This window comes from Fringilla coelebs (genome assembly GCF_963513975.1).
Source record: "Fringilla coelebs genome assembly, chromosome: 2".
Lineage (NCBI taxonomy): Eukaryota > Metazoa > Chordata > Aves > Passeriformes > Fringillidae > Fringilla > Fringilla coelebs.
Genome location: NC_140029.1, coordinates 91021820 through 91132687, shown reverse-complemented (window position 1 = coordinate 91132687; position 110868 = coordinate 91021820). Strand labels below are relative to the sequence as shown.

Below are 110868 nucleotides of genomic sequence, written 5' to 3'. Positions count from 1 at the left end.
AAAAAACTTCTTCCTTACATTCCATATATTCCCTGTTTTCTCAGGAAATTGTTCAGCCCAGTACAAGTGAAAGGAGAAGGAAACAGCTTCTGTGCAATACTGACATCCCCTCACAGGTTAGGAAAACTACCAGGGTCTGTGAGCTGTTACAACTCCCTCTCGAGCCTCTGGAGTGGCACAAAGAGCGGCCAAGGCAGGGACAGTGCACTGCAGTGTGAGAGGAAAGCAGCTCCCTCGTGTCCTGTTTCCCTTCCCCTCTGTGACTGAACCATACACTGGCTGTCACTGGAGGAACAAAAGCCCCTCTGTCTTAATACTGAACTTCAACCTTCTTAAAATTAAGACCTTCCCTAAAGGCAACTTCCACGCCTGCAAGAATTTTGATGTACACAAGCCAGGTTTTCTGGAGCCCCTGAACAGAATTTTTTCCTAGTAATTCTGTCAACTTCAGTATTGTGCAATCTCCCAAAATGCCTTTACTTACCTTGCAGGGTCTCTGTGCTGCTCTCATCCAAACTGCATGCTTTAGCTTTAAACTGTGACAAAACAACGGTCTCAGACCACTTCCACAGCAATGCAAGGGGACTGTGATGAGAAGCATTTTATACAGTGAAGTTCTGTCTCAACAGTGATCACTGTCACTGGGGCAGGGACAGCACCTGCCATGTATTTTTTAGATACTACACAATCAGTATTTATTTATTATGAGTTAGGTAGTTTTATATCTCCAGCTAATATGGTGCATTACTCTGGTGTATGCAAAGTATGTACATCAGTGGAAAACTCTGACTGTAAATTCCCAGTCTCAAAGCAAAGCTTTTATTTTTACCTCTGCTTTAGAGTGAATGGCATAGCTTTCTGTGGGGAAAGAAAGAACACAATATTCAAAGAGTGATTTTCTCTTTTTTTTAATAAAATACTATCATGTTCATATCTATACAAATAATTATTACAACTATTAAACAAAGTATTACATTTAACAATAGAAATCTCAGAACTCTGAACAAGATCATGGTTTGGGATATTTACACCTGAATGCAACACATTTGTAAAAAGATGTCAAAATAAACAGAGCAAGATCTTATTTACAATTGGAAGGTGATGTTCCTGTTCATTCATTATAGATTTCTACTGCAGAGTTCCTATTTTCCATTACAAAATAGTAAGGACTTTCCACTGGGACTGTATCCAAGTCATTTACAGCTGTATAAAACAGAAGCACAGCAGAATACTCTGGACTGAATATAAATAATTTACATTGTGGAGGGCAACAGCATCTTTGATTAATCTCCTGTGGCAAAATCCATACTTGCTTCCCTTCTCACAGTGAGCAGGCAGGAACAGGGTCCAACCCCCCACGAGCTCTATTGTTTCACACTCGTGATTGCCAGAACAGCAGCACATATTGCAAACTTGGAAACCTTCTCATAAAGATACTTCTGGTGAGGCAGAAAAAAAAGCCTTTTAAAAAAAAATTCTCTCAGAAAAACTGATATCAGCAAATAATAAATGGTGTCTGTTTAACTAAGCAGGGCTTGCTCGCAGAGAGTATGAATTTGTACTGTCAGGTCCAAAAACCTCTGCTAAATCTTTCACCAGTTCACAGAGGAACCTTCTCTCAGTGGGAATAAAGCCTTGTGCTCTGAGGTTTCCAATGAATGGATTGCAGAGGCAGTAGGAAATTGAAAACACCCTGACACAAACCTGTGTCTGCTACCCATGCTGGATGATGGCAGTGGGAGAAGGGAACAGCAGGAGGTGGTAACAGGGCAGGTGACAGCAAAGAATGGATCTCCTTACAGCAGTGTATTAGAAAACAAAACAAATATGACTGATCTGGCACAAACAGATCCAATGCTACTCTGTCTTGCCAGGGGAAGTAGGATCATTATTAAAGTGATGAGCATGAAACTTACTAGGGGAACAGCAAGAGATGACAGCAGTTAGCACACTCAGCATCCAGAAACAGTGGGAGTCTGACTGAGTCCTTGAGCCAGGACTGCACAAGTACCTCAGAGGTGAAAAGACAACAGGAGACCAGAAATAATTAAATGCCCCCTCTTCTCCAGCCATGGCCTCTGCAAGCTGCCCTGCCACATGACTTGTTTCCTGTAACAGCACTACAGACACCAACCACAGCAGCAGCAGCAGCAGCACCAGCACAGCTTTAAAGTGCAGTAGGAAATCCGTGCAAAGTTCCAGAGGCTCGGGACTAGCACCTGCTTTTACTTTTTTTCAGAGAGGTGCTCTTCTGCCTGGGCAGCAGCACAATGACAAGCTGGAAGTCTGAGCTGGAAAACCCATTCCAGCCCCCAGCTCAAATCACTCCAGTTCTCTTTTTCTTTAACTGTTCCTAAATGAGGTCCTTTCTCTCAAGAAAAAGGTATATAAATATTAACAAATTACTATTTTATTGCCTGCTTTCAAATTAGTCTATTTCTGCTCTTACTCTCCTAGGCTGTTTAAGGGATTAATATGGACATACATGCAATCCAGCCCAACATTATTTACTATATTGGTTGTTGAAGTCATTTAGGCCAAGCTGAAACCCACAGCCAGACCATGCCTGTCAGCTGTGGCAGTCCCACCCCAGAGTTAGTGCCCAACCTTTCCCTTCCCCTGCTGATTTTTCTAAATTAAGCAGTACTGGGTATTTTTCCTTCCTTCAAAGCCTAAACAAACCCTGTGTAAGTAACCTTGAAAAAAGTACTTTGGAAGAGAAAATGCTATTCTCAGGCTAACAAATCACAGTTAAACTCACAAAATCTCTTCCAAGTATATCTTGAAAAACAAAGGAATAATGAATTGCTGGGTAGTCCTCAGAAGAAAAAGAAAATTGATGTCATTGATGCTTGCTGAATAAAAAATGTGTTTGCTTGTCAAATGGTTTTTATAACAAGTGAAGCAGAATCATTCCATCTGCAGAAGCTCCTTTTTCAAACTGCCCTCCAAGCACAGGCCAAGGTAAGGTGAGCCCCATCAACCTGACAGCTAAGCACAACAGGTTCAGTGGGAGGGGAAAGGGAAACTGAAGAAAAGAAGGACTCATAAGATGTTGCATTTGCTCCTCTTCCTGAGAGCAGAGCCTGAGGCCCTGGGGAAGGACTGAGACACCAACGTGTCAGTGCCACAAACTGACCTGCACAACTAAGTGCAAGAAGCCCGGTGGATTGGAATGGCAGGCGGGATTTCTTTACATGACAAGGAAAACACCAAGCAATTTAATAATTAAAAATTAACAGAAATGTAATATCTAATTTCTCTATTTTGATGTGAAATATCCAGTCCCCCACTGTCCCTTCTAAAGACAAAAGAGCATGAACATGAGAGAAGTTGAAACCCACAAGCTGCTCTCAAACCAGAGGACCAGGCCAGATTCAACATTCAAAGCCCATCTTAGACAGGCAATTACACCAAAAGGCTACACAACAGATCCAAGTTTTCTTTAATTAAAATTATCTAGAGGCCAGTAAGCAGTGTAAAAATCAGAATTTAGGTGAATGTGTTGATATGAGGCCCTCACAGAGGTCTGCCTACCTTTCTTGTCACAGCAGTCTCCTGATCCCACACCAATGCCATGGGACCGTTTAGTGTCACTTACAGAATGAAAAGAGACTCACACAGAACTTCAACAGAAATTCCTATGTTCAGGGAGGGGAATGAAATGATATTTCTCCATCCTGGTCTTGTCAGGTTTCAGAAAAAGGCCTGAGGAGGACTACAGAGTGCCCTGTCACAACAAAATACAATCCTCCAGAGAAGAGCAAGGAGAACACAGTAAGTACATCTCAGCCACTCACTGCAAAACTGTGCAGTTCCTGCAAAATCCCAACAGTGATTCCCTGCACTGCAGGCATCCTGTGAGCAAGGAGGAGCTGGTTTAGGTTGTCTTTTTGTAAACTTTGTAAACTTTCTGTAAACTTTGTAAACTTTCTGTAAGCAGAAAGTTTACAAAGTTTACTGACAGTTCCTCTTCAGAAAATAATGTGCAGCATGGAAAAAACCCAAAATCACAGTTGACATATTCTATCATGAATACTCAGGACTGCATTACCCTTGAGACAACAGCAGTAAATATGGAGGAATAAGAAAATAGAACAGGTATTTCAGTTGAAAGGGACCTATAGTGATCATCCACTCCAACTGCCTGGAGTGCCTCCATCCACTTCAGGACTGAGCATGTTGTCCAAATGCCTCTTAAACATGCTTGAGGTCTCGAGCACCTTTCCAGCAAGCCTGTTCCAGTGTCTGACCACCCTCCTGGTAAAGAAATGCTTCCCATTGTCCAGTCTGAACCTCCCTTAGTGTTCCTTTGAGCCATTCCCATGTGTTTTATCAGTGGATCCCAGGGAGAAGAGATCAGCACCTCCCTCTGTGCTTCCCCTGTCAGGGAGGTTCACTGTCTATCCAGATCCCTACCCAAAGCATCTGCCAAGAGCATCTCCAAGTTTGGTATCATCAGCAAACCTGCCAATGGTGTGTTCATCTCCTGTATCCAGATCAGATCCAAATACACTGGATAGAACTGGCCCTGGAACTGAGCCCCAGGCAGCACTGCTGGTGACCAGGTGCCAGCCAGACATGGCTCCATTCACTTTAAGACCTTTGAGCTCTGCCCTTCAGCCAACTCTTCACCCAGCACACCATGCACCTGTCAATCCCACAGCTGAACAGCTTGTCCAGATGGATGCTGTGAGGGACAGTATCCATCACTAAAATGCAGAAAAACTACATCCACTGCCTTCTTTTCACCCACTAGGTGGGTGACCTTATCACAGAAAAGTATCAAATTAGCTAGACAGAACTTCAGCTTTGTGAACCCATGCTGCCTGTGCCTGATGGCTGCATTATTCCTTAAAACTGCTTTCAGCAGTACCCAGGATAATATTCACAATTTTTCCAGGAACTCAGACTCTCACAGTGTGCAGTTTCCTGTGTTCTTCCCTCATGCCCTTTCTGTAGATTGGAATAACACTGGCTGCCTTCCTGTCAGCAGGGACCTGTCCAGACTCCCAGATCTTTTGTAGATGATCAGGCAGGGTCCTGCTCTATGTCCTGCTTACTCCTTCAGTACTCTGGGATGAATCCTGTCTGGCCAAGTGGATCTGTGGACATTCAAGCATTGCAACAGGTTTAAGTTTATAAGCTCTCTCCATTTTAATAGACATGATAAAGTAGTGTAGTTTTCCCAGCAGAGGAAACCAATATGGTTTTCTGTGAATGTCTGGAATGATGAGCAGGATTAGAATCTTTATGTAAAAGTCCTAGAAGCCAGGGCTTAATTTTTCAGTAGTTTGTCTTGAAACCCATTGCTGCACATGCAATTCCATTTAAAGAGAGCAAGAATGTGCACGTTTGCTTCCCTCCTCTAAGACCAGACAAGTGTGTGTGACCACAGAGTGGCTGCTGCTCCAATTCCCATCCCTACCATCCCCATCCAGAACCCATGGAACAGCCACTGTTCCAGAGCTCACCTCTGAGGCAGACCCTTTGAGACTTCCTGCACCACAGACATCCCTTTAACCAAGAGTCCCACCAGGGCACACCCAGACCTGCAGCTGGCTGAGCTGGTTTGAGGCTGAGAACTGACTCATTCCTAACCCCTGCCCCCTGCACAGGCCAGTGGCTGCCACTTGGTGACTGCACTGTGGCAGAGAGAAACTGCCTTGCTGTGAACTGAAATACTCAATTACTTATAAGAAACAGAACCAATGCACCACTTAGATTTAGTGTCTTAAGATAAGCTCAACCTGAATTAAATCATGATTCCAGGCAGAAAGGGACCTGGGGGTACTGGCTGACACCTGACTGAAGAAGAGCCAGCAGTGTGCCCTGGTGGCCAAGAAGGCCAAGGACATCCTAGCCTGGATCAGGAACAGTGTGGCCAGCAGGAGCAGGGATGTTACCCTTCCCCTGTACTCGGCACTGGTGAGGGCACACCTTCAGTGCTGTGTCCAGTTCTGGCCCCTCAGTTTGGGAAGGATGTTGAGATGCTTGAGCACATCCCAATGAGGGCAACGAGGCTGGTGAGGGGCTGGGAACACAAACCCTGTGAGGAATGACTGAGGGAGCTGGGGGGGTTTATCCTGGAGAAAAGGAGACTGAGAGGTGACCCTATCACTGTCTACAACTCCCTGAAAGGTGGCTGTAGCCAGGTTAGGATTTGTCTCTTTCTCCAGGCAGCAACTGACAGAATGAGAGGACACAGTCTTAAGCTGTGCCAGGGGAAGTTCAGGTTAGACATCAGAAAAAAAATTATTCACTGAAAGATTGATGGGGCAATGTAATGGTCTGCCCGGGGAGGTGGTGGACTCACCACCCCTGGACATGTTTAAAAAAGACTGGACGTGGCACTCGGTGCTATGGTTTAGTTGATGAGGAGGTATTAGGTTAGGTCATAGGTTGGGCTTGATGACCTCGAAGGTTTTTCCCATCCTAGTTCACTCTGTGATTCCTAACCAGGATCAGAACTGTTTTACCTCACCTTGCAGGAAAACACCAGACCGCAGGGTACAAGAGCAGAGGTGTTGTCAGGACAGACTACAGACACAGCCCAATTATTTTTCATGTTAAAGCCTCCTTACTTTCCTGGATCAGTGCAAAAGGGCTTAGCAAAACCAAAGTCTGGGCTATCAAGCTGTGGAAAACTGTTCTAGGTCCCTCTTTGTGGGTCCTGTTCTTTGACATGGAGGAATATCTTCCTTTCTACCTTTCAAAGAAAAAGAAACAAAGCAAAAAATCCCAGGGAGCCTCCCCATGCCCTCACCAGGAGCTTCTGACAGGTCCCAGGAGCAACAAGATGATGCACTGGTGAGCAACACACAAGCAGAGGAGGACTGCATGCCAGGGAACCTCAAGTTACTATGTTGTTTGAAGAATCAAATGCAGAATGGTACTTTCAAACACATAAAAGACAAGTATTTCTGCCCCTGTAAGAAGAAAAAGCACACTGCAGAGACATTAAATAAATAAAATTTACCTAATTCTTCCCTTTCCTTTAAAAGAATTAGGACCAAAATTTGTGAAAGTACTGGAGACTCAGCCAGCATACACATTCACTCCATCCATGCATCTACAAACACATCACCCTTCCCCAAATCCCTATGTCTTCCTGTGTGTTTCAACACATCCATGTTCCTCCTTCAGCCACAATCACACAGGTTTAGATAAAAGGTGCATTCAAGTGCAGAGTACTGATATTAACTCAGGCTCAATCCTATCAGCAATATCAAGTAAAAACTGTGCCCCCAGGAATCTCCATTCATTTTGTGGGATGTGACAGGCTCAGTCCTCCTCCCATGTGGTGCCTGGTAAACAAAGGGCTGTTACTCACAGAAAGCAGAGAGCTGGTGTTAGGGCATGGGCCAAAGAAAAGTAGGGGGGAGGAAAGACATTAAGAAGGTGCTAAACAAGGTACAAAACCCACCCTGAGGTAACTTGCAGCAGTCAACAATGAAATGGCAACAAACAGGGCTGCAAGGCTGCTGTCTCTGCTGACTGCACCAGGAGTTGTGAGCTACACTGAAGCACTGAGTTCAGCAGTAACTGAAGCCACTGTTAAAACAGATTCAAACAAGATTCTTAGAAACAGAAAGTCATGGGTTAAAGAAATCTAAATTTTCTAAAACAGTATTTTTAATTGCTGACCATGGGAGCACAAAGTCATTTTCAGCAGGTAAAGTCAGCCTTAAGTTAAGTGTATGTGACAAGCTTGAGACAGACAAAAGCTGCACAACAAATGCTTTTTCCAATTAGCACTGGGTTAACACAGACTTGACTTGTGTTGAAGCTCCTGAAGATATTTTACAAAGGAAAAAGAGAAACCCAAACCATTCCAAGCTCCTCTGCAGTTTCAGGTAAACACATCAGTAACAAACTGACACCTGTAGCACTTGTTTCCTATCTCCATATGGATGCTCTCACTCCGTGTATTACTGAGAGTGGCCCTTACCTCGGGACAACCGGACATCAAACCCGATTGTTGGAAAATCAACAACCAGCATTTCAACAGCTCTCAATGCTGCATCCTTACCGTTTCCTAGTAAGTAAGCATTGCTATAGGCACTGGTGCTTTAGAGTCAGTAAGGTGGGTAGAAATAAAACGGAATACGGAAAGTACCAAACACATACATTGAGGCAAATAAACAGTGATGCTATGAATGGTCTCTCCAGGGGTGACACTAAGATCCGCTTCCTTCTTCTTAAATATATAAACAACAAATCAGACCAGAAGTCAGTCTGCCAGTTTTCATACAGCTGAGCTGCAGTCATGACCTAAAATATGGCTTATATTGTGGGCAGGGCGGTTTGAGGGCTGCTTGGAAGAATCTGAAGCAGATGTGTTTGCAATGGAAAGCAAAGGTGACATCGCTGAGCCATCTGGAGGAAGAGCTGTGGCTATTTCTGGAAACAAAGAAGTTAAGTTAAAATTGGATAAGTGCGATGTGTTGGTCATGTGCATTGGTGGCATATCTGGAAGCAAAGGAAAACTTGGCTGAGCAAAACCAACAGGCCTGGGAGGAGACAAAATGGATCCAAATCGATTGTTTAGACCTCCACTGCTCGGCTTCTCTGTGCTTGGGTTCGGAAACATTTGATTGGGAAAGTAAGGGATAGAAATGTCATTGGAGAGGGTAGGGTGGGCAGGAGAGTAGGGTGGATAGAAGGACGGCAGTGTATTCTGAGGATCAACTGGGATTAGAGCTGGAGTCCGAGTGGCACTAGGCTGAGTGACCGGTGGGATGAAAGAAGCGTTAGCGTTTATTGGTGGATTCATGCCACCCTCTGGAATAAAAGGGAATCCAAAATTCTGGGATAGTGTATGTTGGTCAGGGGCCGCGTTGTCGTTGGACACTTGAGGGCCATCAGACATGAATCGGACGATGCTTCCTCTTTTTTCTATCGTGGACTGCTGGCGCCCGAGGATCATGCTGCCACTGGTGGACAGAGGAAGATGGGGAAGACTAGGGTCAAAGACATTTCCATGTCTCTGATTTCCGGATCGATTCCTTTCGGGCTGGCGGATTTTAGAACCCCCATTGTCTTGCAGAGGATGCCTGGAGCGCTGAGTGACCGAAGAATTTGGCTGACGAACAGAAGGCTGCCCTTGCTCGCCGTTTCCATGAGAAACCGCGGGGTGAGGGTGAGCTGGCCTCACAACTCCATGCATATTGCTGGACACGGGTGTATTCATGTGGTTCTTCGTTCCATGACTGTCCGTCATCCTCATGGGGTTGGACTTCTGCACAGAGATATTCGGGCTTGTATTGCGGCCCTGAATGTCTCCTGAGGAAGAAGAACTCGAAAAAGGAATAGTCAGTGAACTGTTCCTTGTGTTAATTGCTCCAATGGACATGTCACAGCTTTCCCTGCTCTGGCCATCACCATCCCTTCGGATGTGGACGCTCTCCCGTGCTGGGGGACAGTTGTACTCGATTGTGGAGGAGGCACCGCACTGCGTGTTCCTTTGATGTTCTGGGATTGATCTTTGGCTTCCACCGACTTGATCTCCAAGGTGAGGGGCGAGCAAACTCTGCATGAAGCTTTGGTGGCACGTGTTTTCGTTTTCCCTCGATGGTAGGGTATTCCCTGTTGGAATACCCTGCACTGGCTGGTAGGGCAGTCTCTTCTGCCTGTCTATGGATGGCGCGGCATTCTGACCGATTCGGAACGCTTGTGATGGCATGCCCCGGAGGGAGGACACAGCATTGCCAATTTCACTGTTTCTGGAAGCCTGTACGTCGAAATTGCCCGTCGGTTGTTGATTGGGTCCAGAGGGCTTAAATGTCTGGCAGTCAGACAGACGCTGCACATCCGAGCCAACTGTGTGATCGACTGACAAGCGGCCCTGCATATTGTGAATCGCCAGCCCTTTACTTCTAGAAACATCAAGATAGCTTCTCATTTCCAGCTGGTCAGAAACTCTAGGGCCTTGAAGAGATATTCCTATTCTCTGCTCGGAATTAGAGGGCGTCTTCCCAATGAGAGCCTCAGCAGAGTAGCTGGAAACTCTGTTTCTTTCCTGCCTGTGAGGGGTGCATGTCATATCTGATGGTCTGGAAACGATACTGGCCTGGGACACCATTTGCTGCTCTAAGCCCCTCGAGGTCATAAGCCTTTGCATCTGATTGTGCCCTGACACGTGCTCTGTAGTGGAACCTTGCTGTCTGCTGCCAACATCCTGTTGCTGTTGATGCATAATATCCTGATTGATATGGCTCTGAGGGTGGGTGTGGTGGTTTCTGCTCGCAGGATTTTCACAATTCTTTTCAGGCTGGGAAGCTCCAAAGTGCTGCTGCATCTGCTGCTGTATTTGTTGGTGGTGAGGATGGGGCTGACCACCTTTCTGGCGTGTTTGATCACTTCCGTGGTGTTTTTGCTGTAGAGAAAGCTGTGTGGCCTGTGTCCCCTGGATGAGATTCCGTTTCTTTTGCATCTGCACCTCCTGCTGTATGGTTCGCTGTTGGTGGACGCTGTGGGGCTGAGAGTGGACTGAGTTTTCCCCGTGAGGGACGTGGTGCTGCAGCTGGTACAAGTGGTGCCTCTCCCTTAACTGCCCGGCCTGCTGCTGCTTCAAGTACGGGTGATTACTGTGAAGGTGAGAGATGCCTTGGGCAGGGACATGTTGGATTGGCTGCAAGTGCTGCCCTGCCTGGCCTGGCTGCTCTGACAGCGGTGGCTGAGAACCGCACTGAACTTCAGTTTGTCTCAAAGCCGGCGTTACGAAATTGCTGTTGGGTGGGAATAACCTATTGAGGCCATCAGTGTGCCCTTGATTGCTCACTGGTGCCACTGAGTTGGATGAATTAGGAGGAATCTGACTAACCAGCATCTGTGTTTGATCAGCAATACCCTCTGGTGTCCGGTTCATCAGCGCCATCCCCTCGAGCCTTATGGGTGCTGTCTGGCACTGCTTTTGCCTCTTTGCTGTAGAGAGCAGCAGGTCATCCTGAACAGCCCTCTTGGCAGAGTCTTTGCGACCTTCATGGTTTTGCTGCTTTAAGTGTGATTCCTGCAGCTGGGGAGCCTGCATGCTGCTTGCCCTGATAGCATTCAGTTGTTCCTGAGCATATTCACTCATCAGAGCGGGTCCTGGAGACGGATTGATGTATGTGCTAGATGGGAGGGAGAGGCTCACGGTTGCAGGGACACTTGCAGGCTCTGAAGACTGGGATAAACCCGAGCAACTCACCAGGGGATGGACAATGCGGCTCTGGTGTATCAGATTATTCACACTTAGACTGGTTATGCTGGGTGTCTGGGAAGTGGAAATCTGCAAAGGAGTGTTTGATGTTTCCACACCTCCTACAGAGCAGCTTGGCTTCTCAACCTGCCTGTCGACATTTGTCTGTACTGTTTCATGAGCACTGAATTTGTTTGGTGCCGCTTCCAGTGGCCCTGCGTTGTTTTCTTTCACTGACTGAGGTTTAAAAGGCTGTTGCTCTCTTTCCAAAGGTGTAACCTCAGACTTAGAGATGACATCCCTCGTGTTAACCTGTATTCCTCCTCCACCTTTCTCAAGGCTTTCCTGGTCAAAAATAGCTCTCGCTGCAAGAGCTACAATGTCAGTCTGTTCTGAAAATGTGCAGCTGTTACAGGTACTGGTAGAGGTGCTGCTGGTGACATCTTCTCTGGTGGTATCTGGCAACATAGATGCAACTGAGAAGCCCCGACTGCTGCCAGAGCTGGTTGACATGGGGGAGTCTGCCTGCCTGCTAGTAATGAGGGAAGCACTGACTACTTCCTGATCAGAGATGCAGGAGTGAGGCTGGGAGAGAGCGTCACTTTCCGTGTTCATCAGCAAGAGTTCCTGCTTCTCAGGCAAATCAACAGTTGATTCTGCTGATTTAGAGTTTTCCATAGGAAAATTAGAATGCTCCCCCTGAACAGTAAATGAAGAGGTTTTTTCCACAGCTGTTCTTTCTTTTGTGAGATCAGACAGCATTTTGGTTAGACCCTGTCCTTCTAACAAGTCTGCATCTTGCATTACCACTGGGGAATCCTGCGCAACGTTGCAGGACTCCGAAATCATTCCTGCCTTGGAAGTGTGACCTGCTGCGTTGCTCTGTGCTGCTGAAGTCCCATTTGCAACCTGCAAGTGTGTAACCTGTGCTTCTTTACCAGAGGATGTTAAGGTGTTGGGGGGTTCGCAGGGTTTGGGCGACTCTGACGGGACAGAGGCAGTTGGTGGGTGGCTCTGAGATCCCTGGTCCTGCTGGCGAGGAGCAGCACCTTTGGCGGGTGGGGGAGCGAGCAGCAGCTGCTCTGACACTGCAGACTCCAGCCGTGGGGAAGCAGGCACCTCTGCCATGCTCGGCTCTGGGGCAGAGGGGGTTTTCACTGCCTCTTCGGGGCTCGCAGCCTCGTTGGAAGGAGAGTCAGAGACGCTGACGCCGCTCACTGCAGCCGCGCCGCCCGCCTGCGCTGTGGTTACAGCCTGTGACGCTGCTGGGGGGGTTTCTGGCGGCCCTTTGCCACCTGAGGGCTTTGCCACTGTTTCCACAGGAACACAGTCCACCTTCCCTGCATCTTTGCAAGGAACTGCTGGGCAGGACACTTTATTATTGACTGTTAGGTGTTTCTTTATGCTTGGCTTTTTGTTTGTCCTTTTTGATTTTGCACTGGATGGCAAGCCAGCAGCCGCTTTTTGCGGGGAAGCGTTTATGGAATTAGATGCGCTGGTTAATACCGAAACCTCTGCAGGCACTGAAGATGCCACAGAAGTTGGCAATGACACACAATTGACTGTGGCAATCTGGTTATTGACAGTTGCAGGGTTGGTGGGGTGGCTGAGAGACAAGTGCAAGCAGCTCTGTCCAGCCATTTGCGATATGCTTTGATTGAGGTTAGCTAAAGCACCAAATGTGTTGAGGGCAACATTGGTATTTGGATCTTCGCTGGTGGTGGGCTGAATAATTTGCATAGGGGCTTGGTTTGAAGCTCCAGATGAGGACATCACAGGCTGCAATGCAAAAAGCTGCCCATTTAATGAGATAGTCTGAGGGTGCTGTTGGTTGGACATTGTCACCGAAAATGTCTGGGTAGAGCTAGAAGATGGCAAAGAAGATGGCCTTGGTAATATATGGACAAGGTGTTTCCCTCCAAAAGTCTGTGGAAGGGAGGCATTTTGCATGGTGCCGCTGGAGTTGGCAACTGCAGTCGGCCCATTCACGGGAACTCTTACAGAAGCAGAAGGCTGAGCAGAGAGGAGGGGAAGGGGATTCTGATTTGCGGCTTGTATAATTACAATTTGCTGGCTAACATTTTGGCTGGGAACTTCCGCTCTCACAATGGGCGGGCATGGAGCAGGGTTTGGAGGCTGAAGAATGATGACATTCTGGTTAGCTGGTGCTCCTGTCACAGCTGAGGCGACTGGCTGAGCCATCTGAATCACCTGCATAGCTGAGTTTAATGGAAGGATATTTCCTGCAGCCTGAGCTTTAACCTGTGGCTGGCTGATTAAAGGCTGTATAGGTACAGGTGGGCACGAGGGCAAAGTAACTACAATCTGTTCAGCTGCCTGGCCATCCCCAGGCAGAGAAGCATGCAGACTGATACTTGTAGTCAAAGGCCTGCTGTGGGCAGAAGACACAGTCCCAGCACCATTGACTGGCTCGTTGAGGAGGGCAGTCATGATCCCGGATGGCGTCTGGCTCAGCGGCTGAACCGTGTTTCCTGCCAGCTGCAAGGTCGTCCACGTGGTCTGTGTGTTCCCAGCTGAAGGCATCCGGCTAAGGCTACTCATGTTTTTCAAGTCTGAAGTGCCAACACCTGAAGAGCCTGAAAAAGACCAGCAGTTCTCCAGGGGACTGGCAGCCAGAGTGCTTATTGCTGTCACAGCCTTAACTCCTTCTGCTGCAGACGTCGCCGGCGTGCCGGCACTGCTGACCACGTCCGTACTTTTGGGGACATTTGCAGAAGAGCAGCTCTCTGCAGCAGACGGTCTCACAGGTGGCACACAAGCTGTGTCCGTGGTTGAAACGGTGCAGCTCTGCTGGAGGTCACTCCTGGAACTGTGTGTATTTGAGCAAGTTGCATTCACCTGCTGACCTTGGGAGGCTTCCACGGAGGCACTGGAAGGAAGGCTGGTTCCCTGTGGGAGTGTTTTCTTTGCTGATTTAGTGCCCTCCTCATCACTTTTACTTTTGGGGGGATTTTGCTCATTCTGTGGTGCATTACTTGAAGAGCATTGTAGCTCCTGTTCTGCTGCAGGCCGAGGTGTGCTCTGTGAGCTGGCAGGAGCAGCGGTGGGCGCACCTCGCTCGTTCTCCGGGGTGGAGAGCTCAAGAACATTTCCTGCTGGAGCTGTCTGAGCAGAAGCCAGTGGAGAAACTGTAGGTTGTGACCACGGCTTATTTTCTGTGGGGTAAATACCAGCAATCGTCACAGGAGTCACTAGGTTGCAAGTTCTCTGAACTGGCACAACATTGGCTGTTTGCTTTTGTAAATTATGACCGACATTAAACGTTATTCCCTGCACAGATGCTCCCTGGTTATGTCCATTGGGCTGAGTCCCATTTGAATAGACAATGATGTTCTTTTGAACCTGATCACTGGGAATAACAACTGAGACCTTGGCATTTTTGAGGTTTCCTTTCCAGTGGATTGTAGGGTCATCATATAAGCAAATATCATTTGCTTTCAGTAGCTCGATGTATCTCCCATTTTCCTTTTGCAGTTCATCCAACTGTTTCCGGAGTTTTTTTATCTCTTCAGCTACAAAACAGTGAGAGCACTCCATTACATCAGCACCAGAGTAAACAATGAAATAATGTTACCACATGATTTAGAGAGTAAACACTGTGTAGCAATGAAATAATTTGTAGAAATAAATGGAATAAATTGTTAATAATGTATGTTCTTTTCAAATGGTTAGCATAACCTATGTGCTCTTATCTTGACAAGTCTCTCTACTGAGTGGGAAAGTGAATGAATTTCACAGACTATTCCATTACCAATGACAGGATATATCAAATTACTTAGGAAAAAGCACTAGGACTAACCCAGATGAAACTGAATGCTAATCAAAATTGTTTAATTTCTGAAGGAAAGACAAGCACAATAATCTTTTTCTTTTCCCTGCTCTTTTGCAAACACCAAAACTTTTAATTGATAAGCTTACAGCTTTCCAAAAGAATGAAGTTTCATTCCATCTAAAAATCACAGACAAAATGAAATGCAAAGCACTCATGTAAAGCCACAAAAACTGGCAATGCACCTGGGAGATAGCTCACCAAACTGGGAAAATCACAATAAAGCAAAAATAAAAATCACAAACCACAACATTAGCCCTGTGATTATTTCTGTCATACCTCCATCACTGTACTTTTACACATCTATTCAAGTAAATTTTATATGATGCATTATATTTTTATAAAATGAGCTGTTATAGCTTTTACAACTTTTCAAATTAAAAAAAAAAAGCTTTATGAATGAAGAAAACTTAATCTTTTCAATGAAAAATAATCTAACTGACATTTGTCAGAAATCATTCTGGTCACTACAGTAGAATAAACCAGGGCAGAATTTACCAGATGATGCCACATCATCTATAAGCTCTGTAGTTACTTTATATCACAATGCAATTGCTTCATTATCGGATAGCTATGTGCCAGAACGCTCACTTGGGCATTCTGACAGCTTTTTGTTTCAAGATATTCCAAGCAGCTGTATTTCTCCTGTATGTGCCCAATTTCTTGGGATTCCCCTTTGTGGTTCTGGGCTTTGCTGTTAGTCAGTACAGAGACACAGCAGAAGAGAGGCACAGACATCCTAGTGCCCCCAGCAGCCCCTGTACTCACCCTGCTCGTTGTTCCCTCCGTTTAACAGAAGTTCATCATTCTGTCTTTTCATTTCTGTTATGTACTTAAAGGCCTGATCCAGGATCATGTTCTTGCTCTGTAAAAGAAAACACACCTATGAAACTAGGAGAAAGGTCTAGAATTTGTAAATCCATTAGTGATGAGGCTGCACTTACTCCAAGAGGTTTTTACTTGAAAAATATTTTCTGAATATCACTGGGTAGAGTTTGTTTTCTTCTGGTTTGGGTTGGGTTTTTTAGAGGTTGTTTTTTGGTTTGGTTGCTTTTGTAAGATGAAGCTACAGGTTTTGTGAGTGATGCTGACCCTAAAATGCCTTGAGATTTTACAGAATAACATTTCCAGTGGTGGAGCTGACACTTTCTGATGCCCAGAGGTAAATACTAAGGCCACAGATCCTGAAAAGCCAGCATCCTTTCTTTCTGATCAGCCAAAAATTCATGTTCACTAATAAACACACACATCACATGAGATTTCCAGGATACTGCCTTGTAAATATTTTATTAGAAAGGCAACAAACATGGAACAACTATCCAGGGAGATATATGCATAATTTTGAAAGTAGTATACTAGGGAATATGGGAAGAGAAAATGAGCCATCCACAATCATCTTTTTATGAAACTATGCTTATTCTGTCTGCAAAACCTTTGTTCACTTCTTAATTTCTTCTACTGTTCAGTAGGAACAGTCTCTGCTAAGGATTCCTCTGTCTTGAAAATAGACGCTTCCGTGCATCAACCTCAAAGCATTTGTCTTGCTTCATCTTTTGCAAGGAGAGTGTCTTAAATTACTATTATTATAATTTCAGTTTCTGAATTGCTTTCAAGCCATTATATGAAGAATGACAAAAATAAGCAGTCATATGCAACACTTTCAGATGAATGCTCAAAATCTGTGTGACTACATTCATGTGACCCTGCACTTCCAAGTAGGAATTCTATTACAAGTAGTTTTTAAAATACGAATAACTAGTGATATTTTTGAGTATATTAATTCAGACAGTTTTGCCTTCTTGCTAATACAAATAGTAAAATAAGTATTTAGACTTCTACAGACAAAGAAACATTTGGACATCTGACAGGAAACATGTATGCACCTCTGGATGGACACTCACCTGCTTAAGTGCTGGAGAGCAGGGAATGAGTTCTCCAATTCTGTTTATCCCAGCATTAATCTTCTTCTTTCGATGTCTCTCCACTAAGCAAAAACAATATGTACTGTGTCATCTGGTTGGGCAAGTCAGCACAACTAGGATAATGCAAGGGCTCAGAAATACATTATTTCATTACACACTGGAGCTTGGAGTAACTTGAGTGAGGAAAAATGTTCCCCTAAATTAAACCTCAGTTATCAAATTAATACTCAGTGCAGTCAAAGAGCCAGAATGTAAATAGCTATGCTTTTAAAAGGTGGGGATATTTTGGACCCCTTCATGAAAAAGTAAAGTTCCTGAACTCAAAATTCAGGTTTTAAAACTGCTTTCTAACACAGTTTTATGACACTCTCTTCATAAGGCAGATAAAATTTGAAATTGATTAAAGTTATGCATAGTTATGCAAGCAAATGAACAAAGATTATGGAAAGAATCAGTTTCAGATATGGGAAGCAAACCCACACCTCTTAAATTCAAATGTCAAATTTAGCACCAAAAGAGAAATCATGTAGATTTTATCAGCCTTCGGGCTTAATTTTAAATTTCTATTAACAGAGGAGCCAGCCAACACTGAACATAGCTGAAGCTCTAGGTACATGGACTATCAGTTACTCTTTTCTATGTCCAAAGGTTTAACTGTTCCAGAAGGTCTAACTGGCTGGGAGTAAAGAAAATACTGAATGGAGAGTAGTTCCAATGAATTACCTGTTTTGGAGAAGGTTGGTCAGAAAATGCTTCATTAATAATCTTCTAGTGATACCATTTACCTCTTCAATAGGACTGAATATTGGCAGAAAGGGCCTACACTGTAAGTCTAGGAGTGGTTTTACAGACAGTATCTCTGTTTTCCAACCACCACAGTCAGCCTCTTTCAAATACAGTTAACTCTCACATAGCTATTTTATTTACTGAAATATTTTCATGTTCTATGCAAACTTAAAACTATGTATTAAAAAAAAAAAAGAAAGAAAAAGTTTTGTCATGGCTTTGTCAGGACTGAAACCATTGTGTTGTTCATGATGCTGAATGAACCTTTTGATTTGTGCAGTTGCTCTGCTTTTGATGGCAAACAGAAACAAACTGTGACCTGCAGGTGAGTGTATTTCATTTTGCTCTTTTACAAGAGACTCATTAATTTAATTTAAATAGTCTTATTTCAGTAGCCTGTCACTTCAATTTACCTTTCTCAAACAATTTTTTTTTTTCAGGAGAGATTGCTGGCATTGACAGAAACCTAAATACACTAAACACAGCAAGACAAAGTTTCTTATGCAAGAAATTTACCATATAAATTAGAGCACCTCTGTAAAAATTAAAACACAGGACATTTGGGATTGAATCTTTATACATCTTATTAATACATACACATATCACAGTGTTTGTGAAGTGCTACTCTTCTGTTTTGGTAATATTTGCAACACTCTCCTCAGCTTTTCCATATATTAATGACTAAGAAAGTATAGGCTTGGAAAGAGCTGGTCCCCACATAATGCAGAGTTCAGCCCAGGTGATAAAGATTATGGAAAGCTATCAACAAGTGAAACAGGAACTGGGAATTCCAATGAGGCCAACCATCTTAGAAGTAAACTTGATAAGACTTCTTCCTGATTCCTCTTAATTCTTAAGAAACTGGCCACACCCTGAGCACATTCAACAAGCCCAGCACTGCACAGCCTTCACATGGAAACTGCTCAGTGCTTTTTCCAGCAGAGTTTATGAAGATCATGTGATATTGCTGTTCAGGTAAAAGAAGAACTGCAATCAGTTTCTTTGGATAAACCAGCCCAAAGCCTGCCAGACTCTTCCCCAGTTCATCTTTCTGTTCCTACTTGTAGAAGATGCCATTGGCACTAGACACTGACGGGGTGCTGCCCAAGGGATGTGACTCCTGCAACATACAGCCAACATCTGCCCAGAATTCTGGGGTGTCAATATCCAAGTGAGTGCCTTGGGAATAGGTTAGAGGAATACTTCTAATCCAGGGAGCCTCTAAAGCTCTCAGGTAGGACACCTGTCTCTGTTTTGACAGAGGTGGATATTGGCTGCATGTGAGTGCCTGTGCAGTTGTTTTCCTTTGGAACTGAACACAGCTGAAATTGTTTACTTCTTAATTTACTGGCCTTGGAAAGGCAGGTGCTCCTTCATACTTTAACTTTGTACGGTGGAAACCAGCAAACTAGAAACAATCTGCTCAGTTATTTTATGCAAGGACACAGAAAGGTGTTTGGTAGGGTGAGGCTTTTTCAGTGTACTAAACTCCTATGGGGGAACCTCCTCATGCAAAGTATGTTTTACTACTCCGAAGTGTCTGTGCTTATTTCCAGACCAAACAGCAAAGCACGATGTTCCCACCTGCATTATGTGTCTCCCGGTTTTTCTTTCTGTGAAACAAAAAGGGAAAAGACTCATGTGAAACTGAAAGTTAAAGATCTGCATACAAACAAATATTTCTTTTTTATATTACAGCTAAAAATACTAAATATTATAGTCCACCCTGTGAACTAGAACAGCCAAAGTCACAATCAGATGTTCTTAGACATTGGTATTAAACAGTTTTTAACAAAAATTGGTTCATGGTCAGACTTAAATCAACTGCAATATTCCACTTGATGACTGGTACATATTTATAGTGGAGAGCTGGGTTTTTAACAGGAACAAGGCCAAAGATTTTTTAAAAATAGTTTTGTTTCTGAGGAACAAGATGGTTAAGTATTTGTCTGAAATGTTGCTTTTACATTTACTGGATCACTGAAACAGGAGAAAACTTTACCATGCAAGTTGATTTTCCAGCCACATTGCCTTCAAGCATCATAACTTCTGGCGTCAGAGAGGCTTCCTTTGTGAGAGAAACCAAAAATACTGTTCCTCTGCAGCTATTGTTCTTAAATGTCTCAAAATTCTGAATAAGTGTGATTTCAGCATATGAGGGCTGTGTTTGGTTTCATACATTCACCTGGGCCTACTGGACTGATGACAACAATCATCGTGCAATGCCCCAAACTGCTTTACTGGCAGTCAGTAAATTTCAAATATATACTCTACATATATAAATAAGATGTACTATACACATTCACTAAAACAAATACTTCCAGGAAGTACAGTAAAGCAAAGCACGTGTTTTTTGGAAAAAGGAAAATTCCAGAAAAAAACAATTTCAAAAAGCTTCTGTCCAGCAGCACACTCGCAGTCTAGATGTCTCCTGGAGTAGGCAAAAAGCAGAGTAGCATCTTCTGTTGTCCTTTTTGACTGTTACAGAACAGGCCAGATGTAACAAGGAATGTGAGGTAAGATTGCATGATACATGTGGAAGACATGTGTGATTACCATGAGGCACAGTATATCCTTCGTGTTTTGAGTTGATTCTGATTCCTGGTAACTCACTAAAGACAGCGTGCACCTACAGCAACTTAGACAAGGATTATGAGACTGTAATGGTACTGCTCCAGGTCAGACCCAGAGACATCTGCTAAGAAATAATGCTTAAAGATGATCATTATTGCTAAATATGCACAAGAATATAAGGACTGGACAGACCCAGCTGTTCTTTGGTTGGCATTACCATTACAGAATACAAAATACTCTATCAGTCAGGTAAGAAAGAGTCGTGAAATCTGCGAAGACTGAAAAACATTCTGTAGGACAAATCAGTGCTCCCTCTGAGCTTTTCCAGATCATAAATCATATCCTACATGGGTAACTAGTGTAAGATGAATGCTGCATTTAACTAAGGACTGAAGAACTCCCCTACTAACCAGGTATTAGATCACCCATGTTAATACAAAGGAACTAAACTCTCCAAAAGTTCTAGTGAATGTTGAGTCACTCTGTTACAAAGTTTGGTCATAGTGTTGCTGTACAACCTCAAGGCGTAGTTTGAGGTCCTGCAGTGATTTGAGATGTAAGATCCAGATTCCACTGGGAGTTGAGGGAGAGATCTAAATGACCCTGTCAAAATTAGTATAGTTACCCCCCAATATCTACAAGGAGCCTCCACAAAAATAGAGGCTGTACTCTAACCAAGGCAGCAACACAGTTTTACACACATCAGAATAGTCAGTGAAATAATTAAATAATCTCTTTTGTCTAAGTGACCTAGGTAGATATATCTTTAACAAATATTTTGGCATAGACAGGTCAAGAGAGAAACTTTTGGATCAACCCTGATGAACACACAGAACTTCTCGTCCATACCCTTATTGCCAAACTTTTAGCTAGAAACTTTGTAACTGCAACATGACGGCAGACTACAGACCTAGGAAATAGTCTTTTTGCCACAGGAACTCACCGATGCTGCTTCTTAGTAGGTGTCTCATTCTCTGTCATCTCTGGCATGGTTTCGGAGAAGAGAGCCTGAGAAAAAAATCATGCAAGGAATTAACAACTCCTGCACTTTTCTGAATCCTTAGTCCATGACATTTACATGGCTTTGCCTTGGACCACAGGGACGGGGCCCTACTGCAGTGTAGACACAAGTCCATGCCCTTGACTCAGAGCAGTTGATTTTGTGACATTAAAAATTAAGCCTGTTACCTATCGAGATGTTTTGCAAAACCTATCTGTGATGAACTGGTTTCCATTTCGTCAATTACTTTAAATTTAAAAACTATTATAATCCCAACCACTTTCAGCAAACAAAAAGGATAGTTAAGAATATGACTGCTTTTCAAATGGGAGGAGGAACAGCTGAACTCTCTCTTATCAGCCCCTCCTCACTTAATATGCATTCAATTCCCAGTTCACAATAAGGTATGGATGCTAAGCAAACAACAAGCTACGAGGACATTTCATTAACTACAAATTTAGAGTGCTCTTAATGTAGCAGATTACAAAACTTACTTGCTATTAAATTACTCTACACCTTAAAACAACCAAAAATGATACCCCTAAGCTCTCAGATATGTAAAATTCAGCTAAAATTAAAGTTATTAATTAAAGTTATGTATAACAGCCTAATGAATGGCATCTAAATTGTCCTCATCTTGAACAGATTGGTAGCCTGTATTTAGGCAAACAAAAACATTATAAAAATACACAAAAGATGACATTAAGTTAATGATGGTTAAACACATATCTACCAGAGAAATGAATTTTAGAGAGCAAGTGACATAAGTATACCGTAGATGACAGCAGGAAAAAATAGATCTGGTTTTTGATATGTCTGAGCTCTGTATTTACTTTCACAGTTCCTTTCACTCTCTCACCAACCAACCTGTTATTACAAGTCTTCCCATGGGCCCTCAAATTCCTTGTGGCTTCACCTTCCTCTGGCTCTTCCCAAAAAGCTCACTGGCTTCTTTTAACAGACTTCATATCTTTAGGGTGTTTTTTGTCTGTTTGTTTGAACTGCAAGGAAGTGGAGGTGGTTTTTAATATATCTTTAAACACCAAGCAGTTCTTAATGTACACTGAGCCTACCACTACTGGCACTGACATCAAAAACAAACCCCCAAAATAATATCCTTACAAACCAGAAAGCCAGACATCTATGGAGCTCCCAAAGCACTGAAGCATACACTTCACAAAGTGCTCTGTGCACACACCTGTGTGTGTCAAACTGACAGAAATCATCTGTATTGTACTAGAACTGAATTCAGGTACTGCTTTCCAGCCTTTATACTCTAGAAGTTAATTGAATGTCATGCATTCAGTAAAGATTAGAGGAGGAGAAACATTAGGGCTGATGCTGGTTACCACTCTAATCTTGAAGTACTTTCTTTCTCTGTTCAAGGGAAGACTTGGAAGATGTTGGCAAACCATAAAATAAAACAAACAGGAAACAACTCAGGGAACTCTAAGTGCCTGAAGATTTCAGGAACATAATTCAACTCCACCTACATGACAGCGTTCACACCATCACAAAACTGGACACAATCCTCTCTGAGATGAGTTACAGCATTCCAGTGCCCCACTGGGTGTTATACACAGACTACCTAAACACAGCCACCACAGACCTCTCCAGCCCAGCAATGGGAATACATCACTTTCTATTTATATCCCTCCATGGACTTTGCTTTCTCCGTGCTCACCTGACCATCCCCTGCATAAATTAGGAAAACACCTGACAGAGTCTTTTACTGTGGGATAAAGCAGTGGTGCAACTTCAGCACACTCTTATAAATTGTGTTACCTCATCTTACAAACAAGATTTCTTCTCCTTTAAATCCAATTAGCTTACTTCATTAACAAATTTATTTGAGTTTATATGTAGTAAGAGTGATCCAGTTGTTATGCCAGGTTGTCCAAGTTAGTAAACCTTCACAACGCTGAAAGCCAATTTCCCACCCAAGGCATCTCTAACTTATCCCTCCTGGGTACAGCTGGTGATGGTCAGTAGTACTCACTGATACTACCTGCATTCACTGATGATGAAAGGGTTAACTGGGAGACCTTAGCAGATGAGTGATTTTGATTATTTAAAAAACCCCAAAACCTGGTTAGAGCCCAGCCATCTTGGATGCTGTTGGCAACCAGAGAGATGTTCAGGTGTACAGGGAATGACTGAGGCCAGCACACCTCCTTTCAGCAGCTCCCAGTGTGCCCAGCAGAACCTGTATCCATTAAGGCTAGCAGCAGAGACAGGAGAAGCAGAGCAGCTGCCTGGTGACACTACACTCATGTCTCCATCACCGAGGCAGCACCTTGTGTGGCAGGTGAAATAACTACACAAGGGGGCAAAGGGGTCATTTAATTTACTGTGTACTGTACTGTTTCTGTGTAGTGAGGATGTGAGCACAAGGACACAGCTCTGGGAAGGCAAAGCTCTCAAACATGCTTAGAAAAAGGAAGATGCTGGATTGGATCATGTGGCAGTCACATACCCTGTTCCTTGATTTCTGCACCACCTATACAGACAGAGCTGATGTGTCTGCTATGGGCACTAGGAGACCATAGCAAATATGCTGGAAATCAGAGCAAACAGATAAAAGGGGCCTTAGTTTTGTTGGACTTAGCATTTTTGAAAGACTAATATATTCACCAAGTAATGGTATTTTTTTTAATTGTGCAAATTTATACAGCTTGAGAACCAAAGGACTATTTCTGTATTGCAGTGTATTTCAACACAGAAAGCATTAATGTGGATTTAAATGGCCAGCTACCATGCAGGGCTACAGATATGATGAAGCCCAGCTGTGTGAAGCTAAGGGAGTAAAGAAGCACCCACCCACAAATACCCTTCCCCAGAACAGACATGGCTGTTCTGGCTCCAGCTGCACAGTCTGGAACACGTTCACAGCCCCATCTTCCCCCTGCCCAAAATCACAGCACCCCCTTCTCCCTCCTGACACGAGATCTCCTTACTCCTAGATTTTGGCTTCTTCTGTGTCCACTCAGCAAAGTTCTTTTTCTTAACAGCAGCCATCCCTATCTCCCAAAGTCATGCTATACACAATATTCCAATTGCCTTATTTCTTCATGCTGAGCAGATGCCAAAATGATTCAGCAATTCATTGTATGTAGCATTCTGGAAGATAGACAGACAAGGCCTTAGTGAAAATTTGTGCTGTTATTTATTAATACAGTTTCTAACCATTTTTTGATCCTGAAAAAGAATAGAAAATCTTTATTATATGCCAAAGACCCCACTTCTTCCTTCCTCCTCTGCCTTTTTTTTAAATGGTATCAGTAAATTTCTTCTGAGTGATGCTGTTCCCTTCATATTTCAAGCCATTTGCTGCCACACTGAGTGTATAAGCCTCACAAATGTAAACTTAAAGTCTGTATTTTATATGCTTCATTTCCACTGGGACCTGCAGTCCATTTCATATAGAAGACATGGCATAGGAATGCCATGACTGTTACCCTAATTTCACTTTACTGTGGAATTACTTCAGGTGAAGTTTTTCAGTTTACCACTCAACCAATGCTCCCACTTTTGTGGTCCTGACAGCAGAAAGCAGGGCTGTACACATTATCTAATGACCCAATTAGTTTGCTGTGAGCTCCCCTCTAAAGAGATGGTTAAATTTGTTAAACAACACTTGTATAAAACTCCGGGCTTTCTACTGATGGATTGTACCATGAGAAATACGGTGAACTGAAGCTGTTTTTTCCCATTCTTATTCTGTAAGGACAGAAACCTTTGCATTTTATTTGATACTCCACAGAACCGCTGAAGCTGGCAATACCAGGGAGGAGGTTTTCTTAAGGGCTGATGAAAATATGGGCTTTGTGAATTAAAAAGAAATTAAAAATAGTGCCTAGTTGTAGATTTCTGAGGGCTGATGAATGTTTACACTGTCTCCATTTCTCCCCCTCAGCTGTTATATGACTGGATCTTTGACAGTGGGTTTCCCTTTACTTCTTCCACATCAAGTATTGCTGCTTCAGCAAGATTCCTTCATGGATTCTCTAGGGCAGAAGACATGTACTTGTCTCAAAAGCTTACAGACAAATGTATTTTAAGTTTGCTCACAAAATATGCTCACTTAACTCAGCTGCATGGCATCTGCAGAGAAAATGTAGCAAAATCCAAATTCTTAAAACAGATGAAGAAGGAGTAACTTGTAATTTATATTTATTTAGTATCAAGCTTCCCTTAAGCTTTATGTAGCAAACAGCTTTCACAACATCGACCTAAAATATTGATTTTAATTTAAATGCAATGTCATCTTCAGAAATTAAAGGATGCTTTGCATTCTGAAGATTTAAATTTAACATAATTCAATCTCTTTTATAGTTCTGAAACATAGGGTATAAAACTTGAAAACCAATTTATTTAAACATCTTCTTGTATACCACCCATCTTTCCAGGTAGTATTTAGCAAATTTTATGAAATCTCTTCTTCAAAACATGCACTCAGCAAATAGAAGAAAAAGTTAATTTAGATTATTTTATTTGGCATTAATTTTTCACTCCTTATTTAAGAATTGTTTCCAAACTAAACATTAATCTTAAAAGAGAAAATAATTATTCCAATCTGTTATCTCTGGCTGTACAAAACAATCTTCCACAAATTAGTATTGCCATTCCATTCTTCTGCATCAGGCAGAAAGAATCGTTTTTATATGCAACTTCACATATTTTGCAAACCTACCAGCAGTCCAAATCTTTCTTCCTCTTAACCTCCTTCAGCAAGCTCATGCTGTGACACTGCTTCATTCTCAGAGTTGTTACTGGTTTGTATACCTCATGTATAGTTAGCAATGTCATGTAATGTACACCCCTTAATGTAAAGCTAAGATCAATTCCAAGGCATAGTCAAGAACTACTCAAATGCTTTTTTCCTGACACAGTGTCTTCTTCATCCAAGCAATTGCTGGAGCCCACTTCTCCAATCTTCCATGCATGTTTTAGAACAAGGCTAGCTTTAATCAGGGACTTAGTCCAAGCTTTTAATGACAAACAAGGTACCCTTGAGATCAAGAGATAAAATTTACTGCCCTTTCTTTATTCCCCCTTGGAATGCTTCTATTCTAATTTTGTATTTACCTAATAAAATGATTGCAGGAAAGATAACTCAAGCTGACCTTTGTGATTGCTACCTGTGTGTATTAACTACTGTGGCCTATCAAAGCCACCTGGTAAGACTATCATACAGGAAACTGAAAAAGGCTATTTTTCCTGCCAGGAGGGAAAAAATCTATCCGTTTGGTTTCAGAAGAAATCAAGATTTCCCTGTTACCGTGTCCCTTAATCCACTCCCTCACCACAGCTGGGCCCACCGACTGACCTAACTGCAACCTGTCAAAGAGATGGAGTTCCCAGATGTTTACAAAAACCTGGGAGTGAGCAGAGGAGGAGGAGTGAGGTCAGGTGAGGCACTGAACACAGCTGGGTCTCTGACCAGCTCAGCAGCATGGATGTGCTGGCTGACCAGCTCAGAGTGGGCACTGCCACCTTGTGCTGAGGAAGATATTCCTGATGCAAACCAGCTGAGAGTTTCCCAGGCCAACCAAACTGTTCCCAGAGCTTCTGCAAAAGCTAAGAAAAGAAAACCAAAGCAAATAAGCTCAAACTTGTTACATGGAGAAACTTTTTTTTTAAGGTGCTTGCAAATAACACATAGGAAGAAAACTTCTTTTCTTTGTATTATCTAAACTCAAATGCATTAGTATTTTTCCTCCAGCTGACTTAAAGCAATAAAGTTTTAGTAAGGCTCTTATACAAGAACATGCAAGAGAACTAGAAAGAAAATATTTAGGGTTTTTTTTTTTTTTTTTGGTAATAGCATTGGAGGAAGAGGAAGGGTAATTACTCAAATGATATTCCTTCATATCTACATTGGTTTTGTTTCATTTGTAATTTTCAAAATATCAATGGCAATTGCACTGACCATTTAGTAACAAGGAGTTTTAGGACACCATAAGTGTAGGGTCATTCTGAGAAATCCTGACCAAATCTGCTTAAGAAAACTTCATAAGAAAAAAAAAAAAAAGAACCTTCCCTGTTAATCACTTAAAGAGCCACCTCTCATATTTATTCTTTTTTGTCTACTGTTGTTCCCTCCCAAGTCCTCCTAAGTAAAACGTCATTTCTTTTCAAACCTTAGAGGAGGGGCAGAGATAGAGCTCATGTCCCCAGAACCAAGTATCTTACTCACTGTTTATGGTCTAGAAAATATTTAAGAAGAAGTATCTCTGCACGTTTCACATCCAGATGAGAGCTGCTGCCACTCTCACATTGTGCAGATGATCTTGGCATTGCAAACAAACTGAGGTGCACGTGGTGCAAGTAAAGGAAGATGCCTACAGGAACCATCTCCTGTGGTCTGGAGCAATTGCTATAGGGAAGCAGGCATTTGGGAGCTAAAGAGCTGTAATTATGCAACCAGTGCACCAGCCACAATCACAAAGACCAAAGCTCTCACCTAAAGTCTTCAGCTATTTAGATCAAAATAAGGGGAACATCACTCTTTTCTTTAGGAAATCCTCCTGAATCCATGTATTGTGCTGAAATTCCTAAGTTACCACATACCAATTTCACTAAGTGAGAAAGTGTGAGAAATGCCTCTAGCTTGCAAGACAGCGCTCATCCCCCTGGCTTCCAATGCCCAATGATCCGTGGTATACCTCAAAACCAGATATTTTCAGAGAGAAGACAGATATCCAATTATGCCGTGCTTGACAAAGGAGCCACAAGTGTGTTTTGATGGTGAAAGCTAGGTGGATACAAAGTGAATTAATTGCAGGCAAGTTCCTCCTAACACAGGTCATCACCTCTGTGCGGGTTAGGGTGAGGTTACCCGGATCAGATGGCAAAGATTGCCTGCACCGGGCTGAGGCTGAGAGTGCTCTCCTGCTCGCTCCTGTGCAAGAGCAGCCGGTGGTGAGCCCGACCTTACAGCAGCATGCTGCCTAAAGAACAAGTAACTCTTTTCCTGAAAAAAACTGAGACATACAAGTCATCATGGTCTCCAAATACTGTGACTAAGATGGCTATTTATAACTTGGGAATCCATCCATATATGAAAATTGTATTCTAAACACTGAAGACTGACTGGAAAAATGTAGAAGCTGTAAGCCATAGAATCATAAAATGGTTTGGGTTGGAAGAAACCTTAAAAATTGTCTCATTCCAACCCCCCTGCTATGGGCAGGGACACCTCCCACTAGACCACCTCATCCAGCCTGGCCTTGAACACTTCCAGGGATAGGGCATCTGCAGCTTCCCCAGGCAACCTGTTCCTGTCAGAGCCAGTCCAGTTCTGCTTTCTCATGTGACCTCGTCTCCAAATGAAATCTCTATCCAAAGAGCAGTACCTCGTCACAGAGCCTGACAACCAATTTAGAATTACAACATAAAAACATTCATTTTGGCTACAATGATTGAGCCAGAGCAGTACTCTTTGCTTCACTGCTTTACTTTTAAGCTGAGCTCTTTTTGTTCTGCAACTACAAAGGATCCTCACAGAATCTGTTTATAAAAGCACATACGGTCCCGAGGAGGTATCAAGGCATTTTCTGACACATGCCAAACTGCCTTGCTGCTCTCTCCTGAGGACCCTAACTAACAAGCAGTGCAAAATATCCTAGAATCGAAATGTTCAGGGCATCCAGAGAGTTTATGTGTCAAAATTTTTAATTCATCTTTTCAGATATGAGTCATTCAGTACAAAGGATTTACACAGTCAAGTTCTTAAATATTTTATAGGCTTGGGGTTTGAAAAATCTGACACAAACTAAGAACACATCAAGGGTTCATGATATAGGAAGCAATATTCTATGGGCCTGCACTACAAAGTTCCTCTACAATATGCAGAAGAGATCAATCCTGAGATTCTGCTACAAACACTGCCCTTCCAGAGTTAAGGGATTTCCCTATAAATCTTAATGGGGCCAAAGGCAAAAATGGCTGAGGTAGAAGGGACTAAAAACCAGAATTTCAGTTTTAATATATAAGCTTATCAAAGAAGCTCACTAATTACACTTCAATAAGCTTTCAAAAACAAGCACACACATATTTTGCCCCCAAACCCCAAAAAACCAAACAAAATCTCCAAAACTTTGCAATGTACATTTTACAGGCAGACTACTCACAAAAGCTTTTAGTGGACAGCAGGCTTGCTCTCCTTCACTACATCAATGCAATTATACCTTTGCTTTTCAGAGGCTTTTTTCTTGAACCCAAGAAGTGGGTGCACTGGGCAATTACTTCAGTTCCAGGAATAAAGGACTCATCTTGCAATCTGGATGTTTGACAGTTTTGAATAATACTGGCAGGGATAAAGCCGCACATTATTTTAATTATATGTAACAGAGAGGTCCAAACTAAAGTTTTCTGAGCCCAGATGACCAGAGAAAGCAAGCACACTTTCATAACACTTTCAAAGAGGAAATTTAAAATAAAAAAATCAACGCATGTTAAACACAAGAAAAAGCAACTACTATGTGCACGTCCATAGAAAACCCGAATTCAATAATTCCACCACTTTAGGAACTACTTATTTAGCTTAGGAGAATTACTGCACATGAACTATCCAGGGTGAATAAGCAGTTCTGAAAGCATTAGGAAAAGCAAATAAGACTACAGTAGAAATTTAGCACTGACAATGGAGAAGAAGCTAAAACTAGATTTCCAAGTTACTACTTCGCACAGGTCTGAAAGGAATGGATACAGGGGACAGACTGATAACATGATCCTGCAAGTTTTACTTCATTAAAAAATCATTCCATAAAATGAAAACGCCTTACCTCTACTCTATCTTCTTCTTCTATAACTGTATGAAATCACCTCCCTTTTGCCACCTAAGACTGACTTGGCAAAAGTACCTTAAAGTGAAACTAGGAGTGGGAGAACTTCATTGCATTCCTTAGCAAGGGATAGCTCACACATTTAATATTTCCAAGCTGGGAAACACAAGGTCTTCCCATTCCCATCCAGAATAAAACAGAAAAAACCACAAAGTAAGATGGCCTGTAAATCCTCTTGAGACAATTCACAGGTGGGATTCTCCCTCAGCCTTCTCTGCTCCAGGCTGAACAACCACAGCTCCTTTGGCCTCCCAAGACGAGAGATGCTCTTGTACCTTAATTGTCCTGGTGGCCTTTCAATGGACTCTCTATGGTACATCCATGTCTTTCTTGTACTGGGGAACCTAAAACTCAACACAAGATGCCAGGTGTGGCTTCACCAGTGCCAAGTGCAGTGGAAGGATCACCTCCCGCAGCTCACTGACCCTCCTGTATCAAACGGGGCCCATTCACTCCCTGTGCCACAAGGACACGTTGTTGGTTTGTGTTCAACTCGGTGTCCACCAGGTCCTTTTCTGCCAAGGTGCTTTCCAGCTGCTTGGCCCCCACTGTATATTGGTGGACTGATTTGTTCTTCCCCAAGTGCAGGATTTTGCCCTTGTTGAGCTGCATGAAATTCCCATCAGCCCATTTCTCTTAGCAATAATGGGAAAATACTTGCGATTATTATCTTCCCCTGCTACCCCAACTCCTTCCAAGTAATGCTGAGAGATGCAGCCTCTCCCCTGCTTCACTGGCACTCCTCACCCAGGAGGCCAGATGAGAACACTACTTCAACTTAAAACTGACTTTGCAAAAGGATCGCAGAGACACCCCACACTCCCAAATAAGTACACTGGAACAACAAGATTGCTTCTCATGGTGACAGTGATGGCTTAATATTTGTGAAACTATGACCCAAGATGATGCCAAAACTAGTTAAGCTTCTCCAATTACACAAGAAGTCCCAGAATTTCCAGTAGGTGAGAGACTTATGTGGAAGAAGGAGGGATTTAAGCTATAGATGCACAATATTTAAACATTCCTGAATTAAAGCATCTCTGAATATTAGGGATGCTCCAATAGTGGGAAAATTATGTTGCTGATTTAGAGCTCCATTTTACTACTGGAGTAAACGAGCAAGAAGAGCTGCAGCATGAAGCTTTGTACAAGAACTCTGTTCAACTTCTAGCTAACAGCTACACTGATGCATGAAAGCAAAGCAGAGTCCAACTCCAAAGGTTGAAGCCTGGCATGAATTAAGTGTCCCTGAAGCCAACCACATTACAGAGTACAGATGCAAACAGACACCCCGAATGGACAGTATTATTTTCACTTGAACTTCAGTTACTTGAAGAATACATAAATCTTTAAGCTCTCCTCTCCCCATACAAGCCTTACACTTCTATTAACAGCAGGCTAACAGACAATGTTTTCTATGATTTTTCATTACATTGCCCACCACACCCAAAGCTGAAAAAATGGACCATAGGTTCTGAGGAACCTGGATTTAGACCTAAAAGCTAATAGCTCCATACTTGGATCATTCCAGCCTCACTAGAGATGGACCACAAAGAACCCATTCAGGTATCAGAATACCAGCATGACTGAGATGTGCTTTCAGATGGAGCTGATTTCAATTCATGGTTTTCATGCTGGTCAGTTAACCTGACAGAAGTTCAGGAAACTGAGTGAGAGAGGCACTTGTTACCAGGAAGCATGAAACATTTTTAGCAGCCTAGTACTTTCTTCTTATCTGAGCCACAATGGCACCCAGTGTGGCTGAGGTAAGAGATTGCTATCTTAAGTCATGGTTGCAAAAGTAACTCATTCACCTTAGAGGACTAAAGCCATGGCTTTTCATACAGGAAACAAACCCAGTTTACACACAATTTGTCAATCTTGTGCACACAGCAGAACCTCTTTTGTGCTTACTCTAAGCATGACAACAGCACTACACTGGTAAGGTAGCAAACCAAAGTACACTTTGGACACATTATATCCACCCATAAAAGCCGGAATTGCATTTTAAATACCAAGTTAGGTCAGCATAACATAAACTGGGCTCTGCACAACATTTCCTAATCAAGGAGTTGAGACCTTTACATGTTTTACTGTAATCTGAAATAACTCAAACACTGCTTGAACACTCCCCCCCCATTAAAAGTGAATACATATCATGGCACAGAGTTTCAGATGAGACACTTTTCAATTAAATAACACTACTGAGCCATGTCCCTGATGAAAATGTCAGTGAAGCTGTGCATACAACCCAGGTTTTTAAATGAAAATGGATGTGTAAATGTGTGGATGCATACAATCTAACAGCTTTAATGTTCCTAATCTTTTTGTAACAACTCTAGTTATACATCTCAGGGCTCTGAAGTAGTGTACTTGCCTCCAGCCTGATGGACTGTCCATCCAAGTATTGCCAGTCATTTTACAATTCTTCATCTCAGTTCTGTTTGTAATTCCTTTAATCAAATGAAATTCCTCAGGAACATGTTTTCCTATTTTGAAAGGTGTCCCTATCCTTCAAAGTGGCACAGACTTTGCGGTACTTTTTACAAGTTCTTGTGACACAACCAACCATGATTCATTGGGAAGCCCTTCGTATCAAATGCTATGCTTCTTATACCTCCTTCCACCCACGTGTCACTTACAAAGTTATTTTTAAGACCTTAAAAAGCGCTACTGTACAAAAATTAAACCACAGAATGGCTCCTGTCAAATTCAGCATGCCCCAACCCTTGACTTCCTCGCATGTCTATTTCTTTCTGTAGCATCCAGCTTCAACTCATACATTGTATTAATCAGATCCAAGTGGGACATGATTGGTTACAGTGTCACACACTTTGCATCAAGGCACTTTGCAAATTACAAGTGTGCTTAAATACTTGGAATGCACCATCCTGAATCTCTCTGCAGCCTAATTCATTATACTTCAATATGTGGAAGCCCGAGGTGTTCTTACAACTTCAGCACATGGGGAGAACCCATCAATGCTCAAAAAAGTTCCTCTGTAACTCCTCCGTCTAAAAAGAGTCAGGAGCATCCCCTACATTCACCTAAGAAGAGCTGAGGTGAAGAACAGCTGGAGTAGCTCAGCCAGCAGTGCCAGCAGACCACATTCACAAAATCTTTGCCGCCTTCTTCCCAAGATGTCTTTGACATTTCAGAGTACAGCTAAACTTCAGCTACAAACAGGAGTCCACACCGCACACAGCGGGCGCGGGCCAGGCACATGTCACAGGGCCACTCCAGTGACAGTCCCTTCAGTGTGTCCCCAGCCAGCTCCTCAGAACACTGCTTCAAACACCAGGAATCAAAGCAGCAAAGCCACTATCAAAAACTTACATCCTAATCATCTCTTTGCAGCTGTCAGACTCCTCCAGGATCCACCACCATTTTTCATCTACTCCGTTAAAATCTTCCCATGTATCCATAACCTAAGGGAATAAGTAAGTCTCTAAGGGAATAAGTAATTTCCAAACACTTCAAAATTTGCAATGTTCTTGTACTCTTTCAAATACCTGATGTGATATTCTGAATACAAGCACCTTAAAAATCATGCTCACAACATGAGCATTTTTCTAAGCTTATTTCCTATTCAGTGGCAAACATATTTTCAGTTGACAAATGTATTTCATTCCAAAATGTACCTATGAGTTATTGTTATGGCACTAATTGAAAACCAAAAATTAAAGGTTCTAAATCTTTCTAATAAAAAAGAAGTTTCATAGGAAGTTTCTTCCTTCCCATTTGTCTGATTACTGCACACAATTCATGAGCAATGAAGAAGGCTCTGCAGTTGGTTGAATCGCTACATAACACAGTCATATAGATAAGATGGTCCCAATGACTTGTATATTAAAAGTAAAGCTAAAATCATGCCTCTAAAACAAGCTGCTACATCACCTGGCTTCTGGATGCTTAACTGTGCAATCATTATCTCTGCTAGAAGTGCTTAATAATTGCATGTCTAAATGAAGTCTAACAGAAGTCCAAGCTATTATGTGAAAAGCAAAAATACAGTTTTGTGATTTTTGTACTTACGGGCAGACACTCAGCCCATCACTACTCCCTCTTTCTTTGCCTTATTTCCAATTTATCCCTACAGACTCCCCTGGATAATGGGCATCATGTGCCACAGCTGTATCCAACTATAGCTATGTCAATGGACTCAGCTCATTTGTGCTGCCACAGGGAGCTGCATTTTAGCTGTCCTGCCCTTAATGCGAGCACTATCTGCGAGTTACAAACACTTCTGTACCATGAAACTGAAGCCTTCCAACCCTTTAAAGCCTCTGCTGCCTGGCAAATTTGACCGAAATCGGCCAGACAGCTAAAATTAGCAGGCAGAGAAGGAATAGACAGACACATCCATCAGACTTCCTTCCTTCGGAGACCAAGCTTACTACAAGAGAAACGTTAGCTACGAGTGACCGAATTCTAAGCCAAACAGCTGTCCCTGGCGGCGCACCATCCCCTGAAGCGGGCTGACCTCCGCTGGGGTGTCACTCGCCAGGAGCACACCGCCGCGATGCACGGAGCCCCCGCGTCCCGCACCACGCCGGGAAGGTGCCAGGCTGCGGCGCAGCGCCCGCTCCCGCTGCCTCCCGAGCGAACTCCCCGCTCGGCGCCTCACTCTCAATTGTCTCGCAGCACCAAGACCGCAAAGCGATAGAAGCACGCCGCCCCCCAAGCCTCCGCCGCTGTTCCCCCGACTTTCCCTTAGCCCAGCCCCGGCAGCCGCCGCAGCCTCACAACTCCGGGCAGCAGAGCCCGGGCACCGCCACCGCGCCGCGCCCGCCGGGGGCCGCACCGCCACGGGCCGCCCGCGCTCTGCAGCTGCGCCCCGGCCCGTCCCGGCCCCGCAGCCCCTGCCCGGGCCGGGCACACCGCGGCCGGACAAAGGGGCACCGGCCCCGCCGGCATCCCGGGGCGAGCGCGGCCCCGGCCCAACGCGACGCCCCGGCCCCGCGGCCGCTGCGGGTCCCTCTCCTCCCGCTGCCGCTCCCGTCCCCGGTCCCGCGGGTGGCACTCACGGTCGGGCCGGGCGCGCTGCGCGGCGGCCCCAGCGCCGGGACCATCCTCCGGCGGGCGGACACCCCGCGCCAGCCCCGCCGCCGCCTCCGCGCCGCTGCCCGCCCGCGCAGCCCACCCTGCTGCTCGCGCCGCGGCCAATCGCCGCGCGCGGGGCCTGCCCTCGCGGCCAATCAACAAGGGCCGGGCCGGAGAGGGCGTCGCTCGCCCTCAACTGGGCGGGGCGGAGCGGGCGCGGGCCAATGGCCGCCACAAACATTGGCGGCGCGGGCCAATCAGAGAGCAGGGAGGCAGAGACTGGCGTCAACAAGGTAAGGTGGCCGAAACAGGAACTGGCGGGGAGCGGCGTCCCGGGCGGCCAATGAGCGCAGCGGGAAGAGGCGCGCGGAGGGGCGGGCGGCAGCGCTTAAAGGGGCCGCGGCCGCGCCGGGACGGGAAAGGTTGCGGTGTCGGGTCGGTCCCGAGCGGCACCACCGGCACCGGGGAAAGGACCGCGTGTGAGAAAGGGCCGCGCTTTATTTTGTGTGTGCTGCTGTCAGATGAAATGATCCCGTCCTTCCAGGGCGAGAGTGACCCGAGCGCTGCCCTTCGCCGAGCTCAGCCGCGGGGTGTGTGAGCCCTCGGCAGGGCAGGACCGCGTTAGTGCGCCCAGCTGCTGCCCCGCGCCCTCGGCAGTCGGCGTTCTGGGACGGAGTGGCGAGCAGAGATAAAGGCTGGCTAAAGATTTGCTGCATGGAGCTGTCCATGAGGAGCCAGCCACGTCCTGTGACTGTTTAATGCCATGAGTGATGCTTTAATCGACATTTTTCCTTAACTTTGTCACGTGCTCTGCTCATGCTTAGTTCTGGGGACGAACGCACTCCATCCATCTTCCTCGTGAGTTAAATCAGAGTTTAGGAAAATGTTGGTTTATCCACGAAATGAGGGACTGTGGATCATTAACAACTCCCCGCTACCTCACTTTTTTCTTCCTGCTAATGCCTAATTCAGTTATCATCCATGATAAGGCAGCTTCCCAGTTCCAGCTCAGCTGCTTCCCTGAGAGCATCTTGTACCCATAAGCCTTCTTACAACATAATAGAGCGGGGACAAGTTTCTGAAGCAGTGTCCAAGAACTCTGCTGCTGCTGAAATGAGTCATAGCAGCAATCAGATATTAAATAACCCAAAGCACTTTGTTTTGAATAGCTGCCACTTGCGAAATAACCTTGCAGCTGACATTAAGTGAAAAGCCCGTTTTGCGAGCTGTGAAGAAAATTGAGGCCCAAGCTGTTTTTGCAGAGGAATTCTAACGTTACTATAAATACCAGCTTGAAAGTGTAAAGTAGGAATGTAAATGCACTTTTTTGCTTTTCATCATCTTTGGTTCTGATATGACACAACCAAACTGGAAGACAAGCAAAATCTGAAATGTCACTGCTCCATCAATTTATCCCAATATAAACTGAGGGGTGAGGTTTGTCTTCTAAAGTGTGCTTTTTTTGGTGAAGATTTTCACTAAATAGGCACCCCCATCCAAAGCAGCAAACCCAAGTTTACCTTCTGACACTCTTGTTGTGATCTACAGTGTTTGAGTTCATAAGTGATCAACACCAGTACAGAGTTAAGTATCTGAAATATTGTGGGAAAAATCCAGCAGCAGGCAAAAATCCACAGGTGAACATCACATACAACACGATCCTACCTGTTTCTCTTGGAGAATATAAATTTACAATTATATGGCAAGAATGTTAAAAAAAAAAAACAAAGAGTACAAATACTTGCAAGGAAAGCTTTACGTTGGATAGATAATTTGCTATTCTTTTAACAAGTCAAGAAGTTTTGCAGCTTTATTTCACATTGTCTTAATCAAGAACTTGAGTGCCATTATTTTAACTTTTTTTTTTTATTATTTAAATTCTTGGCTGTAGTGCAGGTTTGGGTTCAATAATTCAGGGAGCAGTACTGGCCTAAGCCTGTATGATGTGATACAGCAGCTGACAGGCAATCAGAACACAGGTCACTGAATCTTTCCCAGTGCAGGAGTTTCTTGGACTATGGGTCATGTACATTCAAGGGAGTGAAAGAAAGCTGGCAACTCAGCAGTTTAGAGAGCTTCAGCTGGTGGTGCCACAATGCCTTCGGGCAGAATGGTAGTAGCAAAGCTGAATGCTTTTACAGTGTTAAAGCACTGAGGAGGAGGGAAGAAGGCAGAATGAAAAGAGAGGGATAGAGTAACCATTCCATTATCTGTTTGAATTGATGCCTCTTTAGGGGCAAGAGAAAAGAACATAAGGCAGGACATTTGTCCCTTACAAAGCATCTGGATTAGATGGGCTGAATAGATTTAGAGAACCCCTATGGAAAGGAAAGTAATACTGCCAGAAACAGATGACAATGCTCATCTGACAAGATTGGTTTGGTAGATTCTCAGAAGGACTTCACATAAGAGGTTTTGGACAGGGATTTTTTAAAGTAATCTAAGATACTGCAGGATCAGAGGATTATGTCCTCACAGGGACAGAGAACTGATGAAAAGACAGAACAAAACCAGTGTTCCACATGAAGTGAATGACTGACCACTCACTTGATCCTGGTGTGGTAACTGTTCTTGAAGTAGTTGTACCAGTAACAAATTAAGAGACAACAGCACACCCCGAGTGATTACAGAGGTGCCATAAATACCCAAGTTTTGAATGCAGTGAGGGGAATGGAAGTGCCTGTAGAACCAGCACAGCTTTGGGAAAGCACAACATAAATGATCAGGAGTACCTGCTAGTTTCCCTGTAAAGGACAACTCAGTTGTCTAGTGTTGTACAGGTTGTTCTAAGAGGCAACTGGAATGAGGAAGGAGAAGAAACACAAAACAATAAAAGCCGGATGGTTTGGAGAACAGCTGCAGCAGTTTAAGTGCAGCAAAGGTTTTCCAGCCTCTGCAGCTGCTGGTGAGGCTGGAGTGATGAAGGCTGCACTTGTGGTAGCAGTTCACTTCCAGCTGTGCCTTCCAGGCCCTCCAGCAGAGGTCAGGGAAGACAGCTGGAAGCAGCCACTCAAGACTACAGACAAGTTTCAGAGCCTGAGCTTTGTTTTTGCACCGTTATTCTAATGAATGCAGCAACTCCATCTGTTGATAAAGCAGTTTCCAGAGGAACCTAAATAAGTTAATAGAATACATTATAGAATATTTAGGGAAACTCTTATTTTCCTCCAGAACCTGGGCCAGAGTGCAACTTCATCACTTCATAAATGGCACTTCAAAGCAGAAGAGGAGCACACTGAAACTACAGACAAAAAAATGGCTTTAACAGAAGAAACTGAAATTGTTAAGAAGAGAGATGAGTTTTACTTAAATACCTTTCTGAGAAAAGTCAGTGCTGGATGTTAAGACCAGTCATTTTTACAAATATGGACCATAGTTTTTCAAAGACTGTGGTCAAGATTTGCAACGACTAGCAGCTAATTTGAATTCTTTAAACTTTTTAACCTATAAAGCCCAAACCAGAGTTCTTGACACCTGGTCTCTTTGTTTCCAGACTGCTCGCTAATCGATCAAAAATATTCCAGAACAGTTCTTGTTCTCGTCCCTCCTACCCCACAAGACAGGACTTCTGAGGAAAGAAATTGTAACTTCAGGGAAAACAAACAGACCTCGCTCTGCACAGTTGTCAGCCACCCTTGGCATTCACCCCAGGAGCCCAACACACAGTTCATGTTAGAAAACTTCTTAGTTACACAGTTTATGACACATCTGAGGAATAGTCTATATCTGATTTCAGAAGGAAACAGCCGGACAGCAAAAAACTGCACACGACAAGTTGTAAATGACATAACTCAAATAGTGCACGTTTATTCTGAACGGTATTTCTAAAGAGTTTGAGAAAAACAAAAACATGCTCCTGATGTACAACAAGGGCAATGATATAGATTAAAAATGGACCATCTTATTGTAAAGAATTTGCTCCCCCTGCAACTTAACTTGTAACATTGAGAATGCATTTGTAAACTGCATACAGCATACCTTTCACTAAATCTTAACTCAAGAGACCAGGGGTGGTCTTAGCCAAATTAATCAGGAAGCAGTTGCAGATTCAAAAGAAACATCCAAGTCAGCAAACACTTTACAAAACACAGACAATTGTGCATAGCAGCTGACCCTGGATTACAACATAGGGGAGAATAAAACAATTTGGAGGATCAAATTTTTACTAGACACAGGGCACCATCAAGATTTAACTAAATAGCATGTAAGTTTGTTTCAATTGTAACAGTATGTCGTATTTAGTTGGCAGGTTTAACCATTAGCTGCATCATGTAAACTCAGCCAGTTTCTGTATACACTAAATACATTCTTCCCCCTTATCCCTCCCAAAAATGAGGGATCTCTCTTCTGGATGATCCTTTTTCTCCTGTACCATGGTTTCCTCAAGTAGGAGTCTTTTTGTAGGCAATATCTTCATACTTCAACCGATGCATGACAAAGCCAGTTGCAGAGGTTCAGGAGTAACTCATATATACACAATTTACACTCTAAAGCTGTTAGTCGCATACTTTTTCTTGCTGGATCTTCATCCAGAACAGGAAGTGCTGGTGGTTTTTTTTTTCCCCCACTGAAACTCCCAACTTTGCAAAAATTTAGTTGTTCAGAAGCTGTTATTTTCAAACTAGAAGGATGTCCTCCTGCAGCAACAATCAAAGTAACTGAAGTTCTCTGCAGTAAGCCCATACTTCACACAATTTCAGTGTCTCTAGGTAACAGCACTAAAATATAGCACTCTCCTCCCTCACTCAACACAACTGTTAGACTAATAAAATACAACTGTTTGTCATCCAGAACCACTGACCTTCACTTGCCCTTACCCATGTACAGGGAACACAGTTTTCTTAAGATTCAGATTAAACCTTGTATTCAAGATTCAACAACTGTTTTCCAGGATTAATAGCCTGGGAAAAGGAGTCTTAGATTTATTCTCTCTTCCACCTCCTACAAAACATTTTGTTAGAAGTTACAATGAGGCAGGTCTGCTGTGGAATAGGAGCTTTAAGAATTGTTCTCATGGATACATTCATAGAATGATGGCAGCCCAAAGGAAAAAGAGACAGAAACAAAGGTTAATCCAAGTAAGTTCAGACATTAGACTTGTACTTTTAAACCTGAAGAATAACTGTCTGTGAAACACACTGATTTGTGGAAGCCTACGACAACAGCAAATCCTAAGAGTTCATATCCCCACACCCATCTACCCAACCCAAACACTTACCACTTAGTTCTAGAAGAATGAAGAGCACTTTGCTTGGCACCAGAGGCAGCTATGGTCTGAGTTACAGCTGTGCTGCACGAACATCCTCAAATACAATACTATCTCTCTCTCTCCCTCTACATACTTCTCTTGGTTTGGTCTACAGATGGCCAGGGAAACTATGTTGGCATATGACAAGCTAATTGTGCTTCGATGCATCCCCTTCTAGAAAGATGCCGGGCTGCCAACATAACCACCACGAGCAGGTCCTAGCTGTACTGAAAATAAGCTTTTGTCAAAACTAGGCTGCCTCTGGCCACGGGAACCGTTTGCATCTTTCTAGCCAGAGTCTGCCACCACGTGTTGCAAACGCAGGTGCTCGAGCCACGCAGACGGGCTGGTGTTGGCCACCTGCCCATCTCCAAGACTCCATTAGTGCAAACTCAGCAAATTAAGCAGCCGTTTTCCAGCACAAGTCTGTCAAGATGCCCTCCAACAAATGCTACACACCTCTGTCAAAGAAGGAGCAACTGTGTAGCAGCTGGTATAGTCATCCCTGGGGTATCAAAGACCACCTAATGTGCAGCGAGGGGTGCCATCCCTTGCCTCACCACAATTCCCGTTTTGGAATCCTTGGTTTCCAAGTCACCCTCTAATGACTGGACAGCACCTACTAACCAGATGTATGCTGCAATGCACACTACAGGTTGGAGGCTTTCAGAGCGGAAGAATTCAAGATGCAGATCTAAACTTTAAAAAACAAAACAGGAAAAGAATACAGTTCAGCATCTACATGGGGGATGGGGCAGGTTGGTGTTGTCTCAGCTCAGTGCACTTTCCCAGATGCTTGGAGAAGAGTCCAAGCTCAAGTTGGTATTTATATTGGCATACATAAAATTGCTGGCAACAGTGCCTAGAAAGGAGCACTGGTATTCACGCAAACAAAGCATGAAAAGATGCAAAGCAGAGCTTAGTACAGTTTACTGTAGCCTCAAAGTTACAGTACTAGGAAGAAGCCAGCCAGCCTATTTTCCAAACCCATAAAATGCTCTAATATACACTGCTTTCTCCGGTGCTCCACCAACACCCTCTCACCAGAGGAGAACTGCATTATTTCTACTGAACAGGGGAAGGGGAAAATAATCTTCAAAGGAGCAAAACCACACAGTTCTTCACCACCTCCTCCCAAAGGAGCTCATAAACACAGCAAGTCAAGCCAATCCCAAGCAAATCCAGGAGACCCTGCAAAGCCATGTGATTAGGGTCAGATTCATGTCTGCCTTCTTAGCCTTGCTGCCTGGTTTCCTCAACCCTTACATCTGTCACTGCAGATTCAGTAGCTGTTAACAAAGTTATCTGGGGACAGGTGCCTGCCTTATGTCATCAAAGCTGGTAAGGTGGTCACAGTCACTTTTTCCATCCCAACAACACAGATAAAACTAACTCTCAATGAGCCCTGCAGAATTTCACCCATTTTTAAAGCAAGGGTGGTGCCCCAGGATTCATATTTTTACAAGGTTATTCTTGCCAGTACCAGATCTAGCTCTTACTCTGGCAAAAGTCTGCTGGGAGTTGGGCAAATGAAAATAAGAAAAAACAAAGACCACTCTAAATCCTCCTCTCAGTCAGTTAAGAAGTGTAGCACCAGCTTGGGTGAGGAGTATTTAAAAAAAGCATCCAAAAAGATCAGCCCAGGCAAAGTGAAAAGGTATGGTAAAGTAGCCCACCCTTCTCAGCAAAAGATGGAGGAAAAAGCCATACTCAAAAATATTGGGAAGAACTAAATATACTTTTTTGAGGTGGGGGAATTAAAAGGAAGAGTGGGGAGTACTGAAGTAACATTCAAAGGTTGGGGGAGAGTAAAGTACCCTGTAGGTTATAAAAAACACAATAATGTAGGAGTCAAAGGACAAGATATTGCTTTGCCTTTTCCCCCCCTATTGGGTTTACATTCTGCTTACTGAAAGAATAATTCTGAAGGAAACTTGTCATCAGGATAACCTGCTCAAGCCCTCCACACCTCAAAAGAGATCTGCACACCTTTTCCCACCCCAACAAAAGACAAAAACAAAAAATCAGCCTCCCTGCCCTCAAAAAACCAGAAAAACACCAGAAAGGAGAGCTCAAAAAAAAAAAATCCAAAACCAACCAAAACCCAACCCCAAACATGATTGGACAATCCTTGGAAGAAGCATTACATTTTGTTGGAGAGAGGTCAAGAAAAAAAAAATTAAGATGAAGAGGTGGAGTTAAAAAAAAAAAAAAAAACCAACCATAACAAAATGAAAAACCAACCAACCAATCAAAAAAAAAAAAAAAAGGCCTCTCTTTCCTTATTTGGCGACAAGCAAGTGCAAGAAAGTGTCCGCTGGGGTTTTGTTCAGTTGTCGGTCTTTTGCACATCTGCGTTCTGGCCAAGACAAGGGGCTTTGAGGTTTTTCTGCAGCACGTGGGCATCTGCGGGCTCTATCCTCTTGTAGTAGTTCTTCTTCGTCTCAATGATCTCAAAGCCAAACTTTCTGTAGAAGTCAATTGCAGATTCGTTGCTGATCTGGACGTGCCTGGGACAGAACAGGCATAGAGAGACGGGGGTCAGTATTCTGCCTCCATACTCAGAATAGTCAAAGACAAGAAAAGCAGCTAGCTAGTTAGAGACAGGAACAGCAGCGTAAATCCAAGACTGGAAATGTTGGTCTTCCCAATTCAATTCTCGGCTAACACTCAGGTCCTGGATGGCCCATGGCTGTACACAGTAGTAAATGTTTCTCCTCAGTAAAACTCTTTGAAGGAACACAAAATAGCAGAGAGACTCTGAAGTGTTACTACCTCAGTAATTTAATTTCTCTTCATCTTAATAAAGCAATATGGCAGATATTCAGTGGAAATATGTAACAGAGTTTCACTATAAAGCCAAATTTAACCTCCTGCAGTAACACTTTGCAGATGACCAGAGGAGTTGTTCAGCCATGATCCTAACACATACAACTGGCAATGGTGTTTCACACGATTTTAACACCCTGCTCTACTTTAACCACTCCTCCCTCCTTACAAAAAGTTGTAATACAAAGAAGTACTAAGGATTTACAAAGTTCTGTTCCATTGCACTTAGAGTTTCCCTGGAGTTTTACAGATTTTGCTAGCTTTTTCAAGGTGTCCAAAACAAACAGCTGTCAGTCCTTCACCCTGACTAGGACATTGATTTGTGCAAGTTTCGTTAAAAAAAAAAAAAAAAAAAAAGAAAGAGAAAAGAAATAAAAATGTTTATATCAATAAAAGGCATTCATTAAACACTTCCAAAATTCAGTGGACACTGCACAACTTCATGAATCACTTTGTCATGACAACACGCTGCATAACCATAGAACCAAAGTAACTGTGGAAGCAACAGCAGAACAAAACAAAAAATCTTAGTGTTAAGCCCAACAAGCACCAAAAAGCTAAAAGAGAACTTTATTGTAATGACAAATTTAGGCAGCAATATCAAATTTGGTGCTAAACTGCATATCATGTTCAAATAGAAGATGCACAAGCAATAGACATAGTAATAAAATCAATAAAAGAACTTTAGCCCAGTTTTGGGGGGCTATTTATTGTCATGCCAGAATCCTTGGTCTAGGAACTATAAAGAAGGATTATGAAGGATGTGGGGTTTTTTTGGTATTAGAACCAGCAAACAGTTCCTTCACTGTGGACACAGTGGGATGCAAAAGTAAAAAGGACAGTCCCTGTTCCATTATGTAGGCATCTCAGAGAGAGTTCATTACCACTTCTCTGAGGCAGAAGACCAGGAAGGAACACGAGCCAAAGGCAACTTTACTCAGATGCCTCTTCAAAACACCTCTTACAGAGATGGCACAAAGCAACAACAGCAGAGGACGAGGAAGAGTCCGCACCTCCATGGCAGAAGTGGACTGACTTGGAGGAGAAAGTCACTCCATTTATAGTGATATCAGTGTATGAAACACTCCTCACAGAGCATCTTCCACAGGCATGGCAAGTATTCAGGGTGTAGTTCTGTGGCAGCGTAAGTCCATCCAAGCTGTACCTGCTGTGGGACCGTCCCCAGCAGTGCATCGTGCTTGCACTGGTGTGACAGCCAAGGCAGTGACGGACAAGGAGGAGTTGGCTCAGAGAAGCGATCGGGCCAAAAACTGCCATCAAACCAAACTCACTTGGTAACCACACAGAAACCAATGCACAGCACAAGGCAGAAGTGCAAAACCAGCAGCAAAGGAAAAGCATCGTTTTGGCACGTATGGATTTCAGACTCTCTTTCCAGGGGGACTACTGGTACTGCCCTCTACCCCAGTGCTTCTTCTCTTGCCTGCATCATGCCAAGTGCTTACATAGACAGGCAGTTGATTTTAAAAATAACCGAAACAAAGCACAAGAAAACCACCCCCAAAACCCAAAACCACACTAGAACAAAAAACAACACCGTGAAACAAAACTGAAAACAGCTTTCCCCGCTGGGTCAGGGCACTGATCTAGTTTATTGTGTTGTTACACAAAGAGCTGACCTGGCAGCGTGCAAGAATGGGAATAGCAGTTTGGCCTTATTACGGAATGTAGTAAACTTTCAGTGCTTGCAAACATCTCTAATATTCTAACCCACAGAGTGTTGTCATAAAAGACAGAAAGCAAATACATCAAAACTAGATTCAAGACTTGCAGTATTTTCCATTCTGAAGATGGTCTTGTATGATAAAAATAAAATCCTTTTTAAAAAGATTTTTTTTTTTGGTCTTCCAGTGCAATTTTACTCTAGAACATAATTTTGTAACTAAACTACTTTCAAATTCAGCAAATTTGCAGCACCCTTTCTATATCAAGCAGCTTTTGGTTTTCTCAGCATTACACAACAAGCCCAGAATATGACCCCTGGCTTTCCTGCTATGTTACATGACCCCACAAAAATATACACTAAACCCACACTTGGATCTCCATCCCTTTGCTCCCATATCTACCTTTACCATCTCTCAAAAAACGCACAAGTGTAACTCATTTACTTACAGATAGATGTTGTCAAAAGTGCCATCTTTTTCACAGATGTTTAAGACATGATTCAACATTTTAGTTCCTGCCAAAAGATAAAGAGATACTTAAGAAAACTAGAAGGGCACAATTTAGTCTCTACTTAGCTAGGCGCTTCCTTGAGGAGAGACAGGTTAACTGTAGGTAGACTAAAATGATAAAGTGTAAAAACTAGGAAAGGCAAATAAAACATGATGTGTAAGTACTTCATTCTGTCTCTGATTGCTCATAAACCTTAATTAATTGTTTTTTTTGAAGAAGAAATAAAAATCACAACAGACCAGAAGCATTTGTATAAATCAGCTTATTTTAATACTAGTTTCAAGGTAAATCACCTTATTTTAATATTAGTTTCAAGGTCTCAAAATACCGTCAAAATATTGTACAAAGTAGTGAGGGCACTGGTAAGCTTTTCTACTCAAGACCTAGTAAAATAATTTAAAATAAAGTTATCTTTTCGTTCCAGTTTGTCAAGACAAACAGGATACCATAGGTCTTGATTAATCTGTCCTATGGGTTTGCAACGTGGAGCAAAGAACTAAACGCAATATAGACAAAAAGTAGGTGCAACCCCTGAGCAGAAATAATCACTAGTGATAAAGACAAAATAAATATAAAGCCACTACATTTAGAAGAGTGAATTTAGAAGAGAGAAGCCAATGAAGGAATGTGGTGTTCTACTTATGTATGACTTGCATACTGGCTACATATCTCTGACAAATTATTTAATCTCTCTCTGCAATAATTTTCACACCCATAGAAGCAGAGAATTTACATCACAGTATGATAATATGATTAAGATTAAAGTAATCTGAAATCCTGAATTAAAAATTTCTACAAAAGATTCATTTCTGAAAGGCAGGGAAGAATCAACACATGATAAATCATACTCTTTCCCCCAAGTCCCTTCCAAAGAAATCAGCAGTCTAAAGTGCACTAACTTGGTTAAAGATCTGAAAGAGCATTTAAAAAGCTGGACAGCAACCTCGTTTCTTTGATGCCTCAGATATAAAAGAAGACTTCTTTACCTATTCCTAGCCTTCGGTAGGGTGCCAGGCATCCAAGTGTCATGATGTACAGTCTCTTCTGGTTCTGGGAGTGATCCACCCTACAGCACACTGCTCCCACTGCAATATCATTGAAATAGGCTGCCAGGGTGGGAAACAAAGATTTATCAGTAACAAGTTTCAAACGACACATACAGCTCTTTCATTTGCACCCTGTATCTTCCTCCCTCCCCTCTCATTAATTATCCTATCCAGATAAAATAACATACATTGTGGATTATTCACACTTGGAATGAAGCAACTAGTGCTGTTTTGACACAGTGGTTGCTCATCACTGTTCACACCAACCAGCAATGGCATCAGGAGGTAAGCTGGCAATGCACAACTGCTTTTTTCGGAACAGAAAACATTCCCAGTGGACATAATCTATTCAGAACACAGACCCTCTGTGGCTTCTTTGAGGCTCTAAAACAGTTATTTTTCATGATGTAAAACAACTAAATAGAAGGAGCTGCTATTTAAAACCATTATGGATAGCAATGATGACCACTTCTGCCACCACAGCCCACAATTACTGGCAAGAACATTTGTACCTAGTTTGGCAAGTTCGCCAACCTCCAGTACATCCTTGTAGAACTTGTCATTGTAGCTGACAGGAAAAATGACCTGGTTTAGCCTCTTCAGCTGCTTAATGTTGTGTGGCGTCACATCTCCCAGCTCGATCCGGCTACTGGAACAAATCAAAACATGCTTAACATCTGACATACTGCAACATTTTTAAGGACACCCAAGATCAATTACTTTGCTTATCCTTAGAGAACTGTCCCATCTAACAGTCAGCTCAATACATATTTGAACTGCCACATCCAACCCATGCAATCAAGTCTTACACTGGCGGCTGATTTAAGTCCCAAATCTAGTTTCAGTCAGTTCTATACAGTCAGAAGTTTCTCAGGCCACACTAAAACACTAATGTACTATAGTATATGTGTGGTTTTACTGGGTGGAAGACACAGAACATGGATCTCTACAGAAGAATTAGCTTTAACGTTATTCCACTCATTTTCCCTCTGATCATCAAGATCACAAAAAAAATAGAAACTCCAGTGAAAATATGGGAGGAACAGGAAGCTAGAACAGAGACCAAGGAAATGAAGTCCTTATCCATGCTTTAAAGACAACCTCAATTTTACCACCTGTCAATACAAAGCCTATGCTTAGACAAAGTCATTACTAGACATCTTTCTCTAAAAACCAACGATACTGTGTGCAACAAATATATTAAGCCTGTTAATATGCAACTGTGCTCTTCTCAAGGTGATATCTGCATCTACTTTGATCATCACTGAAATCTTTCTTCCTGCTGAGAGCAGAACCACAACCTTAAAATACACTGATTTATACTGAGAAGAAATAGACCAAGCTTCTCCCCTTTCTAAGACTAACTTCCTGACAGAAACACTATACACACAGAAGAAAACTAAGAAAGAAAAAGAAAAGAAAAGAAAAGAAAAGAAAAGAAAAGAAAAGAAAAGAAAAGAAAAGAAAAGAAAAGAAAAGAAAAGAAAAGAAAAGAAAAGAAAAGAAAAGAAAAGAAAAGAAAAGAAAAGAAAAGAAAAGAAAAGAAAAGAAAAGAAAAGAAAAGAAAAGAAAAGAAAAGAAAAGAAAAGAAAAGAAAAAGAAATTTAAAAAGAGATTAGTTACCCTTGGATGAGGGCAAGCAGTTTTAACAATGATTACAAGAATGAAAAATAAAAAGACCAAGATAATCAAAATTGTTTCCCAAATGATCACCAGGGTATGTAGAAAGCCAGTGCATATGGAATTAGAAAAGAACACAATTCTAGGTTCTTATCAGCCCTGTTTTACTGAATAGATATGGGCAGCCAGATTGTTTTCTGCCCAAATAGCAATAAAGACACTGTTTACTCTCAAGATTCCTTTCTTCATGTATGAGCATTTGCACAAATCCTTTTGAGAATTATATTCCAACATAATATAAGTCCCAAGCTAATAAGGATGATGTTCTCACACTACAGAAGTACTCCCAGGGTAAAAAAGCATGCAATCAAAGTTATGAGAAGGTGGAGAAACTGTAGCACTTGTTTTATGCCCAGCTTGACACAACTGCTCAGCCTAGCACTGCAGGGCTTCTTCAGGCTCACAGAAGGCAAGTTCTGCTCCCAGCCAGCAGTGCTGCTGCCTTTTCCTCGTAAAGGGCAGGAGTATACATGTGGCATGTGCGATCCTGGGTATATTTGTGTCTGTGAAAGAGTTTTGCTGGAGTAGGGCACCTCAGTCATCTTGTACTAGGAGGGAAAAGAAGCTTGAAGAGTCCCTTTTGCTGCAGTCTGCATGAGAATAGAAACCAAAGGGAGCAGGTTTCAACAGCCCAGCTAGGTCAGATGAGCTGCAGTGCAGGAGGTTAGTAAAGGAGGAGACAAACCTCACATTCATACTCAGTTACTGAAAGCTGAGACCACGTCTCCAAATAACACAATATTAGCCTCGGTGATACAAAAAAGTACCAGGAGTTCCAAGCTTCAGTAGATCAGCAATGCTAGCATGATAAACCCACAACAAAGTTGCTATACACCACATCTCCTTTTGAGCAAAAATCCCTGACACAAACCATCATCAGGTAGTGTTTTCTAATATTATTTAAAGATTAATTAGTTACTAATCAAACAAACCAGGCATTAGAAGACAGTGACTATGAAATATTTATGACAGTGCAACAGAACAAAAATATATTACCACAGGCAGCCAGGACAAGATGGCTAAGAAAGGGAACATGGCCAGAAAATGGATCTTCACCAAGAAGGTTTTAGAAAGAGAACAAAAAAATAAATAAATAAATACAGAAACAGAGTCTAAGGCTGGGAGCTGCTGAGCCAAGACATCACCTCCGAGGCTGGCATCAGGCCAGAGAAATGAGCTCTCTTAGTAGATGGCTAAAAGGCACTTGCTGACACATTTCCTCAAGCCCCTGGACTTCCCCCCTCTGTCTCTCACCACTTGTCACATTCCCTCCTGCCATCTCCCACTGCTTGTCTCCTATGCTCTGTCACTATCTGGTTTGTCCTTGCAAGAATTGCACCAGGGACAATATCTTATCCTGGAGAATAATATGAAAGAGGTTTGAGAAACACTGCGAGAAGCATAAATCAATACCCTAAACACATCTGTTTAAATAGCATGTACTCAAACCATAAACTACTTTAATGTATAGCACTAGCTGATTAAATCAGCACCACATCTATTATGCACAAAACCATTTAATACGTAAATTAAGTAAGAACATGGAAAGGAAGACCCACATTATGAGAATTCATCATTTTGCCTGAGGACAGTGTGGCCAAAGTGCCACTGGGGCCTTGAGTAAAATCATGGGAAAGCTGGCACAGCTACAAAAGTAGCACTCTTGCTTCCCTGAGCCACTCATTTCCATCCTCTTTTGCTGGCACAAATGTTTGTGCATCAATGTAGTGAACCAACCCCAATTAAAACTAACCTGTACAAAAAAAAGGAAAGTTTAGTTTTAACCCACACCAATCCCCTGACTGTGTTCATCACAAAAGTCCTCTGCCAGAATAAAGAAGAGAAAAAAAGTTTCCATAGGCAGAACTAATTGGTTCTTAAGCAGAAGTGCCAGCTCACCTCAGTTTAAACTGGAAGTACTGTACAAGAGGAGCACAGGGATGTAGATTATCCAGTACATCTGTGAACAGTCTAAGATATTATGCTACACTTTATCATCCATAGAACAATGTGCACTTTAAAAAACCATTCCAAATATCCAAGACAAAGCACCTGTAATAAAGGACTCAAAATTATCTCTCCCTTATTTTCACCAAAGTAAAGCAAACAGCTTTGTGGGGTCCTTTTTGCTGTTGTTTGTTTTTAACAGTAGTTTACAACTAGACCTGGTTCTTCAAGTGAAGTCTCAGCTAAATCAATAACTTAAGCAAGTTCACTATGTCAGCTAAGGTCTGACTAGGCCAGTCCTGTGCATTCGAGCTTAGTAGAAAGTGTACCAAAAACACTTGTCCTCTGCTATTGCAAAGAAAAAAATTAAATTATGAGCTCAAATTATCATACGAGAGAACAAAGATGTGTAAAGAACTGGAAGTGCTCAGAAGGGACATGCCCTCCCATAACAAATTATTCAACTCTATTCTATAATGCCACTAATATTCCTAAGAAGATCCATACTTACTACTGGCACCCCACAGCTCAAATGGCACTCCATGGAAGATGCAATAGTCAACTGTACTCCATCTTAGATGTCAAAGCCATTTGGACAAGCCAGTCACCCCATTCCAAGCAATTGTTTTTACCACAGAGGAATGTGGGACTCCAGGCTTATCAAGTCAGGCCTCTTACTACCACAGAGTTCTACAAATCCATACTCTCCTCAATGAAATACCAGCCTTCTGAAACTACTAACTACTTAAACATCTTCCAGTGCAAGGCTGTTCCCACGCTACCATTATTCTCAGTCACTCCAATATACTCAAATGTACCTCTATGCTGCCTGGAGATGATGGGCACCATTGCTCAGGCCTTTTCAGAGTTATCATGGTCTCTTCATACCTTTCTTCTAACTAAAGCCAAGCTCCTGGCCCTTTCCGGTAAGGCTGGCTGTTAATTCCTACTATTGTCATACGAGCTCTTCCTTACATTTCCTTCTGATTAAAGTTGATTTTCCTTAAACATGGCTAATCAAAACCAATTACAGCAGCCCAAACACTATTGTCCTGTCCAATGGCACTAAGTTTTTCCTGTCACTACTGGAAGCATTTTCCTGACATATCCTAGGACTACATTTTCATGAGAAACATTCAGCATTTTTCATGACTGCTACATGCAATGACTTGGTCACTGGGGGAAAAAACACTTGGAGAATTGACTAGTAAAGGAAATCAGCTCCTGGTGCATAGGCTGCTATCTGTTAAAATGCACAGCAACACTGCCCAGTGATGTAAGAGCGGAAGTGAAGAGTGATCCACCAAATCTGAAGAGAAGTGTGACTTTAGTGAGGTGACAGGCACCACTTCCTGAAACTGGATGCATGCCCAGAACATTGGCATTAACACTCCTGCTCTTGCATGCCAGTGTCCTAAGATCCTCCAGGCACTGGCTAGAAAAAGCCTCACGCTTTTTGTAGGACCAAATGCAATCTATTTAGTCCTGCTGCAGTTGCATTGCTCTGCCTGCAGCTTACAGTGCCATGATTTGAACAGTCTGTTTTTCCTACAATGTCTTACATTGATACTGGTGGAAATAACACAGGCTACATGAGGCATTAGTGTTACTAATGTTAAGACTGCCTTTTGCTGCTCAACATATACCAAAGGAGAACTGCTATACAGAATGACAGCTCAAGAAGCAGCCAATTTCCAGCTACAGTTCAGCAGGAAATGCAAATTCACTCCCTGGGAATCACAAGTGCCTAACACTAGTTTAGAACCAACATCAGGGAGGAAAAGCAAATTTCGAGTTTCTTAATGCTGTAAGAATCTCAGTCTCATTCAACTTTAAATAGTGCAAGTCTCTCCCCAGAGGGCTGTGCCTGACTGAAACAGATCTCTGTGTAACTGATAGCTGGGCTCAAGCTTATTGAAGGCATCTGGCAGGCTATATTTAGCAGAGCTGTATCTGAAACTTGCAAAACTTACTGAGGAGTAAGTCGGAGAAACAGCACTGAGAAATGGGCCCTAACAAATTAAGAGGACTTCAGAGAAGGTTTGTCACCTGCTAAGCGGCCAGCTAGCTTTATTGCTTCTATTTTGGCATCCAAGTCAAAGCAGGAGTCTAGACAGGATAATCCGCTCATAAAATCAAACCAAACCAAACTAGAACTATGAAGGCTCTGCTTAGATTTCACTCCAAGGCCAAAAGAGCCTCTTCTAGTATTTTGGGGTCGTTGGGATTTTCATGGGGTTTTTTGTTTGCTTTGTTTTTGCTTAGGATTTTTATTTAATAGATGAGCTGTCTTGCTACACACACACAAGATAGTCTAGTTCTTGTGGGCAGAGCAGTATGTTTTCAATTATCTCAAAGATCTGTCGGCTGCATATCTACTCTGCTTCGCTTGTCAGAAAACCAGAAGGATAAGTAGAAACCTAGCACGCAAAAAGCCTTACCAATTTGCTCTGAGACCCCTGATCTTCTTTAGTCCTGCTTACTACTGAAAACATGTGTTGCATGACACCTGATACCCTGCTGGACGCTACCCCACTTCTGGCCTGCAGAAGAGCACAATGATGTACAGAAGAAAACACAGTTTTAGAATCAGAATTAACAGAAGACTTCATTCAAGGCTTGCAAGACTACTGGATGTCACTGAGAACAGGTTTCATGCATCACAATTCCCCAAGACATTCCCTTGCTGCCCCTCCCTTTAGCATTAAAAAAAGGAAAAAAAATACACAGCACATTACAGCCAAGTTTCTTCATTATATCTGGATGTCATATAATTTACTCTGCTTCAACTTAGAAAACCTGACCACATACAAAAGACTGGCCAGTCTTCACATGCAAGAAGCAAAGTTATGCTATAATAGCCTCACAGTTTTTCCAACTGAAACATGTCCTACCTAGGTCTCAAATCTTCAAGTGAAAAATAAACTTTTCCAAGAAAATTATAAGCTATGATATTTTGTAGATGGATACAAAGAGCATGAATCACTATGTCCAGCTGACAGAATTTTCAAACTCTAAAATAGAAAAAATAAATGCAGCTGGTCTAGAACAGAAAAGCAGACCCACATACATCACTTAGTTGTCCATAAAATTCTGCTGCTCCAGAGCACTTCACAAAGTTAAGGCCAAAAAATTTATTCAGCCTATCCCAGGTACATCAATATCAGGTAAAAGAGGAAACAACTTGTCTCCCATCATACAGCAGACAAAGGGCTGCCAGAAACCCCAACTCTTCGTTGCTGCTCTAAAGCAAACTCACAAGAACATTGATTTTTATCCATGACTGCTAAACAGAAGTACTTCACTATTTTGAAATAACTTCCCCCAAAATTAATTTTGTGCCTCCACTAACTATATCCTGAGACACCTTACAAATTACTGCCCCTTTCCACACCCTCAATGTCCCCAGACCTAACAATTATAACCCTTACTTGCCTCCCAGAAGATTATGAGCCTTGCTAATTAGTGTTCATCAAGTACCTGATGATTATCAGGTAAGAACAGATGCTTACCTTTAAATTCAAAATAGAAGCGATGCTTACAAAGTACCTTATTTACATAAATACATCTTGAGGGCACTTCTTGTATGTACACAGGCAACAAACTATGGAATTGACACACAAACTATTTCTATAGGCCACTGAAAATGCATTTCTTTACAAATGCCTTTGTCCATTAGAATAGTGGGGGGAAAAAAAGTCAGGTCATCATGGGTTTCCTACTTATTCTTTGGATTTCAATCCCAGAATTGGGTTTTGCAAGGTGTTCAAATCACACATTATATTAATAACATACTGTGAAAAATTAACTGAATGTTAATTTTCAGTTTCATGTGCCTACCTTAAAACACTTCTAAGGCAACAATCATTTCCCCCCCATCCTCTTCCTAATTTCACTAAGAATGAATTGCTCTCAAAAAAAAAATTGTGCCAAAGATCAAAAAACAAATAAATCACCTTTAACCGCAATTTTCAACTTAATTTGTGATCTTTGCCAACAATCCCAAGTGCCATGTAGAGTTAACTTTCATGAGCGTTCAGCTGCTGCCCAGGTCTCATCCCATAATCTCAAGAGAACATAAATACAAGGCTCAAATGGCGGAAATCTGAAGTTTTTTTAGGGTTAGAGATTCTAGTCTGCTAAGGGCCAAAAATCACATGGAGTCTGGAAAGGAACAGGGAGAGGGAGAAGGAAGGCCAAGTGAGCTCAGGAAGTACTTCACACATGAAGATCTTACTATGAAGCGCAGTATTTTCAATTAATTAAAGAAAGAAATACTCTGCCCCTAGGAAAATTCAAATATCTTAATCTTAGTCGCCTGGTGACAGTGTTGTGGAAATGGTTTTGGCTCTATTTTCAATAAAGCCTAAGGTATAATTTCCTTCTTATAATGAATTCATTCAATATGCTTTGACACAAATACACAGTTACCCCATTTTAGTGCTGTGCTTTCCTGCTCTCAGGTCTTCAAGGCCAAGAGTCTCCAAATAACCAGGTATTCTTCTGTGCACAGACTCTCTTACCTTGGCTTCCCCGCCTCAAACTCCCTCCTGACAAACTTCTGCTGCTTTGCAACTAACTCCCACATGGGCCACTTCTTCCCTTTCTCTTTTCCAGACACAAGTAGAAAGTAATCCCCTCATTGCCTGCCTCACTTCTATCTTATCAATTCCCAAACAAATATAAAGCTCCAACTTTTCATGTTCTTTCCTCTTCTGGATAAAAATATCTAGCGCCTTCTCAGATTATTGGTCTGAATACTTCTAATGCTTGCCAAATGGGCAGGCTCTTCAAGTTCTGAATGATTTCCACTTGGATTAAAGTATTTTTCTGGCTCAACCATCACCCATTATTCCCCATTTTAAAAGAGATTTAGTGCGGCAAAGGAAGATGCATCATTTCTTGTCCTCAGGAGATGGCAGCAGAGTCTGTGGCATTTGATGATTAACTAATGTTACCACATTTTTCACAGAAATGTTCCAAACTACCAAGCTACATCTACATGCAGAAAGAACCAAATGGTCAAACAGTACTCAAAACACAAGACTGGGTTCTAAAGTGCTTCAGTAAAATGGCTACAACTCCTCAGCTACCTTCCTACCCTCCCAAGCCTTCCTACTTCATGGAATGTCTTAATCTGGTTAAGGAATTAAACTCAAAGTGGGCAGAGTTATAAATCAGGTTAAAGTACCTATAATAAACGGCACTGAGTTTTTTATAAACTCATTTAGAAGCTGTTAAGCCATTTGTAAGCTAGCATATAGGCAAGGTCTAAATTTACCATCCATGAAAATAAATGCAGACTTTAGCTCACACTTGGACATTTCTAGGTTCAGAAAAAGCCTTAAAAATAAAGTGATTTTCAAGCTCAATTACCTTTTTTGTCCTGACTCCAGTGCATATGACCATTCAGCAGTTTTCTCATAAACTTGGAACTTCCTCCCATATATGTTAAGCTTAGCACTGTGCCGAGCAAATGGAAACAATTCAGCAGCTCTGCACAAACTCTGTCATACTAACTCAGGAGAGAAAAAACCCTCCCCATTCTCCTCAGAAACATGATCATCTTCAGGACCTTGAAAGGTTTACTCCTTGAATCCGGGCATAACAAGCAGAGGTATCAGAGCTTACACACTTCAGAAACAATATAGTTATTCTACCGTTATGTTTAGTACTCCTCAGCTGTGTTGTCCTACAAAGGCAGCCAGAGCAGCACAAGCCTGCAAAGTCTCAGGGTTAGGAAGTTCTCTCAGGCAGCAGGTACCTGTCACGTAGGATGTAGCCTGTAGGAGTCTTCCACAGCAAGTCAGGAGGACCCTCAGTTACTACAAAACCTGAGACTTACCTAGAAACATGATGAAGTTGAGAGGCAATCTCCTAGGAGTGTCTTACCCAAAAGTAGTCAAGTGCACACTTCTTTCTAAGGCTGGTTTAACACACAGCACTCTTACTTACTCCCTGTTTCAATCAGTTTTCCACCACATGGCTCAAGATGTGCTGCCGCATGACAATCTCCCACGTGTTTCCCATCAAAACTGGAGAGGGATTTGGTCAATGTGAAAAAAAAAACCACACGCACAGGATCACAGGCACTGAGCCCTGCTTGTAGCATGCACTACTGGCTCCTTGTATGCGACAATCCTGCTCACACAGCAGGTACATGCACACAATGGAGCACACAGGTCCTGCAATAGCCTCGTGTAATGTGATTTTTAGGGAAAACTATCAGGGAAAGGCTGGATGCTGTACTTTCATAGGTTTCATCTGAACTGAAACAAGTCAGAAATGCATCCTTACTTTAAGACATCAAATGTCCCAAACAGCAATCAGCAAATGCTCAAGAATCAATGCAAGACTTTCAGTTTTTTCTCCTTAAAGCCAGCAGCATAACAACTGCAATGAAAACATAAAACCACTGAGCAACAAGTGAATCAACACCATGAAAACAGCAAAGTGCAGGGAGTATTATTTACATCTGCTCTATAAAAACAGGCAGATTACTACAGACAGTGGCACCTCTCTTCCACTGGTATTTTTCCTCATGCAAACACAGTTCTAAAATTTTCAAATTCAAGAACTAACAATAATAACATATAATAAATGAAAATATAAATTAATCTTTAGAGAATCACAAGATTCACTAACAGAATAGTGAATTACCTCAGTTTTTCAGGTCAAATTTAAGGAAAAAAGGGAAACATAATGAAACTCTATTAAAATTATTCAGAAGGTGAACATAAAGCCAAGTGTCACAAAACTAGGTGAAAGCTAATAGCTTTTCCCAGTTGAGAAGATGGTGTTTAACTCATCAAATAAGAGAAAATCCACGAAATTGTAAGCAGCTGAGAAAGCACAAAAATCTTCTGCTATTTCTGAAACCAGAGGGCCCAGGCAGGTCACCTAACCTCAAACAACCTGACGACAGAGACACTACAACCTGCTATGCATTATTAACACATCTATGTGCTATTTCAAATTCAGAGAGCTAAAAAAGAAGGCTGCAAGACACATACATTGACTATACAGTCTTTTAGATCTGAAATTTCATGCCAATGAACCGGATAGTTTCTTTTTTAATTCTCTCTCTGCCAAAGTAGACTCTTCATAATGACAGCTGATTAAACATCAGCTGCTCCAAGCGCTTCCAAAATCATCTCCGCATTTTGTGGGGTGGGTTACAATGCAGTGAATATATTCCCAGAAAAAACAGTCAGATGGAGTCAGTTTGTTCAGAAGGACTTGTCCATAATTTTGGGTTCAAAACTGAAGACAGACTAGATCCCTTCAAGCCTATCAGTTTCTGTATGCTGGGAGCTGAAGCTTTGGATCTATTTTTGGACCCATCTTTTGACAGTACTTGTAGTTCAGGGATCTTCACCGATCTTTGTAACTTAAAAAACAATTTGGTTTTGTTCCAAAGTACCCCTGTGTAATTCATACATTCCTTTTGAACTATTCTCTAGTCCTTTGAGTCTCATTGTATTTAAATGGGGTTATTTTTCAATTTGAGCTCTGCCGGCATATTTGCCTCCATCTGAATTTTTAGAGAACACCTGGATTCAATATGAGAATCTGCACAGGAATATGAATTTATTCAGCACCAGAACTTGCTGTATGGTGCTAATAGTGTTTTGGCAAGACAGGAATATGCTGCTCTTCAAAGAGATGAAAGAGTACCAGAAGAGCAGAAAAACCAAGTACAGAACCCAAAGCTGCAAGCCCTAAAGCTGAACCAAAAATAAAGCTGCCTGTAAGAAAAAGTAAAGTGACAGAAATGAAGTTTGGTGCTTTGGAAGCAGAAGAGTGGTATGCAGGTTTTTTCTCCATAGCCTTTTAGTCTAAAAAAAAGTTACAAGAAGTAAAAAAGCCTATGAAATGAGAACTCCTGATCAGTGCAAGCAAAGCCAGGCTCAGTTCCTTGGGGAGCACTGAGCATGGGAGACAGCTCTGGCCGTGCCCTGCCAGGACATCCCCACAGCACCAGCCTGGCACGCCCGGGCCGCTTTTCCACTCACACAGCCAGGTCCCAGCAACCCCATCCCACGACTGACACACAACCAAAGCAAGGCTAAGGTGCAGCAAACAGCAGAACGGTCAACAAAGGATAAAAGGAAACCCAGTTCTGTCGGGAGCGCTGCGGAACAACGATCACGTCAAGCGCCACCTCATCCTGGACGATCCGTGCTGCCGCTCTTCCCGCAAACCCCGCCGTCCTCATTACACGGGGACTAAGAGTGGGGCTGTCCCATTTTATGTAGGGTGGTGCAGGTGGATAAAGGGCTGTCCAATGTCCCAAACACACCTATCTTATGTCAGCTGAGAGTTTGTTTATTTGCAATCGTCCCTGAACCTCTTTCTACAGACACCTGCCAGCCCCTCAGGATGCCTGAAGCTGCTTACAAGCTGTAAGAACCAGCTAAGAGTGTGTTATCAAGCAGTCTTGTATGACCTCACCCCTATTGCTAATAAGCTAAACCCCTTACCATTTCTTAGTAAAAGCTTAAGTGATTCAGCTTCCATTCACCCTGCCTTAAGCTGCCAAACTGGAATAATAATACCCATCATTGCATAACACCAGTTCCAAGGGGACTGGTTTAATGCTCTTTTGAGAATCAGCTGGGGAAAGCTTCCTCTGTGCCTGTGAAGAAACTGAGGCACAGAACTGGAACAAGCACGTTTTGTGGAGCACAACTGATGCTGAAATTAATAAACATTAGGTGGTTTAGCCAACATTGAAAAACCTGTCCCAAAGTGACCTGGACAAGGTCAGGCAGGTCATCTGACACCAAAGCACAACTCTGAGTGTAAAGGCCTCCAGTCTCCTGTACAAAAACAGGACCTCACTGCCCTCTCTGAGAAGGAAATCAGTGTTTTCAGTCAACCAGATTTGAAATCTCTAGTTTTCAGGAGACAGAGAGAAGTGATGCCAGGCCCAAAACAGTGGGTGTGCTACAGAAACACGACAGAGAACACCGCTCATTTGTCATCCATCCACGCTGCACAGCTTCCACGTAGCAATTAAAGACTTAAAAAACCAACAAAACTGCTAAGAGGATGTTGCGCACAATAGCACTGCAAAACCACACACATCCGAGGCTGGCAGCTTTTTTGCACACAGTGAGCGGCGCTTCTTAGCTACCGCCAGACAAGGACCAGACAGGGACGATAGCCCGGCCAGCATCCCCGCCCGCCGTGCAGATCTCCAGACCCCGCAGGGCGGGATCCCCCCGAGCACGAGGAGCCGCCGCGTCCCGCCCGCTCCAGCGCGGGGCTCAGTGCGGAGAATCCTCGCTCCGGCGGCGCCACGATCGTGACGGCGCGGGAACCCCGCGGGCAGCTCCTGCTCAGCCCAAAGGGCGCCAGCGGCGCACCGCCGGCTTTTCTCGCCCAGAGGGACTCCCCGCCACGGGCCCCGTCCCGGAGGGCGGGAGGGACGCGGAAACACCCCCCGAGCTCAGAGGCGGCGGCACCGCTCGGCCCTCTCCGCCTCCCGCCCGCCGCGCCGCCCGGGCCCGCCCCGCTCCCAGCTCCCCTCCCGGGCGGCCCCAGCGGGCCCGGCCCGGGCCGAGCCCCGCACTCACCCCTTCATGGCGCGTCCGCGGCCTGCCCGCCGTCCGCACTGCCTGCGTCCAGGGCCCGGCGGTGCGGGTGTGGCTCCGGCCTCCCCGTGCTCAGCGCGGGCAGCTCAGTCTCCTCCTGATCCCGCTCCTGGTCCCGATCTTGATCTTGATCCCACTCCCGCTCCACATGGGCCTCCGCCCGCCCCGCCCCGCCCCGTGACCCCTCACCTCACGCCGCGCGCGCGCCCCCGCCCCGCCCGCCATGACCCGCCCGCCCCGCCCCTCCCGCGAGCCCCCGCCGCGCACGCGCCGCACCCCGCGGGGCGGGGGAGGACGGGGAGGCCTCGCGCGTATCGGGGGCGGGACGTGGGTGCCATCACGTGACTCCGAGAAACCAATCAGTAGGCCCCTCTGCGCCCGGTGCACTCCTGCGCGGAAGCGGCCCGGGCTGGGCGGGCGAAGCTCCGCCCGGAGTCGGGCACGGCTCGCGCCCGGCGCTTCCGGTTTGCGGCGCGGCGCATGCGCGCGGGGCCCGGCGTCAGCTGATCCAGCGCCTCCTTTGCCGCCGCCGCCGGAGCGACTCGGGCGGATTCGGGCGCGCCGGGCCGGCCCAGGTGAGACGCTCGGCCCCCGCGCCCCCTGCCCCGCACCGCTGCCTCCGTCGCTACCGATGTTCGCCGGGGGTCGCCCTCCTTTGCGGTGAAGGCGGGGCAGAGGGGGGTCGGCTCTCGCCGCTCCGCGCCCTGCTCAGACCCTGGTCGGGAAGGACGCGGTCTCCCCGCGGAGCCGGTCTCAGAGGGAGCGCGGCCCCGGCTCTGCGGAGCGGGTGTCGCCGGGGCCCTGGGCAGCCGACCTTCAGGGAGCCGTGTCCCGGCAGGACAGCCCCCGGGAGGCGGCCATGCGCTTCCCCGCCGCGCTTCGCCGGGAGCAGGGACCTGGAAAGCGAAGCGGCCCCTGAATGGAAAACCTGCTGAGCGCTCCTCGAAGGCGCGCAGTGAGATGCTTCAGGGTTATGCCCAAATTCCTTACAGAAAGGGAGCGGGGTGATAGCGGCTGGGTTCCAGTGCCAGGTCATCCCACCATCTTGAGTGGGTGGATCTGAGTGTCTCGGTGCCTTGACCGCAGCCCAGCAGAGAGCGAGCAGCGCGGCTCTGGAGGAGGAATGTTACTGCGGGCACTGCAGCCCGTCCGCGGCTCAAGAGCCCCCCTGCTCTTATGCAGTTGAATATCCTGGTGGCACATCAAATATGCCTCCTATTCCTGTAGCCAGTGACAAAATTCTGCCTTAGATCAGGTGTTACAAACATCACCCTTGGCATTCACTTAGAGGCAAGAGAGAAGTCTTGCATGACTGGGTTCTGGATGATTTTGTTCGTGTTACAGGTAGCTGTGACGTTGGAATATGTGGCCCATATGTGTCAAGATCCATTCATTCCATGCAGCTGCCCAAAGTTGATTTACTTTCTTAGGAAGAAAGTAAAGCCTTTCTTCCTAAGATTTTACTGTCTTCCCTCAGAGAATTGGCACTCCTGTTGGGCATAAAAGCAATTTGGTGATCGTTTTATTCATTGTAATGCAATACTTCAGCAAAGTACACTGGCTATTTGATCTAGCATGGTATTTCAAATGCTAATTCTGCTTGCAGAAGTGGAGAGGGGATAGAAAAGTAGGAAAATCAGCTGACAGACTGCATGAAGTGATTTATTAGCAAGAACATGCCAAATACAAACTGGCATTTGCAAGTGGAAGTTTGGGTAACTGAGGCAGATCTCCAGTATGTTGTGAGTTGTGGTGTATTTGTGCTGTATTTCTGCACTGTGCAGATTTCCAGCAGCTGAGTGTTTGGCTTCTCTGTGTGGCACTTTCAATGACCCTTTCAATGACCAGCAAATATAAATATGTATTCATATCTACATGTTATTATTTTCTATATAAGAATATGTGAAGTGATATCAGAATTTACAGGTCTCTGAATTACTAAAAATACTGCAGATTATTTTTGCTGTGCCTGTCAGTCTGTAATGCAAAGTCCTCTGGGAAAGCTTTATTCTTTATTTGGGGGAAAAATTAATCTTAATTTTGTGATCAGGTGGTGAAGTCTGACATTCAGAAATACTAAATCACCATGGACATCAGCTTGAGAGAACAGGGAAGAAGAAATTAAGACAACAGTGGAAAATGGCTGCTGGCATCAGCTGACTGTTCAAAGGGGGGGTTGCAGTCTTGTGTTGCAATAGTAACACAAGATCTCTGTTTCCTGTAAATGCTGCCTTGTCATTTTCCAAATCAAGAATTAGTTTCTGCAGGTACTGGTAATAGGGTTGAGCCATGAGTGATTAGTGTTGCTTCATTTGTATAGAGCATTAGGTTAAATTTAGCTTTTGTTTAGGTCTAAGTATATATTAACAGTTTTATGCCTCATTGACCCTCATTTACAAGGTCTGTGGGCCTTAAGTGTCCTTCTGTTGTCAAAATTTTTTCCAGGATGACTTAATGCATTTATCTTCCAGATTTGCCTGGGTGCTGGTGTTACACATTGTCATCCAAAGCTGCTGTAGTCCAGCAGGTTACCAGCTGATTCCCCTGAATGATACCCCTTTTAGAGGCACTGTGCATTGTGTTTTGATGCCATAATGGTTTGGTTTTGTGTTCTCAAGCCCTGAAAGTTCCTACTGATGGGTTTCCCTGGTGCTTTTTAATTGCATGCTTGTGAGCTATGGCTGCATTCCTAATTACTCCTCTAGAAAAAGGATTACAGGATATCCTAGTTGGGGTCTTTGGTTACTTGATGTTGACCATAAAATGTTGAATGCTACTGCTGACCGAGTAGTAATCCCTCTTTTTTTTTTTTTTCTGTCTTTTTAAGGAAACCCTACAAAACACAAACCATGCAACAACCCTACATTGCCTGAAATATAGTCTTTTCTCCATGCTTGTTTCATTGGTTAAAAAGTGGGGGATTTCTGACTGGGAAATATTGAGGCATTGTTGAACAATGGTATCCATGTGATTTTTTTTTTTTAGGCTGGAATTTTGCCAATGAAAACAGATCATGTACTCAACTGGAATATCACACTCATTCATTCTTACTGGACATCTTAAAACATGTGACTCCTTTAGCCTTCCAGCTGGGTAGAGAGAGACAGGGTCCTACTCAAGCAGATGAAGCAGAAGGAATTTAAACTTTTTAACCTTTTTTTTTTCCTGTACAGAATAAGCCAATAATCACCTAAATGTCCAACAGGCTGAACCAGTTTTGACTGGATCTTCTTTTATGGTATAAAAAGCTTTTTGCTTGTCTTTGATGTGCTCACTCCATTCTTCCCTTTGGGAGTGGACCGCTAAGCTTCTACCAAATTCTTGGATTTGGTCATCTCTCAAGGCATTAAGTTCTGCACTCGTAAATATTTTTTGTTTGGTTACTTTATTTCATGCAAGTATTTACTTCTCCTGTGTTTGTCAAGCTCTCAAGTTCAACACTCCCATGTCTCAGAAATATTGACCATTTGCTGCCAGCTTTTTAGATGTCCATACGTGATATGGCTGTTCTGACAGACTTTGCCTTCCAAGGCCTGGCTTTACCGAAATGATACATTTACTGTGAAAACCAGTAAGATGTATATCGATAAATCCTGAAAGTCTAACAGACCTTGTTACTACCACTTAACCAAATGGCAGATAGAGACCAGTTTTAGCTGTGAATTTATTTGCTTGCTTCATCAGCTTGACTACTCCTCTGAGCTTGTGTAAAATTTGGTGTCACTGCTCACTCTGTTCAGAAATAATTTGTCTGACAATGGCCTGTCTTTTAATTTTGTCATTATTTACATTTTGGGAAGTCTGTTATGTTCAAATCAAAAGTAATCAGCAAGGACCAAAACTAGTATGGGAAGCTGCCCCAGTTAACCCAGACTCAATGTGCTGAACAGATAAATGAGCTAAAAAGCCTACTGGAAATAGACCCATTGCAGATACAAATGCTTGAGAGACTCGGTGTTCCAGAGGGTCTCTGTAATATAAAAGCCTTACCTTTGTCCTTCCTAAGCAATTGAAGAGTGCTCGAGTTGTAAGGATTCTCATAGCCAAGTTGAAATGTTGGTGCTCTGGTGAGTTTCAGCTGACCAGTCTGCCCAGCTGTGTTTCTGCCAGACAGCATGCCCTGAAAAATGCCAGAATGTGTGCTGTGAAGGTGCTGTGTCCCATCTTTAGGCTGCTGTAAGCTGTGCTTGCTTACTGAAGTGGTTTGTGGTGGTTCATGTAAAAGAGAGGTCGTTTAGATGTCTGTGGTGCTGATCTGTGTTCTGTGCCCTAAGCATGAAGAGCAGGCCTGTTGTGGTTGGGATGGTTGGGTGTGAGGAGATACAGAAAGGATATGGGAAAAGCCATGGACTTCATAGAGAGACAGCTATGCCTTTATGGGAATAACTTATTATAGCTGGACAAAAGCTTTCAGGTATGCAAATTTGGTGTAAGAGCCTGAAGAATGACTTGACAGTTTTTTAATATCCAAGCAAAGAAGCTGCATCTTCCCTGAATTTCAGTTAGTGGGGCAAATGTTTGGCCCTTGTTCTTGCTACACTGTATCATTACTTTATTTCCCACTCTGAAAGCAAGACCTTAAAAAGCAGCTCTTCTGAAAAACCCTAAGATGGTGTTTCAGACTGACTGCAGACTACATTGGTAAAGATGGCTAAATAAGCAATTCTATTATGTGACTTGCCTATAGATCCTTAAAATTTTAAAGGTCTTATTATCATGGGATAAATTTGCATGAGCTGGTAGATATTCAAACAACCACCACAATATGTAGTTTAAACAATGGTAAAATCTAATATGTTAGAAGGCCTCTGGCTGTTCTAAAGAAGCTGTAAATATTTCAGGTATTATTTTATTTGAACATAAGATTTCCAAATGTAGCTTAGCTTGCTTTAAAACAAAGATGCAGTTTTCATTACAGGAAAAGTCAGCCTCAACTTAATTTTCTTTTACTGGAATCCAGTGCCAGTAGGTGTGCTGTGATTCCAACCGGGTGTTTCATTATACCAAAGGTGCTATAAAAGAGTACTTCTATCTGCTAGGGATGTTGGATCTTTCTCAAAGACTTTCATGCAGACTCACTCCTGGTTCAGCTCTTCAAGCTAGCTATCAAATACCTTGCATAATAAACTGAAGATTCCTTAATATCCTAACTTTAAAGGTAATCTGAAACTTAGGGGTAATAATGAAATGCTTATTCCGAACTCATGCTCAGTATTTTAGCCATTACACTTGGGGAAAAGGGTTAGGCAGTAGTGAGGCTTAGAGAGGAGACAATGTATTTTAATTAGCCCAAACAACTCATGTGATTCTGTGTGTAAAACTGAGCCTGACTTAAAATTGTCAAATTGCACGCCTTTTGTCTGTTGATGTAAGATTTTCAACTCTTCAGAAGTCACTCTGCTGAACTGTAGTAAAGTTTGCTGTTATAGTTGCTTACAGCTATGTATTCATTTCATTTTAATGTTTGTAATCTTAAAGGTTAGAGCAGCAAAAAGTATTTCAAGTAACAGTGCCAAATACACCTGGAAGTTGAGGGACTTTTACTTAATAAAAGCTAGGGTAGATTTTAGTTTAGCAGTAACATTAGTGGGGTTAATGAAAACTCTTCATCCAGAGAAAATGACTGAGCATTGCACTGAGCAGATGGCTGCAGAACTTTTCAGCCCTAGCAGCTAGATGACAGGATCGGGATAAGAAAAGAAGGTCACTGTAGAACACAGAAATGAATTTTGTATTAGTGTTCTGTAGCATGGTTTGGATTTCAGTTGTGTTAGATCTTTCTTTTGTGTGAAAGTCTATCAAGCCAAAGGGCAGAATGTGTAGCGGGCTGCAAGGAATGTCAAATTTTTCACAGCAATAAAATTGTGAAGCAGTGTAGCAAGTGAGAACTAAGGAGAGGCTCATCAATTTCCTCCTCTGGAGAAACCTCAGCTGAGAGGAAAAAATTGGTATAGAAAACCCTATTATGGAAAACTGTAGCATGTGAGTCAGTTGATGAACATTTTTTCACATGGACAGTGTGGTTTTCTCTAGTAACAGGAGTTTAGCTAGGGTCTTTATCAATTCTAGATATAGCATGATAGCTTCGTTTGATGTTTGAAGGCAGCTTATCTACTGAGCTGATCAGATCTTCAGTGGGTCAAAGTACTTATGCAATGAACACCTTGCCAGCCTTTCTTTCTAGTTCTATTTTAGCTGCTGACTTCTTAGTCATGTTCTAACAGCTTTGTTCTAGTATTGTTCTGGGCTAACTGAAGGAATTCCTAAGCTGCTGAATAAAAGCTTGGGTGCATGAGTTACAGCTGGTAGTGGTGGTACATCTTGCATGGACAGACTTCACACCCTTGCTTTAGGAATATATGTTTTATGTTGTATGTATATATCAAATATAAATATATTGTTATATCTTTAGCTTGTTTGCAAGGCACAATGTTTATTTGAAGTATCAAACTTGTATGTATTGGCCTGCCCACAGCTAAGTCCCCATCTGTTTTAGGAAGAGGACAGTAGGAGCTGGTGGTGGAGCTTCATGAATTCAGTGTGGCATGGTCTCACTTTGTAGCTATCATGTGCTGCAATGATAGTGGCAGCATAATTCTCTTTCACATGAATTTACATGTACATGTGCTGAGCAAAACAAGCCTCATGTGAGAGGAGGGGTCTTATAAGAGCCCAAGAAACAAGTTATGTGAAAGATAAATGGTATTGTAGGGTTGCAGATGGGTCCACAGTATGTACCTGAGCATCACTCATGCAGGTTCTGGATTTATCTAGAGCAGAGGTGGCCTCAAATTGCCCTGTGACAACTGAAATTGTATGAATGAATAACTAAGTGGGAAAATGTCCATATTGTTGAGTTTAGGAAATATTCTTTCTAGCTCAGAGCTTGTGGCAGGAAGGTTGGTGCTGTTCACAATGTCTGTGTCATGAGAAGACTGAGCCATATGGTTGTGTTGAGCACAGGACGTGACTCCTGCCTGGTCTCATTAGAGTGCAGATGACAGGTTGGAAGGTGTTTGCTGTAGCAGAGAGTTGTGCTGCCATACAGAGGGACCTGGACTGGAAAAATTGGCTGACAGGAATCCCATCAAGTTTGACAGAGATGTGCCAAATCCCGCACCTGAGGCAAAATAACCACATATCCTGCTACAGGCTGAGGACTGAGTGAGTGCTGAAAAGAACTGGGGGTCCCCAAGCTGGACATCAGCTGGCAATGTGCCCTTGTGGCAAAGGCAGTTAGCACTATCCTGGGCTGTGTTTGTAAGAATCCTGCCAACAGGTTCAGGGAGGCGGTTAAACTTGATAGAAATCTAGAGTGCTGTGTCTGGTTCTGGGTTTTCCAGTAGAAGAAAGACATGGCTTAGTGGTGTGCATGCAGACAAGGGCCACAAAGACTGTTAAGCATTTGGAGGTAGGAAAAGCAGATGAGAGAACTGGGATTATGTAGCCTCAAGAAGAGAAGGTTCTGAGAATCTTATTGTAAAGTACATAAACACCTGATGGGAGGGAGTAAGGAGGATGGAGCCAGACTCTTCTCAGTGGTACCTGCTGAAGTAACATGACACAATGGGCACAAACTGAAATACAGGGAATTCCCTTTAAACATAGGAAAACACTTTACTGTAGGGGTGTCTAAACACTGGAACAGGTTGCCCAGAGAGTTGTGGTGGCTTCATCCTTTGAGGTAATCAAAACACATTTGGATGTGGTCCTGAGCAGCCTACATCAGCTTGCTCTGAGCTGGGGGTTGGAAGTAGATGATTGCCCTGAACCTCAGTAATTCAGTTGTTTGGTGACTGAGAAATCTGGAATAATTTCCCCTGCTGTCTTGTAGTAAAATTACAACTCTGCATACTGTGCAGGAGCAGGTTTCCTGAGAATACTATTGGGCTTCCTTTCCCAGTGACCTGTGTTAAGAGTTCTGGGCGTGTTGTTTTTTGTGGGACAATATCCCAAATTCTAGATATGAAAATGCTGCCAGACTCCTGCATTTGTCTAGTAATTCAGGCACTGTATTTATTTTTTTTTAATACTTCCTCTTAAAGATATCGTCTGTTAGAAGGGGAAGTTTAAACTGTCCTAGTTACAGGAAATCTGTGGCAGTGATTATCCGGTTATTTATGAGGCCCTTGCAACAGATCTTCATGCAGCTGGACGCTGGGATTTATGCACTGGGCCAGAGTCTGCTCAGGTGAACACAGTAAATGTTGGCAGCCTTGAATCTGAAGCATCTTTCCAATGTGACACTAAGCTGATTGTCCAGTGTGGGTGGTGATCTTTACTATCCTGTAATGTCTAAGTTTTTATGAAGAAGAGGAGGAGGTATTATTTTCTTTGGAAAACTCTTTAGCTATGTTTTACTGTTTAGGCCTATTAAGTTTCCCTGGATATCAAACATAAAGGCTTATATTCTGACTCTTATTTTTCTACCCTTGGAAATCAAACCACATTAATCTGTTTCAGATGTACTAAAATCTATGGCCTTCAAGTTCAAAGTTATTCCAGCAGACTGATTCCTACCACTGATGACTTACTGATGTAATGCTGCTGCTTCCAAATTACTGATACTGTGGTCTTCACTACAGTTGTGGTTAGTGTCTAGGCTTTTGTGGCAATTTGAAGTGTTGGTAATCCTAGAACTTGCAAAGATAGACTTGAGAAGTTGTGAAGACTGCAGGGAACTCTTCAGCTTCATGCAGGTTCTTAGGGAGGGCTCACACAGCTGTCTGTGTTCTGTTCAGCGTACAGGGCAGTGCCTGTCCACCTCTGAAAACAGATTCCAGCAGCTGTCACTCAGGGTGGCGCAGCTCTCTGCTTTGTTGAGGTGCTGGATGTTGTGCAATTGCCTTAGTGCTTCTGCTGGCCAGGGGAAGGGCTTCTGAGCATAAGAAAGCCCCACAAGACTCCTGGAGGCAATCAATACTGTTGAATGTGCTCAAGCAATTAGTATTGCAGTGTGCTCAGCGCCTCCCTGTGCAGTCTGTTGTTAAACAGTTGTTCTGTTAAGCTCTTCCAGGGCACAGCACGCACTGACATGGCTGTATTACACTGGAGGGCTGGCAGGTGAACAGATCCCAGCAGAAAACATGCACCTCTTTCAAGGGTATTTGTGTAGCTGTATGCACCATTCGGGACATTTGAATTCCCACCTTTGTAGGAGGCCCTTAATGCAAACGCCAAAGCCTTTTAATTTCTTCTGCTAGGCCCTGTGCAGTAGGGAGAGCACAGATGGGAGTTCAGCTGGGCTCGAGGCGGCTGGAATTGCTATTGCGGCATTCCTCGGTGCTGGTGGGAGAGAGAGCGAGAGAGACTGATGACTCATCAAGTCAGGTGGTTGTGCCTCTGCTGTGTGTCAGAAATTTCGTTCCCCTCTGCAGCAGCTTTCTCATCCCTCTGTGTAGGGACACTAGAAGGACGATTATTTCACAAGCGGTGATGCTTCACTGCTGAATTCTAGCTTTTGAATTGGGCCTGAGGGTTTTTGGTACTCCCTGCTTCTGCAAAATAAGGTAAGGAGCTGTGTTTATGTGATAAAATTGTCCTAGATTTTCTTCCTTTCTGAAAGAAGGCTCCTAAAAATCTCACCGGAGTCTGAATTTTGGAAAAAATCTTTATGTTAAGGCAGTTCGTAATGTAAATTCTGCATCTGATCAAATGTTAGATGCAAAACCCAGGAACTGTGAAGCAAAACGGGTTTCTCCAACCTTGAGAGCAGGGCAGTTACATTTTTTTAGGCTACTGTGTAACGAGATTACTGTGCTGGGGAGAAACCAAGATAGAAAGCTCAGGTTATGGGCTCTTTCTTGTTTAAAGTCAGGACTTTAAAATCAGTGTAATAAATCACCTTTTAGTCAGAGAAGGTTCTGCTGCAAGCAATACTTTGATTTCTGGTACTATTTAATCAGAATATGACTGCCAGAGCTTAAGAGCATGTTTGAAATCAATTGGTGAACTGTTTTAGATAAGGAAGATATAAATTGTAAAGGATGCAAGAAGCATCTTTACTCATAAGGGAATTAAAATTAAGCTGATATCCTATGTAGGTGTGCTAGTGGACTTTTGTAGGAGGGAATTGCATATAGTGCCTAATATCTTGTGTTGGCAAGAGGCCTTTTGAAAGGCCTCAGGGGCTCTGTAGATTTCTAAAATGGTCAGCCTTCCTGGCTCCTAGAGTACATATATGCTTTAGGAAATTTCATTTTCTTTGAGTACTGGCAATGAAAACATCTAACAAGGTAGGAAGGTAAGGGAAGGTAGCATTTCAATCCTCAAGGACTTTTCCATATAAATTGAAAATCTGGAGTCTGTAGTGCTTGTACACAGGCACAAGAAAATGATGCAGAGATAAATAACAGCTTTTTTTTCCCCTAATTTGTATTCAGTGTTAAGAAATGTGTAGCCACTTAAGAAAGAGGTCAGCCTGGCTGGGTGGACACTGGCTTTGTGTAGACTGCACTTTGGAGGTGTAGCAGAGGTAAAACAAAGGTGAGAAGGAATTCACATTTTCTACACTTGAAATAGTTAATAGGTATGTGTTTCAAAGCTGTTGGTGCAGATGCTAGAGATCATGGTAAAGACAGGGTTTATCAGTGTGTTGCTAGGTGGTCTAGTGAAGGAATCCCCTGCTCTTCTACTTGGCTTGGCCAGTAATTTGGGAAGGTGGCTGTAGGAAGATAGAGGGAGCAGAGCAGCCACAGGAACAGGGGAGGCAGGTGCTTGCTGTCAGAATGTTGCCATTTAACTGCAGAATGGCTGTTCTGAGATTACTTGCCTCCCTAAAAGGTAAACAGTCGCTTCAAGCAGGTTTTGATTATGAAGAAAAGTTAATTTAAATTGAAACAGGCCCGGTGTTCCTACTTTTCCTTGCCTTTGTAATTTGACTCTTTCATATGGGACGTTGCCTAATTGCCAAGCTGTGTCACTAATTCATTTATGAGACTGTGGTTTGACTCTCTACTGTGCTTTTAGAGATGTTGATAGTATGACACTGGACATTGTTCTGTATTGTTATATTGAAGTAAATGTTTAATTTGAATTTATAAGAACAACTGCTTCTTTCAGTATGAACAGCAATTGTCCTTGAGTTTTAGTTGTTAAAAGCAAACATGTTTTAGTTGTTAAAAGCAAAAAAGATGAGGTAGTTGTGTTAGTCAGATCAGAACCAGCTCATACCAGCTGCTCAGGAGCTGCAGATTGCTTTGCGAGGACCTCCCCTCTGCCATTTGTCAGAGGAGGCATTTGAGAAAAAAAGCAGTGGAATTAAAATTGTCTCCTGGGTCTAAACACCAGGAAGTGTGAAAGATAACCTATGGCTGTGGAGGGTAGAGGGATTTAATGGATATCTGGCTTAGCCTTTGGGCTCAAGACCCATTAGCAGGTCTGCTCCAAGCTGGTGGTGACTGAGCCATGATCAGCTGCTGTGGAATGAATCAGTGGCAGCCATGATAGACAGTACACTCCACAGAGACATGGAGCCTGGGAGAAGCTATTCCTTCAGAAGGAACAGGGGCTTGGAATCGTGGCAGATCTTTTTCTTAAAGAGCAGTGCCACCAATTTGAAACTTATAGATCAGTAAAGAGGCTGAGGGGCAGAGGACTTGTATTGTTGTATTAAAAAGCTGGAAAGCAGTTGTAGGGTTTCAAGAATAGCAGAAGTCAGCCACTGCTCCCAAAGAATAGGCAAAAACATATCCTTTAATTGTACTGGAAAGGGTGGCAATGGAGTAGTTATCTTGGTTGTTATAAACAGGGCAGGTTTTTAAGCCTGAGTATGCCTTTGTATTTGCTGCCTTGTGGAAGATGCTGGGTTAGATTAGGTTTCTCTCAAAGACTTGAGTCTGAGTGTCAACAGATGCCTCCCAGTTCATGTCACCAAACCAGAGGCCTTGCTGCTGATTAGCAGAGGAACGTTCTGTGCTGGGGCTGCCATAGTGCCCCTCTCACCAGTGTTGTGTCCTAAGGGTGTCTGTACAGGGGAAATGGGAAGAGTATGGCCTTCCAGTTCTCTAACACCCATCAGTTTCCAAGGTAACACACAGCATGATAAGGGCTCACAAAGCAAAACCATTAAATCCTCTGATCCGCACCGGAAGCAGGACAGCTCAGCTGCCAGCCACAGGACAAACATGGATGGAGGAAGTCTCTTGATAAAGCAGCTTTTCCAGTGCCAGTTGTTTAGATTTGTTAAACAGTTACTGGCAAGAGATGACAGCCTGTTGTTCAACTGTTGCAAGTTGGGGGGTTTGCCCATTATTCAGCACAATTCTGTAATGCTCCGTGGGTTTCACTGAGAGCAAAGACTGCTTAGTATGTAGCTGTGAGACACATAGGATTCACATGTTTGTGTGCTGGTGCTTCTGAAAAATCTGTGTTTCTTCCTCTAAATACTGTGATTCAGCACCTTAAGATAGCAAAAATTGAATTTTCACAATTAATATTTGTAGCATTGCATTTTAGAGACTGGTGGCAGTAAAGCAGACCCAGAACATTCTGTTGCTCACTCAGAATCATGGAAAACTCCATATTTTGAAGGAGGGTAATGAGATGGGGAATACAAAAGAGACTTACTGTCATTTAAATATCCTATTATCGAGCTTAAAAACAGTGAAACAGTGTTAGGGCATTGTTGCACTGCATCCTTTTCATTCAGTAGCATTCTGTAGAGCATATTATGGGGTGATGTTCTATCCCTGTGTTTCTCCAATAAGGAATCTCAGATATTTTGTTTGTTTAAATCAGTTATTTTTTAACTTTTTACAGCTTTAAAATGAGTTAAAAGTGCTTAAGGCTAAGGTGCTTCAGGCTATGAGTTCAGAGTTCTTTTTAACTGAAAATAAGAAGAGAGCAGAGGGAGGAGGAGGAACTTACCATGTGTGTGTATTCTTCAGGACTGACTCTTATTTTTCTTTTGTTCAGTTGAACAGACAAAATGGACTTCTCCAAACTCCCCAAAATCCGTGATGAGGACAGAGAGGCTTTTGTTGGCTATGTTTATGGAGTCTCAGGACCTGGTAGGTATTACTTTGTAAAGGAAGTAATAAATTTTGTTTTATCTAGGATCTTTTTAATCTTCACTTGAAAGCAGTGAAGTATAAAAGAGCTCTGGGTGGTGCTTTTCATCTTTTTTTGGGTGGGGGACTTCAAGAAGAATTACTGACTTAGAGTCTGACAAACTATTAAAAAAACTGCTAACAAGATGTTACTATTAATTAACCTTTTTTAAAAATGTAATGAGCAGAAGCAGGCAGTTGAATAAGAACAACAATAATAATAACAAAAGGTATGAGAAAAAACCTCTTGGGTGAAAATCTGCAGGGCCCAGTGTGCTAAGCTTTGCTAAAAGGGTATGAAATAAATAGTCTGTTCTCACTGAAAGTTTCTCCCTGTGCTTTCTGATATCCTCAGTCCCTGTCAGTGTCAAGCTGTTCTGTTTACTGCACCATGGGCTGGGGGAGCTCAGCAAGGAGCCACAAGAGTCAGGGAAGGTGATAGAATGTGGTGATAGTGCAGCTGGGAGAAGGAGGACTCCTCCTTCATCTTTATAAGCTGAAATAGTTTAGGCTCTGCTAGGAGCAGCTTTTGAATACATGCAGACTCTACTGGCTTTTCTGTTCCCTCCTGCATTCTCTTCAAGAGCTGAAGGAAAGGATGGGAATGTGAGAACAGAAGATTAACAAGTTTTTTTGTTAATGCAATGTATTTGATGAATAAGAAATTCCCTACCTAAATAGGCACAAGTTTTTTAACTGCAAATTCTGTAACTGCAGTGGTGGTACTTAGAAACAATTTTAAACTGACACAGCTTTCTTTCCCAAGAAGTGGAAAATATATTTTTGTGTAAATATGTAACTCTTGTGTGCATTACTGTGATCATAATATGCAAGACATAACACATTTTTTTCTAAAGCAACCAGGACTCTGTATATGACCTGCTGAAATCTAACTCAAATCAGCAGGAAGTTTCAGGCCCGAAACACCCTGCACAACAATCTTCATCTGTAGAAAGTTAAGTGCCCTAAGATAGAAAATACTTTTCTACAAAAAATAGTATTTTTTTAAAAGCTTTCTAGGCATCACTTTAGATGCAAGCAGGTGCCTTGGCTTGATCTATCCATGTTTGAGTCAACATCCAGATGCTACCAAGGTAAACAGAAGTTTAGTGACTTGAAAATGCTGGCCCCCAACCGCAGGTTTATGTAACTACCAGGCATCAGGCGAGTTTTGCCATTTTCTTCTGTGTTTTAATTTAGTCAGATGAGAGTGTGGCCCAGCTCACTGCAAGGGAGAAGTGCCCATAGAACTTGTTTGTCAAAGTTTACAGCATCTCACACCCTCAACGTTTGCAATCTGTCAAGACAGATAAGAGAAATGATGGCCTGAATTTTTCTGTGAATTACTGCATTCTCATAGTGTCCTCTTCTTCTGGATAAAGGACAGAGCAAAAACTGTAGGAAAACTTATTATTTGGACTTTTAAACTAGAAATAGCAGGAGTTGTGGCATCCTTTTGTAAAGTCAAGAGTATGTGTTTGATATGGGGGAATACCAGGTTTATGTTGTGCAGTTCTTACAGACTTATAATGAGTAAATTTCCTGAGCTGCAAGAAAAATAACTCACCTATGTGCCCGTCTTTTGCAGTGGTCACGGCCTGCAACATGGCAGGTGCTGCCATGTACGAGCTGGTACGAGTGGGACACAGTGAGCTGGTGGGGGAGATCATCCGGCTGGAAGGGGATCTGGCAACTGTCCAGGTGTATGAGGAAACTTGTATCCTTTTCACTGCTCCCTCTGTACTGCCAGATACTTTGGGTTCTGGCAGGACATCTGTTCTGCATGTTTTTTGTAAATTTTCATGGGTTTGGGGTGAATCTTACATTGAGGTGTGGCTGTGTAGCAAACAGACTTTTTTTGACTGGGAATCAAAGTGTATCTTAAAATTCAAGTGCATTTTAATGCCTGTTTGTTGAGACAGTTGACAAGTGTCAACCATAAATGGCAAACCTAAGCAACATTTTTTGCATCTTTGCTTTTGATAAGCATCTGTGCTTATATAATGCTTAAATAAAAAATGTGACGTGGGCAGGATGCCTTCTTCTGGGCAGAGTATTTTGCCAAGCATAATAGATTACACTTTTTCTTCTGCAGCAGCTTACAATATCTTGGTCCAGCTATGATGCAGCATATATTCTAAAAGCTAAGCAACTTAAAATGTATTTTTTATTACATACATATATATGAGAAAATGTCAAAAAAGAAGTCATAAAACTTGAAGGCAGGCCTCTTTCCCCATCCCAAGGGGGCTGTGTGTATTTGTAGAGCCTAGGAAAAAAGCTGTGCTGGCTCCCAAACCTTGGTTCTGAGGAGCTTGCTGGCAAACTGCTGACTAGGTCCTGTCTCTGCCTAATAATTTATTATTTTAGATGGCATCATTGTTACAGTATCAAGTAGCTTTCCATCAGTACCTGGAACAAGTTTGAGTATAGTTTACTTTGAATCTCCCATTGAGAGGAAACTTGGTCATAGGCCTGTCTGAAGTCAACTTGTATTAAATTTATTGAGTTTGTGTAAGTTTTGGAGGTTTCTTTTGTATTCCTGCAGGCCCTTCTGCCAAGCTGCTAGCCCTTTGCAGAGAAAACTCCATTGTGCATCTTTGGAGCTTAGGTTGTGCACAGACCTGACAACTTGATACAAGAGAGGAGGGCAATAGTGCTGGTCTTAGACAAGCTCTTTTTAAAATTAGCTGTGCAAGGCTGAAGATCAAAACAGTTGTGCTTTCTAAACAAATTCTGAAGTGAAAAATTCCATATTTCATAATATTATCTGACTTAAACAGCCTAATCTGTTTTCTAGATTTGAAGATGTAAGAAATGTGTGATGTTTTGTTGTCCCATTGCCTGGTACTCCAGTGAACTCATCCATATTAGCTGACATTAGTTGCCAACAACAGTTGACTTGAACAAATGATTGTAAAGTAGAATATTTGCCACTACTTTGCCTCTCTAGAGGGTGGTAAACTTTGCTGTTTGAGCAAATGCAGAATTTAGTATAAGGCCTACATGCTTCTCAAATGCTGATGTGTAACATAGGAATGGCATTACCCTAAAGTCAGAAAAGGAGTTTGAGAGTGTGATGTGAACCTGATGACTTCTGCCTGGTTTCTTTCCCTTGTTCTGGATGAACTTTTCCTCAGCAAATTTTTAGCTGGTGTCTCTGTAGGAGATCCTGTGCTCCGTACTGGGAAGCCCCTGTCAGTGGAGCTTGGGCCTGGCATAATGGGAGCTATTTTTGATGGTATCCAGAGACCTCTCTCGGACATCAGCACTCTGACCAAAAGTATCTATATCCCTAGAGGTGTCAACGTGTCAGCTTTGAGCCGAGATGTCAAATGGGACTTCACACCTTCCAAAAATCTGCGGGTAGGTTCTGACAATCCTGTGTTCCCCTCTTGCTCCTCTATCCTCAGAGCTTAGGCCTGGAGCAGTGTGCCAAGGCTGTGACTGCTGGGACCTGTGGTTAATGCTGCATTTATTGAAGTTTGCAAGGAGTGCTAGGAGGTGGTAGTGATGTATGAGACTGGATGGGCATCACCAAAACTTACTTGATATGACTTAGGGTGTGTTGCTGCTACATATGAGAAATTTACAGAGTTTAGATGTATTTACCAAACCATAGAGAAACTTGTGCAATTGCAGTAAGCATTAGCAGGAGCAGGTGCTACCTGAGCAAAAAGAATGACTGCAGCACACATTTTGCAAATGGTGAAAGTAGCCTTAGAGCTGGAAAATGTCATGGCTTTAGCCCTCTGCAGCATCTTTTTTCCAGCCGTGCAGGTTAGCGTATGCTATTCTTTCTCTTCTTAGCACATTAGGTTGAGAGGTGAAAAAGAAACGAGGAAAATTTCTTTTGTCTGTTAGTAATTGCTCCTGTCTGAGCCTTGAAAGGCACTTGAGCACAGGTAGCGTTGGTAGCAATGCTGTTGGAGTAATGAGTTATGTAAATGAGCTACCATGCTGTAACAAGGAATTTTTAAAAGGGGTAATCACAGCGCTAGACTTAATAGCTGTAGTATTTTTTACAGTTTGTCAAGGTTCTTTTTTAAAAGTTATGACTAATAGACCTATTCTGATTTTAGGTTGGCAGCCACATCACTGGTGGAGATATTTATGGTGTGGTGAATGAAAACTCCCTGATCAAACACAAAATCATGCTGCCCCCACGGAACAGGGGTACAGTTACATACATTGCTCCTCCAGGAAACTATGACACTTCAGTAAGTCTCCCAAACAGCAGTTGCTGGTATATTCCATGTCTCTTTTATAAGGTTCTGTTCTGCATGAGGGCAGCTAAAGTGTTTCATGCAACAAGGTGTCTGAGTTAATGATCACTTCTGCTACCCTGCCCGCAGGGGTTGCGTTATTATTTTGTGCAGCTATTTTCTATGTATATGGCTTCCCAATGGCACTTCACTGTGCCATGTTTGATGACCTCTGTGGGGATCTACAATATCTTATGAATATGTAAAATTCACTTGCTCTTCAAAAGCCTATTTTTAATGTATGGTGGATCTTGCTCTGTTTTCCCCCAGAGGCCTTGTAAATATGGGAAAGAGCCTTCCCTCGGGAGGTGATGATTGCATGTTGCAGTTCTAAGAGCTCTGTGGTGTTACCAAAGGCCTGTGCAGAGTAGTTAAAATGAGAATTTATGTGCTTCTCCAGTGTGCAGCTGTTTGCTTACTTCACGTGTCTTTGTGTTAGGATGTTGTGTTGGAGCTGGAGTTTGAAGGTGTGAAGGAGAAGTTCACCATGGTGCAGGTGTGGCCTGTACGCCAGGTCCGTCCTGTCACCGAGAAGTTACCAGCCAATCATCCTTTATTAACTGGCCAACGAGTCCTGGATGCCCTCTTCCCGTAAGTACTTCCTTTTATTTCTTCTGTGTAAGGAATCTCTCCCTTGGGGGGAAGCAGAGGCAGGGGACCTTAGAGCATAAGTTTTATTAAAGGTAAACTTTCTCCATGTGTCACAGCATAATCTTAAATACGAGAAGTTCAGCTGAATATTTTTTATTTGGCAGGTGAACCCACTGGTGGAAAAAGGAAGTTTAATTGTTGTAGTGCATTAATCTAGAAAAAACTGGACATACATAAATTTAACATAACCACGTCACATCTGCAGAAAGGCTAGAACTTTGAAGCTTGCTATCTTCATTTGAATGCATGAGTAGGATATCTTTCCATGGTCTTGAGGATGTGTAGTTTCCAATGATTTTTTTAGGAAAACTGTTGCACTGAACTGTAACAAACTGCTCATTTAAGCAGCTAACTTCTAAGACACTAAATTCAGTTATTTTGGTCCTGAAATATTGTGCTCCTTATTCTATAAGGCACAGCTAAGTACAGTTTTTCTTTTCTTAGCATTTCTATTCCATTGCTGCTTCTGGCTGTGAAAGCTGCTATGTCTCAAGCCCAAAAGTCATGCTGTTGTATCAGCATAAGTCACATACTTCAAGGACAGGAGAAGAAAAGGATGGTTTAATCACTTGATTTTTTGTTTAGTGCAATACCTCTGTGTTTCTCACCAAGAACATTGAATGTGACTCCTGTCATTCTGCTTTTGATGAGGGAGTTCTAGTGGAAAATATATTCTAAGATGGGAAAGAGCTGTTTTTTAGTTCCTTGCAAATCAGAGTCCTTTTTCTTTACTCAGGTGTGTACAAGGGGGTACAACAGCGATTCCTGGGGCATTTGGTTGTGGAAAGACTGTGATCTCACAGTCTCTTTCAAAGTACTCCAACAGTGATGTCATCATTTATGTAGGCTGTGGAGAACGAGGAAATGAAATGTCTGAAGTACTGAGAGATTTCCCTGAGGTTAGTATGGAGATTTCATGGAGAGTAAAACTTCCTGGGAAGACTTGCTATTGTACTGGTATTGTAACCGAGTAAAATATCATGTTGGTAGAGTAACTTGAAAAGATCATCTTGCCTGCTGTGAAGGTCTGGCAAAAATCCCTTTTGGCTTGTTAAAGAATTATTTCAGTGGCCCCTCAGTAGACATCTGGACTAGTTTTTGTGTGTGCCTTCTAAGTTGTTTAAAGTACAGCCAGAATGAATGTCAGAGAAGAATTTCTCACAGTTGTAAGCATCTCACCTGTTGCTGGTCATGTCTCTAACTTGACCATGCATAGAAAATGCAGCGTTCATTATAAGTTGCAGGATGGTGATACAGTTACCAGATATTAGTTTGACATGTTAAGCTTTGAAATACCTTTTGAATTAAATAGAAAATGCCTTTTTAATTTAAAAAAAACAACGAACAAAGAACAACCAAGCAACAGGTTTACCAATCCTTGTACCTTTTACTGTGTTTTAGTGAAGTTGTCGTGCCAGGGTCATGTGTATGAACTGTCAGGTAGAAACTTCACTGTCAGAAATAGGGGCTGAAAGGCTTGGGTCTGTTGATTGGTGGCAAGGTGGGAAAGTCAAGCTGAGGTAGCCCTGAAGAAGGCAAATCCCAGGGTATTCATAAATGGAATTCTACACAATGTCAGGGTGTGCATTCTGTTGTTCAGGTGCTTGTAAGGCTTCATTGGGGTTAAAAAAGTGGTTTTATGTCCAGTTGTCAAATACTAGCTTGGCTTCTTGTAGATGGGGGAAAAAAGCTCTCCAATTCCTAATGGACTTATGACAGCAGGCTAAGAATTTTTAGATCTTTCAGCCTGGAAATCTGAGAGAGGACCATGTGCTTCCTTGTGCAGTGGGTTTGTCATTACTTACTTGAATGGGATCAATAGGGATTTGGTAGTTGCAGAAGATGAGGTGAGGCTGAAGCAGGTAGATTAAAAAAATTAAGCTCTGTGTAGTCTGAAAGACAAACCAACATATCCTAAAATTTTCAATCTCATCTCTGCTCTTGGTAGAGTAGCTGTGAGGAGAGTATCCTGATACAAGGCAAGTAAAACAGTAAAAAAAAAAACCAAGCAGCGGAAAAATTAACAAAAAAAATCTTGCTACTGTTACAGTTTGGGTGTTTTTCCTTTTCTTGCATTTTAGTTAACAATGGAAGTTGATGGCAAGGTAGAAAGCATCATGAAGAGAACAGCTCTGGTAGCAAATACTTCCAACATGCCCGTGGCTGCCAGAGAGGCCTCCATCTATACTGGTAAGATTTACAAGAGGATAGAGAAACTTGTCTGTATAAAGCAAGCCATCATGCTCTAGTATCTTCAGGTCCTGAGATGACCATATCGAGAAGCCAGTTTAGTTTCAGAAGTAAACCCTTTCAGACCTTGCCTGCACCAAGTCTTAGTATCTTGCTTGCATATAATTGCCATTTCTGAATATTGAGTAAATTTTGTTTATAAGGTGAATTTACTGTGCCAGGACTTGTGTAGGTTTTCTGCATGTGTTCATTCTGTAAGCTTTAGGTTTTGACTAGCTTTTTGCTGACAAGTACAGCTACATAATGGACAGGAATAGTATTCTCTGAGCTGGTAGATTAATATTTCCTTTGCAGCATCTTAAAGGCTTTTTTTAAAGTCCTTTTTTATGAACAGTTGTCACATAACTCAGATAAAACACAACCTTTTCTCACTCTTGTATTCTGGTGGTTTGAAAGGGAGGGAGACATTTTTCAGTTAGAAGAGTCTTTGTTCATGGTTTCAGTGAGGGAAAGAGTAGCATCAGTGACATTGCAGTGTCTCTTCAAAGAAATACACATGAATGTAAGATGAATCTGAGTGGCTCATAAACAAAAAATGAGGTGAGTGAGAAGAAATAAATAACAACAGCAAAAAAAAGACAGCAGGGACATAAGCAGGAAGAAAGAATAACTTCCATTGTCTGTTTCCATCGAAATGTAAATCAAATAATTTGGTTTATTTACATATTTATGATGACATATAAGCATAGAATTCCTTTCTGCACTGTATCCCGCAGCAGGCTGTTGTCTTTGTCACAGGAATCACCCTGTCCGAGTATTTCCGGGATATGGGCTACCATGTCAGTATGATGGCAGACTCTACTTCCCGGTGGGCTGAGGCCCTCAGGGAAATCTCAGGGCGACTGGCTGAAATGCCAGCTGGTGAGTACTCTTTCTTCAGCCTAGGCTTGTAAATGCAGCCCTTCAAACTGGGAGCCTTTGAGTGAATCTCTGTGTGTTGGTTTGCAGACAGTGGTTATCCAGCCTACCTCGGTGCCCGGCTGGCCTCTTTCTATGAGCGAGCCGGGAGAGTGAAATGTCTGGGCAATCCTGAGAGGGAAGGCAGCGTCAGCATCGTTGGAGCGTGAGTGTTGCGTTGCTTTGCCTCTGCCCCTGTTTTGTATGACACAGTACCTTTTTTTCAGATGAAAAGGTCTCGTTGCTCTGTGCAGCTGTTAAAGATATCAGAGTGAGTAGGTAGATGCTTAGTCTCTGTTCGCCCAGAGCTGCCGCTAAATTGTGCGTGGGGGCAGAAGGAATGAATGCGGACAGGTAGCTCTGTGGAATCACAGGCACAGCAATCGGATCAAGTGGCTCAGGGAAGAATGTCATTAGGGCTCTCTGAAAAGTATGTCAAACCATGCTCAGAGCAGGAAAGAAGGGGCAGTTAGAGCAGCAGCGTGTGCTCTTGGGGGTATAATGAATCACAACTGTCATGCTCAAATAGAGTAGAATTCCATGGAGCAGTGTATCTCAGGCTGTGATGTGCTGTGATAAGCATGTTGTCTGCAGGCATTCTCCTAGGTTATACTGGTTTGTGTATTGTACCCTGGGCAAAGTAGATTCCCTCTGTTTTCAGAAGGGCCCCTGGCATCTGCAAGAACACCCAGAGCTGATTTTTTGCTCTGCTTAGTTCTGTTCACAACCTATGTATGCAAGGGCTTTCTGCTTTTGAGATTGGAAGACAATTTTTTTTAATCTCTGGGAAAGCATGTATTGGAGTGTCAAGCACAAATGTAGTTATAGGTGAATATCAAAAATAATTTCAAATTGGCATACTGTTTTCTGTAAAATCACTGCACTGTGTATTCATGATGTTCTATCAGCACTCTTGCTGAATCTGTTCTAGTTGAGACAGGTTTGATCCAAGCTGGAGTTACTACCTGCAGCTAACATGACTGAAATTACACCTTAATACTGTCAATCTGTCACTGATGTAACTATTTCATACATATGCTTGATATTACCTCTGTGTGGGTATGCATCAAGCACTTTGTGCAAACATATTGCAATCTGTTATTTACTTGAAGTCATGTTGACTTTTCTGGTTTCTCTGCACTGAGCTATGCAGTCAGTCATATGTTCAGGACTTCACTTTGAACTTGAAAGCAACTCTGATAACCTTTCCCTATCTCTTCCTGCTCAGTGTCTCTCCCCCAGGTGGTGACTTCTCTGATCCTGTCACATCTGCTACCCTGGGCATTGTTCAGGTACGTCCCACAAGGTTGCAGCTCTTCTGTCCACTTTGTTAGACTCCAAATGGTTGTACTTGCGCACATTTGTGCCAGTGGCTGGGGTGAGAGGGCTTTGATTTGACACAGGCAGCGTTATAGGGTATTTTGGAATATGTTCTAACACTGTGAAAGGCGACCTTGTGAGATGGTCTCAAGCTGATGTGTTTGAGATCCCTTTGGAAGAGGGAGTGAAAGCAGCAATTCCTTCCAACACTGCCTGCTCAGGGATATCTGTGTGCTTTTTAAGTGCTGCCCATTGAGCTGCGCTGCAGATGTATCTGTTCCAGCTGAGATGGAAAGCAGACCACTATAGGTGCATTGAAACCACAAAAAATCCTCAGAGAAGCTGACTGGGAGTGTCTTGCAACTGTTTGTAGTTTTGGGAAAAGCAGTTACATCTATTTGGTCTCCGTTTTCCATAGAGTCCAATATTGACATTGCTGTGGCTAACTGCTCCCTCGTGAGCAGTCTCAAGCTGAAGAAATCTGAACTCAGCTTAGAAGTTGCATCATTTTTTTGAGAAGTGTTATTTGAATCTCACTGCTGTAGTTACCAGGCTCCCAGGCTTCCATTTGTGAAGCCTTTGCTATGCTGCATTAACTCCAATTTGCTTGACTTCCTCTATTTTTTTTTAATTGCCTTCAGTTATTTTAGTTCACTTTTGATTTGGAGAGCTGATTGACCTTTCTGGCTTCTGGCAGGTTTTCTGGGGCCTGGATAAGAAGCTGGCCCAGCGCAAGCACTTCCCATCTGTGAACTGGCTGATCAGCTACAGCAAATACACGCGAGCCCTGGACGAGTACTACGACAAACATTTCACAGAGTTTGTCCCTCTCAGGACAAAGGCCAAAGAGATCCTACAGGAGGAAGAGGACCTTGCAGAGATTGTGCAGCTTGTTGGGAAGGTGAGTGACCAGATGTGGTGTCATTGAGCCATCGTCCATTTCCTTATGGCTAGTGCAGGCTTTTGACCATGTTTTAGAGCAGACCTGACAGATACTGCATTGCACACAGAAGATCACTGGGAGATGTCAAACCCTCTCACCTCAAACTGTGCTTTATTCCAACTTTCCTATATGTTGTTTGACTTCTAATGACAAATAGTTTTTCAGATTTGCTAAACCTTGGCTTGGTGCTGCTTTTCTCATGTAAATGATATTGGGACATCTACTGCTTGCTTTAAAGTTCACTTGCTTTAGTGTTCTATTCTATTCAGTTCTATGGCTGATTTGCCCTTTGCTGCAACTTAAATACTATTCCATAGGAAGCAGTCTTTGTAGAGAAATTATGCAAACTCATCTTTACTGTTGAAGTCATCTGAAGGGTTACAGTTCTTAGAAACCATGTTGCCAGCTGCAGGACAGAGGTGTTGGCATTTACAAGTTGGCCTGTGGAAACAAAGTGAAGTCTGCTTTTTAAAGAACTTGTGATTCTGTTTTTTCTTTTGGAAACCTGTGACATATGGCTCCATTTTGCAGGCATTCTTTAATTTCCTTTTTTCACTTCAATGTTTTGAAGAGAAAGCTAAACTTGGACAGGAAAATTTCCATTGAAAGCTCTCAGAAAGGACCCAGTAAAAACTGTGTTTCTGCTCAGCACTGTAAATATGACAATTGGCAGGTTTCTGGCTCATGCTTGACAGTACTTTAATTCTGTGATGTTCAGATGAGCTATTATGATTTACAGAGCTGTAGTAGTGTGTAGTAACATATATTAAATACAGTTACATGGAGGAAGTTTGCTCATGGTGCTCTGTCTCTTCACTGATGTTCTAGTCCAACCAAGACGAGACCTTTCATCTCATCCTGCCTTGTAGAGCTCTCTTCTCTTGATCTGTCTTTGGAAAAAAAGGAAATGGGGTCATAGGACTTTCTCAAGTTCTCTATTTACAAAACCATCTTCTAAAAGAGTGGTTTGCAAAGCAGGGTAGGATTAGGTTCTTGGTGTGGAAGGGATATTCATAAGCAAGTACTTGTGACTAGGCATTGTTCTCACCATAGAATTACTGGAACTGGTGATTTTTTTCTCAGAGATGTTATCTTTGACAGTTCCTTTCCATCTGAGCTTGGCTAACAACTGCAACAAACCTTTAGAAAGGGGGAATTGTGTCAGTGTAGATTTTTCTTTTTAGCTCTGAATGCTGTTAGTCTCCTCATGAAAGAAGGTCTAAACTTCCTGTCTAGAAAGCAAGTTGGACTATTTAAAGCTTAATCAGGCCCCTTCAGCAAAAGGATGATGAAGGTGGAGAAGAGCAACCAAGAGCCAAGTGGTGCCAAGATCAGCAGTGTGCAGCAGTTGTGGCTTTCCTGTGGAGTATGAGAGGGATTTTCATCAAATCCTTTTCTTTTCTTGAATGCCAGATGGGAAAAGGACATTGGTAAAGGTGCAGACTAGTACCAAATCCTTTAGCTTGCTTCTTGATTTAGCACAGTGAGATCTAGCCTTTCTTTCATAGGGGTTGAGGAAGGTAAAAATTAATTTTTCCTTATCTAGGAGGGTGACATTTCAATGTATCTCATAGCAAAGCCATGTGCATTTTCAGTGTCTGGTGACTTTTCCATGGTGTTAAACAGTGGGAAGGAAGTTCCCTTTATCATCAGATAGACCTAAAGCAGACTTAGTAACTTTTTGGCCCATCTTAATGTGGCAATCAGTTAAATTGGCTGTTCTGTAGCAGGGAGTGAAAAATACCCAAAAGACAGAGCTCTGCTTAATCCTGTCTTAGGAGGGTGGGAAGACAGGTACTGAAAGACAGCTGTTCTTGGCCAGGACATTCTGTGTCTTCATGGACTTGAGTACTAAACTAACTGTTTACCTTACTTTTCTAGGCTTCCTTGGCAGAAACAGATAAAATTACCTTGGAGGTTGCCAAGCTGATAAAAGATGACTTCTTGCAGCAGAATGGTTACACGCCTTATGACAGGTGAGATCTGACTGGCCGCTCTGCCCTCTTAGTCCCGTGCAGTCTGGATTGATACAGTTATTTCACATGGAAGCTGAGCAATGCAGAAATTAGTGTTACTGTCTGTAAAGAAGTGAAAGAACTGTGCTTTGGTAGCTTGTTCAGCAGTGCATTCACATTGTTTTACCCAAGGCATGCATACCCCTTCTGAGAGTAGAACCCTTTGGGGTTCCCAGGTCCTCCTCTATTGTTCTGTTAGCCAATGTTTCTGCAGTAGAACATCTGAGGAGGAGGACAGGACTGCTTTATTTTCATAGACAACATCCAAAGTATTCTGTTTATTCCATCAATACACAGGGGACTGCAAGAATCTGCTTTCAGTTACTATTGCATAATTCTTGAGTAAGTTTCATCCATCAAAAAACCCTTACTCTCTCTTTCTCCCTAGTGAACTCTTCTTTTCTTCTTTCCATTGTATCCTTGTGTTTTAACAGCCTGACAAGGGGCCTTTTTGTACTTCATCTTACTCCCCAGCCCAGGTAGATCAGGAAGTCTTGAGTACTTCATCACTAGAAATGTTGACATCCATCATTTTGTAACAGTGTGTGCCTTTGATCAGGTTACTAGGACAGGTATGTGTGTATGCTATCGGAAGCACAGGAAGTAGCACATAAATAATGAGGTACCTTTATGGCACTCACCTACCCATTAAAAATGGAACTGCAGGAAGTGCTCTTGTCATAGAGAAACTGCCTTTCTTGTGAGCAAAGAAACTTGCAGAGCTGTCATCCCAGCCTGTTAGGAGGAAGCCTGCTCCCTTGATGGACAAAACAGGAAGGAGGAATTCTGTTGGCTGCTCATTGTTTTCCTTTACTTGTTAGCACTGGCACACATTGAAATGTGAGACTTGTAGAGCAGCAGTTCCTGTTCACTCCTATTTTGCCTGAGTATTTGGGTACTGTTTCACAAACCTCAGCTTCAGTCAGGATGATTGTCTTGGCCTGCAATTTTACTATTTAAAAATGTGGGACCTATTTGAAGCAGCCCCTCTCCTTTGGCAGTATACATTAAAAATCCCTGGAGGAAAGCAGGCTGGCACTCTTTCTGTCAGGGGAGGATGCTGATAACTGTTCTAAGATGCCTGACAGGTCCTCTTCTATTCCATCAGGTTCTGCCCTTTCTATAAAACAGTGGGAATGCTTTCCAACATGATTGCATTTTATGACATGGCACGCCGCGCTGTAGAAACCACAGCTCAGAGTGACAATAAGATCACGTGGTCCATCATCCGAGAGAACATGAGCGAAATCCTCTACAGACTTACCTCCATGAAGTTCAAGGTATGTTTGTAAAGAAGTGGGCTGTCCTGCTTCTTCTGTGAGCTTCCAGGACCTTTGATAAAGGTCTGTGAACAGAGACTCTTTGCCATCATTTTGAAGATAGTAAAGAATTGGTTTGTGAGCAGAGGTCAGTGCAGAAATCCAGTCAGCTGATGCTCACTGCACAGCCTTGGCAACCCCACCTTCAGCAGTCTCTTTTGTGTTACATATAGTCATGTAACAGTACAAGCATCTTTTCCAGTTTGCTTTGGGGGTTTTGTGATAAAATTCTGTAAAAATATTATAACATGTTCAAATGAGACTATTGTCAGAGAGAAGCAGCCTGAAGCCAAACATGGGATATGTCATATGTTACTGCAGGAGCGTTTCTTTCCTTAACTGCTATTTGCAATAGCTCAGTTAACATTTCTATCATTCAGTTTCTCCTCGATTTAAACTTCAGGCTGCTTATACCGGTCTCTAATATAAAAGACTGCTTGAAGTGGGGAGAGGAAGGGAGGAGTAACTTTAGCATGGGTTTAAGACAAAACAAGTGGATTGGAGCACCTGCTCTGGGTAACTTCAGTAGCTCTCATTTTAGGGTACAGCTTTACTAAAACTCCTCCAGAGCATGCTGGTGTAGCAGTTACTGGTAGGACAACGGCAACCTGTGATACTGTCTGATCTCCTCTATGAAATGTAATGCTTACTCTGTTAAAACTCATGTAAGTCAATACTGCAAATCGTTGGAGAACAAGTAGCAGTGGATTAAATATGTTTAGAATTAAATATTCTGCCATGCCAGTGTATTCTGTTCCTGCAGAGTACTGGCTTGTTTCTGCAGTACGTGAGTTCCTGGGATATGTTCTCAAAGCATCAAGAACATAACAAGATGCCCTTGGGGACATGAGCTTCTTTGAGAGCTGCTTATGTAGATAGAATAATTAAAACACTCCCTACAAACCCTGGCCCACCAGCAGGCACCTGAGGTACAGCAGAGCAGTGGACAGCGTGGCTGAAAAAGGGAATCCAGAGAGTGAATATATGTTAAGTGGAGCTGGACTCTAATAGTTATGAAAGGAAAATTGTATTCCCCAGCTCACAGTCTGACAGGTGTGAGGATTCACATGTCCTGCATCCTGCGGTTGGGTACTTTGGAGACACAGTGTAAGAAGTAGTGCATCCACACGTGTAAAGCCTCTGTGTTTACCAAGAGTTACATTGACCCCAGAGGATCTTAGCATTCAGAGGAGCATGGTGAAGACATTGAGCAGATTTCACAGCCCAACAGTTAATGCTTCTTGCAGAGAAAACATTGCAGCCTCACAGCAAAGCTGATAAATTTTTTCCATTTGTCTTTCATGAAAAATATTCTGAGAAAATGAAGCTGTACAAAGATATTTTTGAGATTTTAATGATTATACCATACATTTTAATTTGAACCAAAAAACCTCTAAGTAATTGCAGAGTAACTCTTCAATTTACTGGGGATTCACTGCATTTGGTGTGGGGATAGGAGCTGGTATTAACCACTGCAGCTCTTAAATCACACAGCATTAACCAAGACCCTCAGTGTTTTTGATTGCTTTCCAAATCATTTGTTTTACAGTGCTTTACAGTAACCACTGCTCATGAAAAAAAAAAAAATCTCTTTCCAGTACCCATTCTGCCTGCTCACTAATGTGGGAAGAGAATGAGATTTAAACCCTGTGGCTATGGTGAGACAGGCAGGATGCAAAGACAGAGCTACAGTGCCTGCTCTGCAGTTGGCAAGTGTTAATCATGAGGTCAAGAGGTTACAGCAGTGGCAAACCACGGCTAACTTAATTACCATGGACTTTTCCTGATGGATCTGTTTACTTGCTGTATTCTTTCAGGACCCTGTCAAAGATGGTGAAACAAAAATCAAGGCGGACTATGCTCAGCTGTTTGAGGATATGCAGAATGCATTTCGCAGTCTGGAAGACTAGGCTCGACCTCTGTGACCAGTCCAGTTTGTCCTCTCAGTTCCTCATCTCAGCTCCTCTGCTTCCCTACCTTACAAGAATGATGCAACAGTACTTGAGTTGATAAATAACCCTGTGTTTCCCCTGTTCATACTCAGAGAGTGTCTTTACAAGAAACATTCCTCTTAGTTTGTATTTGGCATTGCTTTGTGTGTCTGAAGTGGTGAGTGATGTGTGAATGGGCCTGGCTGAGTGAGGAAATGCTGTTGTACACTTCTAGGGTGGGAAAAATTTCACCTTTCCTCTCCCAGCTCTCCTGGTAACCAGTCTTTCACCTCGGGGTGTAACCAGTTGAGCTGCACAGGCAGAGGAGGTATAGGTCTTCATGCAGTCATGCAGTACATTGCGAGCTGGCAGTGGGAAGGGCATTTACACCTGCCACTTTGCTAAGTGACTATCAGACATAGAACTCCTTGTTCTCAAACAGAATTTTTGACCATATTCTGATGACATGTTTATACAACCAAAAATTCTTCACTACTCTGTCATTGCTGAGTCTCTCAGCTGAGTCTTTTGGTACTGAAATGTGGTAGTTCTGGTCCTCTTCAAGAAGGGACTAACTAGAAGATGAGCATATGCAAGCGACTGGTATAATTTTGTACACTGGAGAAATACAATTTTATCTTCCTACTTAATGCAGATAGGACTGTTGGACTCAGCATCAACTAAAATCAAAGCCACACAGGTGCTCAGCTTCCAGCAGAATTTTACCTTCTTGGCTCCCTTTCATCCTGTAAAATTTCCTGACACTCAGCTGCTTTACTTTGTGAAACTTGTGATGCTGCCATGTACTGCAAGGCATGGTTGGCAAGGTACAGTGATGCCACATGTGCTGACCACAGCGTGGTCCTTCCTTGGTGGTGCTCTGCCAGTGCAGTTGCCCCCAGTGCAATGCCCAGGTTATGCCAAGGAAAGGAAAGCACGTGCTTAGCCTTCTTCCTCCACCTGTGCTCACCTGGCCTGTTGGGTGGTGGCACAGAAGGTCCCCAGTTCTTGTGTAAGAGGAATGTATGATGCTCAGCTGGGGGCAGGGGATGAATGGGGGAAGGTTGACGAGTACAAAATGTATTTACTCCTGCCTTGTTGATTACGATGCAAGAGAAACCAGTGGCTCTGGTCTTCTGCTCTGTGCTCTGGAAGCACTCTGTCAAGCAGCTGAAACTGCTGTCTCTTGGGCTTTTTTATTGGTAAAACTAGACTGAGATGAGGAATGAGCAGAGCGCAGCCTTTCTGTCAAACTCCCCGAGCCCAGCACTCATCCCATTGCTCCAGAGTGCAAGAGAGAGAGATGCTGGCATCCTCTCCAGTCTCTCCCTCTCGATTGTGTCAGGTGGCATCCCGTGCCCAGCTGGGTTCCAGCTGCCACCTACTGCTTTGTTAGTCCTGAGACAGCACCTGTTGTTGGTGACACCGTGCCTGCGTGAGCGTTAATTCTGCACTGAAGTATTTCCACCGGCGCCAGCTTTGAACAGTAGTGATGCAAAGGGATCTTGTGCTACGGACCAAATGCTGCCACTTCCATTATGGTATCAACCCACTGTTTGTCAGGGGAGAGCCCAGCTGAAACTTAAAGGGATTGACTATTTCTGGTTCTCCCGAAAAGAAACTGCTCCTCCAGCTGATATTCTGGTAGTGAACGCTTAAGTTTACAGCTCACTAAACTTTTGGTGTATGCTGCTTATTTTATCAACGAGCATGTGTGAATGAGTAGTCACCATCCAAGCCCTTGCTGGGCTCATCGTTTGTACCCTTCACCACTGTACAATGTAGCATTTCATGCTAGAAACCAGATGTTCTTATCTCTTTAAATAGAGGATGTTATAAACTTTACAGAAGATGTCTAAGATAATGCAGTTCTAATATTTATTGTGCTGTACCTGGCCCTGAAGTGTGACCAGTTCAAAGTTTCATATATATTTTTGTCCTTTTTGTTTTGTGTCTGTTTTCAGTGTTGAGATTCTGATGTTCACTGTGTCCTGCAAGTCTTCCTTCCACAGCTGTGGGAGGAATTACAACATGGGCAGAACCCCACCACCTACTTTATCTTGTATATTTCATAATGTACGTTGCTGGAAATTGTGTAAAAAAAAATAAATTAAAAAAATTGTTCAAGTCAATGAAAATAAAATTGATTTAAATTAGGTTTTATCTGTCCTATTTTTTTATGTCAAACCAAACCTATGCTACACAGTGGTGTACACAGCAACCCATCACAAAAGGTGACAGCTTGCTTTAAGAAAATTGCTTCATCACTAGGGATTTCTTCAAAACTGCAAGCGGTTATTTGGCATGGACTCTTTACTTCAGTTCTCCCATTCCATTACAGCTTGCACAATCCCTTTGCACATTACATGAAAGAGTTACAAAGCAGTAAAATACTCTTGTGGCAGGTATTTTAGGATTAATTTTAATACAATAAAAGTGTAAGTGTAAGTTTGCCTTTTGCTGCCAAGCATGCAAATCAACTGTAATTGTACCATTTGAGGGCACTTGGCACTTTGGATCAGAAGCTGAGCAGCACTACTGCCCACAGCAACTCCTTTTGAATAAGGAGTTGAGACCTTCTGTGAACAGCAACACATAAATAAGGAATACATTAAAAACATCACACTTGGCCCATTTTGTAGATTTGACCACTCTGTAACACCTCTTTGAAGAAAGTGTTCTGGTATGTCATAGAATATATAAATGATACAGCAAGCTGAAGGTGTTCAAGTAATTCCACCACCTCACTCACAAGGGGTAGGAAGTCGTAAGCTCATTTCCTGGCAACCATGGACTAGTAGTTCTCAGTAGATGTTAAGAAATCCATCAAGTGAAGTGATGAGTTCAGGTTTTGGCAGTCTGGAAGTTACCAACAGGCAATGTCCTCACTTCATCCACTCGACTTTTGTGGATCTGGAAGGCCGGCGTCACCCAGCGGCCACAGGAACACTGGTCCCCCCTCCAGCTGAAGGAGCCCAGCTTTGACGTGCATTTGGGACACAGAAGCTGCAAGAAAAACCCAGGACTCAGTCTAAGACGTGTGTTTATGTGGAAACAGGTTAGAAACAGGCCAAAAAGCCAAACTGGAAGGGCTCTTTAAGCCCTGGGGCGTAGCAGGCAGCTGTGCTGGCAGATGGGAGGGTGTGGAGATGCAGCTGCTGGGACCTGGTGGGATTCCAAGATGGTTTTACCAGGGTCTAAAGGAATCGGTCAGCCTGAGACCATAATAGGCTTCTGAAGTCCCATAAATCTTAATAATAGAAACAAACAGCAGATAAACCCTCTCCAAGATCCTGGCTGGTGTTGTCAGCACAAGCAGAGCATAAGCTGGTTTCCTTGTGAAAAAGTATTTTACATTTAACCATCTGCCTCTAAGCTGCAAAATTTACATCAGAAACGCTGGCGAGGCCTAGGACCTTGTACGGGGGGTTTTCCTTTCAGGGAAGAAACACAATTCTGCCTTTGCAAAAAAACCCAAAAAAACAACCCAAACCAAAAATCCAAAGACTAAAGTGCATGCTCCACTTCACCTGTCCTTCCATTACTCCAAGCAATGCCGGTTCCATCCACTGCACGGGCTCGATGAAGTAGGAGGTGCACTTCTCCTGGCCATTCCCAGAAAGCCGGGCAGACTCTGTTATCCTCTTGTGGGCAAAGGCTGTCGGTCCCATTCCTTCCGTGTGGGACAAAATGCTGGAGCTACGGAACAGAGCGCGTCTGCCCTCCAGGACATGGGAAAAAAGAAGTAAAACAAACGGGTTTTTTAACTGGACAAATCTACAGACAATAGAAAATAAGGATATAGGCCTCCTGACTCTGAATATTAAACAGGAGTACAAATCATACATTCTTTTGATTAGTCTGGAGGGTTCACAAGCACCACTCCAGGGAACAAAAGGTTTTGTATTTTGTACTTTCGATTTTTTTTTTTTTTTTTTTTGCAAACACAGTATGGAAACTTAGGCAACAGCTCATCCCTGATCTGACAAAAATGACATGCCCATTGATTCACACAGGTTATTCTACTCTTGAGAAGATTTCACAATGACATTTTAAGGAGAAATATAAAGTATTTTATAAATACATAAAAATACATATTTTTAATATATAAAGTACCTGCATTTCCTGCATCTGTAGAGAACCTCTGTGTTCAAAGTTTGACATATAGTGGTAGGATCAACTGCAAAGACTTCTCGGGGCAAGTCTTGAGGTTCTGCAGAGGGGTCAGGACCATGTTGTGAATCAGGTCAGTTCAGCCACCCTGCATTCCTGGGAATGAGACAGGAGTGCGCCTCTGCCCCAGTCACAGCCTGCAGGAGCCACCTTTCCTTTCATTTGCTCTCTTACCAATTCCAGTAGGTTAAGCTAAAAACAAAAGAGCCTCATCCCGCCATGCCTAAGACTGGGATTTGCTTAATGCAAGGAACTGGGACCTAGACTATGGCCTCAGCCATGGTAAAATAATGATATTTTATTTTATGTTCTTACTTCAGCAGAAAGTAAAGGTAGAGGAGGTTTCTGAGCAGTTGTGCCAATTCTGAGTGCCCAAAATTTAGAAAGTCTGCTTGGAAATGAGAACTGCTAAGGGCAATGATAAAGGGCAACAGCACTGTGATGATGAGTATGCAACACTGAGCTCTTGCAAGAAAAGCTTAAGATTATAATTTTATTATAAAATTACACTGATGCACACGTATGTCTTGCAAATTAAGGTATGAAAGTTTACTTCATTACCTGCATTTCAACTTTATCTCAAGTTTTGCATGTTATTTTTTTCATCACATTGACATATTTTCTGAGGATGCTGTTTGTTTTGCCAGGGATGTAAAAATCACGAAAAATATCAAACTGACCTTTACCATTTTTTGCACTTTGCTAAAGAGCACAGCTCCTTACAGATTTTATTTCCCACGCATCTTCAAAGGCACATTTTTCCCCCCCACTGATGAGCTGGGATTCTCTAGGGCTGGTGCAACGTGAATACCTGCCCTGGCCGAGGTAGGCTCGACTCCACACTCGAAGTCAAGCCCCTCTGACAGGGCTCATCCCGGGACAGCCCGTTCCCGGCTGGGAGACGGCTCCGCGCACCCGCGCTGCTCCCACTCACCGGAGAACCTCTCGCTGAGCATCTCCAGCCGGTACCGCTTGTAGAGCACGCTGCTGGTGTCCACGGCGCACCCCATCGCCTCGTAGAGCTTCAGCTGCGCCTGGAAGCCCGGGTTCACCCTGCGGCGGGGCCGAGAGCAGAGCGGGGTGAGCGGGGTGAGGGGGGCGCCGGCCGGGCGGGCCGGGGGGCCGCGGGCGGGGCACTCACTGCGCGTCCGGCTTGGCGGCCCTCACGGCGGCCAGCGCCTCCTCCCAGCCCAGCCCCTGCGTCTTCATCAGGTAGGCGGCGACCACGGCCACGCTGCGGCTCACCCCGGCGTGGCTGCAAGGCAAGGGCGGCCCCGTCAGCGGCAGCGCCGCCGCGAACGGCGCCGGGCCCCGCCGCGGCCCCGGGCTCACCAGCGGACGAGCGCGGCGCCGCCGCCCGCCCGGGCCGCGCCCAGGAAGGCGGCGCACTCGTCCAGGCGGCTCAGCAGGTCCGCGCCCGGCTCGTCCCGCGCCCGGACGTGCATGGCCCGCAGCCCCGGCACGGCCGGCGGCTCCTCCGCGTCCACCGTCAGCACCGCCACCACCCCCGCCGCCGACAGCGCCGCCGGGGACGAGCAGGACTCCGCGCCGCCCACGTAGAGCCCCGGCAGCACCGGCACCATCCCGGCGGGAGCCGCCATGGCTGCGGCAGCCGGGAGAGAAGCGCCGCCCCCGGCACGGCAGCGCTTTCCGCTTCCCTCGGCAGCGTGCGAGCTTTAATTTCCGTAGTGACCGTCACGCAGCTCTGCCTACCGGGGAGATTCTCTCCTCGCCGCCTCTATGAGTGGCGGTCTTAACTCGTCTATTTCCCCTCCACCCTTCTGTCTCCTTGCAAATGCTCAGAAAACAAATATGTATCACAGGAGCGGTCGGGTTGCAAGGGACCGCCGTGGGTCATTTGGTCCAACTTCCCCGCTCAAGCAGGGTCGTCCAAGAGCGCACGGTACAGGATTGTGTGCAGACAGTTCTGGAGCACCTCCAGTGAGGGAGACTCCTGACAGACAACCGAGAGAATAGAAATACTCGGTTCCCCTTGAAGCTGCTAAATATAACTTAAATACTAACTAGCAAAATAGATAAAGGAGTATAAAAGTAGACACATGGGATGCTAAATATAGCTGGAACCAGTGGATAAACAGGTAATGAGGAATATAGTGGCTTTTGTGGCAAAGCTATGTAACAAGAGGCAATAGCGCATGTCCTAAAAGAAGTTCAAGCCAAGGTCATCTGCATCATTGGGGGTGTCAGGAAAAATCCACAAACTCCAGATGTTTATGTCCAAAAAGGAGACAGAAGAGTCCTGCAACTTTATTTGAATAAAGGGAGAGTTCACTGGAGCACACGCCTGCAGGGTTTTCTCTCTCAAGGTTTTGGAAGGCACAACCGCCTTTTATCCTAAACTTCCGGCCACATGTTGCCCTCTTCCTTTCCCTATTGCTGAGGTACTGGAAAGTACAGCCTTCCTGAACTGCTTGCCACATATTCCCATCTTGAACCTACTGTTTTATCCCGAAATTCAGAAGTTCAGTCTTGTGCAGACCCTTGACTGTTTCAGGAACCAAGCTCTCTGGGCTCTGCAACAAACCTGCTGCCCAAAGTTGGCAGAGATATTAAGATCCATGTCAAAGACTTTAACACCCATACCTTCACCCATCAAATTGTTTGTGAAGACATTAGCTTTCCTCTCAGGGGCACTCAGTGAGTATGAACACCAGAAACCCCTTTAGATGACCTCTAGGACCATAAAGGATTTCCGAGGGGTATCCGTGCAAATTAGTTCTAGGAAAAGTGATGTTTCTGTATAGGAAGTACACTGCAATGAATATGTATGGTTATGATGGAATTTTACTATGGACACAGCTATATTGGAGAAGATACCTTCTGGGAATTCAGCACACACATAATAAAGAATCCCTGCTTTCTTTTTAAATTGTGTTACCAAGTTTAATTGCCAGCTGTTTTCTGTCTCACTCCACACCTCTCTGGACAACTTGTTCCAGTGCATGATCACTCACACAGTAAAGTTCTTCCTCATGGTCAGAAGGAACTTCCTGTGTCTGTGTCCTAGTGGTTGGCACCAGTGAGAAGAGCCTGGCTCCCTCCAATTTTTATCATGGCAAAATGCCAAATTTTGTTATAAAGAGCTGTGCTCTCCATAAAGAACACTCTCTCCATGGCTGGGACACAGAGCCTTATCCTGTCTCCACTATATGGGATGGAAGAGCCTCAAGTCCCTAACTCCCATCACTGGGGAATTGTTCCAGTGCAGCTCCGTGCGAGACAGCTGTAGGCAAAACTTGCAAAAACATCTGCAAGGGCCTCTGGGATCCTTGCAGGACGCTGACTAGCCACGGAGGAGGTGAGACTGGCAGTCACCTCAGACCTGACAAGGTGAGGCTGAAACCAGAGAAGGGAGATTGTTATCCCTTTCCCGCAGGAGAGGCGGATGGAGCTGGGGTACTGCGGAGCAGCTGCCGTGCTGCAGGAGGGATGGACCACCACAGAGATGCTGTGAGGATGCTGCCCACGAGACACTGCCTCACCAGTGCCAGCAGACAGCGTGCACCAGTTGCCAGTCTTGCTGGGAGATGGGCAGTGGGATGGCAGCTTCCAGAGCTGTGGAGTTTCCATGTGCTGCTGGTGGCCCACTGAGCAGACTGAGACAACTCTGTAGTTGAGATTGGCCCCAAGGTTTCCAAGGGTGCAAGGGCACTGCTTAAAGTTTGCTGCCATCCTGCCTCACGTCCCATGCCTGCCCTAGTGTCTGTGAGATTGTGGGATTGTGCAGCAGTCCAGCTGGCAAGCTGCTCCAGGGAAAGGCAGATCCCCTCTTTGGATGGATCAGTTCTAAATTGCATAAATGTGACCCAGAGGGTGTGCCTGTGTATCTGAGTAAGGGGAGTCTCTGACAGCTCTCATTTAGATTATTTTAAGCTACATAAATGTGCAAAATGTCCTCTTCCAGTTGCCATTGCCACCAGTGAGAAATGAAAGGTTTATTGAAAAAGCATTTAAAAATGCAGGCAACTTTCCAGTAACAACGGGGGAAAAAAGCATACATACTGAAAAGAAAGATAGGTGGAAATTAAAACCAGATAAAACTGTGTATGGACCTTTACTTGTGAAAGCAGGTAACAGTTGTAGCAAACTACCATGGGGAAAAAACAGATTATTCATTTCTTGAGTGATCTGAAAAAAGTCTGCAGACAACTGCAAGTTACTGAAGGGTTTTACAGCAGGGTTAGATTATCCAGGTATTATGTGAATACTAAGGGGTTGTCAGTAATCTCTGTTAACCTTCAAATCTGTGAGTGTGCAGGGGCAAACAGTACTGTCTGCATCTAAAGCCAGGCAGGGCTTGATGCAGGATCCCAAGAGGCTGGTCCAGTGGCAGTGTTAGCACTGCAGTCCTCCACACTGCTTTCTAAAGCCATGGATAATGAGGGAATGTGAAAAAGATGTGATTTCAAACTGAAAAGCTGTAGTGGGGGTGAGAAAAAAGTCCTTGGGGCAGAGCCCACAGACAGCTCGGTACCTAATGGCTGCACATGACCAAAACTGCACTCCCTAAACCTCACTGTTTCTCTGCACACCCCCTTGGCTGTGTTTGCCACCTGCAGCCTGAGGCAATGTGTCCTGAATTTGCTCATGACTCCCAAATTAGAGTAAACATTTCTTTTCAGTCTGATTTGCAAACGCTTGTTCTCCCCCCACCTCCACCTCCCCCCATCATCTTCTCCTCTACCACCGAAAATTGTGATGTTCTCCCCCAGGTTCCAGGAAACCCTGTGACTAATTAAACAGTTGGGGGGAGCTCAGGTGCAAAGAAAAAGCCAGTCAGATGACGGGCTGCTGCCCACTCGCTCCAGCAAGTGCATTCCATCTCTGCGTGTGTCTGCCCTGCTGCTTCCTAAGGGAAAGGAAAACGCCAGCCTTCTCTGGGCTGCCCAGAGATGGGTCCTCACAGCACAACCAGGATCCAGCAAAACCGATTTTCCTGCTGTGGGAGCAAAAGTGCCTGGGCAGAGGCATAACACCCTCTTCCCTCCTAGAAGAATTTGTCTGCATCTTTCATTGCACAGCAGGATGGCTCTGTTCCTTCTGGCTTTTGGGTTGTTTGGGGTCTGTACATCAGAGGATTTGTGAGAAGAGTCTGCAGCCTGGGTTGCCAGGGGTGGCACACAGTGAAGTAGTGGGAACATCTTCAAAAAGTCATATGTGAGAGACAGCAGCTCTGGATTTCTGTGTCATCCTCACATCTAAATGCAGCAGGAACTTACTTTGCACAGGTCCTGCTGGTGAAGGGGCCTGGTACCATTTCTTGCCTCTTGGAGAAAGGGTGTTTTGCTGAGCTCAGAACTCTGTGGGAGCTGGGAAGCCCTTCATGGCAGGATCGCATCCCTTAGAGCAGGGACTTTCCAGCAGTCATGGGGCTTCTAGCAGCAAATTTATCTTCTGATTTTTGAAAGGCTGCCATTCCCTGCATAACTACACTCTGTGTGTCTATATTCACATGTTTACCTTTATCCATATATCAGGAGGAATAATTGCTTCATTTCCCAGCAGGAAACTTCAGACTTGCAGAGGCAGCTAGAGAAACACCAGAGAAAGAGGCTCACTCTTGATGCTCTGCAGGAGGATTTCATCACAGCCCTGCGTGGGTGGGATGTTCCTACCTGTCTCCACTCTCTCGGCATCTGCAGACACGCAGTTACTCCACATGTCAGACAAAAAAGAAGAGTTTTCCAACTGCAGATCTGATGCTCAATTACAGAATGGAGCCTGACAGCTACTACTACTGGGTATTAATAACTCTGCTTCACTTTATGGCTTTAACAGCTGTAGCAACCAAGATTTATGATGACACATTACATTCAGCAATGCATCACATAAGGAAACTAATCCGACAGTGCCAGGTCACTGAGCTCACTTACAGGCTTTTAAGTGAGTTTCTTCTGCCAGATTTGCTGCCCTATTTACTGGATAAAAATGAACAACTTGCACTGTTTTAATATAACTCCGTACTTGCCTCTGTTTTGGCAGCACACAGACTCTTTTCCTTTTGTCACACTGCCTTCCCAGGAGCCAGCTGATCCTTCTTCATTCCCCATCCTCTGTCTGAAAACCCTTTGAAACATGTCCAGTGCTGTGTTTTCTGAAGAAGGGTACGCCTCAGGAGAGGGGAAGAGAGTGGAAGCTGGGAGGAAACACTGGAGCAACAGGTAGAGATGAGGGATGGAGCAGCTGTGGGAGAAGGGGAAGATGACAATTGTCCAAGAGCAGAGGAGCATGGTGGCTGCCAGCACTCACTGTCGTGTGGCAGGATTTTATCTGTACCCCGAGTCACTCTTGGAGAAAGTGTCTTGCAAAGACTGGGCTCACCCATTACTTCTCCCTAGACTTAGAATTAGAGCTGGCAGCAGCTGCTGCCAAGTCCTAAATAACTCCTAGGCATTAGGATGGTACCCTGGAGCTGTGTCCGGGCCTGTGTCAGCCCCCTCAGCAGTCACAGCACCTGAGCAGTAGCCCAAGAGATTTTGAATCTCTTGTCTCAGCAGTGAGCTGTGTATTTCCATGTTTTCTATCCTCATGGCACCATAATCCACTGCACAGACACAGGTGGATGGGTAGCAGAAGGCAGCTTCTCCTCAGGGGTAAATGGGCTTGTTCGTTCCTCAAAGATGCATTCCCCATTATTCCTGCAATTTGCTTAGGAGCCTGGTCCAGCCAGCTTTCATGGCATTTCCAATTCACATCCCAAGGACCCTTTGTGTGGCACCTGTGAAAAGCAGTTAAAAAGAACAAATTTATTGTCTGGAGATCTAAGCTCACTGCAGACACTACTGTGCCGTGTACTGCTCCCCTGACAAACACTCAAGCTCTGATAGTCAGAGGATAAAGAAAACACTCTAAAATAGAGTGCAGAAACCTCTTTGTGTTTACAAATGTTTTTGTGAAACAAGAACTTTAAAACAAATAATGTAAAGTATGAACTTTAAAGTATGGAGTTCACATTACTTCCTTTGATTAATACTTTAACATCCATAATAGCAGTATCTGCTGCAGTTTATCTTTCTCTACATTGGTATCTAATAAATATTCCCAATAGAAAATATTTCTTAATAAGTATTTAATTGCTCCCAGAGTGGCAACAGAAAATATGCTGCCTAAAATCATCAGTTATTGTCAAAAGGCAATATTATTTGAGGCAGAAATCTTGCTGAAGAAATATGCTTAAGAGGTGAGATCATTCACTTTTTTAATCTCCAAGTGAGACATTTCCTTAGAAGTGGTTATGCTTCTCTCATGTGTGCTACTACTTCTCTTTGAGTTCCCTATTCCTCTTTCTAATTTTAGAAACATAGGGAAAAAGTGTTGAGAGACATCTGGATCCTCATGTCCAGCTGCATACCGCAACAGGCAATCATATTACATATTTTCTTTTCTAGCTTCACCTTAAACCTAGTTTTATTCCCTTCCCTAATGCAAGGCTCTGAAATCTCATTATTTATCTCATTGGACAACAAGATGGCAGCTTGCCTCAAATCTGATTCTTGTGCCAACGTTATCCTTTAATTTAAATAGGCAATTTTGTTTCCTGTTATTTGTCCCAGTGGGGTAATATTGGAATAAAATAAATAATTACCTAACCCATCCCTATTTCTGCTCAGCTCTGGCTTTGTTGGTGAAACAAGGCAGGTCTGTTGTGTTTGCTGGGCAAAAAGGAGCTTTCCAGTTTCCTCATTGAAGGCCAGCTCTTCTCCATATGTGTGCACGTTTTAATTCATCCTTCTTGACTGTGTATGGCCAAACACTATAACAGATGCAGTGCTGATTTTTTTTTCCAATGCTTTGTAAGTACTTTTTTTACTTCTACTAGGATTATGTCAGCTGGCCTGTCCTAGGTTGTGTTGATTTTTTTCCCCCACTTCTATTGAGTCCTGATTATCCTAACAAAAGGCAGACACCCCTGTATTTGATGAAACGTTATGTTCTCAGCAGAAATGGTGACTTTTGCCCCCAGAACGCACGATCTCGCACTCTGCGCTATTAACCACCAGCTGATTTTTATGACACTGCATCTCCAAGTTGATTCCTGTCCAGTGATTCCGTCATCCTTGTCCGCGTGCGCAGAACCTCCCACAGCCCATCAGCCACAGTTTCCAGTAGCTGCTGTTTCAGCACTGCTCCAACATCCTTGTGAGCCCATCCTTGTAGGTTCTGGATGAGTGCCTGCTTTGGCTGCTCCAAATCGAGCACCAGAGAGAACTCTTTGGCAGAGCTGGATGTCTGGGATCTCTGCTGACTACTGCTCTGTCTGGGACAAGGTGCCTTCGGGAAAGCCCTGTTGTATTTCAGTAAGCCCACTAATTCACAGAATCATAGAACTAATTAGGTTGGAAAAGACCTCTGAGGTCATCAAGTTCAACCTATGACCAAACACCACCATGTCAACTTGATAATGGCACTGAATGCCACATCCAGTCTCCCTTTAAACAACTCCAGAGATGGTGATTTCATCATCTCCCTTGGCAGTCCATTCCAATGTCTAATCTCCCTTTCAGTGAAGAATTTCTTCCTAATGTCCAGCCTGAACCTGCCACAGCTTAAGACTGTAGTCTCCTGTCACTGGAAGAAGAGACTGATCACCACGCGGCTACATCCTCCTTTCAGGCAGTTGTAGAGAGCAATAAGCTCTCTCCTGAGCCTCCTTTTCTCCAGACTAAGCAACCTCACCTCCTTCAGCCTTTCATCATGGGACTTGTGCTCCAGATCCTTCACCAACTTCATTGCTCTTCTTTGGAGGCGCTTCAGCCCCGCAATGTCCTTCCTGAACGGAGGGGCCCTTTGAAAATATATACAAACTTTATATACAAACTTTATATACAAGTTTGTATTTATATAGGAGTGGAGAGCTGGGCGCCGTGTGCGGAGTTCGCGGGGCGAGTCCCCGAGGTGCGGCCGAGGGCTCGGGGGCCGCTCCCGCCCCGAGCACCGCGGGGCTGCCCGGGCGGAGCGCCCGGCGGCCGGACCGGCGGCCAGAGCCGCCCCCGCTGCCGGGAGGGCCGGGCCGGGCCGGGCGGGGCGGGGCGGGGCGGCGATGCAGGGCCATAAAGGGCGGTCGCGGGCAGCGGCGGGGCTGGCGTGGTTGCTCGGGGTGAGCGGCGGGGCCGAGGTGAGCGGCGGGGCCGGGGCTCCTCTCCTCTCCTCTCTCCGGGGCGGGCGGGCTCTCCTGGGAGCGGGAGCTCGGCAGCGCTTCTGCCGTGGGTGTTGGAGGCGGCGTAAGGCGGAGGGAGCCGGACCTGCCGTCCCCAGCGCCGCTGGGCTCCGCGGGACAGGCCCGCGGACTTTTCTGGGGTCGTGTCAAATTATAGGTCTTATAGGAGAAAGTTGCTGCTGCAGGGTAGCGCACCTCGTCGTGAGCAAGGTGAAGGTGTGTAGTCCTCGCTCTTTTTTGCTTCTGCTTTGAGTGTTGTAGTCAATGCTCTTTACACTCGGTATTAAAGACAGTTAAGTGTAAAGATAGTTATGTATTAAAGATCGTTAGTCTCCTGCCTCCGTAGTGGTTTTCTTTCCAAGGAGTGAGTATCTTCGGGTGTCAGGGAATGGCTGGCAGTGAAGCAAGAGGCTTGGGAGATGTTAGCATCCCAAATACACTGGAGTCACTAGGAATCTGTTGTTGCTAACATAAACCTTTCAGAGTAGGCAAACACTAGTGATTTGGGGGTGGGAGGCTTTGGAGGTTGATAGCCTGAGAATTAAACCCTCCGCTGAACTGGAAATGAAATACTTCGTCTTCCTCCCCCCAGGGGCAGCAGTGTGCATTATTCTCCTAGGTGAGGGTCACCAAGCAGAACCCCGTGTGTGTGGTGGGGTTGGAAGCACTGGTCCAAATCCTTTCTGGTGACTGGGTGACCGCGCTGTGTGTGTTGTCTTGGCTGCAGAGAGGGCTACAAATGGGGAGAAGGAGAGGGAATAGTTTCAGAGGCTGTAGCTGAAAGCACTTGCAGCTTCAGTTAGAAGTCGTGGGAAGACTCTTGTGCCCTTTAGTGATCTGAAGGATTTAATGGAAATACAGTGAATTTAATGAGGAAATGTACTTTAATGTGCTTGAACTGCCTGAGAGCAACTGCTGGCAGGCTTGATGCTTTTGTGCTTATACTGTGTGGAAGCATTAAAGATCAAGCTTGAAGAACCTGTTGATTTGTCCTAGATTAATCATCTTGCAAATCAGAGGTTTGTTTCGTGCCTGCTGGTGCTGATGTGTTCCATGGCAGCACAGTTTGTAATGCAGCAGGTTTGACTCTTTTCATCCAAAGAGGTGGCAGGTCAAATGAATTGCTCAAAAATGAAAAGCTGAAAAAGGTGGGTGGGTCTGAGATGACAATAGCTGTTCTTTGAAACTTGCTTAAAAATGATCCATGCACTGTGCTATTGCATGCTAGGAAATTATAGGGTTTGGGTTTTCCTTCTTGGTAGGCAAGAGTTAATTGGGTTAAATTTGACTAGTCTGACCTTGGCAGCTGCAGTCTTCAGGAGTACTTGGGGCAGAAGAAGGTGAGGCCTGAATTAGTCTGTAGCTGTCAGGAAGCACCTGGCTACACAGAAACCTGGAACACTTGAAAAAAGAAAAGGGTATTAACACCAGTTTGAGTTGCATGACTGTAGAACATCTGTAAGTATCTCCATGCTACGAAAGGCAAGTGACTTAAGGAATCTTGTCACAGCTAATCAGATCATTCTCTTATGTTTAAAATGTTCAGACAAGGCTGTGACCAAGTCTGGTTAGTGAGATTCTGGGTGTTAAAAGAGTAACATGAACTTGGTATGCATCATCTGAATTTGTCCTAGATCTTACAAGCTTGTTTGCCCTTGACAAATGAGCAGAACTTGGGGCAAGTATGAACATTTCCAGAAAGGTAGTTTGGTTAGGCAGTGTCTCTGAAGAAGGGTAAAGAGTTGCTTACAAAGACTGGAGTGCCCATTGAATGCTGTTACCTGAGTTTTCAGCTGAAATTCTGTCCAGGATGTTGAAGAGCTGTAGCTTTTGGCAGGAGCAAGATGTACTTGGCCTTTATCATGTGGGTGATAGATGCTGGATCATTTTTAGAAAGGAAAGCATTCTATGTAAAGGAAGAAATCTTGTGTCTCTGACATAATTTAAGAGTTATCAGTGGACTGGATGTCTAAGCCCTGAAACTAACACCTGAGGCTGTTCTACAGTTGTGCTAGTTGGAGACAGCAGTTAGAGCTTTCTATGCATCGGGAAACAACTTCAAAGCCTGACTCTCAGAAGTCCTTTGCAGCTCATCTCACTTCTTCTGGTGCTGCTGATGACTTTAGCCTTAGCTTGTGTCATCTTTGGTAATTTCCATTTGACACAAACTACTTTCCTGAAGTAACTCTACCTCACCAAAAAAAAAAAAAAAAGCCAAACAGTGGCAACTAATATCTTTTTTGCCTGCACCAATAGAAAACTGTGTCTCATTTCAGGTGAAAGGATTGCTGAAAATCATTAATACATGGAGTTATTTCTGACTAGTTTGTGTCTGTGTGAATGGACCGAAAAACAGAGCCTAGGACTAGATCTAGGAAGCCCAAACAGAAGCTCTGACTTGTCTTTTTCTTTTTATATCCTACCTCCATGCAGTTTCTTTGGAGAAGAAAAGCCCTAAGATGGCAGGCAAAGGAAGCAGCGGAGCAGACTCCATGTCCTGCAGTGTTCTGAACTGGGAGCAGGTCAGCCGTCTGCACGAGGTTCTTACCGAGGTGGTTCCCATCCACGGCCGGGGGAACTTCCCGACGCTGAAGATAACTCTGAAGGACATTGTCCAGACGGTTCGGAGCCGGCTGAGCGAGGCAGGCATCGTGGTCCGCGATGTCCGCCTGAACGGCTCTGCGGCCGGTCACGTCCTGGTCAAGGATAACGGGCTGGGATGCAAAGACCTGGATCTCATTTTTCAAGTTTCTCTTCCAAGTGAGGCAGAGTTTCAGTTAGTTCGAGATGTGGTCTTGCGATCCCTCTTGAATTTCCTGCCGGAAGGAGTGAGCAAGCTGAAAATCAGTCCCGTAACCCTGAAGGAAGCCTACATCCAGAAGCTGGTCAAAGTGTACACGGAGACCGACCGCTGGAGCCTGATATCGCTTTCCAACAAGCATGGCAAAAACGTGGAGCTTAAGTTTGTGGACTGCATACGGCGGCAGTTTGAGTTCAGCGTGGACTCGTTCCAGATCATTCTGGACTCCCTGCTCTTCTACTATGACTACTCAGAAACCCCCATGTCGGAGCACTTCCACCCAACTGTGATTGGGGAGAGCATGTATGGAGACTTCGAAGCAGCTTTTGATCACCTCCAGAACAAGCTGATAGCTACCAAAAATCCCGAAGAGATCCGAGGCGGTGGGCTGCTGAAGTACAGCAACCTCTTAGTACGAGACTTCAGGCCCATGGATAAGGACGAGATCAAAACGCTGGAGCGCTACATGTGCTCCCGATTCTTCATAGACTTCCCAGACATCCTGGATCAGCAGCGCAAGCTGGAGACCTACCTCCAGAACCACTTCTCCAAAGAAGAGAGGAGCAAGTACGACTACCTCATGATTCTGCGCAGGGTGGTGAATGAGAGCACCGTCTGCCTCATGGGGCACGAGCGGAGGCAGACTCTCAATTTGATTTCTCTGCTGGCACTCAAGGTGCTGGCAGAACAGAACGTCATCCCTAATGCCACTAATGTGACCTGTTACTACCAGCCAGCACCTTATGTCAGCGATGCAAACTTCAGCAACTACTACCTGGCAAGTGCCCCTGTGCTGTACAGCCAGTCCTACCCCACCTGGTTGCCTTGCAATTGATTGCTCCCCTCGAGTGCTCCTGGCTGGAGACTGCTGAAAGCCAAGAGTGTAAATATAGACAAGTAATAAGTGTCACTTGGATGTTCTCTAATGGAAACGTGACTGTATCAGACATTTCCTGGTGTGCAGTGGGATTATGCGGCCAGGTGACCTGCTATGAATCTTTAAGAGTATCTCTACAAGTGCCAAAAAGCCTTATTACCTCTTCGTAGGGAGAAGAGAACCAGCAGCCAGACGTTAAGAGGAGCAGTTAAGAAACTTTGTACTAGTTATGGAAGTGGCTGTTAACATGGGATCTAAATGGGGTATTCAGTAAACTGTGTTGGTTAATTGACTGTAAAATGCCTTAAGCAGAAGCTGTTCCTGGAGTAGCAGCAAAACTCTGCTTTCTATTTCCTAACCTCATTACTCTTCCTCAGTCCAAGTTCTGGCCAAATTTCTCTTGAACTAATTGTGCCAAGACTGGGCTCATGTTATGCTTGGGTCGCTTTCACTTTGTGTCTGTGTGAGCTGGTAACAGTATGGATACTGTCTGTCTTGTAGAGGACATAAATGTTGTTTCCTGTAGTGCCTATGGCTATGTGGTCCTGCCTTGAGTTCAAGATTAATTCTGTGGAAGTTGAAGATAGTTTAGTAAGTCTATTCATAGAGCATAAGCTGGTTAAATTTTTCTTGACTACAAAAACTTGGAAGGTGGCATTTCTAAAAACACACCAAAACATAATCTAAAACTTGGTAATGTAAAAAGTCCTTGAAATGAGGAATTGAAGCTTTAAATAGGATTGGAGCCACACTTTGAGCAGTTAGCTTGGAAAAATACTCTTGAGTCCAGCATGATGCTAAAGCTTTTCTGACTATTTTTCAAAACAATTTTGGCACAGTTGGAAAGTAGCACAGCTCTTACTTTGGGGTTTGACCAGATTTTCTTCCTCACAGGCCTGCAGCAAAACCAACCAAAACCCCAAACAAAAATCCCAAGTCACTCTAAGCCACAGGATTATGTACTCCTGCCACAGTACGAATTCTGAAAGTGCCTCCTAAAATGAATTTATTGTACAACTTCAGGCTGGTCCTGAAGGTTTGCCTGTCTGTCTCCACTGAACTTCCTGGGTTATCACTATCACTATCACCTGGTCACTGTATGAGACAGCATTTTGAGTGGTTGGGGTAAAATTCTTCCTTTCTGCTGCTCTTAACCCTCACTTGAAGAGGTGTACAAACCCTGAGCAGAGCTCTCCACAGAAGCTGTATGTGTTGAAAGTCTGGGCCTGAGTTCAGAATAGTCTCTGGAAGAGTATGCACTCCCTTGGAGGTACAGAGGGCTGATCTTCCTGAAGGGTGTGTGCTGCACTTGCTGCTTTGAGACTCCTGGGCTTTATAAGGAAAGTTAAAAATTCCTCAGTTATTTATGTAGTGGTGTTATTAACAGGATGATTTCCACTGAATTACAATAGTAAAATACATACAGCAATGATCTTGAGTTTTCTTTTGTTTAACCAGAGATGTAGACTAGAAAGGCAAATCTTAGAGCTATTTATTATGTGCTGGTGCAATGTTCAAGAATGCTTGTTCACTGAATCTTTTTTATTACTTCTATAACTATTTATTACTGTTTCTGCAAGCTTGTAAGACCAAAGTGCCTGATCCAACAAATGATTAAGGCTTAGAAGGTGAAGCGGAAAGCAGATGGAATATCAATGTTTGGTTGCCATTCAAGGTGGAAAACAGCAGCAGTGCTGTACTTAAATGATGGTAAAAATGGCCTGCTCCTCATAAGACCAAGAAGTTCTTTCCACTTTTCATAACTACTTTGTAAAGACTGTCTCAATAGAGCAGTGAGGCTACTTCTCTGTTCAGACTTCATTTAGCTTGGGAAGGCAGGGAGGGATGCAGTCCACCCAGTGGACTGTATGTAGCTAAGCAGGCTTTAGCCTAATTTCCTGAACAGTTTTGATAACAACTTCGGTAGCAAAAAGACAAATAACTTGGTGGATTATATTGTATGTTTTTTTCATTAAAGGCTTCCTGATTAGTCAGCCAAAGTAGCTAAACTTGAAAGCAAACCCAGCCTTTTTCATTAACTGTGGCTTGGACTTGGTGTGGTTTACAGACAAGACATCTGTCATCCAAGACTTTGACTTTTTAAAAACTAACATGATGCCAGTGTTGTCATATGTGTTAAACTTAGTGCAAGCTTACTGCTGGAATGCAATCCTAGGCAAGAATAACTCCTGCATGGAAAGCAATACTTGGCCTAGTATAGAGTGTCCCTATAAAGAAGACTTAAGAGTTTGTAATTGCTGTCCTCTCTTGCATAGATGTTTTTGAAGCCAGCCTATGCTATAGCCATTGCAGAAGTGAACAGGTGCCTAGAGGGGCTCAGACTCTGGTATCTGCCTTCTCTGTGATGTTATGGCTGATCTTTAGGAACTGTTTTTGTGCATTGGCTTGTGTGGAAGAAGTGGTGAGATGCTTGGGAGGGGTCCTCACAAGCTGGAAACACAGACTTGTTTTATTAGTCTTAAATGCCTTGGCTGCTGCACATCAGGCCAGGTGCATCTCCTGGAAATGCTAGAGAATGAAAAAAGGCTGAATTGGATTCCTAGTGAGATGGAGCTATGGAGAAGTTTCCTGCCATAATTATTGTGCTTTTGCTGCTGTAACTTGATGCTGAGGCCTCCGAGGAAGCTCCACATTGAACTGCTGCTCTCTGAACAGCTGAGTGCCTGGGTTTGAGCTTTGCAGGGCTCTTGTGTTCCCTGTCTGGTTGTTGGGATGCTCTGGCACATGGGAAATACTGATGCTTTGTAACCTGGCTCTTAGATACTAAACCCTTGCCTGGTTAAATTGTATCCTGAAGCTGCACACTACCTGCTGCGTTGACCCTGGAGTACCAGGGATTACCAGGGCACTGCTCTTCCCATTGCCTTCCAAACAATCCAGGCTTGGGCAGGTAGAGCTGGTGTACTTGGTAGCTTTTCATTGCTGTGCTGCAAGTGCTGCCCCTTTCTGTTCTGGGTGGTCCTGGCAGCTTGATGGTACAAGTGGCAGGGGCTTAATTTGCTGTGGGTTAGCTGGTTCAAGTTCAGGTTTATGGTGACCCCTGTTGAAAGGGGTAGTGTGAGAATGAGCACTAGGTAAAAGTGATGACCCTAGGCCAAGTCTAGGATGCCTGCCTGGTTCAGTCACCCCTCGGCACTAATAATGCCTCTGCAAATCTCTTCTAACCTCTTGTGTGTCATGTGGAGCTTAGAGAGAGACTACTGTGCTTCAGACTGTCACCTGATACATTCCCTCTGGGCAGTGGCATTAAAACAAAGCTGCAGTAGCACTCAGTGCATCATTCCTCAGGATCAAGCTTCTACTAACTAGGCTGTGGTGTAAAATAGCTGTTTTCTTCATGCAGCTTGTTAAGCACTGCTGGACAAAGCCAGTCTGGGGTTAAGCACCTGTTGACAACATTTATTGCCAAGTTCCCCTTGACTTGCAGTTTATTGTTGTGACTTCCTCACTGTGGATAGACTTTTTTAATTGATAGAGACGCTACCCAAGAGACCTGGTAGAAGACTGTATTTTAGTCACTTTGGTGAAATCCCTGTGCTGATCCATGGTCACTGTGACAAGTTGTAAGCTAAAGCATAGTTTGTGCTTACTCTGCTAAAGATTTAATTATTACTGTGTTTGTCCTCAGCTCAATCAATCACTAAGTTGGGGGTTTAAGACTACTGCTTGCTTCTGAACAACCATTTTTCAAAAGATCTTCATGCTTTCACTTAATCATCTCCTCTACAGTAGGTAGTATTTAAATCTAGTCCAAATACCTAAAGCTTTTCATTGAAAATTAAAGATCCATATTTTGGACTTGAGTTCTGGGGTTAAGCATTTGGTATATGCCTAGGGCTTTGTGGGTTCCCAATTCCTAGAATAACCACTGATGTTTGTAGTGATCTCTGCTTGTCACTATATGAGCAGTTGGGAAAAGGCCTCTTAGAAGAGAACCTGGACAAATTGCCTCAATCCTAAACTGTCAGTGTACTGGTGGCACTTGTTTTCCATTCCTCTCACTCAACTCAGTCAGGATTCTGTAGTTAGGCACAGGAATGAGCAGTAAGTTGACCACAGCCACCAGCAGCTTGGTCTAATTTGGGCTTTGGGAGAGCCAAATGAGTAATAAAACTTCTAGCCCTCACATCTAAGTCTTGCTCAATTGTTTCTTGCATACAGTTAAATGTATTTCACAAATGTTCTTTATTTTCAGTGAAGCCAGATATAGAGTGGGATGTTGGTCTATAGTAGAAACTTTGGGGGGAATGGTTGGAGCACTCTGGTTTTTCCTCACTTACATGTCTGGATTGGGCTTGTCTCTCTGAATAAAACTGCACTTCCCATTGAAATTTAGAAGGCCTTTTTTCCTATGTTTCTTATTATTTTTTACTATTAAAAGAAGTCAGCTCTTGGAAAATCTGTCTCTCATCTCTTTGGAAGAAGTGAGCTGGTTTTTGTTTTGGTTTTTTTTTTGTGTGGTTTTTTTTTTTCTTTCTCCCCCTCCCTCTTTTAGCTGGCAAAACAGGGTAGTAGAAATGTGATGAGCCCAAATGTGAGATTGGTCACAGTAAGTTTGTCTGCTGTTCTGCACTGTGGTGTTCACTTGTCATCCTTGGAAATTGGGGTTTGGACCTTAATGATGCTGAAATTCTTGTGCAAATAAACGTATGCTAAACAACCCTCAATGCCTCAAGCCATTTTTGCATCTAAATAATGCTGACAAAGTATCTGTAGAGCTTATGGACCAATGGGTGTGCAGGTGCACTTGTGAGGTGAGTAATAGTGGGGATACACAGTAATGCTTGCTTTAGATGTTGTTCGAGGTACGTGTTTTATATCTGCCTCAACTCATTGAAGATTAGTCAGTTAAGTGAGACATGATTCATCTTTCACTTCCATTACAAAGACAGCTTCTAGAGAACCATTTTTCCCTGTCTGACCATCATCTGGTCTCAACTTTAAGACATGGTGAAACACAGACCCCAGACCTGTTAGGTAGAGTCTCATCTGAGCTGGAGCCTGCCAGTCTGTTCTGTGACACACTCCACTTTAGGAGCAGCACTCTGCTACTGCAAACTTCAACTCATGACCCAGGGGGGTGAGAAACAAAGTCAGCAATTGTTTTTCAGGTTATTTAGAGGTTGAAAGGCTTTGTTCTCATGCTGTCTCAAACGCTGATGCTACTGTTAACCAATGGTCAGTGGGAGCTGAGCAGGTGGAAGCTAAGTACAAGCTAGGGTGGTTGTTTAGCAGTCCTGCTGCTCTTGCTCTAGAGTAAAGAATAAATGCTTTTAAAATGTGTGCTTGCTTCTAATCCCCTCCAGAGCTCAAACTCCAGCCTCAGTTAAGTATTGCTGGAGAAATTCCAGTCTCCAGGACCTTGTAACTCGCAGTGGAAAGGTCTGTGGAATTTAGAGGTGGTGTGATCCCATGGAAGCAATCATGA

The 110868-nt window shown here is 43.6% G+C and overlaps 5 protein-coding genes across 7 annotated transcripts; 2 read left to right on the top strand and 3 right to left on the bottom strand.

Moving 5' to 3' along the window:
- Positions 1 to 1024: 1024 nt before the first annotated feature.
- Positions 1025 to 35235, bottom strand: USF3 (upstream transcription factor family member 3; the record flags this gene model as incomplete). The annotated part of the gene is made up of 6 exons (XM_084201260.1): positions 1025 to 14715; positions 15801 to 15897; positions 16934 to 17016; positions 19325 to 19353; positions 21258 to 21322; positions 35191 to 35235. The coding sequence occupies 6 exons, from the start codon at positions 35233 to 35235 to the stop codon at positions 8249 to 8251; spliced, it is 6786 nt and encodes a 2261-aa protein (XP_084057386.1). The 3' UTR covers positions 1025 to 8248.
- Positions 35236 to 38988: 3753 nt separating this feature from the next.
- Positions 38989 to 59898, bottom strand: NAA50 (N-alpha-acetyltransferase 50, NatE catalytic subunit; the record flags this gene model as incomplete). Of its 3 annotated transcripts, none has more annotated exons than XM_084227002.1 (5): positions 38989 to 42964; positions 45417 to 45483; positions 46466 to 46585; positions 47038 to 47174; positions 59734 to 59898. In XM_084227002.1, 5 exons carry the CDS (start codon positions 59739 to 59741, stop codon positions 42784 to 42786), a joined length of 513 nt encoding a protein of 170 aa, XP_084083128.1. In that variant the 3' UTR covers positions 38989 to 42783. The 3 variants fall into 3 exon arrangements, with proteins under 3 accessions (XP_084083128.1, XP_084083129.1, XP_084083127.1); XM_084227003.1 differs by having other exon boundaries at positions 47038 to 47171; XM_084227001.1 differs by lacking the exon at positions 59734 to 59898 and having other exon boundaries at positions 47038 to 47209.
- Positions 59899 to 60223: 325 nt separating this feature from the next.
- ATP6V1A (ATPase H+ transporting V1 subunit A) lies at positions 60224 to 90527 on the top strand. Its single transcript, XM_084224027.1, has 15 exons — positions 60224 to 60326; positions 72667 to 72761; positions 74389 to 74517; positions 75952 to 76166; positions 76883 to 77020; positions 77505 to 77656; positions 78453 to 78615; positions 79798 to 79906; positions 80705 to 80827; positions 80915 to 81029; positions 82092 to 82155; positions 82881 to 83084; positions 85008 to 85102; positions 86250 to 86421; positions 88278 to 90527. The coding sequence occupies exons 2-15, from the start codon at positions 72680 to 72682 to the stop codon at positions 88368 to 88370; spliced, it is 1854 nt and encodes a 617-aa protein (XP_084080153.1). The 5' UTR covers positions 60224 to 60326; positions 72667 to 72679; the 3' UTR covers positions 88371 to 90527.
- Positions 90528 to 90698: 171 nt separating this feature from the next.
- Positions 90699 to 94165, bottom strand: DUSP12 (dual specificity phosphatase 12; the record flags this gene model as incomplete). Its single annotated transcript, XM_084224558.1, has 6 exons — positions 90699 to 91397; positions 91922 to 92108; positions 92508 to 92604; positions 93499 to 93617; positions 93706 to 93819; positions 93897 to 94165. 6 exons carry the CDS (start codon positions 94163 to 94165, stop codon positions 91236 to 91238), a joined length of 948 nt encoding a protein of 315 aa, XP_084080684.1. The 3' UTR covers positions 90699 to 91235.
- A 10036-nt stretch (positions 94166 to 104201) lies between these two features.
- TENT5C (terminal nucleotidyltransferase 5C) lies at positions 104202 to 105377 on the top strand (the record flags this gene model as incomplete). Its single annotated transcript, XM_084225237.1, has 1 exon — positions 104202 to 105377. The coding sequence occupies one exon, from the start codon at positions 104202 to 104204 to the stop codon at positions 105375 to 105377; it is 1176 nt and encodes a 391-aa protein (XP_084081363.1).
- Between the last annotated feature and the right edge of the window lie 5491 nt (positions 105378 to 110868).

Bases quoted from the DNA above. Each gene is read 5' to 3' on its own strand.
- ATP6V1A (XM_084224027.1), top strand. From the start codon at position 72,680: ATGGACTTCTCCAAACTCCCCAAAATCCGTGATGAGGACAGAGAGGCT. The intron at 77,021-77,504 runs GTAAGTCTCCCA...TCTTTGTGTTAG, and splicing joins CAGGAAACTATGACACTTCA to GATGTTGTGTTGGAGCTGGA. The intron at 80,828-80,914 runs GTGAGTACTCTT...GTTGGTTTGCAG, and splicing joins ACTGGCTGAAATGCCAGCTG to ACAGTGGTTATCCAGCCTAC.